This window comes from Bos indicus, chromosome 19 (genome assembly GCF_029378745.1).
Source record: "Bos indicus isolate NIAB-ARS_2022 breed Sahiwal x Tharparkar chromosome 19, NIAB-ARS_B.indTharparkar_mat_pri_1.0, whole genome shotgun sequence".
Lineage (NCBI taxonomy): Eukaryota > Metazoa > Chordata > Mammalia > Artiodactyla > Bovidae > Bos > Bos indicus.
The window spans coordinates 57261448-57372860 of NC_091778.1; the positions used below are offsets into that span (position 1 = coordinate 57261448).

The 111413-nt window shown below is 56.3% G+C and overlaps 4 protein-coding genes across 15 annotated transcripts; 1 reads left to right on the forward strand and 3 right to left on the reverse strand.

Annotated features, from left to right (window-relative positions):
• Nucleotides 1-254: 254 nt before the first annotated feature.
• LLGL2 (LLGL scribble cell polarity complex component 2) lies at nucleotides 255-35780 on the reverse strand. 3 transcript variants are annotated; one of them, XM_070774072.1, is made up of 27 exons: nucleotides 35625-35756; nucleotides 27211-27305; nucleotides 24928-25018; nucleotides 13043-13140; nucleotides 11789-11870; nucleotides 11468-11583; nucleotides 11022-11180; nucleotides 9127-9289; nucleotides 8861-8993; nucleotides 8480-8534; nucleotides 7759-7913; nucleotides 6068-6285; nucleotides 5893-5960; nucleotides 5616-5769; nucleotides 5422-5526; nucleotides 4516-4808; nucleotides 4251-4401; nucleotides 3820-3970; nucleotides 3059-3175; nucleotides 2791-2957; nucleotides 2095-2359; nucleotides 1681-1834; nucleotides 1469-1497; nucleotides 1198-1245; nucleotides 942-984; nucleotides 767-828; nucleotides 255-600 (listed from the first exon to the last, which is right to left on the reverse strand). In XM_070774072.1, exons 3-27 carry the CDS (start codon nucleotides 25000-25002, stop codon nucleotides 593-595), a joined length of 3069 nt encoding a protein of 1022 aa, XP_070630173.1. In that variant the 5' UTR covers nucleotides 25003-25018; nucleotides 27211-27305; nucleotides 35625-35756; the 3' UTR covers nucleotides 255-592. The 3 variants fall into 3 exon arrangements, with proteins under 3 accessions (XP_070630173.1, XP_070630172.1, XP_070630174.1); XM_070774071.1 differs by lacking the exon at nucleotides 27211-27305 and having other exon boundaries at nucleotides 35625-35780; XM_070774073.1 differs by lacking the exons at nucleotides 255-600; nucleotides 767-828; nucleotides 942-984; ... (11 more) ...; nucleotides 5893-5960; nucleotides 35625-35756 and adding an exon at nucleotides 7109-7160 and having other exon boundaries at nucleotides 6147-6285.
• A 1007-nt stretch (nucleotides 35781-36787) lies between these two features.
• Nucleotides 36788-44066, reverse strand: TSEN54 (tRNA splicing endonuclease subunit 54). Of its 4 annotated transcripts, none has more exons than XM_070774076.1 (11): nucleotides 43399-44066; nucleotides 42886-43050; nucleotides 42711-42774; nucleotides 42542-42625; nucleotides 42084-42182; nucleotides 40949-41001; nucleotides 39920-40012; nucleotides 39082-39725; nucleotides 38214-38274; nucleotides 37773-37889; nucleotides 36788-37287 (listed from the first exon to the last, which is right to left on the reverse strand). In XM_070774076.1, the coding sequence occupies exons 4-11, from the start codon at nucleotides 42605-42607 to the stop codon at nucleotides 37137-37139; spliced, it is 1284 nt and encodes a 427-aa protein (XP_070630177.1). In that variant the 5' UTR covers nucleotides 42608-42625; nucleotides 42711-42774; nucleotides 42886-43050; nucleotides 43399-44066; the 3' UTR covers nucleotides 36788-37136. The 4 variants fall into 4 exon arrangements, with proteins under 4 accessions (XP_070630177.1, XP_019837837.2, XP_070630175.1 ...); XM_019982278.2 differs by lacking the exon at nucleotides 43399-44066 and adding an exon at nucleotides 43211-43316; XM_070774074.1 differs by lacking the exons at nucleotides 38214-38274; nucleotides 43399-44066 and adding an exon at nucleotides 43211-43316.
• A 384-nt stretch (nucleotides 44067-44450) lies between these two features.
• CASKIN2 (CASK interacting protein 2) lies at nucleotides 44451-58557 on the forward strand. Of its 2 annotated transcripts, XM_019981108.2 has the most exons (20): nucleotides 44451-44564; nucleotides 45690-46240; nucleotides 50659-50710; nucleotides 51254-51351; nucleotides 51714-51859; nucleotides 51962-52057; nucleotides 52145-52275; nucleotides 52462-52570; nucleotides 52892-53000; nucleotides 53222-53316; nucleotides 53759-54020; nucleotides 54149-54270; nucleotides 54382-54442; nucleotides 54556-54647; nucleotides 54845-54955; nucleotides 55034-55135; nucleotides 55214-55352; nucleotides 55491-56939; nucleotides 57032-57254; nucleotides 57640-58557. In XM_019981108.2, the coding sequence occupies exons 2-20, from the start codon at nucleotides 46147-46149 to the stop codon at nucleotides 57728-57730; spliced, it is 3582 nt and encodes a 1193-aa protein (XP_019836667.2). In that variant the 5' UTR covers nucleotides 44451-44564; nucleotides 45690-46146; the 3' UTR covers nucleotides 57731-58557. The 2 variants fall into 2 exon arrangements, with proteins under 2 accessions (XP_019836667.2, XP_070630179.1); XM_070774078.1 differs by lacking the exon at nucleotides 54149-54270 and having other exon boundaries at nucleotides 53759-53872.
• On the reverse strand, nucleotides 58366-94980 carry TMEM94 (transmembrane protein 94). 6 transcript variants are annotated; one of them, XM_019981104.2, is made up of 32 exons: nucleotides 94522-94980; nucleotides 81491-81623; nucleotides 71823-71942; nucleotides 70978-71105; nucleotides 70564-70700; nucleotides 70202-70404; nucleotides 69685-69836; nucleotides 69077-69179; nucleotides 68766-68852; nucleotides 68443-68559; nucleotides 68012-68068; nucleotides 67659-67763; nucleotides 67399-67563; nucleotides 67003-67218; nucleotides 66165-66480; nucleotides 65437-65610; nucleotides 64975-65077; nucleotides 64645-64862; nucleotides 63548-63729; nucleotides 63290-63458; nucleotides 62959-63074; nucleotides 62749-62848; nucleotides 62297-62405; nucleotides 61943-62132; nucleotides 61637-61714; nucleotides 61301-61386; nucleotides 60789-60870; nucleotides 60423-60571; nucleotides 60246-60340; nucleotides 60055-60148; nucleotides 59727-59897; nucleotides 58366-59565 (listed from the first exon to the last, which is right to left on the reverse strand). In XM_019981104.2, exons 2-32 carry the CDS (start codon nucleotides 81512-81514, stop codon nucleotides 59493-59495), a joined length of 4119 nt encoding a protein of 1372 aa, XP_019836663.2. In that variant the 5' UTR covers nucleotides 81515-81623; nucleotides 94522-94980; the 3' UTR covers nucleotides 58366-59492. The 6 variants fall into 6 exon arrangements, with proteins under 6 accessions (XP_019836663.2, XP_019836665.2, XP_019836662.2 ...); XM_019981106.2 differs by having other exon boundaries at nucleotides 63320-63458; nucleotides 94522-94978; XM_019981103.2 differs by lacking the exons at nucleotides 81491-81623; nucleotides 94522-94980 and adding an exon at nucleotides 77501-77718 and having other exon boundaries at nucleotides 63548-63726.
• Nucleotides 94981-111413: the final 16433 nt, after the last annotated feature.

Here is a 111413-nt window from a genome sequence, read left to right on the forward strand (position 1 = left end):
AGACTCAATTCGGTTAACTTGTTATCATTTATTCCCAAAGAGAGAAGGCATGTGGTATTCAGATACAACCATGTACAGTTCATGTATCTGATTCCAAATAGCATAAAAGAACCGACAGGTTCTCCTGAGCACCAACCTGGTCCAAGGGATGGACCCCAGAGGGCAAAGGCAGGGAACCCGCTAACCATCGTTTCTATTTACATGGAAAAATCTCTGCACAAGTTAAAAAAAAAATTAAAATCTTTGGACCAGTCTGGCGAAGAGGTAATAAGGTGTTTATTAAAAACTTTTTCATCCAGAGGCAATTAACATTTATAATTTAAAACCCAACCCACTACAAAAGGGGAGGGGGGGAAGGGGGGTTCAAAATTGTGCAACATTAACAAAGGAACCAGGAGAGTCAGGGCCCGGGGAGGGACAGCCCCGGGCCGTGGGGGTCCCCACTCTCCTGAGGCCAGGAGCAGCGGCAGGCTGGACCCTGGGGTGCCCCCAGCACCTGCACGGCCCGGTGCTGGGCTTCTTCAGGTAGGTGGGGCCCCGCGGAGGAGCCCTCAGTAGTGTGATCACTGTGCAGGCTGCACACACGTCCCGTTCACTCCGCTGCAGGAGACAGGAACACCAGAGCGTGAGCCCAGACACGGAGGCTTTCCGGCAAGCGGGGGCACGTGTCAGGGCTGGGATGAGCCTAAGGGTCCAGGAGGGTGGGGACGGGGCCTCCTCCTTCTCCCACACTCCCCAAGCCCGCAGCAGCGCCCAGGGCCCCTACCTCCCCCGTTGCTGAGGCTGTATCCCACAGCCACTCGCTGAGAACGCCAATCGCCACAGCTCCTGCGTGGGCAAAGTCGGGGCTGTCACCGTCCATGGGACTCTGGACGAGAACCCTCACGCCCACAGCTCTCCTGGCACTGGGGCCCGCCCCGGCGAGGCGGACAGTCACTCACCCTCGGTCTCCCTCCAGCGTGCTCTGGATCTCCTTCAGAACCCCTGCAGGGCAGAGGCGGGGAGCAGAGGCCCGGTGAGGCCGGTGCGGGTAGGGCCGGATGCCCGCCTCGCTCCCCCTTCTGCTGACCCGGTGAACCGGCCTGCCCTCTTCAGGAAACCAGCTCGCGTTTCCACCCTGGCCTTCCAAGTACCCCCCACCCCCACCCCCACCCCGAACATCCCTCCTGCCAGCCCACAACTCCTGCCCTAACTCACTCTCGTCATTGAGCAGAGCGTGCTCCATCACAGGGCCCGACCTCCGCTCTGAAAGGCAGAGGACAGGCCACGTGAGCCGTCGGCCCTCTGCTGCCCTGGCTCCCTCTCTGTGGGGGCGGGGGTGCTGGAGCCGGAGCCCAGGACCGCAAGGGAAACTGTGTGACCCCCAGCCCAAACGCCACATGACCACCTGGGCTCCCCGACCCTCCCCAGCTGCCCTCGCCGCACCTCTGCCCCCACATGCCCCCGGCCCCAGAGAGACCTGTCTTACCCTCTCCATCACTCTGGCTCCCTGAGTTCCTGTGGGGAAGAGACCATAAGGATCAGGAGGCCATGAGGCTCCCCATTCTGGCTGGGAAAGGGTGGGTGGGGTGGCTGGCTGAGTTTCAGGGGAAAGGGACTCTGAGCAGCCCCAGAGCGGGCACCCCAGGGAAGGCGGGGCGAGGAACGGGTGGAGCAAAGGCCACCTGCCCTTCCACCCACCTGGCTCGGCCCAAGGACTTCTTGGGGCCTGATCCGTTGCGTGGGCGGCTGCGCTTCTTTGATTCTGCTGAATCCACCAGACATCGGGGCTCAACTAGCCACTTGGTGGAAAGAGAGAAGCGCTCAAACTCGGAGGGTGAGATCAGGTAGAAACCTGGGGGTGGGGTGGAGAAGGCTGGCAGGTGAGGGCAGCCCGAGTTGGCCCTGCGGCTGTCAACAGCACTGCACTACCCACCCCCAATCCCCACACTGGGGGGTCATTAGGGATCAGAGCCTCCGAAAGTTCTCTGCCTAAGGAGCCTGGCTTTGGCCGAAATACCCCAGGCTGTCCTTCCCAGCAGCCCCCACGATGCAGTGGGAGCCCCAAACCTGGCCCAGGGGGTGGAGGCCCCGCCGGGCCCGCCCCCCACACACCTTGGCCGTATTTGGTGAAGACGCATGAGGCGATGCCGCTGACGTCCTCCCGGCGGATGCAGCTGTACCGCACCTGGGGCTTGAGCAGGGGCAGCGAGACCACCTGGACGTCGCCCAGGTTGGTGAGGACGGCCAGGTGATGCTCCCCATAGTCCTCAGCCCGACAGCTGCCGAAGCGGGCTGCGCTGACCCGCCGCACCCGCGAGCCCTCCAGGGCAGTCAGCTTCAGCTTCAGCCGGGCACTGACCTTGGGCAGCGTGAACACCTAGGGCGCAGGGCAGCCAGTCACATCGGTGGCCGGACCAGTTCGCAGTGCTTCATCCGGCCAAGCGAGGACTTCTCGAGTCCCTGCCCGGTGTCGCTGCTGGGCCTGGCCCTCTGCCGCCTGCCCAGCTTCCTGGCGAGGCCTGCTCAGCCCCAGTGCTCCTGCCCTCGGCACTCAGACGTGTGGTTACTGTGCTTGGACTGTGAGGATGCCAGGGTCTCTTAGTTCCCTGTCTGCATCTTCTCTCCCTTCCACAGACACAAGTCCCGCTTCAGTGTCCCTACCACTGACCCTGTGGACTCCACCAAGACCTCGCTTCTCTCTGGTGCCTCTGCAGCCCTCACACAACTACATACACAACTTTAAAGGAGTCCCAGTGGTTGTCCTTTGTGGAGGGATCCCTGGGGGCCCCGCCTCCTCCCGTAAGGCACCTTGAACTGCTCCTCCGACACGACGAGCAGCTGGTGGCTTCCCTGCATGTCCGGGCTCTTTGACAGATCGTGGGCCACTTCCAGGGGCTCGGGAAGGGGCACACTGTGTCCGTCCAGCACCAGGATGCCCACCACGGGCGCTCGGTGCATTAGCTGGATCTCCTTGGCTGCAGGATGGAGGTAGGCGGTAGGGATGGAGGTGAGGTTGGAGATGCCACCCTGCTCCCAGCCTAGGCAGACAAGCACCCTCCCCCTGCCCAGCACTCACCCTGCTCTGCCCGCACTGGCTCATCCATTCTCCGCTCGGCAGGGGGCACGCGCAGGGCAAAGGCGTAGACAGTACCGCCATTGGTGCCAGCCCACAGCGAGGGGCAGTGGCGGGAACCTGCCAGGAGGCCAAGGTTTACATTTAACCCCTGGCTCTGGGGCTCAAGGGGAGCTGGGAGACCTGGCTCACTACCCGTGTGACTCCAAGTTCAAGCCCGCGAACTTCACAAGCCTCACTTTCTTCCTCTGTGAAATGGAGCTGCTGTGGGCCCTGCCTACGTCCTGGTGTAGACAGGAAGGGCCTGCAAGGCTCCCTGACAACCAAGGGCCCTGAGCAGATGATCCCAAGCCCAGGACTGCTCAGCCCTCGAGATACAGCAGCAAAGAGCCCTCGGCCCACCCTTACCCTGGCAGGAGAAGAGACACAGTCAGACAGCTTCCAGAGGACCTCATGCATGTCCCAATGCATGCAACCACTCTAGGAAGAAGCCACGCCACCATGTTATAGGGAGAGAAGCAAGACCCAGAAAGGCTAAGTGACACATCCAAGGTCACGCTTCTAGAGCGCAGTGGGGCCTGGGTATGAAGCCAGGGCGACCAGACTCAGGCCGCATAGAGAAAGAGGCAGGTGCGGGGGCTCCAGCTCTGCCCGAGCTCACGAAGGGGCAACCCTCTTAAGGGCAAATCAGCCAGCAGTTTCCAACACACCCTCAAGCCAGAGGATGCTTGCCCGGGCTCCCCCATCTCAGACCAGCCACTCACTGTCCCTCAGGTAGGTGTCGGCGAAGTAGAGGGTCCGGACGAAGCCTGTGAAGGAGTCCTCTGCCGACCGCGCCTCGATCTTGCGCTGCACAGGCGCCAGCTCCATGTTCTGCAGGCCGGTCCGCTCTGCCCTGCTGCTCCCCTCCTGCACCTGCAGCGGGTGGGCGTGGCCTGAGGGTGGGCAAGGGCCTTCCTTCCCAGGGGGCATCGGATTGCTCCATGCTTCCCTTCCAGGGAGGACTGGCCACCGCGCCTCCCCGCCATCCGCCTGGTCTCATGGACCGGAGGATGTGATCCCGAGGTGTTACAGAGACTGCCGTTCACACTTGGGGACAGAGAGGCAGGGCGATAGATCCGAGGTCACGGGGTCAGGCGGGGGTAGATGAGCCGGAGCCCGTGGCCGAAGCAGGCACGGCCGGCCCTGGCCTCACCTCTCCCGGAGGGCCGGCGGGCCGCCGCTTCCTGCTGGACGCCCTGCTTCGGCGGATCCGGCGGAAGGACTGACGCAGGGACTTCTTCAGGGACTTCACGCGGGACAGTGGGCCCTCCAGGGCGAGCTGGTCGCTGGGGTGCAGCGTGCACCTGGGGGCCGGGGGGGACGTGGGGCCGTCAGCACCGTCACGCTCTGGGGCACTCCCTGCCGATTCAGGCGCCGATCCCAGACCCGGTCCCGGCCGCCCTGGGTGGGCTGCTCACTTGACAAAGACCTGCCGCCGCTGCTGGTGGTCAAAGAGGCCGAAGCCATGGCTGGTGCCGAAGGCCACGAGCCGCCACTCGGAGTGCAGGACCAAGGAGGTGACCACGGCCGGGGGCTGGCACTGCACCAGCACGAAGGGCTGGAAGCCGGGCTCGAAGTGCACGGGCCCCGGGCGGGCACACAGGCGCTCGTGGCCCTTCCAGCGGTAGCCCTCCTGGTCCCGCAGCAGGTCGGCCTCCACCTGCTCCACTGTGTGCTCCGCCTCCTCGTCATTCAGCTCCAGCACGAGCACCTGGGCGGATGGCAGATGGGCTGAGCCAGCCCGGCTCCAAGGGACAGCTGGGCCCGAGGACCCCGATGGCAGGGGACCCAAGACACACACCAAGGCCCAGGGTCACAAGTGCCCAACCTCTGGCCCTTAATTCTGGCTTCTGGAGAAGTCACCATCCCAAAGGCCTCCTTCTAATGGGATCTGGGAACTCCTATTCACTGGGAAAAGTCAAGGGCAGGTGATGTTCCTGTCGACACCATCAGTGGGCACTCAGGAGACTAGCTCCTGGCCCAGTGTGTGCATGCTAAGTCACTTCAGTTGTGTCTGACTCTTTAGACCCCATGGACTGTAGCCCACCAGGGTCCTTTGTCCATGGGGATTCTCCAGGCAAGAATACTGGCATGGGTTGCCATGCCCTCCTCCAGGGGATCTTCCCGACCCAGGGATCGAACCTGGTCTCATGCCTCCTGCATGGGCAGACGGGTTTTTTTTAACCACCGAGTCACCTGGGAAGCCCAGGCTCCTGGCCCTGCTGTCCCCAACGCCCCCACACAAAGCTGAGAAGGAAGCTCCTGACCCTGGACCCTCTGACCACTCCTCCCCGCTGCTCCCCACGCCCAGCCCGGCATGCTACCTGCCCTGCTGTGCCGGCCACAGCCAGGTAGCCGCTGTATTTGCAGAGGAAAATCTTCTGGATGCCCAGCCGAGGATCGTCACTATAGGGGTCAAAGGAGCCCACCTGCCAAGGGAGAGGAGGCCCGTGAGTGGCCTTCAGCTCTGGGCCTGACCCGCCCCCACACTCCCTGGTGCCCAAGCTCAGGGCCTCACCTTGCGGAGGGGTGGCCACTCTTCCTCGCCCTGGGCACTGAGGCTTTCGTTGGGTTCTGTGTCGGTGAGGAACACCCGCACGGTGCTGAGTTTGTAGAGCAGCCGCAGGCAGACGCCCGAGGCGTCCCAGAACCGCACCGTGCCATCCTCATGCCTGTGGGCGGAACCCGCCTGCCGCCCGTCAGAGGGCTGCCGGGCCGGCACGCAGCCCTCTAGGCTCTGCTCCCACCCCGCACGTCCCATCTGGCAGGAGAAGAGTGCCATTGGCATCACCTACCCTGTTAGCAGCAGGTCCCTCTGCGGCGGGGCCGGGGCCAGGCTGGTGCCGCCGTCAATGGGCCACTCCTGGAGGAGATGATGAAGTTCACGGGCGGGGCGGAGCCTGCGGTGGGGCGGGGCTGGCCCTGGGGGCGGGGCCTGCCCTGGGCGGGGCCGGGCCGAGCCGCACATACCATGGTGGAGAAGTGTGTGCTCTGCCGACTGCCAGCTGCTATGATGCGTTCCCACAGCTTCAGTGGGATGTTGGAGACGTGGTGGGAGCAGGTGATGGCAGAGCAGTGCAGGGAGGCCAGGTAGGGAGGCTGGACTGGAGGCCAACCAGCCGTCTGCAGGTCAATCACCACCAGCTCCTCCTCGGCCAGCACCACCAGGGCATAGGGGTCATCGAAGGCTGTGGGGACAGGCCAAGGGTCAGGGGCTGCAGGAGCCACAAGGAAGCAGTGTGCCCGGCCCGGCCCGGTGGAATCAGAGGCTCAGGGGCTGTAGCCAGGGAATCTGCATTTTACAAACAGGCTCAGGGACTTCCTTGGTGGTCCAGTGGCTAAGACTCCATGCTCCCAAGACAGCGAGCCTGGGTTCAATCCCTAGCCAGGGATTGAACTAAATCCTGAATGTTGCATCTAAGGATCCTGCATGCCACAACTAAGACTGGGCACAGAAAAATACATAAATTTAAATAAATATTTAAAAATAATAAATTATTTAAAACAGGCTCCAAATCCAACAATGCATAAAAAGAACTATATGCCACGACTAAGTGGGTTTCATCCCAGGTATGTAAGGTATCCCAGGTATATCAATGTTTGAAAATCAATTAATGTAATATATTGTGTCAACAGGCTAAAAAAGGAAAATCACATGAGTATAACACTGGGTGCAGAGAAAGTGTTTGACAAAACCTAATACCCATTTATGATTAAAAAAAAAAAAAACCTCTCAGTAAAGAGAAGAATAGAGGGGACTTCCTCAACTTGACGAAGAATATCTAGGAAAAAACCTACAGCTGATGTAATAATCGATGGTGAGAAACTTGAAGCTTTCCCACTGAGATCAGGAGCAAGGCAAGAAGGCCTCCTCTCAACACTCCTATTCAAGCACTAGCTAACGCAGTAGGACAAGAAAAGGACATAAAAGCTATGCAGATGATTGGGAAGGAAGAAGGAAAACTGGTTTTGTTCACAGATCATCAGTATAGGAAATCTAAAAGAACTGACCCAAAATTGGCCCTGGCTGCCAGCACGCTGTCAGATGTGAGGATGGAAGGGGCTGAGAAAAAGAGGAAAAGCAGGTTCACAGTCTCCCTCCAAAGAGCTGCCGGCGAGGCCTGCAGAGCACAGCCCAGGGTGACCGGAGCCGTCCCACAGTCCCCCTCACCCGGAGGCCTCGGGCCTGTCAGGTCAGAGCCGTCCAGGGACGAGTCATCAGGAGATCTCCCGCCAGGCCTCCTCTCCAGATTTCGACACCGGCCCTTTCTGGTCTTGCTTGTCACCCAATTTAGGAAGCTGACTCAGCGCTCTGTTGGCCTGGCTGAGCTCCAGGAGGCCAGCTCGAATGGCCCCACACTGCTATCTGCCCCACCCCACAAGGAGGGCTTCACTATGTCCAAGTGAGTGTTAAAGCCAATAGTGCAGATCTGGCCCCCTTTGGGCTAAGTCCCAGGTGAGCCACTGAAGGACAAGGAGAGCTTTAGGGTGGGTGGGAGGTGTGGCCAACAAGGACAAGCCCCAGGCCAGCAGGGAAGGAGAGGGAGCAGCCCCCGGTGGGGCTGAGGGACTCGGGGCGGCAGCGCTGGGATCACCTGCAGGCCCCCCCTCTTTGTTTACAGGTGGGGACCCGTCCTCCACACCCACTCCTGCCCGCCTACCAGCCGCAGGGTCCACCTCGATGAGGACAGTGAAGTCAATGACGCGGGAGGTGAAGTCGAAGGCTGTCTGCTGGCCGTTGTGGACCACCGAGATGCAGTGGCGGTCCCCGTAGCTGGCCCGCGGCATGCCGCCCTGGAAGATGGTGAAGGGCAACCTGGCAGGCACAGAAGAGCAGGGGTGGGCTGGGGCTCACCTCACGGCTGAGCCAGCCGAGGGACAGTCCTGTGACTGGCCTCCAGGGCAGGGCCTGGGAGGGCGGCCAGTCTCAAGGCGAGTGTGCACTCAAGGTTCCCGGGAGAGGCTGGGGCGGACCCCTATCTTGTCCCAACTCAATAGCCCGGGAGAACGTGGGGGTGAGCAGCAGGGCACGCAGACTGTGGGCTGAGTCTCTGCCACCAGGCCCACTTCAATCAGATCCCATCACCCTCTATGCTTCTGTATCAAGTTTCCCTGTATGATTCTGTTTGGTAAGACAGAGTTTGGAAGCTGCTGATCTGAATTCTCTCTCCAGGAGGGTCAAAGGGAAAGAAAGGGAATTTTTTTTTTCAGGAATTTGCCAGAGAGAGATATGAATGGCCCCCTCTCTGTTGCCTGGAGGCCCAGATGTGGAACCCAAAGGCATCATTTATGCACCACCTTCCCCAGGAAGAGGCCTAAGCAGCCTTTTTAGCTCCCTAGGAAGACTTTAGCAAGGGAATAGGACAGGGCACTGACACCTACCCCTGCTTGGTGGTCAGCCAGAAGATTTTGGTAATAGCTTTGCAAGGAAAAGGACCTAAAAGAGAAGGAACGAGCTCGAACGCTCCTCCCGCTTTCAGAGGCCCGTGGGCCACAGCACCGACCCCCGCGCACCCACGGAGCACATCTAGGCTTAGGAGTCTTGGCCGGAGCAGTTCCCAGAGAAAGCCACAGAGTGGGTGTCAGAAAACCCGCTGTGTGGCTGTCATCACTGCCTTCACCCTCTCCACCCTCTCCGGGCCCTGGCTTTTGCTCCTCTGAGTTGGGCACCTACACCTGGAAAGCAGGAGGTCGCCTGGGGACTGGAGAGGATACTGCCCCGCTCACTGGTGGGAGGTCCCCGGTGGCAGGCAGAGCACTGACCATAAGGCACACAGCTTCGCAGGGGCTCCGGCTTCGGGCTGTTGCTGGTCAAGCGCCATTGGCAGTAGCTGCCGTCAGAATGGCAGCTGATGATCAGACGGCTGTCCCGCTGCCAGAAGACGTTTTCCAGTTGCTTCATGGCGGGAAAGAAGAAACAGCGTGCGTGGGCTGGGGTCGGGGGGTGGTCCCATCGCCTGCGCCCCCTGCCTCAGACAGGGGCTGGATGTGTCAGGTGGGCGTTGGGGAGAACCAGGTGGCACCCCTACCTGGCTGCTGAGGAAATGAGAGAGCACTCGGCTGCCCTGCAGGTCCCAGATGACGACGAGGCCCCGGCTGTAGCCGATAAGGATCTGGTTGGGGTCCCGGGGATGCTCCTGCAGAGCCTCCACCATCTCAAACGCCCGCCGCTGGCGGGCCTCCTCTGGCAACCTGGGCAAAGGGACAGTGTGAGCCAGGTCACCGGCACCGACGCAGCATGGCTGAGAGTGTCGGCCATCCATTAACTACATACACGGCACCTGCAAAGCAGTGGGCGCTGAATGTGTCAAGCGTGGAAAGGCTGCTAGGACGCATCATCAAGGGGAGAGAGAAGTAATGCATAGAGAGGGACAGTAATGCACAGAGATGGAGAAAACCCTCCAAGGATGCAGACACAGCGGGTACGACCACCAGGAAAGGCAAGGACGTGGTTTCTAGGAAAGTCCATGGGGTGGTTACCTCTGGGGGAGGGAGGGAGCTGTGACTGAGAGGGGCAGGAGGGGGATCCTGGGGGAGGGGGGCGGGGCTGGCAAAGTTCTGTCTTTTCCCAGAGTTGGCTGCATGGACACTCGCTTAACAAGAATCTGTTAAAACGTACATTCAAATTTAGTGCATTTCTGTAAGGCAGTGGCATTCCATAAAAGTAGTTTTTGAGCCCCACAAAACAAAACTCCGTTATCAGTTCTCGTGGCCTTGAGCCCCTCCTTTTCTGGGCCTGGAATGCTGATGTGAAGTCTGGAGGTGCTGCAGCCAACAGAAGCCTATGAGGCAGCAGGCACGGGACCAAAAGCCAACAGCAAAGATGAAATGGAAACAGCCCGAATCCTGAGGGCGCGTCTATGCTCAAACCCAAACCTAACTTGCTACATTTAAAACAAGGATTTAGACTCACAGGAGGGATTCCCAGGGCACTCAGGCTAGGAAAGCCCAGCAAGGGCTCCTCCCTGACCGACTAAATGCCCACTGGTGTGGGTGAGGTGGGCGCTGGCTTGGCCACACTGAGGAGCAGGTCCTTCCACTGTCCTGCCTGCAAACCAGGAGGCCCTGGTGAGCACCAGCCACGCCTGGCCCCCTGCAAACAGTCCTGCTCCAACCATAGTCACACTGCCCAGTGTGAGTCTACCCTGCCCAGTGCTCAGAGGGACCCGGACCCAGCCCCAAGCAGGAATCTTCCCAGCCCAGCAACACCCAGCTCGGCTTGACCATCACCTGGGGCCTGAGGACTGCGAGTACGACAGGCCTGGGCCAGAGCCCTAAGGAAGCTTGAGCCTGAAGGGGCTGCAAATCCCAGCCCTGCCGTCTCCACGGGCTCCTGCTGGACTCCTCCATTGCCTCCCTTTGGGACCTGGCACCCCCTCCCCACCCCCAGACCTGATCTGAACTCCTCTCTACTTCAGACACCACCGTCCAGGAGCAAAGATTCTGAAATGATCCCAAGAATCCTACAGGTTGTGGCCGTCAGGCGCCTGGGGCTGTGGAGCCTGCCTGCGAGTGAACAAGCAGCCGAGACTCCAAAATGTGAGCATCAGCGGAAACTGCCCATTTGACCAGGGAAGTCTGGGCCTTGTCTGCCCTGCAGCAGAGCCCCCAGGCTTTGAAAGGGGCGGTACCGGTGCCAGGAACACCGGGCTGAGAGCGGCATCGTTACACAGTCTTTGTGAGCCTCCTTTTCCTCCCCGTTAAATGGGATGACAAGTACTCCCAAGACCGCTTTTGGTGCTGGGGTGCTAATACTTTGGAGGGCAAGATTCTCAGTTTGGGGGACAGGTTGGGGGGTGCTCAGAGTCTGCCCTCCTGTCCCCACAGACTTTCCAGGAGAGAAATGATAAGCTCCTGAGGCATCACTGGGGCGGAAGGGAGTGGGCCGCGTCCACCCCGAGGGCACGAGGGGCCTGGGGCTCACCACTGCAGCACGGCGTCCGAGCTGATGGCCCGGTCCTCCAGCGTGCGGAAGGCTGGCAGCCGCACCGCAAAGACGTTGCCGCTCTCGGTGCCCAGGTAGAGCAGCTGGTGGGAGGAGTGTGGCAGGACCACAGTGATCTGCGTGGCACTGGGGGCAGCCCTGAAGACGGGAAGGACAGCCTGTGAGCCGGCTGCTGCCCAGGCAAAGGGGGACCCACAGTGGGGGCAGGGGGTGGAATCCCCTGACTCCCTCAGTGGAGCCAGGGATGCCCAGGCCTGGGGTGCCCTTTAATGGCGTTCACGGCGATTCAGACCGGATAAACATATTTACTCTTTTCTGCCAAGGCTGCAGACCGATGGCAGAGAGCTAGGGCTCAGAGAGGATGGGGGGAGGTGGCCCGAAGCCCAGCCCGCTTCCTGGCTGGGGGCAACAAGACGAGTTCTCACCCTGGGGGGCCGCGCAGCGTGAACGTCTCATCTTCCTGCAGCTCCGACACCCCGCCTTTGACCTTCAGGCTCCACAGGTGCAGGCTGTTGTCATCCAGCAGGGTGACCAGCTGGCACTGGGGAGGAAATGGGGTGGGAGTGGCCGGTCTCGTTAACCATGGCAGGGCAGCATTCCCGTGGCCTCAACACAACACACCGACACACTGGGGCTGCCCAGGGTGTCAGAGATGCGGGTCATGAACTGCGGCTGGGGAAGGGCAGGTTTGTCCCGGGTCCTCTCATTAGCACCAAACCCAGTAAGAAGGGTGTGGGGTGGCTCACCTGGCCAGGCAGGAAGTGGATCTGCACCACAGTGTTGTTCTCGCGGTGTAGGCCCATGAACTCCACACCTGGGGCACCATAGCTAGGAGGAGAGGGCTCAGGAAACAGCTCCAAAAGGCAGGACTCCCAACCCCCGGCCTGCCCTCGGAGTGCAAGTCCTCAGCAGAGGAGGGCTCCCTCCCCCAGGCAGCAGGACCCCTCTGTGTGGGGGGTCAGGTGGGGAGGAGGCAGCAGTAGGCCAGCCAAGGACAAGGTCCAGCAACCTGACCCCCGAGGGGCAAGTCAGCCAATCAGGGAGGGCTGCCTTGGCAACTGTCAGCCTGCTCACTGCAGCCCCTGGCCTCCCTGAATCCCAAAACCTGACCTGTAGGAGACCATCAGCCACCGCATGGTGGCACCCGTGAGGAGACACACAGCGGGCACCTGTGGGCCCACCCACGGCAACCGGGGAGTGCGAGTCTTAGCACTGAGAGCTGCAACCAGGATATGGCCGTGGGGCGGCAATGATTAACCAGCTGAGGGAGGGCTGAGCCCTGTGGGACCTGGCTTCTGCCCCCCTGTTCATACACCAGCCCCTGCCTAGCTCCCCGCCCCCATCCGGCAGCAGAGGAGCAGGAGGGAGTTTCAGCTTTGCCGAAGGAGGTGCCAGCTGGGCTCTCCCCATGTGACCCCTACCCCCACTTCCCAGTCCCCCTGGGTCCCACCCTGGGGCCTCAGGTCAGATCCAGGGGTGGGACTTCCAGACTTGTAGCCCAGCCCAGGCCAGACGGCCTGAGCAGTGATCCCCCGTCCTGGCTTCTGAAATAGACCCACTGGACCATGTCGACCCTCAGGCCAGGGAAAGACTGTAGGGACAACCAACCTGTGTGCGTGCGTGTGTGTGTCTGTGTAGACTGTCCCTGCCAATGTGTGTGTGTGTGTATGTATGAGGGAGTGCACATGATCGGGGGTAGAAACTGGAAGAGCAGCTCCCTTAGCACAGCTCCTCTGACCCAAGGCCACCCTGTCTCTAGTTTGGGGCCAGTCGATTGATTCTTCTGGGGTGGGGGTGGGGAAAGAAAAACAACCACAGCACCACTGCTTGGCCCATCCCTGGCCTGCACTTGCTGCATTCAGGGCTGACTCCTAAGAGGGTACTTGGAACGTCCCTGGAACGAGAGGGGTCATCTGCAACTTCTTTTTATACGGACAGTGGAGGAGTCTTTTCTCGAATCTCACCAAGGCCAAGGCCCCCAGCCTTTCCAGAAAGGATACAGCTTGACAGCTCCGGAGCGGGTGCCGATGGCCAGGATGCGCAGGGAGGGGCTGTAGCCGAGGGCGCTGGGCTGGTGGGGGAAGCCATGCTCCACCGTCTGCAACGAGAACCAGGCATGCACGGGCCTGCAGACACGTCCCTTCTGCCCCTCCACAGCTGGGGGCAGGGGTCAGCGCCGGAGGGTGGAGCTGCAGGACAGAGCCACCCGTAGCAGGAAGGAGGAATTCAATCGCATCCGGGTCCCTAGCCGGACCCACCTGGGCCACACCCTCTGTCCATTCCTAACCTGGTCCTTGGCCACGTGGCCCTCACTGGGAGCTCATTCTCCCCAGACGCCTCAGGGGCCCCCTGCTCTCCAGGAACTCTGACACGGTTACTCCACCGCCTACACTGTGGAGAGCCCACCCAGCCCTCCTGCCAGGGTGTGGGGCAAGTCTGTGGGGCCGGCACAGGGCAGGCACCAGGCGGTTTGGAAGCCTGGCTGCATCACAGCTCCAGGTGGGCGTGTGGGGTCCAACAGAACCCACAGCCACCCTTCCTGACTCTGGGCGACCCAAGGCTCCTCCGGGGCTGAACACCTGCCACTGTGAGCTCTCTTCCACCATCTTCCCCCGGTGGAAGCTTCTGGAGTGCTTGTCACAGACACATGCCTTTGCTCATTTCTCTTTCTAGAAATAATACATGTGGTAGAAAACCTGGAACATACAAAGGAGCCCGAGAAAGAGAACAAAAGTCACCCACACTCTCATGACCGAGCAACCCCTGCTAGCAAGGCCGTGTGTCCCACTGAAGACGTGTGTGGCTCTATACTTGCAGATAGCGACCTCAGAGGAAGGCAAACACTCTATGTTGTCACTTATATGTGGAATCCAAAAAAATACACCCAACCAGCGAATATAACCAAAAGAAGTAGACTCACAGATACAGAGAACAAACTAGAGGTTACCAGTGGGAAGGGGTCAGGAAGGGTATTCAGAGGTGGGGAGTGCGCAGTACAAATGACTGAGTCTAAGACGGGCTCAAGGACGTATCGTACAACATAGGGAATAGAGCCAACACTTTGTAATAACTGTGGCTTCCCCGATAGCTCAGTGGGTAAAGAACCTGCCTATAATGCAGGAGACCCCAGTTTGATTCCTGGGTCAGGAAGATCTGCTGGAGAAGGAATAGGCTACCCACTCTAGTATTCTTAGGCTTCCTTTGTGGCTCAGCTGGTAAAGAATCTGCCCACAATGAGGAAGACCTGGGTTTGATCCCTGGGTTGGGGAGAGCCCCTCGAGAAGGGAAAGTATGCTGGCCTGGCGAATTCCATGGACTGTACAGTCCAAAGAGTAGGACACAACTGAGCAACTTCAATACTTTGTTCAGTTCAGTTGCTCAGTCGTGTCCGACTCTTTGCGACCCCATGAATCGCAGCACACCAGGCCTCCCTGTCCATCACCAACTCCCGGAGTTCACCCAGACCCACGTCCATCGAGTCAGTGATGCCATCCAGCCATCTCATCCTCTGTCATCCCCTTCTCCTCCTGCCCCCAATCCCTCCCAGCATCAGAGTCTTTTCCAATGAGTCAACTCTTCGCATGAGGTGGCCAAAGTTCTGGAGTTTCAGCTTTCAGCTTCAGCATCATTCCCTCCAAAGAAATCCCAGGGCTGATATCCTTCAGAATGGACTGGTTGGATCTCCCTGCAGTCCAAGGGACTCTCAAGAGTCTTCTCCAACACCACAGTTCAAAAGTGTCAATTCTTTGGTGCTCAGCCTTCTTCACAGTCCAACTCTCACATCCATACATGACCACAGGAAAAACCATAGCCTTGACTAGACGGAACTTTGTTGGCAAAGTAATGTCTCTGCTTTTGAATATGCTATCTAGGTTGGTCATAACTTTCCTTCCAAGGAGTAAGCGTCTTTTAATTTCATGGCTGCAGTCACCATCTGCAGTGATTTTGGAGCCCAAAAAAATAAAGTCTGACCCTGTTTCCACTGTTTCCCCATCTATTTCCCATGAAGTGATGGGACCGGATGCCATGATCTTCGTTTTCTGAATGTTGAGCTTTAAGCCAACTTTTTCTCTCTCCACTTTCACTTTCATCAAGAGGCTTTTGAGTTCCTCTTCACTTTCTGCCATAAGGGTGGTGTCACCTGCATATCTGAGGTTATTGATATTTCTCCCGGCAATCTTGATTCCAGCTTGTGCTTCTTCCAGCCCAGCGTTTCTCATGATGTACTCTGCATATAAGTTAAATAAGCAGGGTGATAATATACAGCCTTGACGAACTCCTTTTCCTATTTGGAACCAGTCTGTTGTTCCATGTCCAGTTCTAACTGTTGCTTCCTGACCTGCATACAGGTTTCTCAAGAGGCAGGTCAGGTGGTCTGGTATTCCCATCTCTTGCAGAATTTTCCACAGTTTATTGTGATCCACACAGTCAAAAGCTTTGGCATAGTCAATAAAGCAGAAATAGATGTTTTTCTGAAACTCTCTTGCTTTTTCCATGATCCAGCAGATGTTGGCAATTTGATCTCTGGTTCCTCTGCCTTTTCTAAAACCAGCTTGAACATCAGGAAGTTCACGGTTCACATATTGCTGAAGCCTGGCTTGGAGAATTTTGAGCATTACTTTACTAGCATGTGAGATGAGTGCAATTGTGTGGTAGTTTGAGCATTCTTTGGCATTGCCATTCTTTGGGATTGGAATGAAAACTGACCTTTTCCAGTCCTGTGGCCACTGCTGAGTTTTCCAAATTTGCTGTCATATTGAGTGCAACGCTTTCACAGCATCATCTTTCAGGATTTGAAACAGCTCAACTGGAATTCCATCACCTCCACTAGCTTTGTTCATAGTGATGCTTTCTAAGGCCCACTAGACTTCACATTCCAGGATGTCTGGCTCTAGGTCAGTGATCACATCATTGTGATTATCTGGGTCATGAAGATCTTTTTTGTATAGTTCTTCTGTGTATTCTTGCCATCTCTTCTTAATATCTTGTGCTTCTGTTAGGTCCATACCATTTCTGTCCTTTATCGAGCCTATCTTTGCATGAAATGTCCCCTTGGTATCTCTAATTTTCTTGAAGAGATCTCTAGTCTTTCCCATTCTGTTGTTTTCCTCTATTTCTTTGCATTGATCGCTGAAGAAGGCTTTCTTATCTCTTCTTGCTATTCTTTGGAACTCTGCATTTAGATGCTTATATCTTTCCTTTTCTCCTTTGCTTTTTGCTTTTCTTCTTTTCACAGCTATTTGTAAGGCCTCCCCAGACAGCCATTTTGCTTTTTTGCATTTCTTTTCCATGGGGATGGTCTTGATCCCTGTCTCCTGTACAATGTCACGAACCTCCGTCCATAGTTCATCAGGCACTCTGTCTATCAGATCTAGTCCCTTAAGTCTATTTCTCACTTCCACTGTATAATCATAAGGGATTTGATTTAGGTCATACCTGAATGGTCTAGTGGTTTTCCCTACTTTCTTCAATTTCAGTCTGAATTTGGTAATAAGGAGTTCATGCTCTGAGACACAGTCAGCTCCTGGTCTTATTTTTGTTGACTGTATAGAGCTTCTCCATCTTTGGCTGCAAAGAATATAATCAATCTGATTTCGGACTGTAAATGGAAGTAACCGTTCTAAAAAATTTTTGTTTAACTTTGGGGTTTCCCTGGAGGCCCAGTGGTTAAGACGCTGTACTTCCACTGCAGGGGGTACAGGTTTGGCCCCTGGTTAGAGAATACGTATGTATACATATAAGTTTAAAATTTTTTAATAAAAATATAAAGTATAAATTAAAAAAACAAAAAAAGCAGAGACTTAGGTGGGACCGCACCACACGGATATATGCACACACACACAGCTCTGTATTCGGTCTTCCTACCTGAAGCCAGCCCAAGCTGTTCAAAGCACCCAAATGACTTTTAAAAAAATTATTATTTTATTTAAATTTTTGCTGCACTTTGCAGCTTGTGGGATCTTAGTTTTTCAACCAGGGATTGAACCCAGGTAATGGCAGTGCCAAGTCCCAACCATTAGACCACCAGGGAACTCCTAAAATGACTTTTAAATGGTTGAAGAATAGTCTTCAGGAGGAGGAACCCTAACTCACTAGGCCTCTATTATTGAGTATTTACTTTGTTACCCGAGGTTTTGCAACTGACGGTTACACTGATGACTATTCTTGCTCTCTTATCTCTGCTGTAACTAAGTATTTCCTTAGGCAGATGTCCTGGGGTGGAATTACAGGTTAAAAACGTATGGATGTAAACACTAGAGACTGAGATTGACAAACCATCTTCAGGAGGGTTTTCACCTGTTTCTTAGTCAGCAAACCTCAACCCCTGGTCCCCACCCCAGGGGATACTGAACCTGTAGAGCTAGGTTAGAGTGGGACACAGGATGTCAGCCAGCTAATTTGAAGATTTTTTTTTCTTTTAAACCATGGAGACTGTCCTGCAGAAAAAGGCTTCCCCAGTGAGGCAGCTCTCTGTAGCCCCAAGGCTCTGCTCTGGGCTTCACTTGGCCTCCAAGGAGCAGAAAGAGATAAGTCCTGGTGACAGCTGGGGCAATAGCTTAGCAAACCCAACTGCTGCCTGCCTGCCCGCCCTGACCAGTGGATCCAGGAAGGAGGCCCTGTGTTGGGGTCGACCAGGGGACGAGAGCTCCAAAGAGTGGCTATTCTGGGATACACAGGTGTGGGCCCCCGCAGGCCTGGTTCTCTGCCAGGGACACAATCTGCCCTCTAAGTGGCTGTACCTGGAAGGGGGCAGCAGTGGGACGGCAGGAACCCCCACCCGCTCCAGTCCAGGTTCCTGTTCAGCTATGTAAAAAATGCAGAGCCTGGAAAAGCCTTGGGGAGATATCAGGGTATCTGGAATGTAAACATTTCCCAGGAAAAGGAGGGTGATGCGGTGTGTGGGACAAGCTGCCCCAGGAGCCCCCCCCGGCCAGCCCCAGGTTGCTGGGGCCTCCCTGGGCTGACAGCATTTTCCCATCACCACCAGCAGCAGCAGCTCAAGGCCAAAGCCTCTGGAATTTGGAGGACTCTGGAGGAAGCACCCAGCAGGAGCCTGGTGGGGGGCCCAAGCCCTAACGCCCTGTAAAATACGCACAAGCCACGAGTAGATCCTGCGCCCTCGCAGTGTGGCTACCGCCACTAAGGAACTGAACTTCTAATTGTATTTAACTTCAGTTCAAGGATGGGCCCTCACAATTCAGTAATTAGAAAACTTGCCAGGTTATGTTCTTGGGTTCCAGAGCAACAGGGGCTGGAGTCAGGCAGACCAGAGCCTTGAATTTCCTTTTTCAACTGTAAATCTTCCAAATGCTAAATATAGATCACATATTCCAAAAGAAAACGTAATGGCCAAATTGAGATGAGTGGTAAATATAGAATAATCCTTTTTATTTTAAAAAATAATTTAAGAAAATCTAGTATCTGTTGACTACATGTTGAAACAATAACATTTGGATATATTGGGTTGAATACCTCATCAAAATTAAATTCACTTGTTTAAAAAACTGTAATGTGGCTCCAACAACATTTTAAATTGTGTACGTCTCATATTCCCATCAGACCAGGGTGCTGCCTTAGACATGTCTACCTCGGGGTATCGGTAGGAAAGTCAAGCCAAAGAGAAAACAGCTTTCTGTCAGGGGCTCAGGCCACACGTTATCCTAGCAATGCATCAGCAGGAAGTTCTCCTAATATCTCACCCGAGTCACTCCTGCTGCAGGTCACTCTTTCCTCCAACGCAGCGGGAGATAAAGGTCAGGTCTACGGTTCAATCTCTTGTACTCATAGCTCATTTCCTTTCGGGTCCTGAGGACACTATGCCACCCTTCCCTCCCAAACCACATTCTTTCTCATAGGCTGGTTTAGAAAGAACAGGAACTGAGTCAGGCCCACGAAACTTAGAATCCTCAGCTACCACTTAAAAGGTGTTTGCAGCTGCGCGGGCTACGTTGCCTCATCTCATGGGTGGTCCACAAGACGACCCTAAAGACTGCATTGAGCAGGGCTGCCTTTGCCTTGGACAAGATGAGCCTTAGGGCTCAGCTGGCCTCACAGGGCAGAGGCCTGCTCCTTAAGGCCACTGCCTCCTTCAAAGATTCTCTCTCATTCCCTCATATCCCTCAAGGCGTCTTCTCCAAGTTGACAACTTGGGAGGGACCAAAGCTCCCTCAAAAACAAATTAATGGAGGAATTCCCTGGTGGTCCAGTGGTTAACACCCCATGCTTCCAGTGTGGAGGGTGTGGGTTTGATCCCTGGTCGGGGAAACAAGACCCCACATGCCTCACAATGTGGCTGAAACAAAACAAAATGGGAGAGAATTTAATGGTGACCCTAACTGGCTCAGTCAATCCTAAAGGAAATCAATCCTGAACAGTCATTGGAAGGACTGATGCTGAAGCTCCAATACTTTGGCCACCTGATGTGAAGAGCCAACTCATTGGAAAAGACCCTGATGCTGGGAAAGACTGAAGGCAGGAGGAGAAGGGGACGACAGAGTATGAGATGGTTGGATGGCATCACCAACGCGATGGACATGAGTTTGAGCGAACTCTGGGAGATGGTGAAGGACAGGGAAGCCTGGCGTGCTGCAGTCCATGGGGTTGCAGAGTCAGACTGAGCAACAACTAACTGGTTGGGGCCAAGAGAGTGGATTCGAGTGTAATTAGTGTGGAGACGGGGGCTTCCCCAGGTCTGGGAGTGGGCACAGTGGCCCTGCTTCCACAGGCAAATATGACCCACGAACCCCTGACTGAGGCAAAGCGACATGAGGAATATGTGCTCGGGGACCCAGCAGAACAAGGAGCCATGGGGACCCCAGGCCAGTTATGAGGGGCCCCGGTGGTCTTGCTGGGGTTTGGATATGGGGAGAGAAGAGAGGTCAGTGAAAGCCTGGAGGGGAACAGGGAGGAGGTGGACCCTCAGGGCCAGAGACACTGAGAGAAGCAGAGGCTTCCACGAGGCACTGTGGCCTGCACTCTGGCTGCCCCTCATGCTCAGGTGCCCCTCCCTCCAACTCCTCTCAGCCTTTGAAGACTCGATTCCCCCGCCTGGAGCACTGGGCCCAGGTGGGCAGCGTTCCCCCAGGCACGGCAGGTATCAGACCTCCCTTAAAGGAAGCAGCCCCCAGGTACGGGAGGGGCTCAGCCTTGGGGTTAGGGGCCCCTGTGTGGACTTCTAAGGCACAGAGCAACCCCCATCAGCCCTCCGCCCAGGACGCAGGCCCAGCCCTCCCAGCCGCCTCCAGCTCCAGTTCAAAGCAGAGGCTGACCAGAGCCTGGCAGCCGTGGGCTGTCCTCCCCTACCTCCCGGGCCCAACATCCAGCCTACCTGGCACTGTCCCCGCCCTGCTACCTGGCTCAGGTGACCTCTGCCAAGAGAAGGGAGAACAATGAACGCTTTTGACAGGGAGTTGGGAAAGGAGAGATTTGTAGGAGCTGCCAGACTGCAACATAAGCCTGGTGCAGAGAGAAAGCCTGTCTGTCTCATTCGGGTTCCCCGGAAGGGAGAGAGCAGAGGGAGGGAGACAGCAGAGGTCCCCGCTGCCCCCAGAAAGGGGGGACCCTATCCAAGATCGAGGGCTGAGGAGCCCCTAGCACTTGCCGGGGGCGGGGAGGAAGGCTGCCCAGGGGCGCCTGGGGGTGTGCTGGGGGGTGGAGTGGGGGACAGGGAGGCACTGGCCCAGACTGGGTGTGGTCAGCCCAGATTCCTGGCGCTGGCAGCAACCTGGCCCTCCCTGGGAGCCTGTCACCTGACACCAGGGGCCCAGCCATGCAAAAGCCAGGACCAGACCGCCCTGGACAGGGGCAGCTGGTCAGGAACACACTGTTTGTTCAGGGCCTGGGGTGGGGGAGGGTGGTCCCAGGCAGGAAGGGCCCGGGTGCCCTTATCAGCCAGCTGGCAGGTCTCACTAGGGAGGCCGGGCCTCGAGGGATTTTTCAAGGAAGAGATTTTACTTGAGTGACGTGCCCTCGGGGTCCCTTCCTCCCTCCTGTGGGTCCCACAGTCCCTACATGTGGTCCCCGGCGGCCCTGCTGGCATAGCCAGCTGACTCCTCTGTCCTCCTGACTGGCCCGAGGATACAGCACAAGGCACAGGTGAGAGTCAGGGCCAGCACCCTGAGGCCTCGGCTGTGGGCAGATGGAACTGGGTGCTGTGTTCCGAGTTGGTGCCCCTCCAGGTGCTCAGGCCATGCAAGCATGGAGCCCTCAGTTTCACCTGCAGAAGCGGGAACACTACCACGTGAGTCGTCAGGAGGAGGCGAAGACGAGGCTGACTCTGTAGGGCATCAGCCATACGTGGGCGCCATTCAAAGCAATTTAACTCACTCAGCATACCACCAGGGTGGAGGGGTTACTATAATACCCACTTTGCTATGCTATGCTATGCTATGTCACTTTAGTCGTGTCCGACTGTGTGACCCCATAGACGGTAGCCTACCAGGCTCCCCTGTCCCTGGGATTCTCCAGGCAAGAACACTGGAGTGGGCTGCCATTTCCTTCTCCGATGCATTAAAGTGAAAAGTGAAAGTGAAGTCGCCTAGTCGTGTCCAACTCTTAGCGACCCCATGGACTGCAGCCTACCAGGCTGCTCCGTCCATGGGATTTTCCAGGCAAGAGTACTGGAGTGGGGTGCCATTGCCTTCTCCAATAATACCCACTTTACAGATGAGGAAACTGAGGAGCAGAGAGAGTGATGTTTCTGCAGTCACTCAGTGAGCTGGCATCTAGACCCAGACCACCTGTCTCCAGAGTCCTGGCCCCTGTGCTGCCTGGCCCCGAGCCCCCGGTGAGCCGGAGCTACCCTTCAGACAATCAGCCCCCAGCAGGGGCTTTCGAGCATCTGTCCACAGACAGAGCTCCTTCCCAAATACACAGGACATGCTGCTCTCTCTGAGGCACCTCCCTGGCAGCGAGTGTCAAAGAGTTTCGCCAGAAGATGCTGGAGGGAGAGACCCAGTCCTGGTTTAGAAGTGGGCATCTGCAAGCCGCCTGGGACTGGCCGATGATGGTGCCAAGTCCCACTTCCCAGCTCGGTGCCCTGCAGACCAGCCCTTCCAGGGCCGACATTGCCTGCTTCCCCAGATGTGAGGCTCTGAGCTCCAGCTCTGTGCATCCCACTGCCTGCTGGGACCTGGTCACACACCTCTGCTGGAGGGTGCCAAGACCCTCCAAATTCAACCTTGAGCCAGATAACATTCACAGCTGTGCTAATACTGGAACCACCAGCCACTTAGGCCCCTCGACTTACACACTAACTCATTTAATCCGCACACCAACACTGCGGGGTAGTTTCTACCAGCCTCTCCATTTACGGATGAGGAACTTGTCCAAGGGGGCGACAGAAGAGATGAGATGGCTGGATGGCATCACCAACTCGATGGACAGGGGTTTGAGCAAACTCCAGGAGATGGTGAAGGACAGGGAAGCCTGGCATGCTGCAGTCCACAAAGTTGCAAAGAATCAGACATGACTGAGTGACTGAACAAGAACTTGTCCAAGGTCACCTGGCTGGTGAATGAACCCAGGAAGGTACCTGACTGGCACCACGTCTGGAGACGTTTCTGGTTGTCATGTCGGGGAGGCAGGGCCGGGCATGCTGCTGCTCCTGAAGGCCCCAAATGTCAACAGTGCCAAGCCTGGCGCCCCACCGCCACTGCTGGGCCCCACCCAGTCAATGCAACATCTCCTAAGGGTTACCTGCTTCAGAGTGAAAGGTTGAAAAAAGTCCCAGAAGCACCTTAGCTAATAAGTCATAAATGAGATCGCTCACACCCCTGCTCAAAACCCACCAGGCTCTGTGTAGCAGACCCAGACTCCGAGGTTCCACCCTCTCTGGACCTCACGGCTGGGGGCGGGGCTTGGGCTCCCCCATCACCGAGGATCCAACCTCACCCTCCAATCCTGACCCTCCAGGCTCCACTGCTCACCCAGAGCCTAGATGAGTCTAAGGCCCTCACCTTCCCCAAAGATCTCCCAAGACTTCCCCCACTTCAGACCATCAGCCCTCTTCTTTCCACCAGATTATAAACATCCTGGAGGGCAAAGCTCTTATCTGAGATTCTCAAAGCCTCAGCCCTGGGCTGTGTATACAGTAGGTACTCAAAGCATGTTTCTCAGAAGTGAATGGAAGTAAGAAGGAATTCCAGGAGCCTCCCCTCCCTCTCCCCAGCCAGGCCTGGGGGTGGGGCAGCCGAATTTGGGGGCACGGTGGGGGGCCGATTCCTCTACCTTGGCCCCACCCCAGCTCCACCCTGTTGTTCCACAGTTGGAACTTGGGGCGGGGGTTCATCCCTCTTCGCTGAGCCTGTCTATCCGGTTTGCACCGGAATCAGCCACCTTTTTGGGGTGTAAGATCCCAGCGTCATCAGGGGCAATGGAAGGCAACAGCGATCACACCCAGGCCCCGTGGTGGGTGCTGAGGTTCTGAGACCCGCACTCAACACCCATGAGCTGTTCCCTTGGGAACGAGAATGGCAGCTCCCCCGTTCATAACACCTGCGTGTGCACACACACCCCCACCCCAAGGCCTAAAAGCCCCACCCACGGCTTCCTTACCCCAGTGGGAGGAGGTGTTCCTTTGGGGAAGCCCTGATCCCAGAGGCAGGTACCCTCAGAGCCACAGGTCAAGAAAATTAGAGGAAAACGGCAGAGCACAATGGGACCCTGACTAGCCTTAAACACGCCCCTGGGAGCTCCCTCTCCCTGGGAGGCACACAGCCCCAGAAAACAGCAGCTGGCACTCCCGGGCCACTGTACCCAGCCCTTAAACGATCTAATTCCACATGGTCCACATGATGGGCCTACGCAGTGTGTGATGGGCACTGGCTCCCCCCACTTCTAAGAGGCTAAGCTGGATTGGAAGCCCACCCGTCAGCATGGCCTGGAGGGATCCTGGGTGCCCCTCTGAGGGGAGGAGCACCTTGCTGCTCCCTTTCCTGCCATCTGCCTTCTGGAGGGGAGGCCGGGGCCTAGATCAAAGTAGAAGTGAGAGGGGCTAATTACCCCGGATTGGCTTCAGGTTGCTAGGTGGCCTTGGAGCTAATAAACCACGCTGTGCTCCTTCCCCTTTACAGCCCGGCTCCAGCCTTCCCAGGCCCAGCCTTCAAGGAAGCCCTGTGATCTTGGGAAAAGGACACTCACTTTGGGGGGCGGGGGGCTTAGGAGCAGGTTAGGGTGGGGACAGTCATATGTCAACCCACACCTTCTCACAGATGCCTCTCCCCACCCGCCCAGGCCTAGAACCCGCCAGAAGGAACCATGCCTCCCCCCTGCAGGGAACACCGTGTTTTCCTTTGGGGATGATTTGAGGAGGGAGGGGACAGCTGTAGCCTGTGGCCCCAGGGCTCCAAGGAAGCTGGCATCATGGGAACAGGACTACACTCTGCAGGACTCACTGACATCTCATCCTCCCTAGCCCTAAGCCTCCCCTATAACCCCGGGGGAGGTAGGCGGGGTGCATGGTTTTATCCCCACGTTACAGGTGGGGAAACTGAGGCTGGGAGAGATGGAGAGACTTGCCGAGGTCAGAGAGAGATGAGGGGCAAGGAGAGCCCACTGCTGGGCATCCTGTTCTCCTCGTCCAGGAAAGCTGCCACCCAGACCCCATTTCCAAAACCTAGATCCCGGGGGCACGGTGGGTGGCGCCAAGTAAGCACTCTAGTCCAGGTAAAGGCGACCCCAGTACCAGCCCCCGCCTGGGGGGAGGGTGACACCTTTTGTTCGTTTGTTTGGCTGCGTTGCACTTAGTTCCCCAACCAGGGATCAAACCCGCACCCTTGGCAGTGAGAGCACGGAGTCCTAACCACTGGACCACCAGGGCAGTTCCTGGGGGAGGGATACTTTCATGCCCGCCATTCACACCCAGCCGGCCCCCGGCTCCCCTTACCTTGTTAAACTGGAAGAGGTCCCTCTTGAGCCTCTCCCTCGCAGGGTCGTGTCCCGGCCTCAGGAACCTCCTCATCTTGTTGTGCGGTCCCCTGGGGAAAGCAGGGAACAGCTGAGTGCCCGGCGAGGGAGGCCCCAGAGCCGGGCCCAGCGCCCAGTGCGGGCAGCCTCTCTCCCCGAGCCTGCAGGTGGCTGAGCCCCGAGCCGGGCCTGCTTCACTTCACCCTGGGCTTCCCCATGGCCCATCCCTGGAGTGCGCCTCCCTAACAGGAGACTGGAGGGAGGGAGCCCTGTACCCGGAGGCCCACAGCCAGTTAACACTCTGACGCTTGCTCCCGGCCACCTGCGGCCCTTGTAAAGCCAACGGGAGAAGCTGGGGGAGGAAGCCATTTAGCCCAGCTTTATAGCAACAAGAAGGGCCAGAGGCCCCGAGGTTAATTAAGCTTAACTGTTAACCTGTTTTCTGGAGAACCATAAAACTCTGGCTACCCAGAAAGGGAAACTTCACAAGCCTCTGTCTCCAGAACCAGGGGGAAGTGGGAATGCAAAGGCGGTCCACCTGGGCTCACAGATCAGAACCCAGATGGGAGAAGGGAAAGGCCCAGGGGAACTCCCGCGGCGGGTCAGCACCCCTGCACAGACTCTTCCTTCCGACTTCAGGGAAGGCTGTCCGGGGGCTCTGGGCTGAGGCTGCTCCCACCATCCCACCCTACACCGGGGACCCACGCGGAGCTGGGTCCACCCCCACAGCTGCCGGGGCCTGCGTAGCCCCAGGCTTCCGCCCCACCTCCCTGTCTCATCTCTGGCTCTCCCAGGTCCAGCGCCCCTGGGCTCCGATGGGGTGCGCTGGTTTTCGCACGGGCCCAAGTGGAGGCTAATCAGGAGAAGAAACCTGCTCCCAATAAAGAAACCAGCTCAAAGCCCCCAAACCGCCCGCCCACCACAGAACGCATTCCCCAGTCCAAGGGGAACTATTTCTGGCTCATCCTTGGGGAAGAGGGTGGGATCACATGGGCTCCCGCTTCCGGCTTCCAAGAGCACAACCTCCCACTGACCACAGGACGCCAGGGCCTGTCCTTGGAAACACAGGGGCTCAGGCCCACCCTGGAAACGGCTTCCCATCTGGGGGGAGCCAGAGAAGGCCCCACTCCTCCAAGGACCAGCAGGCAGTCGGGAAACTCCCAGGTGCCTGCTTGACCCGAGGCCCTGCAGCAGGTTTGGGGAACAAACATGGGAAAGTCCCGCAGGCTTCTGGGAGTGACAACAGACCGGGTGCCGGGCTGCAGCAACCTCCTGGACAAACAGCTGAGCTGGTGGCCAGGCATTCCAGCCGTGGGGGAGGGTGCACCAGCTCATCAGCCGGCTGCCCCGGGCTCCTGGGGGTGGCACGCCCCCTCCCCCGGCCCTGGTCACTGAGTCAGAAGTCAGAGGAAGCCAGGAGGGTCGCCCCGGAGGAGGCTGCCTGGAGACTCTTGTAGGGGCTGGCGTCAAGTGGGCACGGGGCCGTCTGTACCGAGGACCCACACAGTGCAAGGGTGACGCTGCACAGCCCGGGGAAGACGTGCGGGGGTGGGGGGTGGGTGGGCAGCCCTACCTGGGAAGGGAGGACGGACGCTCCATCCACCCAGCTGCCCCTCGGGGCCCCAGCTGCCTACTAGCACTGAAACACACTTTTGTGAGTTAGAACAAGGTGTACCCGAACCTCATCCTGGGTGTTCACCTTCCAGAGGACTCCTTGGAAGATGAGTGGAATATCCCCACTTGGCAGACAAGGAAAGGAAGACCACAGAGGCTGGGCAACTCATCAAATCACTGGGAAGAGATGGACAGAATGCAGATTGCCCCCAGGAGTGGTGGATTCCCAACTCTTGGGGCTCTGGGAGGCAGCCAAGGAGGTATACGACAGGACAGAGGATGCCTGGTTACAGCCCCAGGATCAAAGGCACAGATGCATGTAGACACACTCCCACATGCCTTCAGCTCGGGGCCAACCAGGCAGCGGCGTGGCCGCCAGCGCGCTGTGGCTGGGCCAGGCTGGGTGGCCTTGCCTGCCCCTGTCACTCACTCCACCGTGGGCTGGGACACCCGTGGCCTCGGGGGACGGAGTCAGGACCTCAGTAGGTACACACTGCATGTGCTCCTCACTCCAACCCACCCTTCAGAGGAGCTCCCAATACAGAAGCACCGCTCAAGACGAGGCCTAAAAAGAGCCTTCCCATCTCGAAGGAGGACAGCTCTGGGACGGGCTGGACTCAGCTCCAGGCAAAGCCTCGGCTCCACTCACCCCAGACAAGCAGGTTCTCTGCGGAGAAGCTTCAGGAACCTGGGCCTGCCTGGAGCTTCCGGGGGTGGAACAGATGCTATCGACTCAACCGAGTCCTGAGCGGGAGAAAAAGACGTCAGGGAAAAAGCCCAGGGCTGGGGACGCAGAGCTAGGTGGCCCTCAGGCAGTTCCTGGAGGCCGAGAGCGCTGGTCTGCTGTGAGCAGTGGGCGCAGCGCCAAACTCCAGGGCCTGGCACGGAGTAAACCCGGTCCTAGGACTGCGCGTACAAGATCCTCTGACAGCCAGACGAGATCCTCTAGCTCGCCAAGCTTACACCCTGGCAGGGGGGTGTGGTGACTCACAGGTACACGAAATCAGTCAGCGGGCTGGTTTCAGGTAGAGATCAGAGCCTCCAGGAAAATAGGGGAAGACGCTTCGATGGAGGGACCAGGGTGGTCAGCAGGACCCGGTCAACCTTCCCGGGTCTGGGTCTCTGTGTCTGCCGTTCCTTCTGCCTGGGACGCTTTTCCTCCAGATGCTTTAGCGCCTCCCACCCTCGCCTCCTCCCCCGTGGAGCTCGCTGAATGAATGAATGGAGGTGACAATATCTCCACCCCGTCCTGGATGGCGGGAAGCAGTCAGCCATGGGAGGATTCGGGGCAGGGCGTGTCAGCCAGCCAGAACAAGCTTGCGTGTGCCTGCGGGGGCCGGGCACAGGCAACAGGAGGGATGCCATGGGTCGAAAGGGGGTCCTGGTGGGCCACAGCAAACAGCTTCAGTTTGTGCCCACTGGGAACTCCCTGACAGTCCTGGGCAGGGGCCTGACAGGGTCCGCCCTCTCCTCCCCAACTGTGTCCCCCTCTGCTTGGCCCTCTGCCCATCTGTCTGCTAGGCACCCCAACATGAGTCCCATTCACGCTGGTTTCCATGCTTTTGTCTCCACGATTCTCTCTGAAATAACCTTCTTGCCCCTCAGGCAGCATATTAAAAAAATCACCTTCCGTACAGCACAGGGAACTCTGCTCAATGTCATGGGGCAGCCTGGCTGGGAGAGGAGTTTTGGGGAAAATGGATACATGTATCTGTACGACTGAGTCCCATCGCTGTTCACCTGAAACTATCACAAGGTTGTTAATCAGCTACCCCCCAATATAAAAGAAGAACTTTTTTTTTAAATCGCCTTCTGAAAACATCTGTATTTGAACCCATCTTGACCATGCTCGCTCACTGTGCTCCCTCAGCGCTGGACCGCACCTTAGGCTCAAATGATGTCTAAAACCACCGGGGACCCAGGCACCCGTTGAGCTCCATGGATGCCCTCCCCCACCTTGTCATGCTGGTCGTTAAGCTACTAGGAAAAATCAGAGGCCACCTAAGCGGCCAAAAGCAGGGGACGGGTGAGGGGTGCTCAGCCCCACGACGGGAGGCAGACGGTCATGAAAAGGGCAGGAGATGATGGCTGTGGAAACATGTGTCCAGTGTATCCGGGAGTTGGGAAGAATCTACTGAAAATATTTACATAAGTTGACAACACACTGGAGGGGTTATAGGATTACCAGTGATGTTTTTCCTCCTTTCTGATTATCTACCTCCCAGGAAGGGCGATAAGAAGATCACACGGAGTGGGGGCCCAGGCAGCGGTCAGGTGTGAGGACAACCCTGTGCTCACAGCAGGCACTCGGTCCTGTTGGGGGACAATTACCCCTGCCGCCTCCCATCCCCCCGCCACTCTGGACCCCGAATTGAGAGCAGAGGCAGGGAGCAGACAGGTGGGTGGAACCAGCTCTGTGACCTCAGGCTTCAGGGGCCCAGGCCTGGGGTGAAAGGATGTTACTACTTTGCGGGCCATGATCAAGGGTGGGGGCGGCCGTGAGCTTCAGCAGGAAGGCCTGGGAGGGGACTGGCGAGCTCTCAGGTGCTGCCTACTTGTTGGCCAGATGTTTGTTGTTTAGTGGCTGAGTGGCGTCTCTTTTGCGACCCCAGGCACCGTGGCCCGCCAGTCTCCTCTGTCCAAGGAATTCTCCAGGCAAGAGTACTGGAGTGACTTACATTTCCTTTTCTGGGGGATCATCCCAATCCAGGGATCGAACCTGCCTCTCCTGCATTGGCAGGTGTGTGTGTGTGTGTGTGTGTGTGTGTGTACGTGTGTGTGTGTACCACTAGCCACCTGGGAAGCCCGCCTACTTGGCCACAGGCTAGTAAAATCACACCTGGTCTTCCCTTCCCATCCTCTGCTCAGACCCCACATGGGTGGGGGACCCACACATACCTGCTGAAGGCAGAGAAGAAACACACGCATGGGAGTGGGCTTGTCTTGGCTCCCTGCCCGAAGCAGCACTTCTGATTGTGTCACAGGGGGTTGGTTCTCATAACAGACGGCTCGGCCCACGCTGGCATGGTTTGGGGCACCTGGGCTCATTTATCCCCAGGAAACAAAGGCTTGACCAAGCCGTGCCAGCCTGTCCTGGAGGTGTGTGATGGGCCAGCCCCCCCTAGAAGGTCCCTCCATGGCCTGGGCTGCTGGGAGAGGCTACATCTGGAAGCAGCGCTCTGGACACCCGGGGCCCACGGGAGGGAAGGCTCCTGGAGCCCCGGGAGCATGATTCCCCTGTTCACAATCGCTGGGAGCACGTCTGGCGTGTGGCACAGCCCCGGCTCAAGCCAGCTCCCCACAGCCTGCTGCTGCTGAAACCGCCCTCCCTTCCCCGACATCCTGTGTGAGGCCCGCGTGTGGCTTTGGCCTCCGTCTGCAGGGTGTGAACACGCCCCTGCACCTCCCACCCTGGGGGAATGGTAAGGCAGGGCTCTAAGCGCCCGGGGCAGCTGCTGACCCCTCCAGCATCTGCCTGTGCCAACTCAGATGCCCATGGCTGCTTTGCTGGCGCCTGAGTTGTCCTGGGAAACCCAATCCCCCAGAGGCACCAGGCAGCCCCTGGCCAGCAGCTTAGCAACCAAACCTTGGCTCAAAGGGCACCTCTGTGGAGGTGGGACTAAAACAGAGAGGAGGCGGCAACCACGATACTGTCGTCGCTGCTGCTGTTAGGTAATAAAAGCGACGGAGGGAGCTGTGGCCAGATACTGCTTGAAGCACTCGACAAGCATCGCCTCATGTAATTCTCCCGGCTACTTATGAAACTGCTAATTCTGAGCGCTAGCAAGCCTGAGAGGAGTCCAAGTCCCAACCTGAACTCCAACCAGACTGCACAGCGTCTGCTCAGTTCAAGCCTCACTCCCAGGACAATGGGGCTCCCCAAGAGCCCTCACCCTCCCTGGCTGGATCCAGGTCAGTCACATCCCAACGGAGCCACAGGCCAGTCCTCCAGCCCTGGGTGGGCCCTCCTGCCGGGTGCGGGGGTGGGAAGTCAGAATGCCTGCGTCTCTCCACATCCCCATTCTGGGGGAGTCAGTCCTCACCTGCAATCTAACCCCAGCCTCCCTCCAGGGAAGTGACAGATTGGGACTGGCCAAGCACGGGGAAAAGCAAAGCCATTCTGGGGAGAAGACAGACTACGACTCGCCTGGGGTGGGGGTGGGTAAGCTGCCTGGTTCATCCCGTCAAGCTCCATAACACGACCTCCGACTTGCCTAAAACTTGGAAGGCCAACCCGTGGAGCTTTCAGGATATGTCAGCCCCGGGACGGACATGCCTCACCTTCCATGGTCGTATCTCCAGTGCTTAGAGCCCTGAGACATGAAAGTGAAAGTGAAGTCGCTCAGTTGTGTCCGACTCTTTGCGACCCCGTGAACTGTAGCCTACCAGGCTCCTCCGTCCATGGGATTCTCCAGGCAAGAATACTGGAGTGGGGTGCCATTCCCTTCTCCAGGGGATCTTCCAAACCTAGGGATCAAACCCAGGTCTCCCACATTGCAGGCAGACGCTTTAACCTCTGAGCCACCAGGGAAGCCTCCCTGACACATGAGAGGCACCGAATTTTATTTAAAGAACTCCCTCACTTCCTGTAGGGCTTCCCCAGTAGCTCACCAGTAAAGAATCTACCTGCAACAAAGGAGATGCGGGTTCCATCCCTGGGTCAGAAAGATTCCCCTGGAGGAGCGCATGGCAACCCACTCCAGTATTCTTGCCTGGAGAATCCCCTTGGACAGAGGAGCCTGGCGGGGTGCAGTCCATAGGGTCCCAAAGAGTCAGACACGACTGACTGAGCAAGGCAAGGCACCTTCTGTAAGCCTGTGCTCACGTGTGACCTTTTTGATGAAGCCCATCCTGACCCCTTTTTAAAGTTGCAACCTGCCTCCCTCCCAAGGGGTCTCAACCCCTGCCTCCACCTCAGTTCTTCCTCTATAGCTCATATTGCCTTTTAGCAGATTATTTATTACCTACACTTATTCCTGGCCACTCAAGATTCCCATCCTTTAGAACAGGAGTCCTGTGACAGCCGAGATCTTTGCTTGGTGCAAGGATTATGCCTGGTGTCTAAACCACACCGCACATACAGAGACACTAACAAATACCTGTTGAATAAATGAACAGCTGGGACTGAATGGGGATCAAGTAGGCAAACATCTTCTCCAGGTAGGAGCCACTGATCCCAAAGAGCACAAGGATGGGGCCGCAGGGGAACTTCCTGTTCTCGTCTCTGGCCAAGGCCGGGCCATGTGCATACCACACCTGACATGGGGCTGGGGATACCCTTATGGACCCTGTCTTAGCCTGATGTTCCAGAAGACCCGGCTCCTTGGCAAGGAGAGCCAACATTATTTACTAGAATCAAACAGTCCTGCGCCCAGATGTCCCTCTCATCAAACCCTGGGAACACTGAGTCAGGTGTCTAGAGAAAGTATCCAGTCTCTGCTGGATTCCTGAAGGGTAGAGTCAGGTGCCTAGCTGCTTCCCTGTCCCCACGCCCAGAGGAGCCTCTCCTAGCTCAAGAATTCACTGTGGCTCCTGGGGAGGGGAAGGAATGGTGTGACTCCTCTGAGGACCAGTTTCCTCTGAGACGCAGGGGGTAAGGGGGAGAGAAGGCCACCCCCAAGGGAGGTGGACAAAGGCCCACAGGGACAGCCCACAGGGAGGGGAGGCTCTCCCAGGGAACCCTGGGGAGCTGGGGCTGGAGAAGGGCAAACAGTACCGGTGGCCCCACGGGGACCCCATCTTCTGTCCCACACCCCACTTCTCTCTGCAAAGGACTCCAGGGCCAGGGAAAACAACGTTGCCAGAGACCTGCCGAGCCTCGAGCCAGAAGGAGCCCTGATAGTGCTATCACCCGAGTGAGATAAGAAGGCCTCTCCGGGCTGAGTACTCAGGATAAGTGGGTCCAGCCGGCCAGTGCCGCTCAAAGCAGCCAACCCAGGGGCAGAGGCCATGGGCCTCCAGGGCCTTCGCCGGGCCCCTGATTCGGGTGTCTCAAAAGCTGCGGCTGACATGTCTGGGAGGGCCCTTCTGCGGACACCACATTGCCCCTGACTCCCGCCAGGGATGCTCAATGTCTCCAGTGGGGTAGACGGTGGGGCGCAGGCTGATGGCAGAGGATCCCACCCTTCGCAGCTCTGCACACCAGCTTCTCTGTGGGAGGGAGGGTCCCGGGGCCAGGAAGTCCTGGCAGGAGATATCTCTTCCCTGAATGAGGTTGACGGAATGCACGACGGAGTTCAGAGAAAAATCTCGTTAATGGTAACAGAGCAGCCCAGGAACACGCTTCCCCTACCCACTGACCCCGCCACCCACCCACCCACCCACCAGGGTGCAGAATGTGTAACAGTCAAGCCCTCCCCAGAGCACAGAGCAGAGGAGATTAGATTGTACACACACACACACACACACACTCCCCCCAGGAAAGGCTGCCCCAGCTGGGGTCTGGCCATCAGGCCTCACTCCCGGCTTTTCTAAGCAGCAGCAGAAATACTGAGGGCCGCTGGAACCGAAGTGAAGTTAGGAGAGACCTCAGCCCTCCAAGAAGCAACAGCCTCATTCTCAAAGTTCTCATTCTCCAGAGGTTTTCAAAAATTGGGATTTCTGGACAGAGAAGCCAACTGCCCTCATGACCCGTCAGGGCTCAAAAGGCCCCGGCATCTGCCCTAAGGCTTGCTGCAAGTGATCGTATGACTTTTATGCTTCGTGGGGAGGCTGAGCAGCCCACCCTCACCTGGTGCCGGCCAGGACCAGGTATCTATGATATTTTTCATCCTCTTGTCAACATCTGTAAAAACAAGGCTCGCCGAGGTTTGGCATGGTTAAGTAACAGAGTCAAGGTCATGTAGTGAAAAATCAGCATGGCACAATTCAAAACTATACCTGAGTCTGGAAAGACACTAAAAATCTTACTGAGGGCTTCCTGGTCGTTCAGTGGTAAAGAATCCACCTGACGGAGACACAGGTTCAATCCCTGGTCTGGGAAGATCCCACATGATGCACGGCAACTAAGCCCATTTGCCGCAACTGTTGAGCGTGTGCTCTTGACCTCAGGAGCTGCAATTACTGAGCCCACGCACTGCAACTACTGAAGCCCATGCAGCCTAGAGCCCGTGCTCCACAACGAAAAGTCACTGCAACAAGAAGTCTGCACACCACAGCTAGAGAGTAGCCTCCACTCGCCACGACTAGAGAAAAGCCCGTGCAGCAGAGAAGACCTAGCACAACCAAAAAAAAAAGAAAAAGCAAGCACTACACCTGAGGCAAGACTATGAAGCAAGAGGGAAGATTTTTCCCTCTTATTTTACTCTTTCTAAAATGCTTCATTTGCCCCAGGGAGCTCCTATTACCTTTTAAATTTTTGAACCTATTACGGGTTATCTGGGATTAAGACACTTTTTAAACGCTACTAAGAAGTTGGGTTTCCCTTGTGGCTCAGCGATAAAGAATCCACCAGCTAATGCAGAACACATGGGTTCGATCCCAGGGTCTGGAAGATCCCCTGGAGAAGGAAATGGCAACGCACTCCTGTATTTTTGCCTGGGAAATCCCATGGACAGAGGAGTCTGGCGGGTTACAGTCCATGGGGTGGGAAAAGAATCCAACAGGACTTAGCGACTAAACAATAACAAAGGACTAAGTTACTAAATGAATAAAACTATATTAATCTGCTGCTAAAGGGGATGCTTCTTTGACTCAGAGAAGGTTAGGGATGCAGGATGACCCAGACCTTTTAAACAACTGCCCAGGGGCTCCCACCGAGACTGGCCCCGTCTAAACTTTAGAGAACAGCAGCAGGCACTCGAAGCACCAAGTTTGGTTTGACTCCTCACTGATGAAAGTGAGCACTGTGTGCAGATGGTTGAAGAAAACCAAATCTGAATGCCCTGTGCATAACATAAAGAAGCTGGCCCATCTCTTCCAGGACCATTCCCATGCTTCAGCTCACAAAACCCAGACGGTCTTCCTCAGAAGCCACTTCTGCCCTTGGCTCCCCGCTGAGCTGGGCCAGGGCTCTTCAGTACTGCTGCTCTGAGTCTCCCACCTGGGGTTTCCTGTCTCCATGACACACAACCCCTTCTTCTTCCCCTCTCTGCTCAGAATCCCCTCCCCAGATTGAAAAGACCCTGAGTTGTAAACTCCGGGAAGGGTGCCTAGAGCCTTGGTTAAGATGCCCTGCATCTGGCACAAGGATCCCCAAGGGAAGGGCGCTGAGTCTACGCCCCGCCCACCTCACCCAAAGCTCACCTGTCTCAGGTGAGAGCCTCAGGGGGCCACTACCACAGCTCTCCTGGTAACCGTCAGTTCTCCTCGCAGCCCAAGCTCAGGGTGCCTGGGAACCGTCCAGCCCCGAGAAAACCAAGAGCAAACTGCACTTTCTTTGACACAACAGAATTTCTCACTTCTCGCCAAGTCCCAGCGTCCCGCTGCGCAATCCCACCACCGTGGCTGTGGAAAAGAGGCTGGGTCTCCATCACGTCCCCCAAAGGGATACAAAGCTGCCTGGGGCGGAGAAAGGCCCCAAGACCCAAGTCCCTCCCGCGGGCTTCCTGCGTCCGGGGATTAGGAGGCACAAAGGGCCGGCAGGCAGAGGGCCCAGATGGCAGGGGCAGGGGCTAAGCCGCCGACGTAACGCGCTCCGGCCCCCGCGGGCGGAGAGAGGGCCGCTGGGGGTGCGCGTCGCCGGCCTCTCCGGCCAGGCGCCTTACACGTGGGGCCCGGGGTCCCGGGGCTCCGTCTCCGCCCGCGGTGACCCTCGCACTCTGCCGGGCCGAGCACCTGTTCCTCGGCTCTACCAAGCCAACACGATTGTGCAAGCCCGAAACCCAAGTTCTGTCTGTGATCGCCGGCGGATCGGGCACGGAAAAGTTCCCAGCCGCACTTTCTACAGGTGTCTGTCTCCCAGACGAGCGGAGCGACGGGATCCGGGGCGAGGCGAGCGGACCCGCGCGCAGCCCTCCCCGCCCGGGGAAGCCAGGGGTCCCGGCCCTCCCCGGCCTTCCCGCTCCGGCCGGCGGGCGCCCCGAGGGGGCGGCCTCGGCCAGGTGGGCCCCGGCCCGCACTCACCTGGAACCCCAGGCCGGCCCCCGCCCGAGGCCTCCGAGTCCTCCTTCAGCCCCAGCCACCGGCTCCGCACGCTCCGCCGCGGGCCCGCAGGCTGCTGGGCGGCAGTCTCCTTCCTGCTCACCTCCGGAGCGGCGAGCAGGGGGCGGGGCCGCCACTATTTACATAAAGGGCGAGCCGGCCCTGAGCGCCGGGCCCCAGCGGCCCCGCCCCCCGGGCCTGGCCCCGCCTCCGGGAGTCCACGGCCGTCGAGGCGGGGTCCCCGCGCCGGCGCCCTCGGGGGGGCGGGGCCGCGCTCGGGCCAATCCGCGGCTCCGTCCGCCCGGGGGCGGGGCCCCAGCCCGCGTGAATATGCACGAGGCGCTGTCGGCCCGCCCCCAGCCTCACCTGCGCGCACCTTGGGCCGCAGGACCTCCGCGCCGCGCCCAGTGTCCCGCCGCCTCCCGGAGGAGGAAATAGTTCCCGGAACGCGCGCCTGCCCCGGGCTACCTCCCAGGACCGGCTGCAGAGGGGAGCGGTCCCTCCCACGACCCGGCCCCGGGCTGCCCCGGAGGGAGGGGCAAAGCCCAGCCTGCTCTTCTTCTTGCAAGCGCCCAACCCTATCAGGGAGGGGGGCCGGTGGACACAGGGCCAAGTTTCGGGACCGAGAGCTAGGTGCTTTGGGATCGGGCGTCGCCGAAGCACCTCCTCTCCGGGCGGGCCCCAAGCCTGAGCCCTCCTCCGAGTCGTCGACAGCGGCAGCAGCAGCAACCGGGGTTTTTAGCACAACGAGGGAGGGCAATTGGAACGACGAGAGGGGAGAAGAACGGGGGGTGGAGGCCAGGCCAGAGGCCTGGGCCGTGGATGGCACGCTCCACCGCACAGTTTGAAACGACTAGCGTTCGAGCCACGCTGACGTGGCGCCTCTCCGCCGCCCCTCTACCCGGAGCCGTCTGCGTGGTGTAGTGCCAACCTCCCACTTCGGACTACCTTTCAGAAAGCCAAACTAACTAGAGGTCAGTGACTTCCCGGAGAAAGGCTTGGGGTCGCATTTCTGCCCTCCCACAGGCTGCTCCTAGCTCTTGCACCGGAGAAAGCAGCGCTGTGGGTGGGGAGGGCCTGGGGCCCAATTCCGAAGGATGGTGGGGTAGGGAGGACTCTTCCAGTAAATCCAGCTACAGCAGTAAAAGGATATATATATATATATTTTAATGGCTTTGGCTTTATCGCATGAAGCAGGCACACTCTCATTTAAAGGCACAGAGTCTTCTGCCCCACCTCGCTGGCCTCTTGGAATCTAGTCCTGAATTCCAAGGGGATTACTGCAAGGCAGCAGTCTCAGACCTGGGGCTTAGAAGCGCTGCAGCGGCCAGGTAGCGGGGCAAGGCTTTGCTCTCCTGTGGGCATCAGACACCCAAGGCCAAGGCCCAGACTAGCCTCTGAAGCTACAGATCAGAGTCTGGGTGTAGGAGGCAACTGCGATGGTCCCTGAGAGTGGACAGTCCAGGTCCCCCAGGGCAGACCTCAGCTGGGTGGTCAGTGTTCCAGATCCCTGGGCAGCGTGAAGTCCCTGAAGCTGTAGAAGGAGATGTCTCCATGATCCACCAGGGCAAAAATCAGAGGGACATCCCCACTCTGGTAGGACAACCGCTTGAGGGTGCAGAGGTCTGGGACCAGCTCATCAGATCTGCAAGAATCAAGGTTAGACTGAGACCTGGCCAGAGCCCACCCATAAGTTTGGGAAGCCAACCCTCCTAAGCTCCCAGGGAAGGCCGATGTATGACAGGAGTTGGGGGGACGAGAAGTCTGGCCCTGGGCTCTCCTGTCTGCAAACCACATGGCTCTGATTTTCCAAGTAACACCCAGGGCCCTGGTAGGGTAAGGAGACTGGGAATAGTGAGGGTCTTGCCTCTCTTTTAGCCCGGAAACCCCTCATTCACATCCTTCTGCTGGCTGAGCCTGGAACTGAAATGGCCCAGGAGAGAAGCTACTCGAAAAGGACAGGAGTGAGAACTGAGGATGAGGACGCTTGGGTTCCCGTAGCACTAACTGGCTGTGTGACCTCTCTGGACCACTGGTTCTTCTCAGGGACTGACAGATTAGCGGGGGGCATGGAGGGGACATCCACGTGGTTTACAAGAGGACTCGCAGCCACGCTCACTGGTCTCATACCCGCTAATGCACAGCCGGACATAGGGCTTGCCAGGGTTATTCTTTCGGAAGGTGGCCACGGCGTCAGCCTGGTAGACATCAAAACTGATCTCCAAGCCCCCGGGCTTCTCCAACAGCCTGAGGACAGAGTGAGAAACCTTAGGAGACAGGGGCACTCCTCTCCCACCTTTTCTTTCCATACCACCTTTTTCCTCCCCGTTTCAGGGAGCAGCCTCCTCCAGGGAGACTAAGGAGGAGCAGTGACCCTATCTCAGAACCGGTGGGATAAATCATCAATCTACTTGGCTCTTACTCCTGCGGATATACAGGAGTATTATTACCAGGGTAGGGGCCCCTGAAATGATCCCCCAGCTCATGCCCAACCTCAGGAGTCAAATCCCAGCTGCCAACTCCTGCTGGCGCCCCAAGTACTATAGAGGTGGGCACTACCTGGAGACTCACCGGGCACCTCCTTCAGCAAGGTGCGTTGTCTGCAGCACAGAGATCTGCTGAAGGACTGAGGCTACAAGGACGGTGAAAACAAGGCGCTCGTGAGGAGAGTCGACCATCCAGACTCCCTGACATCTCTGAATCTGCCATCTTGTTTGGGGTTGCCAGATTTAGCAGATTTTTTTTTTTAAAGTATAGGTATGTCTCATGCATGGAGAAGGAAATAGCAACCCACTCCAGTATTCTTGCCTAGAGAATTCCATGGACAGAGGAGTCTGGCGAGCTCCAGTCATGGGGTCACAAAGAGTTGGATACAACCAGGCGACCAACACACACGTCTCATGCAATATCTGAAACATACTTATACTTTAAAAAAAAAAAAGTTATTTATCTGAAATTCAAATTTAACTGCTCTGGCAATCTCACTCTAGTTCCTTACAACACAACACATTCCCATAAGGATTGTAGTCCTGAATATATTAGCACTGTTCTTGTCTTATTCTCTACTCTTAACATGTAGGGTATATAGGAGATCTTCCTTTCATTTGGCCAACATATCGCCCCCTTGTTCCCCTCTAACAGAGGTGGGAGAGCACAGGACCACAGCCATCCACATGCATCTTGTTTATGATTTTAAGGATGCGGTTGTAGTTTACATTCCTCCTCGCCTCTCCTCAGGCACAGACCAGGCTGTTTCTAAACCTTCCCAGGAGCCTCTTCGCTGCTTCCTGCAGTGGACAATCCTGTGGGTTCCACTCCACCTACCGCTCTCTCCTCCCCCATCTTCCTTAAGCCTCCATCAGCTGCAGTCAATGCACGCCGCTTTTAAAGGCATGTGATCCCTCAGCTGCCCGTGGCCTGTGGCAGGGTGATGTGGTACCTGGGGAGTCGGCGCGATCGGGACTCAGCAAGGGGGTGACAGGCTGGTCCCACAGGTGTGGGGGGCGGCTCTGGGTCTTCTGCAGGTGCCGCCTCTGCAGCAGCTGCTTGTACTCCCGCCAGCTGGAGCAGCGCTGTACCTGGGGGTCAGCGTTCACATCCTCGCGGAAGTGCTGGGCCTCTGCCTGCCGCTCCCGTTCCCGCCGAGAGAGCTTCTCCTTCCGCTGGTTGAGCCTCTGGCACCAGGACTCGGCGTCCGTCTCCCGTCCAGCCACGTTGGCCGGGAGCAGCTCAGGAGCGGGGGCGAGCAGGAGGGTATGGCGGCTGTCTGCAGCCATGTTAGGGAAGGAGATCTGCTCAAAGTTCCAGCGGGGCTTAGGAGCCCCCGTGACCCCGTCCTCTATTTTGCCATTCTCTGGGCTGCATTGTGCCCCCTCCCTGCCCAGACCAGGGCAGGGTTTCAGGGACCCCAGCAGCTGAAGGGGGCCCATGGGGCTCTTTATGGGGCTTGACTCCTGGGGTTTCTCCTCTGAGCGGCAGCTGTTCTGGTTCTGGGGAGGTGGGCTGCAGGTTGCTGGGCTCTCGGGTGTCCCATCCATCCCCTGCAGGGGGTTCTGCAGGGCCTTGGGCTTCTTATTAATGGACCTGAGGGAGAGGAAACGCAGCCCATCTGCTCCTGACTGCTGAGGTGCACATGACCTCCATAAGCCCTACTGCCTCCCTGAGCCCCTGCGGGAGCCACCCCAACCCAACTTTTAAGCCCAGGCATTCTCCAAGGTCCCGAACACCAGCACTTCCACAGAATTCTCCCTGTGGGGTGGCCATGCGGGGAGCATTACTGAGAGCTGGAGCTCCTCCTCTTCCTCTTGCCCTCCAGGCACTGGGCACCACCGTCCAAGTTCAGCTGCCGCTCGTAAGGGGACAGGACAGAGCTGTGGGTGAGAATGGGTGGGGGGCAGGCAACTGATCCACCTCCTCAGTCTGGTGCTCCCCTTGGAATGTGTGAGGGACTGGCCCAGAGTAAGTCAGCGGGCCAGGGCTAGAAGCATAACCAAGGGCTGGAGCCCCAGGCAGACCCCACACAGAGTAATGGGGGAAGACACAGGGGCCTCCCTGCGCATCTTTGTCCAGGCCTCTGGGTCTCATCAGTGGTACCTTTGAACAGAGGTTCCCTGACACCAGGGCTCCTGCAGAGCCAGCAATAAATAATTAACACTGGTGAGAAAAGTCAGGAGAACTGGAAAACTTGGAAAATAAAGAAAAATGAAAATAAAACCCATGGATACCAAGGTAACATTTTGTTTCCTACAAACACACATATTGACTGTCTTTCTCCATATCTCTGTCAAAAATGACACTGTACTAACATACTGCTGTTTGGTCCTTTTTATATTCAACAATATAGTATGGCCCTTTATTACAGCATTCTTCCCTGCCAGGAGTTTTTCTTATGGCTGTGAGGCTGTACTGTCCATTATAGTAGCCCTAGATACAAGGGGCTATTTAAGTTAAATTTAAACCTATTAAAATAAAAAATTCCACACAAGCCACATATACTGGACAACACAGACAGAATATTTTTGTCACTACAGAAAGTCCTATCAGATAGTGCTGATCTAAGGGATAAACTCTAATCTGTGTGACCATGTTTTCCCTGTTGGGCTTATACGAGGTTTCCAAGATCACTGATTTTGCAAAGTGATGGTGTTTTGTGTAAGCTCCCCTCAACACAGGTTCTGTGGGGTAGTGCTTTTGTTCTCTGCTCTTCCTCAGCAGCCAGCAGAGGGCCAGCACCCAGTTAGTAGTCAGTGTTGGGCTTAGTCGCTGGGGACTAGGATAAATTCGAGGGAACTAAGACAGGGATTTACCTTGGTTGGAATCGTCGAACCACATAGCCGAGTCTTTTCAGGTGGCTGAAGACCTCAAAAAAAGAAACCCGAAGTCAGACGTCCACTTATGGAAAAAAACTGTTCTCCAGACAGAAGCCATTCACCACACCCCGAGATTCCAAACCCTGCTACCGGCAGGACCATACTCTCTCATAAACACCCTCCCCACACTGAGGTCTCAAGTCTCTGAGTTGCTGTCTCTCACTGGCCTTACTCTGGGCACGAATGACAGCAGTTTCTTGATTTAAATGCAAATCCCCAAAAGCTGATAGCTGATGGACCAGGGAAAAAACTTAAGCCAGAATATTTTGATACCAAAGCTGTCACAAGTGAAGCTCCTGACTACAATACAGACAAGACAACAGAGGGGGTGGACATCCTGCCGCCCCACAACACTTCCAAAGATGGGTGGGTTTTTGGATGAACCACATGTTCCTCCATGTGGCCCTGCATCCATATATGAGCGATGTACGCAGGTATGCCCCAGCTTGCTTGATCTCTCAGTAGCATTCAACGTAGCCAAGCCCTTCTTCCTGAAAAGACCTTCTTGTGGTCTCTCTGATGCCCCCTCTCCTGGTTTTCTCCGTTGCTGGACACTCCTCACATCCATTATCTTCCCCCTGACCTCCTCATGTTAGAGTGCCCCAGATTTCAGACACAGACTTCTACTCTGGCCACACCTCCCTACAGCCCAGTGGAGTCTGAAATATCCATGCCATCAAGATCTCCACATTTATGTCTCTAGCCTTGTGCCCCTCCTCCTCTGTGTTTTTCTTGGCACTCAACTCTGAAGTCAAACATCCATTTGCTTTCTTACCTATACATTACCCAAGCGCCCCCACTAGGACATAAGCCCTTGTCAGTCTTGGAGCCTCAGCACGTGGCTTGTTGTGTAGTCACTAAGTTGTGTCTCTTTTGTGACCCCGTGGACTGCAGCCCGCCAGGCTCCTTCTGTCCATGGGATTTCCCAGGCAAGAATACTGGAGTGGGTTGCAGTTTCCTTCTCCAGGTGACCTACCGGGTCAAACCAGAGTCTCTTGCATTGGCAGGTGGGTTCTTTACCACTGAGCCACCAGGGAAGCTCTTGTAGGTACTTATAAAGGGTGGCTGATACCTGGTACTGCAGGAAAGTCACTGTGTCCTCAGTCAGCAGCAGCTGGTAGGCCTCTTGGATAGACAGCGGAAGGTCTTGGTGGAAGAGCTGGATGGAGCCCTGAAAGTGCAGCCCATAGCTCGGCTTGTGAACCCTCCCTATGGTGGCACGGCCAAGGGAGCAACTTCCCCACTCTGCTATCTGCGTGCTACACCCCCCACCCATCACGGCAAGAATCAGGCCGGCCAGGAAGGGGAGGGGGGAGAGGGAGGCAGCATCGTTACTAACAGACTGGAAAGCCTGCTCCCTGAGTGACATTCTTGTCTCCTGCTCTAGAAAGCAGATTACAAGACTCCCCCCCACCCCCCCCACCCCCGCCATCCGAATACTCGGTTGTAGATACTTTTTCCCCCAGAAGAAACGCCCTTCCGGTTCTTTGGTCACAATCCCCTCTCCACTCTCCCAGGGGCCCCACTCACACACTCCAGCAGATACAAGGCCTCTTCTGGATGAAGCCGCTGCCGACCCTGCTCTGAGAAGCCCATGGTCTGCCAGAATTTACCCTGCGGGGGACCCAGAGCAGATGTCACAAAGGAGCCCGGGAAGGCAGAGTAGGCGGGTCCCGGGTCTCTGAGCCCCGCCGCTCACCGCAGGAGACTTCAACTCCACGAAGCCTTCTTCTGGTCTCCACTCGGCGGCCACCAAACTGCCCCTGGCGAGGAGCGGGGAGAGGGGTCCGTCTCAAGCCCACCGGATCAGACTTACGGGGTCCAGCCGCCCAGTCCGCCCCGGCTCCGCCCCCGCCCCGGCCCGCCCCTCTCACAGGCGCTCCACGCGCTCCTCGGCCAGCAGCTGCCAGAGCTCCTGGCGGCACAAGCGCAGCCGCTCGGCCTGGGCCTCCGAGCCGTCGGGGAGGAAGTCCTTGGGGCCATGCGAGCGCTGGGGCAGCTTCTGGGACCGGGAACGTGCGGCGAAGAGCTCCGGGGCACTGGGGGAGAAAAGGCCGCGGCGTTAGCGCCGCGCAGTCGGGGCCGCTCAGCCCAGGCTGGAGATCCCCGGCCCGGGTGCTCCGGGCCCGCTCCCGCGCCCACCCCGCGGCCACGGCTCCCGCCCCCCACCCCCAACCCCGAGGCCCGGCCACGCCGCACCTGAGCACGCGCCCGGCCGGAACCTCCACGGAGGCCGACTCAGGCTCGGGATCCATCGGGTGGGGCTGGCCGACGCTGCGCGCGCACCGCCCTGCCCCACCCCTCCCGCCCCGCCCACCGCCGGGAGTCCGCGCGGCCCTAGCGCGCGCGGGTTCCACCGCCGCTCCCCGGGGCTCCGGTCCACCCACCTGCTTCCCACCTTCCTGGGTGTCCTGGGTCCTAGCGCCCGGCTACAAATATGCGCCGCGATTACTAGGGGGCGGAGAGCTTGCTAGTTTCTGGATTTGTAGGAGCTCCCCCTCTCCTATCCCCCGCCCGCCTCTGGGGCTCCTCTCTAGTAGTTCTCGAGAAGGCTGGCGTTTGAAAGCGTGGTATGAAGAGTTATAAGCGTGACCCTCCCCTCCGCAACCCCGGACTGCCTAGTCCGCACCACCCAGGCTGGACCGGGAGGAAGGCGGGGTTAGAGAAAGGAGAATGCTGGGTTCCCCAATTCGGCTTCGTACACTGAGGGCCACCACGGGCCGCCAGGTGCAGACTATGGGGGCCCGCAGTTCCTTCAGGTCCTTCTGTTGAGTCCCTGCCTGGGGGCTCGGAAGCCGGGCTTCCAGGACTTGGGGGGGGCGGCGGGAGGCGCTGTCCGACCCACGACGGTGCTGAAGCGCCACCCCAGCCGGTCGTTAGCGCCTCCCGGAGCCTGGGGTCCCCGCCGCCGCCGCCTCGGGCCGTCCCCACACGGCCCGCTAGGTGGCACCATCGCTCCGACCAGGGGCCGTCGGCCTGTGACTTCGGGTCGCGGGCGGAGGTCGCCGCGGGAGTCCCGGGAAGGACGAGGGGCGAGAAAGAAGAAAGGGGGGGGGCTCCCCAAGTGGGATTCCTGGGTCTCGATTCCCGGCCCATCACATCGCGTCCTCTCTCGCACCCCGTCACACACACGGTGTCTCTCCCGTCCTTCTGAACTCCAGAGCCCCGGGTCGTGCCCGGACTCCAGTCGGGACCGAGGCTCGCTCTCTAGTCCCCGCCCCCTCCCCGCCCCCACCGCTTCACCTGGACGCATGCGCGGACGCTCGAGCCCGGGGAGGTGGGGCGGGGCCTCGCGCGGACCGGGGCGGGGCCCCGCGCGGATCGGGGCGGGGCCGCAGCCTTTGATTGACAGCCCGGCTGCGCGGCCGGGACGGTCCCTCCGCTCCCGATCCGGTGGGAGGGAGGGGGGAGGGGCGGGATTTCCTGCGGGAGGCGCCGAGCCGGCCTTGGAAAAGGAGGAGAAAAGGGGTGGGGGGGGGCAGTGGGAGCCGCCGTCCAGGGGGCCAGGGACCGAGCAAGACCGGCCGGACCCCCGGCGGGGCGGCTGGGAAAGGTGAGACTGCGGGGCCTGATCTGGGGGTCAGCACTCTTGAGGGCCGGCACAAAGTAACTTTTCTTGCGGGATCCGCGGGCGCCTTCATCCGTCGGGTCTTTCTGTCCTCCTCGCGCCAGTACACCGTCTCCCCGCATCAATCCCTCCGGGCGCTTGGCCCTCCCGGTCCTTCTCGCCGCTTTGTTCCCCGGTCGGCCTGGGCTGGGCTGGGTTGGGGGGTTGCGCGGCGCTGGACTGGCATTCCGGGGGGCGGGGGAGCCAGCCCGACCCCATGCACTGCCAGGGGCGCCCTCCCCCAATGTCGGGCCGCGGGCTTTGAGCTGGAGTGCCATCTGGTTTGGGCTTGGGACTTATGGGGAGTAAGAGGACCCCAGCTAGGGCCCCAGGCCTGCCGCGGGTCTCATGCCACGGGACTCGGGCAACAAATTCTCGGCCACTGAGAAACTGACGTAAGCTTTTCTAAAGTGAAGTCGGGACTGTGGGACTCAGATTCAGGCTTGGGAGGGCGGACAGCCCCATTTAGCAGCGGTACCCCAGCTCTCATCTCTGTTCTCTGCCCGGCTGTTTCTTCATCCCGCACTAGGGGTGAGGATGGGTCAGCAACAGGTGCTGTAAAGCCTCACTGTCCTGCAGGCAGACCCTCCGCCAGAGATGGGGGGCCATACCTCCCCACTCCACCTTCTGAATTCATAAAGAGCCCTGGGGCTAGGGCTTCCGGTGATCAGGGCAGAGCCTAGATGGGGAGGGGTGACCCCTACCAGTCCGCCTGTGCCTGACCCTCCCAGGCCCCACCTTCTGGCCCACCACTTGTCTGTGGGTGTCAGAGCCTCAGGCTGTGGAGAACAGGCTGCTGGCCCGACCTGCCCCCGTGCGTCGTGCTGCCAGGGCCCCTCCTGCCCCGGGTTGAGGTGCTGCCAGGTGCCCTGGGGCCTCGGTGACTCAGCCTCCCCCTCCCAGAACACCCCCTCCCGGCCTCCCAATACTCCTCTCATGCATGGCGGCTCCCTCCCGCTTGGAGTGGCTCAGCCCCTCCCTTGACTCAGAAGGGCAGCCAGGGTAACTTGGGGGCTCCCTGGAAGCCCTGTCCTGTTCTTTTTCTGAGCCCTGCTTCTGGAACCCTTACAGACCCAGCCTTCAGCAGACCCTCAGTGGATCACACCTTCTCCAGACCCCCGAGACCTGGCCGCCCCTGCTGCCCAAGGCACGAGGGAATGCTGGCTTCTCTCTGGGTGAGCACCGGTGCTCCTGAGCCACGTCGGGAAGATTGGCGCCCCCAGTCCCGGCCCATTCCTGGGCTGTCGGAAGCTGCAAGCTGATATCCGTCCAGATTTCCACACAGCCTCCACCCCATCAGAGATCAGCTTTCCTGCTTGTGGCGGCAGCTCACGAAGCACCTTGAAGGAGTACCCGTCAACGCCTACCAAGAAGCCCACTGCCTGGGACACCAGACACACTCCCCACCACCGGACACCTGGCCCTCCAAAGGGCCAAGGGATGGCACCCTGACACCTCAGCTTAGACCAGTTTCCCTGCCTCTGCCCTGGACCCCTGAGCCCTGAGTCCAGCCCAGGGACCAGGAAGGATGGGTCGAGAACAGGACCTGATCCTCGCTGTCAAGAATGGAGATGTGACTGGCGTGCAGAAACTGGTGGCTAAGGTCAAGGCCACAAAGACAAGTGAGTACTTGGTGGGGTGACTGTCTACCTGAGACCCTCCTCTGAGTGCCAGGCTATAGAGAGAGGCCTGGGGGGAGTGGTCACTCTGATCTGGGGACTTGGGGTGGGAGTGCCTCAATGTGGGAACGTCAGAGAGGAAGTTGGGTCCCCCTTGCTGTGTATCCTTAGGCAAATCTCTTAACCTCTCTGGGCCTCAGTTTCCTCACCTGTAAAGTAAAAGGGTTGAAGTACATTCATTCTAATTTTGGGGGAGTGCCTACTGTGTGCCAGGCTCTGTTCTATGCTCTGAGCTCTAGCAGTGAACAAAACCAGCCCAAATTCCTGCCCTTGTGGATTTGCCTTCAGCAGGTGGTTTTTCCAGTGTGTTCTTTGGAGCCATGGGGTTTCTGGCAGTGGGTTGGGAAAGACTGAATAGGTAGCGCTCCACCCCTGGCCCCTCAGTCCAACCAGAGCATCTCTGTGTTTTTATCAATTTGATGACAACATTTGTGAGACAGCTTTTTTATTATTATTTAGTCACAGCAGTGGGACACGTTTATTGTGGGCTCCTCTGAGTGTAAGATAGCTTTTTAAAAAGAGAATTCTGCTTAAAAGAGGGGTTTTCCTGGTAGCTCAGCTGGTAAAGAATCTGCCTGCGATGCAGGAGACCCCGGTTCGATTCTTGGGTCGGGAAGATCTGCTGGAGAAGGGATAAGCTACCCATTCCAGTTTTCTTGGGCTTCCCTGGTGGCTCAGCTGGTAAAGAATCCGCCTGCAATGCGGGAGACCTGGGTTCAGATCCCTGGGTTGGGAAGATCCCCTGGAGAAGGGGAAGGCTTCCCACTCCAGTATTCTGGCCTGGAGAATTCCGTGGACCGTATAGTCCATAGGGTCGCAAAGAGTTGGATACGACTGAGCAACTTTCACTTTCTGCTTAAAACAAAGTTCACATTATCTAACCGGTTACTGAAGCCTACTGGGGGTTGTGTGTTCAAAGTTAATTTCCTGAGAGAGAGAGGTCTCTCTGCAGCCTGGTGTCTCTAGTCGATAGGGCTGTGAGGGCTCCGTGTACAGGTGGCCACACCTGACTTCCAGCTCCTGAGTACCCCTGCAATGAGACCCGCCCCCCCCCCCCAAGAAAAGTAGACCTCTGGGCTTCAGGGCAAGCTCCCTGGACTGTCCCAGGAGGACACTGGACTTGTCCCCTGAGTTCCTCGACCAACAGGGACAGGAGGGGAGGGAGGATCCTTCTCAAGTGCTGGGGCTCTAGCCCCAAGACACAGCTTGGGCCTTGCACAGGAAGGAGTCCCCCGGGCTACCCGAAGATGTCTGATTATCCCCACCCACACCTGGGAGTATGGGTGCCCAAAGGAAGGATTTTAAGGGCCTGGGAGTTGTGCACATGTGTGAGTGCCCCCGCTTCCACACCAGGGCAGGACACCCAGGTTGTCGGGAGATGGAAAGGGTGCTCTCTGTGCCCTGGGGAAGTGGGTGCAGGGTGAGCCCAATAAGGGGAAGGTGCCAAGAAGGGCCCTAGAGACCCAAGAGTGGGAGCCACTCCCCTCCTCCCTGCACCTCGGTGTTGTTTTTGGCGATCTGCCCAGTGGGGCCTTGGCCTCATAGCCCTGGGGCCTCAAAGTGAGGCCTTCAGGGAGGCAAGTGGCTGGAGGCTGGGGGCGGGAACTTTGCAGCTGGGGTCCTAGGCTCTGGGAAGGTCCCTGGTGCTCGGGGGAATGTCTGTGGGGGAAGATGACCATTCCCCCACCCCCACCCCCAAGGGATTTGCACAGACATAGAGTCATAGGGTCCGGGGACTCCCTGTCTCTCTGGGACTCCCTGTCTCCTCCTCTCAGAGGGAAAGCTGGTGACAAAAAGGAGATCCCAAAGTGACCTTTGCAGACCCTACGGCTCTTCCCTCATGGCTCAGTTGGTAAAGTATCTGCCTGTAAGGCTGGAGACCTGGGTTTGATCGCTGGGTCCGGAAGATCCCTGTATTCTTGCCTGGAGAATCCCACAGAGGAGCCTGGGAGGCTACTGTCCATGGGGCCATATTGTAGTTGCCTCTATTCCCTGTGAGACAGGTACTTCTACATCCACTTTACACATAAGGAAACTGACACTCAGAGAGGGTTAGTGATTTGCCCAAGTTCACACAGCTGTGGCGTGGCAGATCATACCACAAGCCCGAGCCCCCCTCCCTATGCTACTGCACTCGGCTGTCCATCAGAATCATCCAGGGGTAGTTCTGAAAGTGCCGACTCCCTGGTCTCCCCCAGAATTACTGAATCATCACAGATAGCCCTTGACTTTGGAGAACCAGAAAGTTCTTCAGGTGATTCTGAAGCCCAGAAGGGTGAAGGGAACTGCCGGAAGGGAGGCGTCAAGGGCTCCCTCTTTCCCCTCTGGGCGGTGGCTCGAGCTTCCTGGCTGTCCAAAGAGGGGTGCTCCCTGAGCCTCCTCCGTTGGGTAGCAGGTCACTGGGGGGCCGGCCCTCCCTGCCCGCCCGGGTCCTCAGGGTGCAGGTGCCTGGGAGGAGAGGGCGACCGATGCCCGGGCCTGGCCTCCGCCCTTCCTTCCTCCTCCCTGCTCTGAGCTGTCCCCTTCTCCGACCAGAGGAAATGGAGTGGGCTGGGGGTGGCCCGCTGAGCTCACATCCTCCGCCCGAGCCTAAATCAGGAGCGCGACCCTTCCACCCCCAGAGCCCGGGCCTGGGAAGAAGGTGGTGGCGCAGGGGAAGTGCCTGGAGCCGCTGCCAGGAACCTAGGACCCTCCGCCCTCCCCTCCAAGGTCCCCAGCCCAGTCACTCAGAGCCTCTCCCCCACCGCCTTTCCGGCCATTGTTCTGGAAAAAAAAAACACACAGAGCCACCCAGGCTGGCCCTACCCTTGTCCCCGTCATGTTGTCCTGCCACTCCCCGGAGGGGCTGCCTCTTGGCCGCCCCGGACCGTCCAGGCGGGCAGCAGGTGGAGGGACTTCCCTGTATTGACCTCCTTGCCCTCACCGAGGCCCAGAGAGGTCCTAGGGCTGGCCAAGGTCACACAGCCGGGCGGAGGAAGAAGAATCTGAACCATGCGCTTCCTGCTCCTCGGGCCTCTGTTCTGTCCACTGCACTGAGTGGTTCCGTGTAACGAGGACTTTCCAAGGGGTCTGCAGGATGGCTGGGAGCAGCCTCCACCCCCTCGCGGCTTCGTCACGCCTCGGCTCTTACCTTTCTGGTGCAGCGCCATTCGGCTCGGCCCTAAACGTAGCTGTCCCCCCTCTCCCTGTCCTGTGCGCCTCCTCGCTGCAGGCTTGGTCCCTCCCTATTGGAATGAGGCCCTTTTTTGCTGGGGTATTCAGGGGCCCACCGGGGCCTGGGGGGCAGGCCTGGACCAGCATGCTTGGCACTGTGCCCGGCTGGGTTGAGCCAGGCCTCCTCCTCCTCCTTCCCGGCAGGGGTGGGTTCCAGCGGGAGGCAGGGGCCGCCTGCGACAGCACTCTCCTCTCCCTGAGGACCGCCGCCCCCCGCCTCCCGCGCCCTGGCTCACACGTGGAGCACACCTGCATGAACCCTGTCCCTGAGAGGGGACTGATCCGGTATCCTACCCCTGCCCCCTGTTCCTCTTGCCACCCCCTGCCCCGGGGCATGGAGCTGTCTGCCAGGAGCTCATGGGGTGCAGAGTCTGCAGTTCCTCCCCTGACAGGGGCCGGTGGGGGGAACAGTACCAGCTTTCACTGGAGACACCGCATCTCGGGAGTATGGGCTAACGTGTAAGGAGCGCTAAATGCTGATAGCTCCCGTCTTTCACGAGGGTCAGGCGTTGTACTCACAACTCTCGTACGTGGCTTCTGTGATCAGCCCGTTTTACAGATGAGGACCCTGAACTGAAGAGGTTAAGTGACTCTCCGCAGATCACACAGCGAGTGCCTGGCAGAGCCGGGGCATGGTGTAGGTCTGCATGATGCCACCTTCCCCTCTAGCTCCACTCAGGGATGCCCCCCGGGCCGGGCACGTGGCCCTTGGGTCCAGCCCTGGCATCCGCCCTCTCACCCTCAAGCTTCTGGCCCCTCTCTCTTCTCTCTCAGCCCCCTCGGCCCTGTGGAACAATGAGACTGGCTCCTCGGCCCATTCAGGCAGGAATGCTAACCATGCGCTCGTGGGCCTGTCCTTTGAGGGCACGGCAGGCCGGGGGGCCCCCCCATCTCCGCCCCCTTCGACTATAAACACGTGGGGCTGGGGACCCAGGGAAGCCAGGCCACTGCTGCAGCAGCTCCTTGCAGTCAGCGCCCTCCAGCTGATGGGCTGGGGTGGAGGGCCACAGGGACCAGACAGCTTGGCAGGCCATGGGACAGGTGCTTTTCTGCACTCCGAGAGGTCAGCGGAAGCCGAGCGGTGGGCAGGAGGGACCCTGGGTCAGGGGTGGGTACGGGTACCCTGACACCTCTGCTCTAACCCCCAGAGCTCCTCGGCTCCACGAAGAGGCTCAATGTCAACTACCAGGATGCTGATGGGTGAGTGAGAGCCCCCCCCAGTCCCTCTTGAAAACGGCGTGGTGGGGGAGGGGCGGGGAAGGATCAGGGGCCTGGAGTCCCTTTCCCTCTCAAACCCGGCCCTGGAAGCGTGTTCGCTGAGTGCTCTGGCCCGTCTGCCTGCGTGTCTGCCCGTGGGGCTGCCCCTGAGTGCAGGGAAGGGGCCTCTCTGAGGGGCCTCCTTGGGTCTGATTCCTGCTGGGCCCCATTTTCTCCCTGGAGGGTAGGAGCCCTGGGGCTCCTGCTCCCACGGCCCCCTCCCCTGGGCCCGCTGAGGGGGAGGCCAGACAAACAGGCCTCTCAGCCCAGACACTAAGCCCTTTCATGCCGCAGCCCAGCAGCTCTGCGCTCCCACGGCATGGCTGGCAGGGTGTGTGTGTGTCGGTGGGGGGGTGCGGGGGGGCGGCCACAGTGGGCAAGTAACTCAGCCACGCCAGCCCCCAGGATGAGTCTGCCCTGGAAGACCAGGATTTTGGGGGTGGAGACTGCTCCCTGACACCCCTGACCTGTGTCCCACCATGCCAGCTTTTCGGCTCTCCACCATGCCGCCCTGGGGGGCAGCCTGGAGCTCATCGCCCTGCTGCTGGAGGCTCAGGCCACCGTGGATATCAAGGACAGCAACGGTGAGAGCCCAGGGTACCCCCCACCCCAGACCCTGGGGTCACTGTGCCCCTGCCACATCACGGCAGTGCCAAGGCATGTGGGCGTGGCTTCTCGGAGCTTGCAGACGCTGGACCTCGTCAGTCTTCACAGCCTACTGGGGTCGTGGGTGGTACTGACAGCCCATTATCCAGCTGGGGAAGTTGAGGTTACAAGGCCACCAGATCCTCTGTGGTGGGCATGGTGGGCTTCTGGCTTCAGCCGGGCCTCTCCCTGGCCACATCTAGCTTCCTCTGGGTCTTCTCCCCTCCAGCCAGGGCTCAGTTCTTTCCCCCAACCCCAGGCCGTCCCAGGACCTCCCTCAGAAACCCGTCCCCTCCTGCAGGTATGCGCCCACTGCACTATGCGGCCTGGCAGGGCCGCCTGGAGCCCGTGAGGCTGCTGCTGCGCGCCTCTGCGGCCGTGAACGCTGCCTCGCTGGACGGGCAGATCCCACTGCACCTGGCTGCCCAGTACGGACACTATGAAGTGGTACGTGAGCCTGCCAGCCTACAGGGCGCTGGGGCTGGGGGCAGGGGCCGGCATAGGGGGCCCGGCCAGACCAGACCCCTCACCCGGCTCCCCCCACCCCAGTCAGAAATGCTCCTCCAGCATCAGTCCAACCCATGCCTGGTCAACAAGGCCAAGAAGACACCCTTGGACCTGGCCTGTGAGTTTGGACGGCTCAAGGTGAGGCCTGCTGCCCTTGGGGTACTGGGTTCTGGGCGTGCGTGGGGTCTCTGGGGGGAGGCCCTACCCAAGTGCCGGTTGCCGCAGGTGGCCCAGCTGTTGTTGAACAGCCACTTATGCGTGGCGCTGCTGGAGGGGGAGGCCAAGGACCCGTGCGACCCCAACTACACCACGCCCCTGCACTTGGCTGCCAAGAATGGCCACAGAGAGGTCATCAGGTACCCACCGGGGACCCCCCGGCTTCCTCCTCCTCTTCCTATGGGACTGATCACGTCCCCTCAGTGCCCTGCCCTGCTGCCCCCTTCACCCTGGCTCTGGATTGCTCTCCCAGCCCCCAGCGATCAGCTTCCTCTCCTTCCGTACCTGCTGCCCCCCACGCCAGTCACTCGCCCTCCCGTCTGCAGGCAGCTCCTGAGAGCCGGGATTGAAATCAACCGCCAGACCAAAACAGGCACGGCGCTCCACGAGGCCGCGCTGTACGGCAAGACCGAGGTGGTGCGGCTGCTCCTGGAGGTGGGTGTGGACCCCTGGTCACCCCGCAGGTGTATACAGATCCCCGCCGGGTGCCGGATCCAAGACCGGCTGGGGAAGCAAGAGAAGGACTGTCCTGCATGGGTTGGGGCCCAAGTAGCTGGAAAGCAGACAGACATGGTTCGAGCCCCAGTTCTGCCTTTCACTGGCTGAGTGACCTTGAGCTCGTCCCAGAACAAATTTGAGCTTCCATTTCCTCGTGTAAAATATGAAAACAGTAGCTACTTCCTGGGTAGCTGTGGGAATTGGGAGAAGCAGCCAACCCGGTGCTCAGCACAGGCTGGCCCTGCTCTGTACACCTAGGGCGGGGTGGACGTGAACATTCGGAATACGTATAACCAGACGGCGCTGGACATTGTGAACCAGTTCACCACCTCCCAGGCCAGCCGGGAGATTAAGCAGCTCCTGCGGGGTGCGTGTGGTGGGGAGAAGACCCAGCCCAAGGGCTTCAGAGCCACTCCAGAGGGTCCCTGGGAGTGGAGGAGGAGCACATGTCACATTCCTGGGGCTGGCCGGGGGGATGCTATGGGGATGAGGGGGCAGGGACCTGGGGAAGGGTCATGAAGGGGCCTGGAGGGGTGGGAAGATGCCCTGGGAACCCTCAGATGACACCCGTCATCCTCCTTATCTCAGAGGCCTCAGGGATCCTGAAGGTCCGGGCGCTCAAGGATTTCTGGAACCTCCACGACCCCACTGCCCTCAACGTCCGGGCAGGGGACGTCATCACGGTGAGGACCTGATGTAGGCATTCCTCTGAGAATACAATTGGTTGCCGTCACTTACTTGGGCACCTGCTGTGGATCAGGATTGGTGTTAAGGTCTTTATTTGCACGATCTCATTGAACTTTTTCCCTTCTAAGTAAGGTAGGCGTTCTTACCACTTCCTTTTTTAGGGCTGACAGAATTGAGGCTTAAAAGAATTAAAGTGATTTGTCCAGAGTCACAAGCTAGCCTGCAGTGGAGCTGGGGTCTGAACCCAGGCTGACTCCAGACTCTTTGTTTGCCCTGGAGGCAACCCGGGGGTTGGGCTGGATGCTGGCAGGGGCAGGACTGTAGGCCCACTTGAGCATCAGGGGGCGCTCCCTGGGGGGAGGGGAGGAGCTGGACCACGGCTGCAGGCTGGCCACTTGGCGCAGGAAGTGACCATGCCCCCCTGCCTGTCTGCCACAGGTGCTTGAGCAGCACCCAGACGGCCGCTGGAAGGGCCACATCCACGAGAGCCAGAGGGGCACTGACCGTGTGGGCTACTTTCCCCCGGGCATCGTCGAGGTGGTCAGCAAGCGGGTGGGTGTCTTGGCACCCCGCCTCCCCTCTGTGCCCACCCCCCTGCGCCCAGGCTTCTCTAGGATGCCGCAGCCCCCTGCCGAGGAGCCCCTGCACCCCCTCACCTATGGCCAGCTGCCCCGGGTGGGCCTCAGCCCAGAGAGCCCAGGTACGTCCTCCCCGGGAGCGGGTAGGGCGATGCTAGGCGCCGGCATGAGCGTCTGGCTCTGGCCAGCTGCCAGCCAGCTGTGGGCGGGGCCCACCGGGGTTCTGACCGCTTGGCTCCTGCCCCCACAGCAGGTGACAGGAACAGCGTGGGCAGCGAGGGCAGCGTGGGCAGCATCCGCAGCGCCGGCAGCGGGCAGAGCTCCGAGGGCACCAACGGCCACAGCACCGGCCTCCTTATTGAGAACGCCCAGGTGGGTGGGGGGTGGGGGGCTCTTGGGACGAGGGCTGGACCCCTTCTCCTCCCCTTCCCCCGCTCCCACTGCCAGTTCCCCAAACAAGAGACATCGCCTTCCCGTCTCCAGCCGCTGCCCTCTGCCGGAGAGGACCAGGTGCCTCCAGGACTACAGCCCGCGTCCCTGGCAGGTAGGAAGGGAGGCGGGGGCCTGGGTGGGCCAGGAGAGATGCAGGTGGGGCAGCCGAGGACTTGGCACCCCTGCATCCTGTCACCCTGAATGCATTTCTCTCCGTCCTTAAAGACAACCCGAACCACCGCCCTCTGGCCAACTATCGCTCGGGGGAGCAGCACTTCACCCAGGACGTGAGGCCTGAGCAGCTGCTGGAGGGGAAGGTATGACCTCCACTGGGGAGGTGGCTATGGGCCCAGAGGAGGGGGCGGGATGGGCCTCAGCATGGACTTGAGTTCCTGTTCGGACCAGGCCCCTGGGGTGGGGCTGGGGTTGATGGCGGGGCTGTGGCCTTGGCACTCAGCCCCCTCCCACAGCAGGCTCAGTACCGTTAACAGCACCCCCTCCCCCCAACTTGTAGGATGCTCAAGCCATTCATAATTGGCTGAGCGAGTTCCAGCTGGAGGGCTACACTGCCCACTTTCTGCAGGCCGGCTACGACGTGCCAACTATCAGCCGCATGACGCCTGAGGTCGGTGCCACAGCGGGAGGGCAGGGCAGGAACCCGTGGCCAGGGGAGGGGGCCTGACGGCATGACTTTGTGTGGCAGGACCTGACGGCCATCGGGGTGACCAAGCCTGGGCACAGGAAGAAGATCGCCTCGGAGATTGCCCAGCTGAGCATCGCCGAGTGGTTGCCCAACTACATCCCGGTGAGTGGGCGGCAGGCACGAGCTCCCACCGCCGGCTGAGCCCTCCTGGCTCGGGGGCTGATGGTGCGGCTCTTGCAGGCGGACCTGCTGGAGTGGCTGTGCGCCCTGGGGCTGCCTCAGTACCACAAGCAGCTGGTGAGCAGCGGCTACGACTCCATGGGGCTGGTGGCTGACCTCACCTGGGAGGAGCTGCAGGAGATCGGTGTCAACAAGCTCGGTGAGGACCGCCCTGGGCCTTCTGGCTCGGCCTCCGCGTGCCTCTGAGGGCCCCCAAGATGTTTCGGGGTCCAGGAGGGATGAAGGGCACCATCTCCAGCCCCAGCTCACCCTGCCGCCTCTATCCGCCTGCTCTCAGGTCATCAGAAGAAGCTCATGCTGGGGGTGAAGCGGCTGGCTGAGCTCCGGCGGGGCCTACTGCAGGGGGAGTCCTTGGGGGAAGGCGGCCGCCGGCTGGCCAGGGGCCCGGAACTGATGGCCATCGAGGGGCTGGAGAATGGGGACGGGCCCCCTGCGGCCAGCCCACGCCTCCTCACCTTCCAGGGCAGCGAGCTAAGCCCGGAGCTCCAGGCGGCCATGGCAGGGGGTGGCCCCGAGCCACTCCCCCTGCCCCCTGCCCGCTCCCCCAGCCAAGAGAGCATTGGGGCTCGCTCACGGGGGTCCGGCCACTCACAGGAACAGCCTGCCCCCCAGCCCAGTGGCGGGGACCCCAACACCCCACAGGAGAGGAATCTTCCAGAGGGCACAGAGCGGCCCCCAAAACTCTGTTCCCCACTTCCCAGCCAAGGGCCCCCGCCTTATGTCTTCATGTACCCCCAGGCCTCACCCTCCAGCCCAGCCCCTGGGCCGCCTCCGGGCGCTCCCCGGGCCTTCTCCTACTTGGCCGGCCCCCCGGCCACTCCTCCGGACCCCCCACGGCCCAAGCGCCGGTCCCACAGCCTCAGCCGCCCCGGCCCAGCTGAGGGGGAGGCCGACGGGGAGGCCGAAGGGCCAGTGGATAGTGCCCTGGGCAGCTACGCCACCCTCACTCGGCGACCAGGACGCAGCACCCTCGCCCGGACCAGCCCCAGCCCGACCCCAACGCGGGGGGCTCCCCGCAGCCAGTCCTTTGCCCTCCGGGCTCGCCGCAAAGGCCCCCCGCCCCCGCCCCCCAAGCGCCTCAGCTCTGTCTCTGGCTCCACCCCGGAGCCCCCACCACCAGATGAAAGCCCGGGGCCCAAGGAGGGGGCCGCGGGGCCCCGGAGGCGAACACTGAGTGAACCCACAGGCCCCTCGGAGCCCTCCGGCCCACCCACCCCAGCCGGTGCCGCATCGGACACAGAGGAGGAGGACCCGGGGCCCGAGGGGACACCCCCGTCTCGGGGCAGCTCAGGGGAAGGGCTCCCCTTTGCGGAGGAGGGGAACCTGACTATCAAACAGCGGCCCAAGCCGGCGGGACCCCCACCCCGGGAGACGCCGGTGCCCGCCGGCCTTGACTTCAACCTCACAGAGTCAGACACTGTTAAACGGAGGCCCAAGTGCCGGGAGAGGGAGCCACTGCAGACGGCACTCCTGGCCTTCGGAGTGGCGGGCACCACGCCCAACAGCCCTGCCCCCCAGCCCTCACAGACCCCCAGCGAGCCCCCCGCGGCCTCTCCCAGCCCTCCCCAGCCTGACCCAAGCAGCCTTCCCACCCCCGGAGCTCCAGCCCCTCTCTCTCCCAGCTCCCCGGCCCAGCCCCTCGGGCCCGCCCTGGAAAACAATCGGCGGCCCGGGGAGACGGAGCCCCCGGCTGCCCCCGCCACCCTCATCAAGGTGCCCGGAGCAGGTATGAAGCCAGGGCCTGCAGGGAGAGGGTGGCGTGGGCAGGGCCTGTGTCCGGCTCAGCTGAGTCACAAGCCAACCTCTTTGTCTCTGCAGGAACAGCCCCCAAGCCTGTGTCCGTGGCCTGCACCCAGCTGGCATTTTCCGGCCCTAAGCTGGCTCCCCGGCTCGGCCCCCGCCCGGTGCCCCCTCCAAGGCCGGAGAGCACAGGGGCCGCGGGCCCAGGCCGGGCCCAGCAGAGACTGGAGCAGACCAGCTCGTCCCTGGCAGCTGCACTGCGAGCCGCGGAGAAGAGCATTGGCGCTGAGGAGCGAGAGGGGTGAGCGTGCTGGGAGAATGGGAAACAAGGGCAGCTTCCCCACCCCCGCGTCCTTCCCCTAGGGTCTGGGCATGATGGCGAGGGGACATCGGTGTCATGGCAATCAGATCCTCAGGCGGGGGGGGGGGTCCCCACAGGGAGGGGTCACGCAGATCTGGCCTGCAGGCAAGTGGCACTTAAGAGGCAGGCGAGCTTGGACCAGTCACTTCTTTCTGTGAAACCCAGCGCCTCTGTGGGAGGAAGGGTCCGTGACTCCCATGACCTTGCGAAGTTGTGAGAAACGGGACGAGATGCACACCTGGTGCTCGCCCCAACCAGGCCCCACGCCCAGGGCCAGCAGGGTGCAGACCGCTGGCTCGTCTGACCTGGCCCTTCCCTGCCGCAGCACCCCCGGCGCCTCCACCAAGCACATCCTAGACGACATCAGCACCATGTTCGACGCCCTGGCTGACCAGCTGGATGCCATGCTGGACTGATCTGGACCTGCCAGCGGCCCTCGGTGGTGCCCACCGCCACCTCCCGCAGCGCCCACTGCCTTTCCCCCTCAGCGCAAAAGACGCCCCCACCGCCCGAGCGGGGTCCCTTCTGCCGCCCCCAGCCTGCGGCCGTCCCCACAGCAGCCCCGTGCAGAGCGGAGGGGACTTTTCAGAACCTGACGTCTCAGCAAAGCACCCCCACCCCACCCCCAGCATGTAATCTGAGGGGAGGACCCTGCTTCTCGGACAGGGGCCCTGGTAAGAGCTTCCTGTCCTGGAAGAGTGGTGGCCGGGCTTCTGGGGTGCCTTCTCTGTACCCCCCCACCTTCCCAGTGTCTCAAGTGCCTGTGCCAAGGTCCCCTGGCCGTCCACCGTGCGGTCCTGGCACCCTGAGAGGCTGGAGGCGGCAGTGCGTTTGGCCCGGCCCCCACAGGTGCGCACAGGACGTGTCAAGGGCCAGGGGTCTGCTCTCACTGTCAGCGGCACCCAGCCAGCCTCGGGCCCGCCCCTGCCTGCCCTCAGAGAGGCAAAGCTGTCTGCAGCGGGGCCGGTGGATTAACCGGTCCCTCGAACAGATCCCCAGAGTCCGAACGTTTCCAACTGTAAATGTTATTTTTTAAGCAGAGAGAAATGCGTATATTTTAAATGGAATTTATTCTATCTATAACTGCCTGTGAGGACACAGTGGGGGAGGGGCTTCGGACCACAGCGAGAGCACCCACTGCCCGCCATGGGGCTGCAAGCCTGACCTGCCTGGCCCAGGCCCCAGCTCTGTAAGCATTTAACCTCTTCCCCCAACTAACACCAATGAAAGTGTCATTCCACCAGACCGTGCTCTGTGTGTTTGGATGTGCGCCGTGAACCTCTGAGCCCAGGGGTCGTGCCTGAGCCGGACCCAAGCGCCCCCGCCAAGGTGCAGGGTGGGGAGAAGGCCTGGGTCCCCCCATCTCACCTTCAGGGAGGGGCTCCCTCGCTGGCCCAACCCTTGGGTGGGCCCTTTCGTGGCTGCCTCAGGGATCAGCCACAGGTTTTGCTTCAGGAGTTTATAAGTTTTAATACAAACCAGTCTGTATTCATTCCCAAAAGGCTCATTTCCAGTAAAAAATATACACCAGTAAAAACATTCTCACAGGGTAACTGGGGCTGAGGCTGGAAGGAGGTCCCGGGCTGCGCCCCCAGGACTGGCTCCACGGCCTGCCCAAGGGTGGCCCAGGAGGAGGTTCTCGGACCAGGCGGGGGCTTGGCTCCGTCTTCGGGCCCCAGCATGAGGCCCCCCACAGAGGAGGAGCGGGCTTTGCCCCAGGAAGACAGGACGATGGGAGCCCGGGGAGGGGCTGGAGCCCCGGCCTCCAGCGGCGCCCTGGAGGACCGTGGGCATATCCCAGGACTGCCCTCCCACCAGAGGCCCCATGGTCCACGGCTCTGCCTAAAGGCCAGGGGGCCCTGGAGGGGGGCAGCCCACAGGTGGAGAGGGCTGAGGGCCCCTCTGCTAAGCACACGAGGTCATACATTCAAGAGCCCGGGGGTCTCCCCCTGGTGAGGAAGAGCCAGACGGTCCTGGACTGAGGCTGCAGTTCCGTGTCTCTGAGGAAGCCCCGGGGCGGGAACCACAGCCGGGTCTGACACCGGGAGCTGGGACTCCAGGGCCATGCGGTGCAAGAGCAAACCCTGACACGTTCATGATATCAACTCCCCAGACACAGAAATGGGTGTGGCTTCAGCCCCAGACACCACGGCATCTATGGCCGCCACGGCCAGCGGCTCAGAAAGGAGAGTTCATGCCCAGCTTAGTTTCAAACTGCAGCTTCTGTCGCTTCTGGTAGCGGACGCGGACTCTGGTGGGGTGGAGATTGAAGACCAGGTTAGCGCAGACGCCGAGGCCAGGGATGGACAGGACGCAGAGGATGGGGTGCGGGCAGCAGGAAGGGGTGAGGCAGGAGGTGACCAGGGAACACGCCCGAGCCCAGAGGGGACACACGCCTGGCCGGTGGCTCACCGGATCTCGTGCAGTTTCACGACCTCGTTGGTGACCACCACAAGGACCAGAGACAGGCAGCCCAGGAGCCACGTCAGCAGAGGCACGTCCTCCAGGCCGAAGTGGACGTGGCTGTCCCTGTGTGTCCACAGCTGCAGGTCCACTGCCGTCTGGGCCACCTGCCCCAGCAGCCTGCAGGAGGCGGCAGCCCACATCAGCCGGGGGCCCTGCTTCCTTCCCTGCCCTTCTCGGCAGGAGGCGCACCCGGAGGGTGCCGTTCAGCCCCTGGCCCAAAGCCCACCTCGCATCACAGCCCCTCCCTGGCTCCCGCCCTCCACCCGAGACTCACACCACGGGCACGGTCACGGCCCACCACAGGTTCGTCAGGGGGCTCTTCCTCCACAGGGGCTTGGTGCGGTGCACATGGGTGATGGAGATGAAGACTGGGGAAATCGTGGCGCGTGTCAGACCTCCCACGGCCAGAGGCCCTGTCCCCGGGGAGTCCCCCCGGCCCACACCCAGCTGCAGGGCGCCCCTCACCAGTGTGTAGGACGATCAGGGCAGCGGCAAGCTTCTGAGCCGACAGCAGCCCGTTGGCGAAGTTGTCAAACCAGGCTGGGGCCTTGTCGACGTGGCTGCCAAGGCAATGTGTGGGCTCAGCCTCCTCGGGGCCCCGGGGAGGTGGCCCCAGGGGTGAGGGTTCGGGGCGGGACCCACCTGGGCAGCATGATGGAGGAGCAGTTGGTGAGGTTGCGGGCCCGGGACCTGTCGCAGAAGCTCTGCAGTGTGAAGGCAAAGCAGATGAGGCACGAGCTGATGGTGAGGCTGAACTTCAGCAAGAAGCACAGCAGGAAGTAGTGCTGGGTCTGCGGGAAGCGAAGACCCGTCACTCAGGTGCCTGGGTTCACAGGGTCCTCGGGAAGTGGGCAGGCCCGGGGGGGATGAGAGCAAGGAGCTTTCCCAACTCTATACCTCCCGCCCCCTTGGCCTGATGGAATCCCTCCTCGCTCCCCCAGGGCTCAGCCCCCTCCACACTCACCTTCCTTGGGAAAAGCCCAGGCCCATGGGCTCCATGTCGCTTACCTTCTTAGGAATGGACTGAAGGTTCTTCCCCGTTGCCATAGACATGATGGAGCTATGTGGGGGCTTTCCCAGTAAAGAAATGCTAAAAAACAGGGATTCGGTGAAGGATAGGGACTGTGACCCTGTGTCCCCCAATTCTCTTTTTTTTTTTTAATTGCGCTTTTCTTTTTTTTTAAATATTTACTTTTATTTATGTACTTGGCTGCACCAGCTGATCTAGTTCCTCAACTGGAATTTGAACCTGGGCCCCCTGCGTTGGGAGCATGGAGTCTTAGCCATTGGACCTTCAGGGAAGTCCCCATGTCGTCCAATTCTTCCCTAGGAGAAGCTTTTCAGGAGTCCCAAGAGTGAGGGCAACTCTGCTGGGCAGACAGGCTACAACAAGGAAGGGCGCCCCCTGGAGCTGGGCGGCCCCCACGGCGGGGGCACTAGCGTGGCTTCCTAAACCTGGGCTCCTGGGGACACTCGGGGACATCCTGATCCTGGACATGGGGGGCGGCCGGGCCTCTCACCTGAGCAGAGGGTAGCAAAAACAGGACAGCCACAGGATGTCGGTGGTGCTCAGGATTGGCGGCAGCTGGACGAGGCAAGAGAGGAACTGGGCCAGGAAGAGCCGGGAAGCCCGATTAGATTCCAGCGAAGAGTCAGATGCCAGGAGCCCCGGGGCTGCCTCGCCCTGTACCCAGAGGGCTGGAGGGGACACGATTCTGCCAGCGGAGGTTCTCAGAGGCTCTGGGGGCCCCTCAGGCTGTGCTGCCTCCTCCCAGCCTCTCAACTGGTCCCGGGGCACAGGAGCCGGCGGTGGGGAGGGGGGTGCGGTGCCAATGCCCACGCCAGCCCCACCTCACCTGGATGACCACAAGCGTCAGCTGGCACTGCAGCAGGAAGAGGAAGCACTTGCGGATGCCGTACGTGGCGTGCCGGGCCTAGGGAGTGGGAAGGGCAGGGGGTGGCCATGATCAGACCCTGCAGCTGATACGCTTCAGCCAGATGTGGCAGATGTTCACATTAGCGAGCGGCTGGGGCAAACTAAACCTCCTGGGAGAGCTGCACCCGGAGGTGAAGTGCCCCCGGGAGCCCAGGCAGGTCCTGCACAGCAACTCCCCACCCTAGCAGGCTCTGACCTCTGCCCCCCGGCATGCGCGAGCCCCTACCTGCTCGATGAGCCGGATGATGCTGATGGTCTCCTCCTGGCGGAAGGTCAGCGAGCAGGGCAGGCTGTTGAGCTGCCCCGAGAGCTGCAGGGGGGAAAGGCCATCCGAGGCCTGGGCCATGCTGGTGCTGGTGGCGTAGCCGAAGGTCTCCCAGGAGCAGCGAGACGGGTACAGGGGGTCCAGGGCGATGCTGCTCAGCATGGGAAGGGGAAAGGGTGTCCATCAGCTGGGGTCCGCCAAGACCCCATCCATCTCCCAGGGGACGGAGCCAGCACCCCCGGCCCCCGCTTCCTTCTCTCCCCACCAGGCCCAGGCCGGTTATGGGGAGTCCTGGCTCTGGGCTGTTGCACTGACCTGACGTCACTCTGGAGGAAGAGGCAGCTGTTCCGCAGGTTGGCGGAGCTGCCCAGGCAGCAGGTCACCTCCCCGTACTCCTGCATGATCTTGATCATCTCACACATGGCTGAGGGGGCAGAGTTGGGGGCACAAGGGTCAGGCACGTGGAGCCCCACTTGGGGCGCTTGGCAGAGACCCACAGGCCAGGGCAGGAGACGACAGAAATCAGGCCCCTCTTTGGAGCCATCCTACCCCCAATGTCATAAACATTCTACGAACGCTGTCACTTCTGAGTCCCTAGAATGGGCTACGCTGGGCTCCTGCCCACGAGACTCCCCAGCTCCTCCCAGCCCAGCTTCCTCTGCTCCCTGCATGGGAAACCAACACCCCTCCGGAGCCCGTGGGGTGCCAGGGGCTGGCAGTGCTCCACCCAGGCCCAGGCTGGACGAGCGCCCAGTCACAGCACTCACTCTCGGGGGTACAGTCGGTGAAGAGGGGCACCAGCAGGGGCACGTTGTCGATGTTCTGCAGGTGGGGCCGCACCTGGTGGATGCCCCGGGGCAGCTTGGCCTGCAGGGAGCAGAGATGCGCGTGGCCTCAGGGCCCCACCTCCCTCACTGGCTCCCCTGCCCTGGACCAGCCCCGTTGCCAACCCCAAGGCTCCAGGGGCACAGTAGTACCCGGTTGCAGTCTTCCAGGAAGCTGGGGAGGTCGCTATCCGTGGGCTGGAAGCTAATGAGGTCCGAGTGACCCTCCTCCTCCATTAGAAGGAGTCCTTCCGCGTCGTCTCGGGATGCTGCAGGGACAAAAGCCTGTCCCTCACCATGGGGCCAACCTTCTGGGGGCCTTTCCTAGCCCTGAAGATGGCGCAAAACTTCCTTCTCGAGCTCTCCTCTCCCCCCACCCCATAGACTGTAGCTACTGCAGGGGATCAGAGCCAGGTTCCCAGGAGGGATCCCGGGAGGTTCTTTCTAGCTGTAGCTCCCAGGAAGGGGGACGGCCCACACCCACCTCGTGTCCACACCAAGCCTCTGCCCTCACCCTGGTTCAGGTCGTCGTGCAGGGAGCCAGCATGGCTGGGGCTGGAGGGGGGGATCTCGGAGCCGGGCATGTCACCATTGGGCGTGAGGGAGATGTGGCAATTCCAGCCCGTCTCCAGGCCCATCTTCTCTGCAAACACCTGCACCAGGCAGACGGTGATGACAAGAGGGGCCCCAGAGGCCGTGGGGAAAGGGGCAGCGGGAGCACAGGGGTCGGTGGCTCCCCAACCTTGCTTTTGAGCTCATCCTCCAATGAGAAGTAGACGAAGCGGATGCAGGCGTTGACCAGCCCGTCGATGAGGCGCACGATGTCCAGGCGGGCCTGGTACTGGGAGGACACCATGCCCATGAAGATCTGGCCACTCAGGGCCTGCATGCAGTCTTCCTTCTCCAGCACCTCCCCGATCCCTTCTTCAGGAGGCAGCAGACGCAGAGCCCGGCCAGGACACCCAGGAGCCAGCGGGTTCCAGGAGGCAGCCCGGGGCCACACACGTGGGCGCCACGCCCAGATCAACGAGCACACGGGCCCCAGGGGACCACACACATGTACAACCAAGACAGAAAAGGAGCCGACAGACACGGGGGCGGACGGGGACGGTGGGGGAGAGACAAGGAAAGGTACTCATCAGTCAGGTGACCATCTCTGGTCTAGGGCCAGGAGGCGGGCCCCACCCTCAGCCTTGGCTTCAGTTCACAGGCTCTTGGGTCACAAGACCCCGGAAGGCTGTGTGTCTGACGGAGTGGGGAGGGGTGCATGGAGCTCTGAATCCCTCTGTTGTAGCAGTGTTTGCGACCAGGTCTTTTGTCTGATTCCAATCAGGCTAAGGCTCTATACACACTGCTGCTGCTGCTGCTGCTAAGTCACTTCAGTCGTGTCCGACTCTGTGCGACCCCATAGACGGCAGCCCAGCAGGCTCCCCCGTCCCTGGGACTCTCCAGGCAAGAACACTGGAGTGGGTTGCCATTTCCTTCTCCGATGCATGAAAGTGAAAAGTGAAAGTGAAGTCGCTCAGTCGTGTCCGACTCTTCGCGACCCCATGGACTGCAGCCCACCAGGCTCCTCCGTCCATGGATTTTCCAGGCGAGAGCACTGGAGAACACTACTGCTTTCCAGCCTTCAGAGAAAGCGCTTTTCCATACGTCACCCAGCGGCAGCAGCACCGCGGCCGTGAGCGGGACACAGGTGACACTAAGGAACCTGCCCACGTCGCCAGGAGCCACCACGGCGCTCCAGGTCTAGTGCCCGCTGTCCCCTCTGCTAGGCTCTCACCCAGGCCCCCGCAAGCTCTCCCGGCCCCTGGCCCCGGGGGACGGGGCCCACGGTACCGTCTGAGCTCCAGCTGCCGCGGCGGGCGCTCAGCTTGATGGGAATGGTGCTGGGCAGCTCGCACGTGGTGAAGATGCTGTTCTGGCCGGGCGCCTGCACCAGCTCGATGCACTTGCCATTGAGCTGGGAGGACAGGGCACAGCTCATGGGCTTGTAGGCGAAGGCAGAGCAGTAGCCAGACAGGCAGGCTCGCTGGTAGAAATCCAGCACTTTCTTTCTGCCGGGGAAGCAGGGCGGAAGTGAAACGAGCAGTCCCAGGGTGTCCCGACCTCTGGGTACCCAGCCAGAGCCAATGGTTCTCACCACTGGCCATGTGCCTCCTCACCTACCTGTCGGAACCTGAAAGAGGGTAGATGTCAGCTCCGTCCCAGAAGTCTGTGCAGGCCTCCAAGACCACGTCAGCCGTGCCGTGGGACAGCATCTGCTCTGTGCCTGAGCAGTGGAGGACCAAGCCCTGAGTGCCCCAAGCCACCGCCCCTCCCGACGACCTCCGAGGACATACCGCCACCCCTGAGAAGGATGCTAAAAGGAGCCCCTGGGTGGGGGGCGGGCCATGGGAATCCCCCAGGCATCATGGCAACAAACCTATCGGCAAGGCCACTGAGTGCGTAACGTGGACACGAGGCCGCCGGTCCTCCAGACAGTCCCACGACCCACGGCGTCCACCGTCCCAGCCCCCGTCCCCAAAGCCCATCTCTGCCACGTGTGAAGTCTCGGCGAAGAGCTAATGCTCCCTAGAGAGAAGACACCCTGAAAAGAGCCCCGCCCCACCACACTCCCAGGAGGCTCACTGGTGGTGGTGTCCTTGATGAAGAGGCTGATCATGTGGCTAAGCGGGGGCCGCCGCTTGGTGACGCAGGACAGCCTCCCCAGCGAGTTCTCCTTCATGGTCTCAGCGCTGGGGAGACGGTAGAGTGCGAGGTGGTTCCCCTGCTTGAAGAGCTCCTTGGCCCCGGGAGTGAAGCCTGCAGGATGGGTGGATGGATGAATAAACAGATAACATGCAGATAAAGGGGCCGATCAGAAGCTCAAAGGGATGCCGGTGCTCTTGACCAAGGCCACACCTGGCCCCGGTGTGTTTGGAGCTGGGGTCTCTGGGGGGATCCCCACCCCACACACCTCCCTCCCTTCCTGGAGGGGAGAGAACCCCAGTCAGGCCAGGCTGCTTCCCTTCGTCCATCCACCCCACCGGCAGTTATCTTCCCAGATAAGGGAGCGCCATCAAGCGATGGCGCCTGGTTAAAGGGGCTGATCAGGGAATTCCCTGGTGGTCCAGTGCTTAGACTCTGGGGTCTCATTGCTGAGGGCACAGGTTTAATCCCTGGAGGGGGAACTAAAATCCCACAAGCCACATGGCACAGCTACAAATAAATAAATGCATGGATGGGTAAATAAACGAATACATAGATGAATAGATAAAGGGGCTGATCCGAAACACAAAGGGCTGCCGGTGCTCTTGACCGAGGCCACACCTGGCCCCGGTGGCCCAGCCCCTGGGAAGAGTCGCCAGGCTGCATACCGATGAGGCGGGCGAGCTCACAGAGGCCCCAGGGCACACGCACGGGCAGCACGGCGCTGCGGCTCTCCTGCAGGGCGACGTTGCACAGGTGGTCTGAGAACCGGCAGAGCCGCTCGGTGACGCTGGCGTCGCACAGGTTCAGCAGCACGTTGAGGCCCAGCGGCTTGAGCGAGGTGAGGTGCAGCTGCCAGTTGGAGTCATCAAACTGGATGCAGGAGGGGTTCTGCTGGTCCTGGGACAGGCTGAGCATCTCCAGGTGGTAGTCACACACGAAGTCCTCGGCTTCGTAGGGCTCGCCCTCCGGCCCGTGCTGCGTCTGGAGGAGAGAAGGAAGGCAGGGAGCTTAGACTGAAGTTGGAGGGGGTGATACAGGCAGCTCCCCTGAGAGAAGGCACCCCCCCAAGCAGGGCGTGCTCCTGCTCACGCTCTCCCAACCCTCCCCACACCCCTCTGCACCCATCTGTGCTCAGCCACACTGTCATCAGCTCAGAGGAGGCTGTCGAGACTGGGCAACAAACGGCGAAGCCTCTCTCTCAGCCAGAGGAAGTATCTTTAGAGGGAGATCTTTACTGGCTTTCTGTCTCTTGAAGGCTGCAATCAGGAGGAAGGGTCTTGCCCCAACCAATTACCACCGTCGTCACCAAACCCGAAAAAGGGGGAGGGGTCTACTCTGCGGGAGAACCAGGCACGAGGCCTCTGGAGCTGAGAACAGGGGCCGGGATGTCTGAGCCCCGGGCTCCACCCACCCGGGCTGGGCGGCGCCTCTGCAGCACCGCCAGCAGAAGAGGCCAGGGTGCCTCACGACGGATGAGGTGGCCGCTCCCCGGGCTCCCCTCACCTTGCTGGGGTCGTCGTCTTCGCCGCCCTCGGTGTCCCTGCTGAAGCTCACGCTGGAGCCAGACAGGTGTTTGCTGCGGCCGTGTGCCCGGTGGTGAGGGTGGGGCTCGGACGCCTTGGGACCATCGCTTGGCCAGTGGCCGCCGCGCTCCTGCTCATTGGAAAGGTGCAGCGGGGCGTTCAGGGAGCTGGCCAGGAGGGCGTCGCGTTCGTGGGGCTGAGGAGAACAAGGAGCACAGGCCTCGGACCCCGCTCCTGACGTTGCCTCGGGCCAGGAGGCCGGGCAGTTACGGCCCCCCCGGGCCCGTCTCAACAGCAGTTCCTGAGGCCTGAGCCCTCCTCCTCCTCCCGCCTCGCCTCGCCCAGCGGGAGGCCGCCAGCCTGGCCCAGGCCGCACCTCCTCCTCCACCTCGGGATGGCAGAAGGAGCGGGTGGACAGGTCGTCTGTGAGGTCCTCGTGGCTGCTGTGCGGGGGCTCCACCTTCCCACTGAAGAACAGCACGGTCTCCGGGCTGGGGTTGGGCCACGACAGGATCCCCTGTTTGTCCACACAGCACAGGACCTGCAGGGGGATGGGGGTGCGGCATTTCCCAGGCTGCCGGGGTGCTCCGGAGAGCCGCCTGACGAGGCGGGGTCCTCCCACGGGGCCGCCCTCACCGTGACGGAGCCCAGGCTGTGCAGCAGGCTGGAGCTGTGGCTCAGTGTGGGCGACGTCCCCTGGATCACCCGCAGGAAGTGGCCCCAAATGCAGCGCAGCATCTCCTGGGGGCAGAGACAAGGTGCTTGGCCACATTTCCCTGGAGATGGCCTTGGGGACCGATAGAGGAAACGGTCTGGGGGAAGCGTGTGCCCCCCCAGCAGTGACACGTTACCCACATGGGACGGGGGGCCAGAGGGGCTCTGAGAGGGAGGCTCAAGGCCATAATGCAGGGGCACCTGGGGGCTCCAGAAGGGGCCTTGGGGAGCTCGGGCTGGGGGTACAGGGCCAGCATCCATCCGGGTGAGGGTACCTGAGAGGACACGGCTTCTGTATAGCTGCTGAGAGTGTCCTCCGAGAACTTGGCCAGCTGCACAGAGAAGAGGGCGTGAGACTTGGGAAGGAAACTGCCACCGTCCCGCAGGCCTTGGAGCCGGCGGGTGGGGGCCTCGCACCTCTCCATGAAGGACACCGGGCAGCCCCGGAACCCGTCTGCTGAGAGCAAGGGTGGATGGATGCCTGGCCATCCCTGGGGCCTAGTCTGGAGACCCTGCTGGCTAGAGAGGCAGAGCCCTCAGAGAGCTGCCCAGGGCTGGCCGTGTGCTGGGCCGCAGGGCGGGAGGTGGGGTGGCTGCACTTCTGCCCTCTTTGCTGGGGGCACAGCCCCCTCTGTCTTTCTGTTCCTGTCTTTGGCTCTTTCTGCACTGTCCCACACCCCCTCCCCGAGGCCCGGGAACTACTGACCAGGGAGCTGGGGGAGGCCTTGCTCATCTGGGCCAGGACACGGGCTTCTCCACAGGCGGTTGCCAGGACCCAGAGGACTGGGAAGAGCAGGGGGAGGATGGGCAGGACGCCATTCACCTGGGAAAGAGCGAGCCCTGCTGAGGTGCCTGGGGCCCTCCCCTGAGCAACAAGGACCGCTGAGGACAGCAGGCAGGAAGTGGGGAAGGAAAGTAGGTGCTCCAAAGCGGAAGTCTGGGAGGCCCCTGGGCTGGGGGTGGGAGGGGCAGTCAGGGCACCACGAGGGGACCCAGTCTCTGGGGAAAGAGAGGAGAGGGCAGTCTTACCTGCAGCTGGAGGAGAGTGTATTGCCAGGTGGTGACACCTGGGGCATTGAGCATGAAGCGCAGGGCGTTAGTGATGAGGAAGCTGGCCTGTTGGGGACAGGAGAGACACTGCCTTAACGCCACCCCTCCTAGGGGGGACTCAGGCTCTAAGGCACCCCACCTTCTGACCACTCACACTCCCCCACCCCTGGCACTGGCCGGCTCACACCTGGACCCTCCTGTCTTTGCTCACAGGCTTGTCTGAGTCTGGCTCCCAGGGTCCCCGAGCCCCCAGCCCCCAGCTGCCCCCGCCACGGCCCGGCCGCACACACCAGGACCACGGGCACCGCGTAGCGCAGCATCACCGACTGCACTGTGAACCTCTCGTTGTCCAGAGCGGTCACCGGGCGGGACAGGGCCATGTCCAGGCACCACCTGCAGAAAGAGATGGTCCTACACTCAGGCGAGCCTTGGGTCCTGCAGTTCCCCGCTCCCCTCCCAGGCCCTGGCCCTGGGAGAATGGCCTCCAGGCCACTGTGGCCCATGGCCACCTCTGAAGCTGTCCCTTCAGAGTCCAGACTGAGAAGGGGTCAATCACCCAGTCGAAGAATTCTCACGAAAGGGACTTCCTTAACAATCCACCCTGCAGTGTAGAGGACATGGGTTCGATCCCTGGATGGGGAACTAAGATCCCACATGCCGTGGAGAAACTAGACCGCGCATCACACCTACTGAGCCTGCAAGCCACAACTGAGACCTGACACAGCCCAACAAACTGGAAAAAAAAGAACCTCACAAGAAGCTAAAGCGAAGGCCCCGCAGATGCCTGCTCTAAGGGGCCCGGGTACGAACCAGGCTCCTTCCTGTCGCCATCGCCGGCTCACGGCTCACAGGGGGAGGCTCTGGGGGGAGAGGTTGGGGGACAGCGCAGCGCCCCCACCTGATGTTGTCGATCACGGGGGTCTCGAGGACACGGAAGAGCCGGTGCTGCTGGGGGTTCTGCGGCCCCTTCTTCACTTCTCCCCGGGGGGACGGGGGTGGTGAGAAAGGGGGGAACAGGTCTCCCGGCTCCAAGACGATGTGCTCGTCGTCCTGCCAGAGATGAAGGGGAGCAGGCGGAGGGTAATCAGTGGGTTCCGGGGAAGCCACTCTTCCTTGACCATTCCAGCGAAGCAGAGACATCTCACCAGGTTAAGGACCATCAGTGAGCAAGGAGTCACCTGGGGTGGGTTGGGCAGAGCCTGGAGGATGGGTTTCCTAGCAACTTAAGGATCACAGGGAAGGAAGAACATGATGAAGAGAAAGATGTCCCAGCTTTTCTCCATTTTTCCTAGAGCGCATGCCAGGAAACCCGTGAGCTGGGCAGCAAGCGTCAGGATTAAGCCCTGGGACCCTCCCACCACTGCTGGTGGACGTTCCCACAAAATTTCCAGGGAAGGAGAGGAGCCCCCAGCTACCTTGATGCCCCGCAGGGAAGCAAAGGATTCCTGGCCTGGCCTCAGAGCTATGATGTCGCCTTCTACCAGCAGGCTAACCGGCAGGTTGACGAGATGTCCATCTCTATAGGCCCAGTGCAGAGACCAAGATGGTGCGAAGGGCATGTGGAGGTCTGGATACATGGCATCTGGCCACTTGACCTCCTTGCCATCCCTGAGGGCATCTGATGAAGGTGGAAAGACAGACACAGCCTCACCCAGAGCTCCGCACACACCAGCCGGATCCAGCATGCTCTCCTCGCTTCCCCAGAAGGCCTGTGTCAACCCGCACCACTCATTCCAGCACTGACCCCGCTGTAGGTCCGCGCCCTGCCTGGCCTCACCTTGGATTTGGTCAATGATGCCCCGCAGTCTCCGTTCTACCTCCCGACGCTTCAGCCGATCTTGCCGCCCAATGAGGACGAGGTTGAGGAGCAGCAGGAGGAAGAGCGCTGAGGCGTTCACCAGCTCCACCCCGCGGCTGGCAGCAAGAGGGGAGGGCGTCCTGGGGGTCCTGGCCAGCGGGGGGTGGGGGGCTCTGCAGCCCAGCCAACCCAGGGCCCCACACTGCCCTCCCCACTCCCTTCTGCTTCTGACAGCAGCTGGCCAAGCAGATTCTCTCTTGACCCAGGCTCTGACTGCGGGGGGCAGTTCCCTGTCTCCCGGGTGGGTACGGGGACAGGAGAAGGACAAGCCCAGACCCTGTGCTGCGAGAGGCAGGAAGAAACCCCACCCACCCAGGGCCGAGGGCTGCGTACCTGCCGGCTGGCTGGCCCCCGCAGCAGGCGAGCAGCAGGAACACAGCCAGGAGCATGAGCGAGGCGCCCGGCCAGTGGAAACAGGAGCAGCGGTTCCCATGGTGCAGGAAGCTGCTTCTCCACATCTCCTGGAGGGGAGGAGCCGGGGAGTGAGAGGCCAGGGGACAAGCGGGGGACAGGAAGGGGCCGGGACTCTCCGACCTGCTAGGATCTGACTGCCTTCCTCCCCAGCCCACCCGATCCTTCCCCCGTGGCTGCCTCCGTCATCTTGCTTCAGTCCCGGCTGGGGATCAGGACACCACTCTGAAAGGAACCGTGACTCCTTTTTGATTATTAGGGATGCCTCAGTCGGGTCATGCTGCCCAGGAGGACAGGGTGAGTCCCAGCCCTGAGAATGGGCCTCCCAAGCTTTTCCGCCACCCCAACTGTACAGCCCTATACCACGGCCACAGGTGTGGAGCCCTGGACCAGGGTCACAGGATAAAAATCTCTGGGACTGACCAAGCCCCATAGCAACTGTTGCCATGAGCCTCCGGATCTAAACCAGCCAGTCCCCCGACCCTGTATTAGGTCAAATACCCACCCTATTATCAGTCCTATGGCGTCCCATCACCTAACGCCATCACTCCAGTAGGAATTTTCTCTGTCTTGAGGCTATAAAAATTGGCTGCCAGCCTTTGAAAGGGTTCGGCTCTCCCTCGAGCCGGCCCACTGTGCTAACAGCGGCTCCCACTCTAGAAAACTTTCTTCTCCTCTCATTCTGCCTCACGTCTGCAAATTCCTTTCCCACCCGCGCACGGACCAGGACACCAGCTAGGCTCTGGGCTCCCGGGAGGACGCGTCACCTTCCACGTGAGACATTTCTTCCGCTCCTTCAGGTGTCCATCCAGCACTGCCTCCAGCTGCTCCTTCAGAATGCTGAGGGCCTTCCGGGTGGACAGGCCCAGGGCCAAGGGCGGCTCGCCCTGGAGGGGAGAGGGGGTGGCGCTCGGCATCCCACGGGAGGCCCAGGCCCCCTCCCCTCCGGCCTCACCAGAACCTTCCTCCCTCCTCCCAAGGCCTCGCCCTCCCTCCCCCCTCACTAGCCCCTGGCAAGCAGTAGGGGTCATGAGCATGTTCCCCACCGAGTGAAAAGATGTGCAGGTACACAGTCCCTGCTCTTCAAAGCCCAGTTTAACACAAAACTAGAGGGACTTCCCTGGCAGTCCAGAGGTTAGGACACCACGCTCCCAATGCAGTCGGCACAGGCCTGATCCCTGGTCGGGGAACTAAGATCCCGCAGGCCACCTGGCGCAGCCAAAAAGTAAAATAAAACGGGACCAGAAACACCTTTCTAGGCTCAGCGTCTTCTAACTCTCCTTTCACTCAACTCCTGACCCACTGCCATCAGCAGCCCAGTACCACTTGGGCCGTGCTCACCGCCCAGCTCCCCTTACTTCACTGGGGCCATCTCTCCCAGTTCTCCGGCTGGAAAATGTGGATTGTTTAAGTGTGAGGGGCTTCCCTGGTGGCTCAGCTGGTAAAGAATCCGCCTGCAATGTGGGAGACCTGGGTTTGACCCCTGGGTCGGGAAGACCCCCTGGAGAAGGGAAAGGCTACCCACTCTGGTATTCCCGACTGGAGAATTCCATGGACTGAACAGTCCGTGGGGTCAGTTGCAAAGACCAACTTCCGCTTTCTAAGTGGGGAGAAGAGAACTAATCTAGAGGTACTAGCTTAAAGTTCTCCTTAGTAAAAACGTGAAGGAGAAAAACCCCACCAACTTCTGTCATCACCAGTTCATTAAAGGGAAGCTACTGTAACACTGATGGCGGGAAGAACACAAGCTCAGAAAAAGGTTGCTCCCAGGCTGCTCCTTGCAGCAGCCGCTCCCAGGAAAGGGCCTGTACCGACCACACCCCGCACTCCCGCTCGCTGAGGGTGGGTGAACGAGGCACGGACCGGGTGGTTGGTGGCACATTTTCCTCTGTGGCCCCACAGCCTGACCTCTGCCATCGAGACCCCCTCTCCTGGGCTTCTCGCTTCCTCTGTCCTGTCCACCTACCCCGCAGTCCCTCCTGTGACATCTCCACAACACTGTGTACGTTTCCAGGGAAACATCAGCCACAGGAATTCGCCTGCCAGCAATAAGCTTCCAACTCCTAAATCTGACCTGTAGCCTGACCACTGTCCTAAATTCTGACCTGTTTCTGAACTGATCCACAGCTCTTTCATAGGTATCTGTGAGTTGACACGTGCGAAACCCCGAAACTGCCGCCCAGCTCTCCCCACCAGAGCCAGTAGCCCTCCTGCAAGTTACCACCTCACCCAGGCATTTCAGCCCCTCCCCTCAACCCCTGCCTCCCCTTCCCGCCTCCCAGTGCCTACCTTCTATCCCAGCCAGGGAGCGCGCATCTGATCAACTGACCCTGTTTCCCTTTAAAATCCAGCCCAGACTCCTGAGCATGGTCTGGGATCTTCTCCAGCCTCTTCTCCTGCTGTTCCTGCCACATGCCCAGCTCCGTGAGCTCATGTGCCAACATCTTCCTGCATTTTCCTAGCCAAGAACACACTCCCTGCCCCAGACAACTCTTACTTCTCTGAGACTCGGCTCAAACACCACCCGCTCTGGGAAATTTCCCAAAGCCCAGGGCTGCACGTACTGCAGGAGGCTGGTATTCCAACGGCACCCCAGGGCGCCCTGGCTCACAGGCGGCGCTGCAGAGCGCTGTCGCCATAGGTCTGCTTGTCTGGCTCCCCCACCAGACAGACAGCCAGTTCCTTGAAAACAGGTGGTGAATTCTTCCATGTCTATACTCTCCCACCAGACACAGGGCAGCGGCTCAATGAATACTTGCTGAATGAATGAATGAACGAACGAACGTGTAGCTTCACGGGTATCAAGGACACCTTAATGAGGGTTGTCAAGTGTTCAGCCACTCAATTGTGTCTGACTCTGTGACCCGATGGACTGCAGCCTGCGGGGCTCCTCTGTCCATGGGATTATTCTCCAGGCAAGAACACTGGAGTGAGTTGCCATTTCCTGTTCCTGGGGATCTTTCCGAACCAGGGATAGAACCCGCATCTCTTGCATCTCCTGCGTTGGCAGGCAGTTTCTTTACCACTAGTTCCACCTGGCAAGCCCAGCCCAGGACCTACGGCAGAACTGCCTAGAGCTTTTACAAATGTGCAAGTCCAGGTCCCCACCCCAGACCTACCCAATCAACGCCTCTGGAGGTGAGGCCCACTCTGGGTGGATCTGAGGCACAGATCCCCAGCTGGCGGTCCAGGGGAAAAGAAGGCCCCCGGGAAAGACAGGGCCTGGGGGAGCAGTGAGTCTTTCCCAGGGCAACCTGAAGAGCACCAACGTGGGCTTTCACCAGGGAAAGTTCTGAGCAAGGAGAGGGAAGGCCTAGCCCTGGGGCGCCAAGAAAGGGTCTGGGTTTATCCACTGGGTCCCGGCCAAGCGTCACTAAGCCAATGGGGCCCTGGCTGCCCGGGTTCACAGCCCTGCCTCTCCGTTCCTACACTCGGGGTCCTGCCCTGACTTTGTCCACTAATGTTTCTGGATTTCCTCCTCCCTGCGGGTCTCCATATTCCCTCCACTCCATGGCAGCCTAGCCCCTCACCAGATACACATCTCCACCACTAGGGGTTGATGGCCTGAGGTGGCATCCCCTGGCTGCAGACTGGGCACCGGGGGCTTGTCGCCAGCTCTCTCAGCCTGAGGGGTGAGGATGGACCCCAGAGTGGGTCCCACCCAAAGACCTCCCAGCTCCTTCACTTGAACCCCAACCCCCCATCCCTGCTCTCCACAGAGGCTCTGGGGGATTATGAGATGAGAGCTGCCTCTTCCAAGAGGGAAGAACTGGTCATTTCAGCTCAGGAAGAAATGGGCCTCCAGGCAGGGAGCTGGCACCCCCTTAAGGGTAAACACCTCCCTCTGGCAGGGATCCGGGCCGAGAGCCCATGGTCCAGAACAAAGGAGTACCAGGTAAGGCCAGCACCTCTGCCTAGACTCCTGGCTGGAGGGAAGAAAGCCTCCAGGGGCAAGAAGGAGGAAGAGAAAAGCAAAGGGTGACCAGGGGTCTGTCCAGGGCCAAGGGGCTGGCCCCGGAGGGGGATGCCTGCCCCTCTCGTCCCGGAAAACCCCGGAAGAAGAGAGTCTGGGAGGCCCGCCTGTCCTCCCCCTGCCCCGTCCTCCCTAAGGCTCAACCCTCCGAACTCCCTTCCCCAGCAGGGAGTGCGAGTTCCCAGGGTGGACTTGCCTAGGTCAGGTCTCCAGAAACTAAAGTGAGTACACCTCCTGCGGGCAGGGGAGGGCTGGCTGGCAGAGGTGGACAGGCTGTGCGCCAAAGGGCAGGAGAAAGCAAGGGCGACAAAGCCCACGGGGCTGCGGGGTCACCCGGAGAGCGGCTTGGGCCGGAACAGGTGCCAGGCTCAGGAAGGCTAAGGGAGCAGCCGGGGCGCAGCCTTCCTCTGGCCGGGCCTTTAGACCATGGACACTCAGCAACTGCCCTCCGCCTGCCCTACAGCTGGCCTTTACCCGCTGTCTTATTTCAGGCACCCCAAACCCCCTGAGTCCCCCACCCACCGATCGTTTAGCTCCTTCTCTGCCTCCAGGTTCTTGGAACCTAGAGTCTGCTCCCCTCCCGGGGTGGAAGGAGGGGCCAGAGAGTGGCAGAAGCTCCAGGGGCAGCGGGAGGTGAGCACGGAGCCCCCGTGAGTCAGCCCCCCGCATGTTGTGTCTGGTCTGGAGCACCCACTCCAGACTGGCGATTAAAGGCAACACAGCAAGGGGAAAATGAGCCATTGTAATTATATGCCTCCTGAGGAAAGCACCTGCCCACACAGAAGCCCCAGGGCCCGACACCGCCCTTCAGTCGACTCTCCGCGGCCCGCAAACCCAACTGTTGTGGCTGCACACGAGGCCTGATGACAACCCCCTCTCCAGCAGGAGAGCCCGGGTGTGGGGAAAACCACTGTTTCTCTGCTTTTCCCGAGGCTTTCCACCCACAAGGTGTGAGAAATGAAGCGGAGGAAATTGGTGAAAGAAAAGGCTCCTGGCGGCCCTTCTCAAAAGCACTGAATGAGGCTGGGCACCCACAGTGGGTTCGGTGCAAGGCTGGGGCTGGTGTGAGAGATAAGAACCCAGGTCACACGCACTCCATCTAAGGTCTGCTCCTCTCCGTCCACCAAGGCCAAGAAGGGCGAGGAGAACCTGTCCCAGAGGGATGCTCAGAGGCTCCTCCTCCCCACCCCCAGGCACCTCCAGGAGGCTTCGGGGGTCAGCAGCCAGGTCTCCACGCCAGAGGGGAGGGGCGGCCCTGCTTCTTCCCCGACACTGAGGTTTTCTGGGCAGAAGCAACCATGTCCCACTCTCTGAGCTGCTCAGCCTCCACTCCCGAGGCCCCAGCAGGGGTGGGCTCAGGAGGGCTGCCACCACACCCCTCACTCCCTCTCCATCTCATCACCAAAGGAGGACACGGGTCAGGCCCGGGGATTCAGGGAGCAGCAGGTGGTGACGGATCTCTGTCTGGTCCAATCAGAACCCAAGGAACCTGCTCCAGAACCGAATCTGCTCCCCAGGGCCCAGAGCTAAGCATCTGGGTCAGTCTAATGAGGCTTCAAGAGCCAGTACACCTGGGCTGCCCTGTGCCACCATGGTCAGGCTTCTCCGGTGGCCCAGAAGCAGAAGCCCTCAGCCGCCCACCCCCTCCGGCCCCCAGACCCGTCAGGACTCCTCTGAGGTTCCCTCAGCAAAGCAGCCATCTTCTTTCCTGTTTGACCTGTTTCAGGAAAAAGTGGACTCAAGGTCCCCTAGACTCAGGGGGACCAATGATGAACTGGCCTCGGCCACAGCACAAAGCCACTAGTCAGAACCAGCTGACCCTCTGCCAGGTCCCCTGGGTCACAGCCTTCATGGCCGGTGCAGCGGGCAGGGGACCCAAAGCTGGACTCCACGATGTTGGAATCACCGGAGCAGAGATTCGGCCACTGTCCTCCAGGACATATGACAAGCATCACCACGAATCTCATCTGAGCTGGGCCAGACAGACCCGAATCGACTCCACCGACAAGCAACTCAAAGCTTTAAGCAGGGGCCCCTCCTCCTCTTCCTCATACGGACCGGGCACTTTCACCCACCTCCTGCGGACAAGACCCAGGAAGAAACCCTGGTGGCTCCTGTCTCAAGACCCATGTGGTCCAGGGGGAGACGCCTCCTTCATGGCCCCGAGGACGGGCTGGCATCCAAGCCTTGTATGTGGTGACCTGGGTGCCGGCATGCCGTGAGAGGGTGCCCCACGGGGAAACGCGGGCTCCCGTCCCGCTCTGGGTGACCATGGGTGACTCAGGGGCTGGGTGGGCGGCTCCACACCCCGGCTTCCTGGTTCCCACTCCCAGGCTCCTTCCACAGTCCTTGCTCCCTCTAATGCAGGTCCAGCCTCCACCTTCGACCCCACCGTTAATCCAAAGCCTCCAACACAAAGCAGGGAAGCCGGGTGGGCGGGACGGGGCTGTCAAGCCCAGCCGGCATACTCACTTTGCCGCCTTTGCCCTGAGGGGCCGTCCACAGCTCTGCCCGCTTAAAGAGCATGGGGCAGCACCTGGGCCACAAGCGAGTCAGCTACCGGGCTGCCAACACTGCCTCCAGGGAGGGCGAGAAGGAGACGGGGAAACAGAGAGGGTGAGGGAGGGCAGGGGAGAACAGGGGAGAGGGCTGGAGCACGTGTGAGCGAGGAGGACCCTGCGCAGCGGTGGCAGCAGCGGAGTGGAGCTTCAATCTGCTGATTAATTCAGCCTGTTCCCAGTCATGCTGCAGATCGAGGGAGGGAGGAGGCGGAGGAGGAGACCAGGCTGCCGTGCAGGAGGGCGGGGCAGGGGTGGGAGAGAGGGGAAAGCTGGCAGCGGCTCTGCCAGATGTCGGGGGCTTGGCCCATTCAGCAGGGGAGGCACCGTGGGGAGCCCGGAGCTCGGGAGGCGCCCACCAGAGGAGAGGCTGGGCAGGAAATGGTTGCTGTCGGCCCGCAGCCCCCAAGGCAGCTGCCGGCATCAAGGAGGACCTGGCCTCTCACCGCCCCAATCCCCTTCCTGGGGCCCGTGTCACTGGGCGAGGTGAGGGGCCCTACCGGGGGAAGTCCCCCAGATCCCTGACACTCCAGCATGGAGCCACGACAACCACAGCCCTCTCCTCTGTTAGAGCTGCAGGAAGGAGGGGAGGGGGGGACTTGAGAGTTATTAATAGCAGCACATCCTAGAGGAGGGGAGAGGACTGACAAGTGAGAAAACTGGAGCAGTGACTTCCAAGAGGGCAGAAACCGGGGGACCGGAGAGGGAGGGAAAAGCCCCTGAAAGGAAGCCTCTGCGGATCCCAACAACGGACCAAACTCCTTCCCACCAGGTCGGGGGGCCTCCAAGAGCCACTCAGCGGTGCCATGCAGAGCTCAGCCAGCAGCCGTCCGCCGACTGCATGCAGACGCTCCTGCCCAGGTGCTGCTGGGACAGGACACCGGGCCTCGTCCCCAGAAGAAAGTGAGGCTGCGGACCTCCTGGGGCTTCATTCAGGGCCTGGGTGTCACTCCGGGACCCCGAGTTTGACACACAGGAAGCTGTCAGAACGGACCCCCTGGATGACGTAGGGGCAAAAGACCCTGGGAGTGGACAGGAGAGTTCTCTGCCTCCCTCCAGGCCACCCTGAGGCTGGGGCAGGAACACCTCAGCGGAGATGAAACGGTCTAACAGGTCGAAAACCTGAGTGCGGGCTGGACCTGAGACAGGCTCTCCAGGGCTCTGCTTCCTAGACAACACCATCTCCTCTGCAGCCAGCCTCTCCCCTCCCCATTCTCTAGCACAGTTCCCCGGGGGGGCCCACCCCAGGCCCCGCCAAACCCAGAGCTGAGTGGGGATAGGAAAGGAAGGGCCTGGGCTGTCCAGGGGTTAAGGGCAGGAAGTCTCCCGGAGGACGGGGGAGGAGGGGTTGGCTTCAGAGGCAGTCACTCTGATTTTGGGCAGCAGCTTTAGCAAAGTGCCCAGGAAACTCCTGACCCCCAGCCCCGGCTCCCAGGGCACACTCCCCTTTAGCTTTCTAAAAAGACACTGCTCTGGGGGAACCACAACTAAGCAAGCACTGTCTCTCCTGTGCAACAGCCCATAGGGTTTAACTCAGGTGCTCCACAGCCCCCAGCACAGCCTTCCGGTGTCCGGTCCCCCCTTTCCAACACTGTCCGCTGCAGCAAGTGCAAGGGGAACTTCTGAGAAGGAGAGACCCAGACCGTCACTGCCAACGGCACATCCACCACGGGCTGGAGACGGGAGAGCGGTGCCTGCCGAGCACACTGAGGACAGGTAGGTCACAAAGAGGAGGGGGGCAAGATGCAAAGGATCAACCGGCAACAGCCAAACGGTTGCCAGGCAACGACAGGCAGCCTCACCAACAACTCCCAGCATGTCAGCTCACCCACTCCCGTTGGAGGCCCCAGGGATCCACTTTATAAGCCTACATTTACACAACTCACAAGGAACCTCAGGTAGAAATGTCATCAGATCTATTACTTAGCTGCTTACCCTATAAATTCCTCAACTAGTCTGTCTGTAAGCCAAAGGCCATCCCCTGGGGGCCTAGAGTTCTACCAACCACAGGGAGCATTCCATGAATACAACTGATGATGGTGGTGATGGTGCTTTCTAGAACAGGAGAGCATCTATCCAGAAAGAAAAAGAAGAGGATGAAGGAAAACAAACCCTCCCCAACAAAAGGCATCCAGCCTGGGTTCACAAGTGTTCTTTGGGCTTGAGAGAGAAGCCAGCCCCTAGACCACAGAAATCTGTTTCCCTGATTCAATAGTAATGGATGTTTCAGCCACAGGCTGGAACCAGAGGAAGATACTGTCCTCTGTTTTGGGGACATTCAACCTCACCCAGGCAGGCCACCTCATCACCACATCGTAACCTTCGGAGGGAGGGCGCTCCCTGGAATTGAGCAGTGCATGGCCCTTGCAACTGTACGCAGCAGCCTTGCACCCAGGCTGGGGGTGGGACAAGTGCAGCCTTGCCTGCGTGCCAATCCCTGCTAGGATGGACACTTGCACAGCAGCCAGAGGCCTCTGTGAGCAGGAGGCTGAACACACCTGCCTTAAGCTCAGGTCCACGAGCCTGCTCCACAGCCCATCCAGAGGCACGTGAATCCTGGAGCTGAACATGTCAGCAGTCAGCCAGGTTCCAGTGTGTGGACCCACGGCTCCTTCCCCAGACCTCCCAAGGTCTCTTTGGCAGGAAGATCACTATCATAAGTTCAAGTCAATAAATATTTACTAAGCTCTTTCTACATGCCAGGCTCTATGCAAGGAGCCAGGGACGCTGAGATAAAACGGGACAGACAGATGGTGTCAACACGGCATAGCAAGGACGACGGTGGAGGGGCTGTGAATGCTGGAAGAAGGGACTCCGGAGGGAGGAGGAAGTATCTGGAGAAGGTCATGCTTAAACCAGATCTTGAATGAAAGAAAAGTAGAAGTCTGGCAGGAAAAGGAGGGGGAGGGGATTAGGTAACAGCCTAAACACGAAGTGTGTACCCAGACTCTAAAGCACTCAGAATTACCAGTGGTGGGACTTCCTTGGCAGTCCAGTGGTTAGGACTCTGTGTATCCACAGCAGGGGGCACAGATCTGATCCCTGTTCAGGGAACTAAGATCCCAGAGGCCGCACAGCACACCCCCCAGAAAAAGAATTACCAGTGGTAAAGACCACGGCAGGGGAGGTGTGGGATGCTGGGCCAATGGGCAGAAGTGGGCGTGTGGAGGGCTCTGGACCCCATAGTAAAGGTTTTGGCAGGCGACACAATGACTTTTAAGCAGGAGCAACAAAAGGTCAGCTCTGTATTTTGGGTAGCTTTCCCTGCCCACCCAGTGGAGACAGGGGGTCAGAGACAGGGGGACCTGCTAGGAATGTGTGATGGGAGTCCAGGCAGAGATGTAGGGGAATCTTCGTCCCAGGAGAGGGGTACTCGGATCGACGACAAATCTACCTCCGCGTAAAGATGGTATATGTGGAGGCTGGGGGTGCCCAAGTCAGGCTGGGGGGTGCCGCCTGGACCCCTGGGGGGCTCACTCCCAGCTGATTCAGCAGCTGTGCCTGGAGTTTGACTGGGGAGCTCTTCCCTAACCAGAAAGAGGGCGCCGGACAATACTCAACAGGGCTCGGCAGGCTTGGGCAGAGAGCAAACAAGCGAAATTACACAGCCCTGGGCGAGGAGTGGAGACTGGCTGGGAGCCAACCCCGATCGAGAACTGGCTCCATGCGGCCACGTTCACTGGTCCACCCTCTGCCCTTGAGTCACAGCTCCTGGAATCCGTGCGTTCCGGCCGTCAATGGCCTCATCGAGGGATCAGATCACGTGCTACAAGCCCCAGAGCCACACACCCCACCTCTCACTTTCAGTGTCAAGCCCCCTCACGAGGACCTCCCAGGCAAACACAGTCGGGAGAGTCCAACAGAAACACACACAGTCCCCAGGAGGGCAACCATCGCGGCCTACCTCGTGCTTCTCTTTCAGGTCCATGGGCCCAGAGTACTGCAGGCATGCCCAGAGGACGGTGGTCACCCCCAAAAGGAAGGTTCCTCTGCAACATGTACGAACCCCAGTGACTCTGTCACAGTCACCGTGACATCTGGGGGAAAAAGAAGAAAGAGGTTCCATGGGGCTGTTTCTGTGAAACACAAGAGGATCACCTCAACAGTCGAGCAGGACATGGAGGAGACGGTGCCCTGACCGCTGGGCCCCAGCCTGTCCTGGCAGCTGGCAGCTTTGTGAAGTCAAGAGGGAGACGGCTACAGAGGGGATGCTGGAGGGCTGTAAGCTTCCCCTCTTTTAACCTTCATTTTTGGAGGCATGTACACTTTGTTCTTTGACTTGCTGCCTTTCAGCGAGTAGGAAAAGCCATGGCTCATTAGCTCTTTATTTTTGGAAGCACTGCATGGCATGCAAGATCTTAGTTCCCCAACCAAGGATGGAACCCGCACCTCCTGCAGTGGAAGTGCAGAGTCTTAACCACTGAACCACCAGGGGAATCCCTCCTTGGCTCTTTAAAAGAGAAGGTATGGGACTTCCCTGGTGGTCCAGTGTTTAAGACTACGCGTCCACTGCGGATGGTGTGGGTTCGATCCCTGGTCAGGGAACTAGGAATCCTGCATGTCACACGGTGCAGCCCCTCCCCCTAAAAAGTGAAGGTAAACTGGAATCTAGATACAACTGGAATAATCAGGCAAATGGTGGAGAGAGCAGCAGAGATGATTGGGGTAGAGACATGCTTGCTCCACCTTGTGGGAAACACACACCGTAAGCAAATGCGTGCACGCCCAGGGCCGCGGGCCTCTCTTGCACCTGGTCAATGGGGCAGTGCTCAGTAGGCACCTGGGCGGGTGCCCCAGGCTGCAGGGTCCAAGGCAACAGTAATGCGGAAAATGAAGATTAGTCTCACCTCCCCACCTCCTACTCCCTCCCCATATAACCCCTGACCCTCACCCATACACACTTTATAATTTCAGACGAGTGTTTGGGTGAAGAGTGCGTGCATGCGTGAGTGCAGGCTAAGTTGCTTCAGTCGTGTCCAACTCTGCGACCCTATGGACTGTAGCCCGACAGGCTCCTCTGTCCATGGGATTCTCCAGGCAAGAATACTGGAGTGGGTTGCCATAACCTCCTCCAGAGGATTTTCCCCACCCAGGGATCGAACTCGTGTCTCTTATGTCTCCTGTATTGGCAGGCGGGTTATTTACCACTAGTGCCACCTGGGAAGGCCAATTAGCTGCAGAGAGAGCAAACTAACCTGCTCTCTAACAGTTCTCTTGGGGCCGACAGCACAGCCTTATTAAGAGGAGCTGGTCAGAAGCCCAGGAGAACTGTCTAGAAACAATTAAAAAAAAAAAAAAAAGCTGTGTCCAGAGGACCCCAGGCAGGAGGCCCAGGCGTGGCAGGCACTAAATCCGACCCACAATCCCATCCGATCCCTCACGGGCCTGCATGGCTGAGTCTGCCCGTCCCTCTGCTCTGCCAAGCAGGGCTCACAGTCCCAGAGGTCAGAGGCAGCCAGCTGACATGGGATCCGGGGAGGCTGAGTGTGCATCTCCCAGAGGCCGCTCTGACTCGGGCACCCAGGCCCTGTTTACAAGGACAGCTCAAGGTCCCCATGACAGCCCATCCCAGCGGGGGCTGGAAGAGACAGTCACTGCACAGAGAGAGGCATCAGGAGCCATGCGGAGATTCCGCTCAACTTCTCCGCCAACACTACCAGGGTGAGACGACTGTGCGGCCAGCTGGAACCGCAGCAGCTCCGAAAGGGCAGCCAGGAGCACGACATTCTTCTGTGAGTCTCTGTGTTCCCATCACTCCATACATGGGATTCTGGGAGAGAGCCGGCCCTAACTGCCTAATCTGAAACCAGTAGCTGTGTCCTTAAAGGGCCAGGTCTACTCCCCGCCCATGGTGAAAAAACCCACAGGCTTCAAAGCCAAACACCGGTGGGTTCAAATCCTGGCTCCATCATGTGCCAAGTGCCAAATGACCTTGGCGAATCACCTGCCTCTCTGAGCCTCAGTGTACCTGTTCAATGAAAGGGAGTGATGATGCCTATTTCACAGTATTAATATTGACACACTTCACTCAGGTCCAACTCTGCGACCCTATGGACTGTAGCCTGCCAGGCTCCTCTGTCCATGGGGTTCTCCAGGCAAGAATACTGGAGTGGATGGCAGTGCCCTCTTCCAGGGGATTGTCCTGGCCCAGGGACTGAACCCACGTCTCTGACGTCTCCTGCACTGGCAGGCGGGTTCTTTACCAGTAGTACCACCTGGGAAGCCCAACACACACCCACAAAAATGACTAAAATGAAGAATACCGACAGTACCTACTGTTGTGAGGACACGAACTGGAAAATCACTGGTGGGACTATCACATGGTGTAACCACTTGGGAAAACGTTTTGGCAGTCTCTGATAAAGTAGAGGTGACTGCTGAAAAAGGCGGGGGTTAGAGGCACCAACCTCTGACAGCACCACCGCACCCTCGGAGTGTAGTGGAAAGTCCACATGTAACTTTACAGTCAGCCCTCCAATTTATAGTCCTGCGTTATGGATTCAACCCACCATGGATCATGTAGCACTCTGGTTCGTATTCAGTGAAAGAAATACAGATATAAGTGGACTCATGCAGTTCAAGGGCCAACTATAAACACTTATTACATGACCAAGTAATCAAAATATACACCCTCACAAATATTCATAGCAATTTCATTCAAAGTAGCCCCAGATTGGAATAATGCAAATGTTCACTCACAGGTGGACAAATGTCCACTCAACAGTGAAAAAACTAAGATCATGGGATCCAGTCCCATTACTTCATGGCATATAGATGGGGAAACAATGGAAACAGTGAAAGATTTTATTTTCTTGGGCTCCAAAATCACTGCTGACAATGACTGAAGCCATGAAATTAAAAGATGCTTGCTCCTTGGAAGAAAAGCTATGACAAACCTAGACAGCATATTAAAAAGCAGAGACATTACTTTGCTGACAAAGGTCCATATAGTCAAAGCTATGGTTTTTCCAGTAGTCATGTATGGATGTGAGAGTTGGACCATAAAGGAGGCTGAGCACCGAAGAATGGATGCTTTCAAACACCACAGTGTTAGAGAAGACTTTTGAGAGTCCCTTGGACTGCAAGGAGATCAAACCAGTCACTCCTAAAGGAAATCAATCCTGAATATTCATTGGAAGGACTGACGCTGAAGCTGAAGCTCTAATACTCTGGCCACCTGATGTGAAGAGCCAACACATTAGTAAAGACCCTGATCCTGGGAAAGGTTGGAGGCAGGAGAATTAGAGGTTGACAGAGGACAAGATGGTTGGATGGCATCACCAACTCAATGGACATGAGTCTGAGCAAGCCTCGGGAGATGGTGATGGACAGGGAAGCCCGGTGTGCTACAGTCCACGGGGTCGCAAAGATCCCGAGTGAATGAACAACTACCACTCACAGGTGAATGGATGAACGTGTTATGGTTAATGCGTATAATGGAATTCTACCCAGCAACAAATACATACATGCAACCGATACGTACAACAATGTGGCTGAATATGAAAAACATCTGATGAGTAAAAGAAGCCACTCACAAAAGAGTGCCTACTGTATGACTCAATTTACATAAAATTTATTATTGTTGTTTAGTCATTAACTAGTGTCTGATTCTTTGCGACCCTATGGACTGTAGCCCACAAGGCTCCTCTGTCCATGGGATTTCCCAGGCAAGGATACTGAAATGGGTTGCCATTTTCTTCTCCAGGGGATCTTCTAGCCCTAGGGATTGAATCTGTCTCTCCTACATTGCATGTGAATTCTTTACCACTGAGCCACGTGGGAAACCCATATAAACTTTAGAACAGGCAAAACTAATCAATCATGGCAGCAAGCAGATCAGGAGTTGCCTGGGGTCAGGGAGAGGGAATGACCACAAACGACACAGAGATCTTTTGTTTAATATTGTGACTGTGAGTGGTGGTTATGGGATGTATACATTTGTCAAAATTCTTTGAACTATATACTTAATGGGTTGGCAAAAATATTTGTTCGGGTTTTTCGCAACATCTTACTTTTTGGCCAACCTGATAAACAGGTATGTTTTATTGTATGAAAATAGAGTGCTTCCATAGAGCTGATTCTCAGAAAGTACAGTGGAATCTGAGGTACAGCCGATCTTTAAAATGCCTAGCACATGCCAGATGTGGCTGATCTAAAAGAGAAGGCTAATGAAGCATTTATCCAGGGCCGACAATGGCAGATACTTGGTAAGTCTAAGGAATGGTCCTGTTTTCAAAGAACTGTAAGATGAGGTCCCTTCCCTAGAGGGATTTAAAATACAGTGGTTTGGGCTATTCTGAAAAAAAGATAACTAAAATTCAAGTTGGCCTTGAAACACTAAGTGAGAACTGCTAACAGGTGCGTAGGAGGAAGACTTACCTAAGCAAGAGTCACGAGTCCAACCAAGGCACCGAGGAAGAAATGCAGAAGCCTTTTTGAAAGACAGAGATCTGACCTATTCGGTTAGAGCAGAAGGCCTGAGTAGGTCAGAGTGAAGAAGTAAATGAAGGATCACACAGGACAGGGAAATCGGGAACTCTTGCAACAAGGCGCCCTGAGGAGTCACTGGAGGTTTCTGAGCAGGCCTCGGGATTTTAAGAGGGTAGAGAATGGATCAGAGGAGAAAGGGAAAGAAATTACAGGCAGACGAGTTAGAAGAAAATGACAGTCACCCTGGTTCACTATGACGAGTGTCTCAACAAAGGAGGCAAAGAGAGTGACCTGGTGGACGCTTCCTGGCTCAGAACCAGCGTCAAAAAGAGCCAAGTAAGTGATGAGGGCTTTCCGGGGGTCCAGTGGATAAGATTCCTCCTGACAACGCAGGGGACACGGGTTCAATCCCTGCTCCGGGAAGTTCCCGCAGGTCTCAGGGCAACTAAGTGCGTCTAGAGCCCGTGTTCCACAACAGGAGAAGCCACGCACCAGCCTAGAGAAGAAAACAGAAGAGCCTGCACACGGCAGCAAAGGCCGCGCAGCCACAAGTACACGAAATGTTTCCTTTTTTAAAGAGAGCTTAAGTGGGTACCCAACGTTCAGGCTGAGGACTAGCTGAGGAGCTGGCTGTCCATATCTCTCTGTTAGCTATGGTGGCATTCTAGGCACACCCAACCCATCAAAAGCATAATTTGGTGGACTTCAGCTAAACAGCGGTGCCCAAAGTGTACTGACTGATGCGGGAGGGAGGGAGGCTTTTAATCACAAGTCTCAGAGTTCTATCCTTGGTGGCATCCTAGTCAGTAGTTTCATCAGTGACTTGGGTGAGGAAACAGACGGTATGCTAATCAAATTCTCGGGTAGCACAAGCCTGGAAAGGAGATCAAAGCCAAGCTCCAAGAAGATCTCAACAGGCAGAAATGATGGGCCAAATGTAATAGATTCAACTCAACTGTAAGACATTCAATATTAATTCCTGTCCTTAGGTTCAAAAACTACTGTATAAAACATTCTAAAGCAATTATCCTTCAGTTAAAAATAAAAAAAAAATTTTTTAAACACTACTGTAGAAAACACTGTAAAGCAATTATCCTTCAATTAAAAATAAATTAATTAAAAATTTTAAAAAAACTACTGTATAAAACTACTACAAATGGCTTGTGTGCTAAGTTGTTTCGGTCGCGTCTGACTCTTTGTGACCCCATGGACCATAGCCCGCCAGGCCTCTCCCTGGGAAGATGGGATTCTCCAGGCAAGAATACTGGAGTGGGTTGCCATGCCCTCCTCCAGGGGATCTTCCCAACGCAGGGATCGAACCTCCTGCACCAGCAGGCAGGTTCTTTACCACCAGCGCCACCTGGGAAGCAGTTTCAAAATAAATGGCATGGCCACCCAGAGTTCATTCATATTTAGGTCAAAGAACTGATGCTTTCAAACTGTGGTGCTGGAGAAAACTCTTGAGAGTACCTTGGACAGCAAGGAGATCAAACCAGTCAATCTTAAAAGAAATCAACCCTGAATACTCATTGGAAGGACTAATGCTAAAGCTGAAGCTCCAATACTTTGGCCACCCGATGAGAAGAGCCGACTCAGTGGAAAAGACCCTGATGTTAGGAAAGACTGAGGGCAAGAGGAGAAAGAGGCAACAGAGGATGAGATGGTTGGATGGTATCACCGACTCAATGGACATGAGTTTGAGCAAACTCTGGGAGCTAGTGACAGACAGGGAAGCTTGGTGTGCTGTAGTTCATGGGGTTGCAGAGTCGGGCATGACTTAAGAGACGGAACAACGATAACAATAGACATGCTGCTGCTGCTGCTAAGTTGCTTCAGTCGTGTCCAACTCTGTGCGACCCCATAGACGGCAGCCCACCAGGCTCCTCTGTCCATGGGATTCTCCAGGCAAGAACACTGGAGTGGGTTGCCATTTCCTCCTCCAATGCATGAAAGTGAAAAGTCAAAGTGAAGTCGCTTAGTCGTGTCCGACTCCTAGCGACCCCATGGACTGCAGCCCACCAGGCTCCTCCGTCCATGGGATTTTCCAGGCAAGAGTACTGGAGTGGGGTGCCATTGCCTTTTCCAATAGACATGCTAAGTACCCCAAAAGAGAAAAGTAAGTCTCCTGCTTGCACATTTCAGAGCACACCTGAAATAATTTGCTCATTTGTATATCATACACTGAGAAGGACACCGACAAAAGCGGAAGGTTTCCAGGCAGAAACTGCCAGGTTGGAGAATCTGTGACATGAGAAATAGTGGAAGGAGCTGGACACCCTTAGCCAGGACACATACCAAAAACATGTCAGGTCTGAGCAGGGCTAGAAGGGCCTGAAGGCTGCCAGGGGAAAGAAGGGCCAGGCTCACTCTGGGAGGCTCCAACAACAGGGCCTAGGCTAGGGTGAGGAAGCTACAGGGAGGCAGACTGGGACTTAACATGAACAATATCTTTTCTTCGTTTTTGTTTTTTGGCCACAAGGCTTGTGGGATTCTCAGTTCCCCAACCAGGGACTGAATCCGGGCCACGACAGTGGAAGCCTGGAATCCTAACCACTGGGCCACCAGGAAACTCTCGAGCAATTTCATTACATAGTTAAAATTGCATTTAAAAAATGGAAGAGGCTACCTGAGAGGCAATGGGCTCCCCATCACCAGAGGGATCCAAGCAACGGTGGGAAATTATGGAGCTAATAAACACATCAGGCAGCAAATAAGAAAGACATGACCTTCTATGGTCTCTTCTAATTCCAAGAGACTCTGAAATCAAGAAATCCAGGAGCATTTACCTATGAAAAGATGCTCAACTCCACTCACAGGAAGAGACATTCAAATTAGACTACCCCAAGGGAACAAAGCTGGAATATTTTCACCACCGGACTTCAAGGTTTTGTAAAGCTACACTAATCAATGCAGTGTGGTATTGGCCTGGTAATAGAATCTAGAAATAGATCCAGACAAATATGGTTGATTGATTTTTGAGAAAGGTACAAAGGCAACTCAGTGGAGAAAAGACAGTCTCTTCAACAAATCATGCTGGAACTAAATAATCAGATATTAAAAAAAAAAACCCAAAGTTTGTAAATATAGCTTGCACCACACACAAGAATTAACCAGTAATGGCTCCTAGAGCTAAATGGAAAAGTAAAAAGAAGAAATAATAAGAGGAAAACCTTTGCTAACTTTGGGTTGGGTTTCTTAGAGTCAATACCAAAAGCTGCTGCTGCTACTGCTGCTAAGTCACTTCAGTCATGTCCAACTCTGTGTGACCCCATAGACGGCAGCCACCAGGCCCCCCTGTCCCTGAGATTCTCCAGGCAAGAACACTGGAGTGGGTTGCCATTTCCTTCTCCAATGCATGAAAGTGAAAAGTGAAAGTGAAGTCCCTCGTCGTGTCCGACTCTTAGCGACCCCATGGACTACAGCCTACCAGGCTCCTCCGTCCATGGGATTTTTCAGGCAAGAGTACTGGAGTGGGGTGCCATCGCCTTCTCCAAATACCAAAAGCACAACCTACAAAAGATATTAATAAATTGGAACTGAGTAACTGATGACAGGAGTGGGAGGAAGAATTTTCACTGTATATACTTTTGTGCCTTTTGAATGTACCTCGTGAATGCACATGTATCTTTAAAAAAAAAACAACAACAGCAACCTCTCACTTCTGGGTATATACCCACGAGATGTGACATCAGGGATCCAAACAGGTATGTGTACACTCGTGTTCACAGCAGCATTATTCACAACGGCAGAAGTGGAAGCAACCCAAGCGTCCATCAACAGACGAACGGATATACAAAATGTGGCTGATGCATACAATGGAATAGTAGTCCATCTTAAAAAGGAAGAACATTCTGACACGTGCTGCAACATCAAAGAACTTTTAAGGCCTACACTATGTGAAATAGTGAGTGTAAGTCGCTTAGTCACGTCCGACTCTTTGTTTGACTCCGTGGACAGTAGCCCACCAGGATCCTCTGTCTGTGGAACTCTTCAGGCAAGAGTACTGGAGTGGGTTACCATTCCCTTCTCCAAGGGATCTTCCCGACCCAGGGATTGAACCAGGTCTCCCACATTGCAGATAGATTCATTACTGTCTGAGCCACCAAGGAAGCCCAAAGTGAAATAAGCCAGTCACAAAAGGACAAATACCATATGTTTCTTCTGACATGAGGTTTCTAAGGAGTCCAATTCCTATAGACAGAAAGTACAATGGTGGTTTCCGGGGACTAAGGAGCAGGGAATGGGGGGTAAGTGTTTAACAGGGACAGAGTTTCAGTCTGGGAAAATAAAACAGCTCTGGAGATGGATGGTGGTGATGGCTGTATAACAATATGAATGTACTGAACACACCGAACTGGTTAAAATGCTAAGTGTTGTGCTTTGTATATTTTACCACAATATATTAAAAAAGTCAGCAACTTCTGATTTTGCAATTGGCTCTGGCTTTTATTACAAGCAGTGCGTTCCATGATGACTTTAGGGATGTTTATGCTCAAATTCAATAAAGGCTTTAAAAAAAAAAAAAAGAAGATACTGACATTAAGAAAACTAAGTTCATATTATATAATTATACTATTCATATTCATACTATTCATTCATATACTATTCACACTATAATATTCATATTCTTAACTGTAATGTTTCTAGTTTCCCAAAGGCCACTGTGAGCCCTGAAAGTCTCCTTCCCTTGGGGACCCCTCATTCCCCATCACTTTAGGCCTCCGGATGCAGGCATCAGCTCAGGTCTAATCTGGCCCTTAACCTACTTGCCATGCCATGTGATCCTGTTTACTACTGGCTCGGCAGCCGCAGGCAAAGCTTATTATTAAGCTGGTCACCAAACCACACATTCTGGCTGGCCGGTCCATTCGGAAGAAAAACATTCCTGCTGCAGCTTAGCCTTTAGTTCACCTGTGTACTGTAAACAAATCTGGGCCTACTCAGAAACCGGGGTTCAAAGAATGTTTTTAAAGGAGCCTATCTTTCAGGTAGAAAAAGATGCTCTCATGCAAACAAGGCTGACACACAGCAGAAACTTACACAGCATTGTAAAGCAACTATACTCCAATAATAAAAGTTTTTTAATTAAAAATCTCATTTGGAGAACAAAAAGCACTTAGCAACTTTTGGAAAAAATGAAATAAATTATGATGTATGGATTAAAAAAAAAAAAAAAAACAGGACTTCCCTGGTGGTCCAGTGGTTGAGAATCCATCTGCCAACGCAGGGGACACGGGTTCGATCCCTGGTCCAGGAAGATTCCACATGCCTCTGGGCAACTAGGCCCATGTGTCACAATGACTGCAACCACTGAAGCCTGAGTGCTCAAGAGCCCACACTCTGAACAAGAGGAGCCACTGCACTGAGAAGCCCTCACTCAGCAATTGGAGAGCAGCCCCTGCTTGCCACAACTAGAGGAAGCCCTCAAACTGCAACAGAGACCCAGTGCAGTCAAAATAAATGAGTAAATAAAAACAAAAACGCTGACACAATAATCAGATTTAAAAGATCAGCACCCACTGATCAGCAGAGATGTGCCAACTACGACTGGGAACCTTGACACTTAAACACCAGGAGTGAGTGGATTTGGGAAAAGCTATGATCAGAACTCAAACTTGAGTTGGGTGAGGTTCAGTCGCGCCTTGGGTCGTAAGTTATGGTCTCCAACCTCCAGGGTCTAATGCTCGATGATCTGAGGTACAGCTGATGTAATAATAATAAAAATAAAGTGCACAATAAACATAATGCACTTGAACCATCCCCAAACCATCCCCCCATAATCCATGGAAAAACTGTCTTCCATGAAATCGGTCCCTGGTGCCAAAACGGTTGGGGACGGCTGGGTAGCTCATGTTTACAATAGCATGCTTCCCTCTCCATACAGAAATCGTTTCCCAAGCTCAACATTAGGGAAGGACCAGTGGGAGGAACCAAAGGATTGCAACCTGCCTTTCTCATGAGTTCCGCAGGAGTTAAGCTTTCCAAAAGGCTGATTCTCAACCCTCGGAGCTGGTACTCCCTAGCAACTTCTCAAAATAGAAATGTGAAGGGCTTTCTGTTGGCTTCCATCTCACCGCCCAGCCCTGGCTCTCCCGGTCGGGTCACCACAAACAAGGAGGGGGTGGAGGCGGTTCAAGGGCAGTTAACTCTCACTTCTTTGGCAGCTGGTTATCAACGGGATGGTTTGTACTTCACCTCCCTAGGCAAGGCACTTCTCCATGGTCTCTGCCAGTTTCCCTACTTGTCGTTCTGACAAAAATCAGTGAGAAAGGAAGTTGCAGCTGAAATAAGCCTTCCAGGGTATGTGGATTTTATGTGAACATCTAGCCCCAGTTTCACACTTAATGACAGTCTACATTCTGGTGTCTTCTGATCTTTATAGTGATTTTTTTTCTATTCCATGGATCACTTTTACCTTTTTCTTTTTTTTTCTTTTACCCAACTTTTTAGATAATGAACCTGGTGCCCTTTTTTCTTATTTAAAACTACCTCACTGGAACACGCTCGCTCTTCTTTTGCCCAGATCACCATAAAGACATACCACCATAATATTTCTTCTTCAGTGCTTCTTGACTTTTTTCTGTTTCCACACTGCTCTTATACACAATCACACTCTCTTAATAACACCTCTAATTACACTGCCAAGTTCCCTGAAACCAAGAAAGTGCTACCTTGCCCTGACTCCACCCGCCCCACCCCCGCCTCCCCTGAGAATCACTAATTTACACCCACAAAGATATACCACAATAACTATTAATCAGCCAGTGAACTACTTGTTGGTTACTTAAAATTAATAAATGCAAAATATATTAAGTAAATGCTAGACCCCATGAAAAGGGATTCTCTGGCGGCTCAGATGGTAAAGAATCTGCCTGCAATGCAGGAGACCTAGGTTCCATTCCTGGGGTGGGAAGATACCCTGGAGAAGGGAATGGCAAACCACTCTATTCTAGACTGTAAAAATCCCATGGATAGAGAAGTCTGGTGGGCTACAGTCCATGGGGTCACAAAGAGTCGGACATGACTGAGTGACTAACACACATATACACAAAGATCCCATGCAAGGGATCCTATACATACAGGCCACCTCATTTAAGGCTCACAACCACCCTGCAAGAGGCTGAGAAAAAATAGGGAACTTGGTTTTCTCAGATCACACCTAGGAAAGGACATGCTCTAATGGGTAAAGAGCTCAAGAATCTGGACTTGATGACCCTGGTGACCCTGGCCCTGGCCCTTTGCATCTCTCAACAGTTAGTCCCAGGCCTCCCAGGTGGCTCAGTGGTAAAGAATCCACCTGCCAATTCCAAGACACATGGGTTCGATCCCTGGGTGGGGAAGATGCCCTGGAGAAGGAAATGACAACCCACTCCAGTATTCTTGCCTGGGAAATCCCATGGACAGAGGAGCCTGGCGGTCTATACAGTCCATGGGGTGGCAAAAGAGTAAGACACGACTTAAGGACTAAACAACAGTTAGTCCCCACATCTGTAAAATAAAACGTTAAAACTCCCTCTTGACTTCCATCTTCTAAGAGTACCCAGGCTTAACTGAAGTGAGTGTCTTGGATAAAGCATGAGAAAACTAGCGTTGTCCCGGTGGACAAAATAACACACCAAGAAGGAAAATAGGATTCGACACAGAACTCCCTGCCTTTTTTTTCCCCCAAAAGCCACACACACACACACACACAGAGGGTGGGATGGAGCAGCACGTGACCATATCAATGAGCACGCCGAAGTGCAGCCGGTGGTTACACACCAATGAAAGAGCAGGGTTTCCCTCGTATCTGGCACCGGGCAGGGGCTCACGCTGCACACGAGGGACTCTAAGTACTGGCTTCAGCGGTGAGCCGCTGAGGAGCCAGAGCACAGCCGAGGCAGCAGTTTAAAGGGTGGCAGTGACTCCTGCTGCTTCCAAGGAGTCTTGAAACCTTCGGGAAAGGTAGAAAGGGGCGGGGAGGGGGAGGCCAGGCACGCTCCAAAATGCAACGTCGCCGCCGCTCTGCGCGGAGAAGCAACCTCCGGCTCCGTCCACCTGGACATCGGGGTCGTGATCAGCACGAGGGCCCGGGCGGCATTTGAGAGCGCGCGCAGGGGAGACAACCGTCCGAACTGAGGCCGGGAGGGGGGCACTCCCAGGGACCCTATGAATAAACTGGACGCCAGCGCTGGAGGCCGTCCGGGCCAGGGCCCAGGCACGGTCATTCCCGGGGCAGGGAGTCTTTTGTTGGCTGGAGGCTTCGATTTTTGACGCGGGACCCCCAAGGGGCCAAGCCAGGGCCGAGGGGCAAGTGTGAGCCCCTGAGAGGAAGGAAATGGCCAAGAGCTGGAGGCAAAAGCCAGTTCCTTGACTCCTCCACCGAAAGGGATTCCCTCGAGGCCATTCCCTGGGTGCAGACCCCAGACTCCCCTCCCCTCGGCCAGGAATCCCGAGGAGGCGGAAGGCCGGACCCCACGCCCCTGTGCTCCCCTTGCTTCGGGCCACGGGCCTTCTCGTACTTACCGGGGCCGGGGGACCGGTCTTCCTCCCCCGCGTCCTCTCCCCTCCCTGCCCCCTCCTCACTTCACGTCCCCTCCTCCAGGGGCCGCGGCCATGTCCGTTACTGGCAACTCCAAAGGGGTTTGCCTCCTTCTCCGACAATGGAGACCGCTAGCTCGCTCGCTAAAGTCCTGGGCGCCGATTGGTCAAAATCCGAGACGGGGAGGATTTCCAGCTTCTTATTGGCAGAGTGGAGCGCGAGGCTGTAGCCACAACCGCCCCTCTGGGAGCCTGGCGGAATTGAGTGCCAAATGCTGCCGGCGGGAGAGCTCACAACCGCTGTCCATCCTTGAGCGTCGTTCTCCGGCGGTTTCTGAGCCAGCGGTCTCAGTCAGGGAGGAGGGCACGGCTTTCAGCTCGATTCGTTTTCCCACGGAATTATCCTGGGAAGATCGACAGGACCTTCCGCCCCCCGCCTTTCTTTTTAAAATGAGCCCTTTGCAGAGCAGAGCGCCTGTGTCTCCGACTTCTAACTACCCTCCTTGTTGCTGGGAACAAATGCCTAGAGACACCTCGACGCTCAGAGACCTTGGAGGGAGTCCCTGGGGACCACTACTGCTTCCAATCAAAGCTGGAGAATCTAAGGCAATCCTGCAGTTTTCTCCTCAGCTTAACTGAACTCTAAGGGGAAAAACAAGTTAAAAAAAAATTTTTTTTTCTAGATAATTAGAGACATCGCCTGGGAGACCTCTCTTGGGAAAACAAAGCAAGCTGTGTCAGTATTTGCTTTTCTTTTCCCAGAGATCTAAGTCTGGAGAGTTAGGGTTTTGTTTTTTGGTTTTGCGTCTGTTTATAAAATTGAAGGACAGTCATGGCTGGCCCTGGGAAGTAAGAGCCCCTTTTCCCTATTAATGAATTTAATTATGTAATTTAAATCTCTCTTTCTTTGCAGCTGGACAAGATGGTGCCATTTCGGTGCCTACTCTTGTATGTTTGAACTGTTTTATCTGTGTCTAGAACTGGTAGACTTGAATCTTAAAACTGGTGGAATTGTGTCACTTTCCTGCAAACAAAAATCTGCAGTTTATCTCTGCAAATAGAAAAAGTCCAAATCTCTCTGCCTGACGTTCAAAGCCCCTCATAAATCGACTCAGACATACATTTCCAGGCTTAACTCCCACAACTGAACTATTCCTGCAGCCACAGATTTACCGCTATCCCCTAGATGCCTCTGGGACTCGCCCACCTCTGCTCCTTTGCCCAAGAGGATTCCTGTGCTTTGCAGATTCCTTCCTACCAATAAAGCCAGTGTTCAAATACACACCCATCCTAAAAGTCTACCTCAAACACTACCTGCCCAAAAGCCTTCCCAGACTTTTAGTCATTGAAACTCTCTCTATAGCCTTGTGCTTTTGTACCCTCATTGCATCTCTGCCTTTACAAAAGTGTGCTTTGCACAGAATAATTTTTGTAGGACTTGAGGCTCCTTGAAGGCAGCTTGGTTATCCTGGCAGTCTCCACAGCACCTTACTTGAAGCCTGGTACCCAGTAAATGTTTGCTGAATTGAACTAGTCCACTGTCTATATCTTACTTCTTTTTACTTCATCCTAGAAGGCTTTGTTGTTGTTCACTCACTAAGTCATGTCCAACTCTTTGCCACCCTGTGGACTGTAACTTGCCAGGCTTTGCTGTTCATGGGATTTCCCAGGCAAGAATACTTGCGTGAGTTGCCATTTCCTTCTCCAGGGGATCTTCCCGACCCAGAGATTGAATCTGCATCTCCTGGATTGTCAGGCGGATTCTTTACCACTGAGCCACCAGGGAAGCCCCCACCCCCACCCCTCCAGCATAAGCTTATATAGCCGCATTGGTGTTACCTGAAAGATGTAGGGTTCAGCTGCTTGCCACTCAAAAAAGCCAATAAACCAGCCAGGTTGCTGGAAAGGAAAATTTGCTTATTTCAGATACGGGCAAGTGGTGGGGAGAGCAGTTCAGTTCAGTTCAGTTGCTCAGTCATGTCCGACTCTTTGCAGCCCCATGAAGTGCAGCACACCAGGCCTCCCTGTCCATCACCAACTCCCGGAGTCCACCCAAACCCATGTCCATCAAGTCGGTGATGCCATCCAAGCATCTCATCCTCTGTCGTCCCCTTCTCCTCCTGCCCTCAATCTTTCCCAGCATCAGAGTCTCTTCAAATGAGTCAGCTCTTCGCATCAGGTGGCCAAAGTACTGCAGTTTCAGCTTTAACATCAGTCCTTCTGATGAACACCCAGGACTGATCTCCTTTAGGATGGACTGGTTGGATCTCCCTGCAGTCCAAGGGACTCTCAAGAGTCTTCTCCAACACCACAGTTCAAAAGCATCAATTCTTCTGTGCTCAGCTTTCTTTATAGTCCAACTCTCACATCCATACATGACTACTGGAAAAATCATAGCCTTGACTAGACAGACCTTTCTTGGCAAAGTAATGTCTCTGCTTTTTAATATGCTATCTAGGTTGGTCATAACTTTCCTTCCAAGGAGTAAGCATCTTTTAATTTCATGGCTGCAATCACCATCTGCAGTGATTTTAGAGCCCAGAAAAATAAAGTCAGCCACTGTTTCCACTGTTTCCCCATCTATTTGCCATGGAGTGATGGGACAGATGCCATGATCTTCGTTTTCTGAATGTTGAGCTTTAAGCCAACTTTTTCACTCTCCTCTTTCACTTTCATCAAGAGGCTCTTTAGTTCTTCTTTGCTTTCTGCCATAAGGGTGGTGTCATCAGCATATCTGAGGTTATTGATATCTCTCCCGGCAATCTTGATTCCAGCTTGTGCTTCTTCTAGCCCAGCGTTTCTCATGATGTACTCTGCATAGAAATTAAATAAGCAGGGTGACAATATACAGCCTTGACGTACTCCTTTTCCTATTTGGAACCAGTCTGTTGTTCCACGTCCAGTTCTAACAGTTGCTTCCTAACCTACATACAGGTTTCTCAAGAGGCAGGTCAGGTGGTCTGGGGAGAGGAGAGGTCTGTCCAAAGGCTGACTCCCCAGCCCTGACAAGCAGGGAGCGAAAGCTTTGGTGGCTAAAGGAGGGGGCTACATGCAGAAACCACACAGTCACCTCTGACAGTCGTCTTCACATTGGTCATCGGTGGTCTGACCAGCGTCATCTTGGTTGTTATATGTGCAGTTAACCTTCGGTTTCAGAGGCAGCTTGTTTCCATTTCTTTGAGGCCAAATCTCAGACCTGTGACAGCTTATTCCACAGTTACAGTCTGGTCATCATGTAGTTAACTTATCCACCTGGTGAGGGTTTCAGCATCTATAAGACAAGTCACAGGATATGGCTCAGAATATTATCTGTAGCCCTTGAGCAGGAACTAAAGGTCCTTGACTATGCTTAATGACTAGACTATTATTATTTGGCCTCCTCTGACTGTTTTCCTTTGTTTCTACATGTTCTCACTTCTCTGACAAACTTATTCTTTGACTAAAGTGTTCCGCAGACAAAAGGCAGGCAGAGGACATGGGGGGCAAGGACCGTAGGGTCCTGCTCTGTTTCATTTGGAAGGTTAGCAAATGTGACACAGTCATCCTGCCCTGTTCCACATTGTACCCCAGTCACCTCTGCCCATACTTAGTTATCTCTTCTGTTAGGTTTTATGAACATCACTCAACAAATCTGAGCTTTATTCTGAGAGATCAAAAAGCCACTGGAGTGTTTTATGGATTTTTAGAATTTTTAAATTTATTTTATTTTTGGCTGTGCTGAGTCTTGGTGGGCTTTCTCTCGTTGCAGTGAGTGAGGGCTACTCTTTGCCATGGCATGCAGACTTCTCATTACAATGCCTTCTCTTGTTGCGGGGCACAGGCTCTTGGTGCCAGGGCTCAGTAGTTGTGACCCAAGGGCCCTAGAACACACACTCGGTGGTTGTAGTACACAGGCTTAGTGCTCTGAGGTGTGCGGATTCTTCCTGGATGAGGAGTTGAACCCGTGTTCCCTGCATTGGCAGGTGGATTCTTATCTACTGTGCCACCAGGGAAGTCCCCGTTGGAGGGTTTTAAGTGAAAGAGTGTCCACGATCTGACTGGCATTTTTAAAATCTTCAGTTTGGCTGCTGAGTAGAGAATGGGTCATAAGGAAGCAAGAGTGGCTTTGAGAGGACCAGAAAGGAGGCATGGCACTAAACCGAGCAGCCCCTTGCTAAGGTGGTGGCAGCTGGGCGGCAAAAAGTAGACAACTTAAGAGATCTTTACAGGTAGACTAGGAAAAACTTAGTGATCAATTGAAGGTCTGGGGAGAAAGAAGGTTTCTACACCCTGGATTTCATATGACTGTCAATTATTTTTTTAAATCTTTATTGAATTTGTTACAGAGTTGCTTCTGTTTCATGTTTTATTTTTTTTGGCCAGAAGGCACGTGCGATCTTAGCTCCCCAACGAGGGACTGAAGTGCGCCCCGTGTATTGGAAGGTGAAGTCTTAACCGCTGGACCGCCAGGGAAGTTTCGCATATGGTGTCAGTTGTAATGACAAAGTATTTGTTCAGCTCCAGTTGCCTCCAAAGGGGATAATTTAGAGCAAAGTACTGAAAACATCAGCCAGAAAACATTCCTCTATTTATTTATGACTTCGCTTCATCTAGATGGAGATACAAGAGGTGAGTCAGGAAATGTGAGTAAGTCAGCAGGGCTGATTCAGGGTTTTGAACAAGGAGTGACGCGCCGAACCCCAGCCACACGGCAGCGCGCTCCTCCCAGCTCGTACTGGAGCGTCCTTCGTCTTGCGCCATCCTTTCAGCCTAATCAGGTGTTTAAAGGTGACAGGGTGAAATTGTTTAAGCTTTAACTTGTCTGAGCTAAACACCACAATTGGAATGAGTCCCTTGCCAGAAATCACCGTTTCGGGATCCACCTTCTGCAAATGGTTAGCTGCTGCCAGAGTCTCAGACCACCCTATGGACACTTACAGGCTCTTTGAAAGGATGGACCAAATGATCAAAGGACGTGGACAGTTTACATAAGAAACTACATATTAGGGCTTTTACAATTTTTATTGGAATATAGTTGATTTGCAATGTTGTATTACAGCAAAGTAAATCAGTTATACATACACATACACCCACTCTTTTTTGCATTCTTTTCCCATATAGGCCATTACAGAGTATTGAGCAGAGTCCCCTGAGCTATACAGTAGGTCCTTGCGAGTTATCTCTTTTATCTACAGCAGTGTATATATATGTCAGTCCTAACCTCCCAGTTTGCCCCTCCCCCCACTTTTCCCCTGGTAACCATAAATTTATTTTCTACATCTGTAACTCTATTTCTGTTTTGTAGATAAATTTGTTTGTACCCTTTTTTAAGATTCCTTATATAAGCGGCATCACAGATACTTGTCTTTCTCTGCCTTACTTCACTTAGTGCGACAATCTCTAGGTCCATCCACGTTGCAGGAATTGTTACTTTGGCAGAAAGTTTCGATCTCGCTAATAACCAAAGAACATTAAATTAAAACAAACCCAGAGGAGCCGTTTCTCATCTGTTCTGTTAAATAAAATAATAAAATTTAATAATGCTGAAGCTGTAGTGAAACTGGTAAGTTTAAACATTAATTTTTTATTGCAATCTACATTGTTATAATATCTGTGCTGGGCAATCTGACAGCAGGTGATAAAGAACCAAAAAAGGATCAACTCTTGATTATCTCTTTTTATGATAGTACTGCTTTAGGAAATAATTCCAACCCTTTGTGTATGGGGGTTGGGGGGGGGTGGCAGATACAGCAATGAACAAGTAGATAAAAATCCTTCCCCTCTAGGAGCTCCCATTGTAGTTTGGAGGCATGAGGGGAGTTGCTGACAGATTAAAAAAAAAAAGTAAGTAAAATAGTGTGTCAGATGGTGGTAAATGATAAACAGAAAAATAGCTGGGGAGGTGAATGGAGAATGCCGAGGATTGGGTTCGTTTGAGATGCGGAGACCACAGAAAGCTTCAGTGAGAACATATATTTGAGCAAACACCTAATTAAATGCATTTTGCACTAGGGCATGGCAACCCACTCCAGTATCCTTGCCTGAAGAATCCCATGGACAGAGGAGCCCTGTGGGCTACAGTCCATGGGGTCACAGAGAGTCGGACACGACTGAAACGCCTTAGTGTGCACGCACGCACTCATCTGTAAGTGTTATTGTATACACAGCAGGTCTCTGGATGATGTTGGTCTGGACTTTGGAAATATAATTCAGCCCCGACCTGCGAATTCTCTGGATAACACGTACAACCCTCTGTACTTTGTTAGAAGTTATTCTCAGCAATGTGTGTGTGTGTGTGTGTGTGTGTGTGTGTGTTTTAACATAGTTGGTTCTCTTGCAGGATCTGATGGCCAACACCCACTCCTTGAATCTGTTAGCAGAGTGGGGTGGATACGAGTGGGGCCTTGTAGTATAAGCAGGGGCTTGATATTTCTCAACTACTAAATATATTTGTTTTCTTGTTTCTTTGTTCATTCAAATGATGACAAGGTCCAGAGGGTGGCATGGGAGTCAGGGGCTGAAATAACCTGGTTGTTAGGGATTCTTATCACATAAGAGGGCAGGAAACTTAGTAGCCAGCTTGCAACTACAAGAAAGTTAAGTTCGAGATGGAAAACACAACATCATGATCATAGTCAGCAATACCGTGTTACATACTTCAAATTGCTAAGTGAAGTCGCTCAGTCGTGTCCGACTCTTTGTGACCCCATGGACTATACAGTCCATGGAATTCTCCAGGTCAGCATACTAGAGTGGGTTGCCATTTCCTTCTCCAGGGCATCTTCCCAACCCGGGGATCAAACCCAGGTCTCCCGCATTGCAGGCGGATTCTTTACTAGCTGAGCCACCAGGGACTAGGTCTTTTTTTTTTTTTTTTTGCTGCACCCGTTTGGCTAGTGGGATCCTAGAGTGCAGAGTCCTAACCAGTGGGCTACCAGGGAATTCCCTAAAAGACCAGGTCTTAAATGTCCTCCACACACAAAAAAAGAAATGATAATTAAGAGACATGTTAGAGGTATTAGCTAATACTACTATGGTGATCATCATTGCAATACGTAAAAATGTATTATTAAATCAACAGGTTCTACCCTTGGACTTCCCTGGTGGTCCAGGGGTTAAGACTCTGTGCTTCCGACACAAGGAGCGTGGGTTTAATTCCTGGCCTGAGAACGAAGATTCCACATGTGGTACAGTGTGGTCAAAAGAAAAAAAAATGTGCTCCCCTTTAAACTTGTTATTGTTTGGTCGCTAAGCCATGTCCTACTCTCTTGCACCCCCATGGACTGCAGCCTGCCAGGCTCCTCTGTCCATGGGATTTCCCAGGGAAGAATACTGAAGTGGGTTGTCATTTCCTTCTCCAGGGGATCTTCCTGACCCAGGGGTCAAACCCACATCTCCTCCTGTGTTGCAGATAGGTTCTTTACCACTGAGCCACCAGGAAAACTCACCCTTTAAGCTTACACAATGTCGTATGTCAAGGATTTCTCAATTTAACAAAACAACAACAACAACTTAGCAACTAAGCTCCTGGATGGGGTGTCCACTCAGGCTTATAGTAGAACTCGGAGCCAAGTGTGAAAGGTGGGGTCCCAGAGGACCACCTCAAAAAAGGGAGTTTTCAGGATGAAAGAAGCAGAATGGTCTGGAAGGAGCCACGAAAGCATAGAAAACTATGCTGCTGCTTCCCTTCCCAACTTGGATTTGGGAGAATTCTCCCTCCACTCAAGAGCTTCAGGAGCAGTGGCCTCTTCATGGGAAAGCCACTCTCGGGTGAAGGAGGGGGTAGCCAGAGTCCTCTGAAGATGCTGAGGCTGTTGGAGATTTTGTTCACAAACAAACAAGGGCTTCAGGTAACTCAGGAGGAAGGTTTGGAGGGGATGGAAGTGGAGGAAATGGCCCAGAGGCTGTGAAAGAGGCACTGATAACAGGGCCTGGCATTTGGAAACGGGCCTGAGGATAACTGGGAGGTGAGGCAGCTGAAATGGTCTGGGATGTTGGTTCTTGACTGGGCAGCTCATATGTTCCTCCCTCAGCTGGCAGGAGCCGTTTGTCTCTAAGCTGTAAGTGACATTTTTAGGAGAAAGTGGTAGCCATGTCTCACTGATGAAGGCCTTGTCTTGAACCCTTTGATTCCCTTGAGGGGTCTTCTGGGAGAACTTTGTTGTAAATGATGCTGAGAATGAGGCAACACTCATTTGCTCTCCTGAAGAACAGTCCTGAAACAAGGGCATGACTTTACAACAAAATGCAAGCACCTGGCTACATTCCATTTCCAGAATCTTTGTTTTGTGGCCGAAGGGCTGAGTCCTAACCATGGGACCACCAGGGAGCTCCCACTCTTTCTGAAATTTAAATCTCTGGATGACGTGAATATCTCCATAAAGACTTGGTTCATAATGACCTCAAACAACTCAAATGTGCATCAACGGAAGAATAGACAAACAATGATGGTATATCCATGCAAGGGATCGCCCCACAGCAATAAAATAAACAGACCGCCGATACACATCACGACATGAGTGAATTTCACAGACATTATTCTAAAGGCAGGAAGTCAGAGAGGGTTACACACCGTGATGCCATTATATGAACGCCTCAGACAGGGATTGGGGTGTAGGTGAAGACTGACATCAAAGGGGCCTGAGGGGGACTTCTCTGATGGTCCAGCAGCTACAACTTTGCACTCGCAATGCAGAGGACTGTGTTCAATCCCTGGTCAGGCAATTAGACCCCACATGCTGCAATCGAAGATCTCACGTGCCACAACTAAGACTTGGCACAGCCAAATAAGTAGTTTTTAAAAAGAGACATGAGGAAAATTTGGAAGGATGAAGCAAGTGTTGTCTACATCGATTAGAGTGAGACTTATATAGGTTTATCTATTTGTCAAAGCTCATCAAACTATATGCCTAAAATCTGTATGTTTTCATGTATTTAAATTATACCTCAGTAAGAAAGACATATATAGGCACATATTCTTACTGAACTATATTTAATATTAAATATATATATACACATATATGGATATATATGCATATATGTTCAGCCACTAAATTGTGTCCAGCTCTTTCTGACCCCATGGACTACAGCACGCCAGGCTTCCCTGTCCTTCACTATCTCCCAGAGTTTGCTCAAATTCATGTCCAGGATATATGTGTATCTATAGATAAATATACATAAATAGCTATTTATATATAGATATACGCATATATCATTACAGATATAGAGAGGTGGTGGCTCAGACAGTAAAGAATCTGCCCGCAATGCAGGGGACCCAGGTTCAGTCTCTGGGTCAGGAAGATCCCCTGGCAAAGGGAATGTCAACCCACTCCAGTATTCTTGCCTGGAGAATCCCATGGACAGAGGAGCCTGGCGGGCTACAGTCCACGGGGGTCACAAAAAGTCAGACATGACTGAGCGACTAACACTTTTCACTTTCATATGTATAAAACAGTCTCCTCTCTCAACGGGGTAAGGTTTTCCCCAGGGTCATTTAGCAACATCTGGAGACATTTTTGGTCATCAGATTGAGGACTACTATTGGCATCTAATATGTAGAGCTAAAGAATTGTTGCTGAACAAGCCACAGGCCCAGGACAGCCTCCACAACAAAGAGTTACCTGGTCCAAAATGTCAGTGGCACCAAGGTTGAGAAACCCTGTGTAGCCTCAGGTGAGACACCATCACTGTGTCCTCTTACTGATCTTTGGGATTCCAGGTAGGAGAGGCTTCTGTGTTGCTTCCTTTCCAGAAATAACAGCAGCTCACTGACAGCCAGATCTTCTGAGTGCCGCCAAAGCAGCCATTGTAATCTTCCAGCATGAAAGCCACATTTCACCGCTTATCAGTGATTGGGAGCATTCTTGCCTAGAGAATTCAGTGGACAGAGGAGCCTGGTGGGCTAAGGTCCATAGGATCGAAAAGAGTCGACCGAAGCAACTTAGCACACACGTGCTCCGCCTGTTGTAGTCAGAGAGTTTGGTGCACTTCATGGAGGGGCTGCGGCAGAGAATCCTGCTAGAGGAGGTCAGAGGCATTTTTCTGGGGACCCATGAAAGTTATTATTGCTGCAGCTAAGTCGCTTCAGTCGTGTCCAACTCTGTGCGACCCCATAGACGGCAGCCCACCAGGCTTCCCAGTCCCTGGGATTCTCCAGGCAAGAACACTGGAGTGGGTTGCCATTTCCTTCTCCAGTGTGTGAAAGTGAAATGTGAAAGTGAAGTTGCTCAGTCGGGTCTGACTCTTCTCGACCCCATGGACTGTAGCCCACCAGGCTCCTCCGTCCATGGGATTTTCTAGGCAAGAGTACTGGAGTGGCTTGCCATTGCCTTCTCCGAAAGTTATTATTACCTGAAGTAAAAGGAGAATGCTCCCTTGCCCACCCCATGCTTATAAATAGAGAAATGAGACAGGTTTGGAAGGAAGAAAGATGAATTTGTAGATGAAAGAGGAGCCAGTGGAGACAGGAAGCCATAGGATATGGTCCAGGTGCCAAGTGACAAGGCAGCCGGCATCCTTATGCCCCACCCCATCCCCAGGAACTATTGCCAGCACTTTATCTCCAAACACCAACTCGAGGCTTCTTCATCTGGCATTCTGGACTCCTTCTTGCACTGTTTCTTAGCACCTTAGATATGAATATCATGTCATTAACCAGCTTTTAAGCTCTGTGAGAGCGTGGACAGCACTTTACTGCTCTGTAATCCCTCATAGATAATCAGAGTGCTGGCTGTTTACATGTACCTTCGTGTCCTCAAAGTGGTACCAAAAGTCCTGAAAAGGAAGGAAACTCTCTTTGTTTAGGAAAATACTTGATAAATATTTTCAAGAAAGACAAGACCGAAAAGGCCTAGGTCAGCAAGCGCCAAAGCAGTAAGAGAATGAGCCCAAATGCTCTGCATGACAAAAGGAACCCCAAAATTGGAGCTGGATGAGAAAGAAAGGAAGGAGCAGAGAGGAAGGCTGAGTGATATGAAGGGAGGTTGAAGCCTGAAGTGCGGAAATGGCAAAGCACTTTTAGGAAAAAATATACCCTGGTATGGATTTAAAATTGCCTGTGTTTCAGGAATTTCCTGGTGAGCCATTGGTTAGACTCCATGGTCTTATTGCCAAGAGCACAGGTTCAACCCTGATCAGGGAACTAAGATCCAGCAAGCTGTGGGAGGCGGCTAGTACATAAATACAATACAGTTGCTGGTATTTCTACAATATAAACCCCTGCATCTCTGCAATCCTTCAACAGAGAGATGTACTCATAAAGATGCCTGTGTGAGTGACTGGCTTAGTGAAAATTAAGGGGCAGGGTATGGACAATGGAACTCCACCAGTAGAATTGTGGGAGAATCCTTGAAGGTAACCAGTTCAGCTGGGAACCAGAAAAGCTCATGAGAACACAAGATTCTGCAGAGAATTCTTTCGAACAGGGTTCAAGTTAATGTTGTCTAGATCTAAAAAGACCAAGGAAATCCCTGCTGATCCTGAACAACATTTACATAGCTGTCACAGGGGTCCTCTACTCTGGCATATGCCGAAGGGAGGAGGCAACCAGCTTCCTCCCAGTGCAGGAGAACACTGGCTTATCTACAGAGCGCGCACGTTAATCAAACAGGATGGAGCGCTTTACAGAAACAGTAAAACATCCTGCAGAGGAGTGCTGTTTGTCAGTGAGCAGTTAGGACTGCAGAGGATAACAGACGTGCTTCCTGAAACATAAACAGCTACTCGTGGTGTGCTCCGCCCCTCTCGGAAGAATACATTTTTCTGCTGGCCTCTGGGTCACTCTGGTTCACCTCCCACATCACTGGTTACTCCTTCTCAATCCCCCTTACTAGCTCCTCCTCTGTTCAGCACCCCAGATATCAGAGTAGGGAGGACCTTCTCTCTGCTCGAGTCTCATGTAAGTCACATCACTTGGTCAAATTCAGTCTTGCCATCCTAAATGCCATGTATATGCTGGTGAGTCCCACACTTATATCAGGCTTAATTTTTCCTCTTCACCCCAGATTCACTTACTTAACAGCTCCACTTAGATGTCTAATAGGCATCTCAAATTTATTTTTTTTTTTTAATATTTTTGATGTGGACCATTTTTCAAGTCTTAATTGAACGCGTTACAGTATTGCTTCTGTTGTTTACGATCTGTTTTTTTTGGCTGCAAGGCATGTGAACCCCTAGCCTCGGGACCACCAGGGCAGCCCCATAGGCATCTCAGATTTAAAGCATTCAAAGCCAAGTTCACGCCCCTTTCCTTTACCAGCTCCTTTCTTCCACGTCCCCGCTGCACAGTAAGTGGCACTAGCAATACCCAGCTGCTCCAGCTAAAACCTGTCTCTCATCCCTTCCCTTTCCTCACTTTCTGTATTCGACTATCAGCAAACTCTACGGGCTCTAATTCCAAACTACCATCCTAATTCATCCACTTCTCTCATTCCAACTCTCCCACTCTGGTCCAGGCCACTCTCAACACCTGCTGTACTACTGCAACAACTCCTAATTAGGACCCTGTTTTCTTCTCCAGCAACCCCCCAGCCCACCAATCCAATCTGCACAGTGGCCTGAGGGATCTTTTCATAGCATGACACACATCACATCACTTTCCTGCTTGAAATCCTTGCACGGCTTCCCATCATACTTAGACTAAAATCTCAGGTGCTCGCTATGGTGTATTAGCTATCTATTACTGTGTAACAAATTGCCTGCAGTTTGGTGGGTTTTTTATTTTTGTATGCTGCTATGCAGTTTGTGGGATTTTAGTTCCCTGACCAAGGACTGAACCCAGGCCCTCGGCAGTGAAAGCACAGAGTCCGAACCACTGGAGCTCCAGGGAATTCCCCTAAACTTGGTATTTCAAAAACAGTAAGCATCTATTATCTCAGACAGTTTCTATTAATATGAGTCAGGAATCTGGGAGCAGCTTGGGTGGATGATTCTGACTCCCAATCTGACATGCCCCTAGTCAAGATCCCACTAGTTTTTCAATTAAAAAAAAAAACCACACATTCTCAAATGATTTATTTATTTTTACTTTTCGGCCATGCTTTGAGGCATGTGAGATCTTAGTTACGGGACCAGGGATCCAACCCTCACCCCCTGCATTGGAAATGCAGTCTTAACCACTGAACCATAAGAAAAGTTCCTTAAAAAATTTTTTTGAGTACTGATGTCTATCTTCTATATTTTCTTGTTTATTTGTTCATTGTCTGTCTCCTCCATGAGGACACAAGCCTCATCGGAACAGGAAATTGAATCTATTTTGGTCACTTCTGCTTTCCCAGCACTTAGAACAGTGCCTGGCACATATTCATGACTTTGACAAATGAGCGAATGAAGGGCTTTCCAAGGTCTGATGAAGTACCTACAAGAATATGCACCTGCTTCTGACTTCATGCTTTCTAAGCATCCTCTTACAGAGACCTGAGTCTCATCACCAGCTAGGGGATGTCCTGGGAGACACATGTGACTGATAATATCATAATAGTTAACCTTTAGGTTAACCTTTAGGTTAACCCAAGGTTAATATTGTCAACCCTTGTGTAGGGTTTACTATGTACTATGCACTGTCTGCTTCATATAACTCATAATAACCCTATGAGGATAGAAATACTATCATTCCCATTTCAGAGGTCAGAAAAGTGAGGCCCAGAGGGTCCAAGTAGCTTACCACCAGATCACAGGGCTAATAAGTGACCAAGCAGGAGTCAAGCCAGGCGGTCTGGCTCTAGAGGCCAAGTTTTTTTTTTTTCTTCAAACAGGTTTATTGAGATATAATTCATATGTCATATACAATTCACTCATTCAAAGGGTGTCATTCAATGGCTTTTAGTATGTTCACAGAGTTGCGCCACGTCACCACACCAATTAGAGAACATTTTTAGCACCCCGAAAAGACACCCCATCGCCCCTAACACTCAATTCCATTTGTCCCCAACCTCCTCCCCCAGTCTCAGTAAACCTAGTCTACTTCCTGTCTTTATGGCTTTGTTTATCCTGGACATTTCGTGTAATTGGAATTATACAGCTTGGGACCTTTAAAAATTATTTATTTTAGGTTCCACGAGGTCTTCATTGCTGTGCGCAGGTTTTCTCTTGCTGCGGCCAGCAGGGGCTACTCTGTAGCAGCCCCTACTCTCTAAAGCACAGGCTTTAGGGCTTGCGGGCTCGGTAGCTGTGGCACAGGGGCTTAGTAGCTCCACAGCATGTGGAATCTTTCCAGACTGAGGATTGAACCCGTGTCCCCTGGCAGGTGGATTCTTAACCACTGGACCACCAGGGGAGTCCCAGCCTGTGATCTTTTGTGACTGGTTTATTTCACTCAGCACCGTGTTTCTGAGATTCATCCATGGTATGATCTATACCAGCACTCCATTCCTTTTCATTATAGAGTAATCTTCTAGCATATGGATAGGCCACGTTCTGTTTACCCATTCACCAGCTGGTGGCCACTTGAGCGCTTTTCACTCCTCATCTATTATGAATAGTGTTGCTATGAACACGTGCAGATGTGTGTCTTTGTGTGGACGTGTTTTTCTTTGGTAGATAGCCACCTATGAGTGAGATTGCTGGGTCATGTGGTGCAGAAACCAGGCTCTTAAATGCTTCACTATACAGCCTCCTGTAGTGGATAAATACCTTAAGCCAAATGGTCAGTTTGGCTTAAATGATATCAGTCTTTTAAAAAATATATATATAAAAATATTTATTTGGCCACCCTGGATCTTAGTTGCAGCATGTGGGATCTAGTTCCCTGACCAGGGATCAAACCCAGTCCCCCTGCATTGGGAACACAGAGTCTTAGTCACTGGACCACCAGGGGATGCTATCGGTCTTGAGAGTCTTAACACAACTGACACCTGCCTGACCCTAGAATCTGATCACTTCCAGGTGACCCAAGAGGTGAGCGGTTGGCCTGAGAATGACAGAAAATGCCTCCAGAGGAAAAACTATTACCAGTTTCAGATTCCTCTATAAGGTCCTTCCCGAACAAGGCTTATGCTACTTCATTTTCTAAGAGGAGAGATGGATTTGAATCCATCCACCTGCATCGTCTCATCTATGGTCCTTTCGGGTCAGGGGCAGAAACATATGAGGTGACTGGTTAGTGTCTGGAGGTGCTGTCAATATCTGAAAGTAGAATACCCTTTTTTTCCAGAAAATTAGTCCTTTAGGGATCAAGTGCCACCGAGGTCTTTCCCAGCCCTTCAGCTCAGGCTCAAACCACCTGTCAGCCCCTTAGGACTGAGGTTCATCCACTCACAGTGATGGACATTTCTCCCCAGGAGCTTGTCCCACTTCCAGGGTCAGGACGTGTAGATGGAAGCAAATTAGCTATGGGACTCTCAAGACCCACCAGCCTTAGAGAAAGATCAGAACAGGGGCTTTCCTGGTGGTCCAGTAGTTAAGACTCCTCACTCCCAGTGCAGTTCGATCCCTGGTCAGAGAACTAGATCCTACATGTCACAGCTGAGAGTCTGCATGCCACATCTAAGAAGCCTCATACCATGCACCAGCACTAAGACCCAGTACAGCCAAAATAAATCCTAAATAAAACATTAAAAATAAAAAAAGAAGGAGCAGGGCAGATTTGCCTGAGGGAAACACCTGGGACTACCCCTCCAGGTGTCTCTGCTGAGCTCTGGACAATCCTTTGTCAGGTTAGTGGTGTCACACCCCTCAGGTGTGACCCACCTTGCCCACACCCCTCAGCCCACCTTGCCCACCCACCACCTTGCCCACCTGAGGGGCCCAGCCTTAGGGGCCCACTGGCGCAGTAAGGACTGCAAGATCAATGTCAGTTCAGAAAGCAGGTGCCCCCGGGGAGGCACGCCGGGGCTCAGGAGAAGACAGCCCCAAGCCTGAGCAGGTCACCGAGGGTGTAACCGCCAACGAACACAGGTTGTTGCCTTGGTTTTGTTTTGATTTTATCATGGGTGTGGTGACTGTGCTGTTCAGAACCAAACGAACTTTAGTATTGCCTGAATGTCTTTATTGGACTGAACTTCAGGTCTATTTGCTGTTCTCAGAATAAACCCTTGAATTCACTTGCCACCTTTCCTTTGGGTGAGAGTTGGACCATAAGAAGGCTGAGTGCTAAAGAATTGAAGTTTTTGAATTGGGGTGCTGGAGAAGACTCTTGAGAGTCCCTTGGAGAGCAAGGAGACCAAACCAGTCCATCCCTAAAGGAAATCAACCCTGAATATTCACTGGAAGGACTGATGCTGAAGCGCTAATACTTTGGTCACCTGATGCGAAGAGCCGATTCATTGGAAAAGATCCTGATGCGGGGAAAGATTGAAGACAAAAGAAGAGAGCGTCAGAGGATAAGAAGGTTAGATAGCATCACTGACTCAATGAACATGAATTTGAGCAAACTCCTGGGAGATAATGAAGGACAAGGCAGCTTGGCGTGCTTCAGTCCAGGGGCTCACAAAGGGTAGGACGTGACTTAGCGGCAAAACAACAACAGAGCGTTTTTTCGATGATGACCTAGGACATCCCTGTGAAATGGCCTACAGAGGTGATTAACATCTTATCGTATCTGTAGCCTAGAAGGCCGAGAAGTAGGACAACCAGGCCAAGTGGTTTTGCTTAGGATCACGTAATAAATGGGCTGTGGGTTGAGGACCGAAGGTAAGTCCTAAGCTTGTCATTCAACACACCCTGCCCACAGTCTGAGAGCTTAAGCCCAGTTTACGAGGGGAGGGGACATGTGGTGGGGGAACAGATTCCTGGGGCCTGCACCCCCGAGCCCTCCGGATCCCAATCGATTCAAACGTGCCCCTTCGGCTTCTAGACTGGAAGGGAAAATCCTGGCTTAACTTGAAGGTACAGTATGTAGCTGTCTTTGTTTTCTTTATCCTCGATAAACACCCAGGGGAATCCAGGCTATTCCATAGTTGCAG

Bases quoted from the DNA above. Each gene is read 5' to 3' on its own strand.
- LLGL2 (XM_070774071.1), bottom strand. From the start codon at position 25,002: ATGAGGAGGTTCCTGAGGCCGGGACACGACCCTGCGAGGGAGAGGCTC. The intron at 9,290-11,021 runs GTGAGCCCCAGG...CCCTTTGCCCAG, and splicing joins TCGGACGCCGTGCTGCAGTG to GTTGCCAGAGGAGGCCCGCC. The intron at 3,971-4,250 runs GTGAGGCCAGGG...CACCCGCTGCAG, and splicing joins CCGCCGGCCCTCCGGGAGAG to GTGCAGGAGGGGAGCAGCAG.
- CASKIN2 (XM_019981108.2), top strand. From the start codon at position 46,147: ATGGGTCGAGAACAGGACCTGATCCTCGCTGTCAAGAATGGAGATGTG. The intron at 51,352-51,713 runs GTGAGAGCCCAG...CCCCTCCTGCAG, and splicing joins GGATATCAAGGACAGCAACG to GTATGCGCCCACTGCACTAT. The intron at 56,940-57,031 runs GTATGAAGCCAG...TTGTCTCTGCAG, and splicing joins CATCAAGGTGCCCGGAGCAG to GAACAGCCCCCAAGCCTGTG.
- TMEM94 (XM_019981102.2), bottom strand. From the start codon at position 77,554: ATGCTCTTTAAGCGGGCAGAGCTGTGGACGGCCCCTCAGGGCAAAGGC. The intron at 61,387-61,636 runs GTGAGGTGGGGC...TTCCTGGCCCAG, and splicing joins TGACGCTTGTGGTCATCCAG to TTCCTCTCTTGCCTCGTCCA. The intron at 60,149-60,245 runs GTGAGGGGCGCC...CGATTTCCCCAG, and splicing joins CCTGATCGTCCTACACACTG to TCTTCATCTCCATCACCCAT.
- TSEN54 (XM_019982278.2), bottom strand. From the start codon at position 43,266: ATGGATCCCGAGCCTGAGTCGGCCTCCGTGGAGGTTCCGGCCGGGCGC. The intron at 42,775-42,885 runs GTGAGAGGGGCG...GCTCCTCGCCAG, and splicing joins GAGGAGCGCGTGGAGCGCCT to GGGCAGTTTGGTGGCCGCCG. The intron at 38,275-39,081 runs GTACCACATCAC...CCGTCCTTGTAG, and splicing joins CGATCGCGCCGACTCCCCAG to CCTCAGTCCTTCAGCAGATC.